The sequence below is a fragment of the Panicum hallii genome, chromosome 3 (genome assembly GCF_002211085.1).
Source record: "Panicum hallii strain FIL2 chromosome 3, PHallii_v3.1, whole genome shotgun sequence".
Taxonomy (NCBI): Eukaryota; Viridiplantae; Streptophyta; class Magnoliopsida; order Poales; family Poaceae; genus Panicum; species Panicum hallii.
In genome coordinates, this window is record NC_038044.1 from 19,437,877 (window position 1) to 19,575,345 (window position 137,469).

At 46.0% G+C, this 137,469-nt stretch overlaps 14 protein-coding genes, 1 long non-coding RNA gene and 1 other non-coding gene across 26 annotated transcripts; 8 read left to right on the top strand and 8 right to left on the bottom strand.

The window, feature by feature from the left end:
- Positions 1-17,773: 17,773 nt before the first annotated feature.
- Positions 17,774-19,352, bottom strand: LOC112886433 (basic 7S globulin-like). Its single transcript, XM_025952335.1, has one exon. It carries the CDS (start codon positions 19,265-19,267, stop codon positions 17,951-17,953), a length of 1,317 nt encoding a protein of 438 aa, XP_025808120.1. The 5' UTR covers positions 19,268-19,352; the 3' UTR covers positions 17,774-17,950.
- A 4,493-nt stretch (positions 19,353-23,845) lies between these two features.
- On the top strand, positions 23,846-33,969 carry LOC112884696 (probable manganese-transporting ATPase PDR2). Of its 2 annotated transcripts, none has more exons than XM_025950178.1 (22): positions 23,846-24,028; positions 24,110-24,392; positions 24,499-24,591; positions 24,673-24,875; positions 25,863-25,935; positions 26,012-26,184; positions 26,265-26,430; positions 27,132-27,236; positions 27,313-27,423; positions 27,505-27,591; positions 27,777-27,959; positions 28,032-28,082; positions 28,180-28,305; positions 28,418-28,497; positions 28,690-28,798; positions 29,623-29,751; positions 30,540-30,605; positions 30,712-30,783; positions 31,002-31,150; positions 31,571-31,682; positions 31,771-31,887; positions 32,562-33,969. In XM_025950178.1, exons 2-22 carry the CDS (start codon positions 24,144-24,146, stop codon positions 33,621-33,623), a joined length of 3,516 nt encoding a protein of 1,171 aa, XP_025805963.1. In that variant the 5' UTR covers positions 23,846-24,028; positions 24,110-24,143; the 3' UTR covers positions 33,624-33,969. The 2 variants fall into 2 exon arrangements, with proteins under 2 accessions (XP_025805963.1, XP_025805965.1); XM_025950180.1 differs by having other exon boundaries at positions 23,846-24,024.
- A 2,139-nt stretch (positions 33,970-36,108) lies between these two features.
- On the top strand, positions 36,109-40,520 carry LOC112887106. Of its 4 annotated transcripts, none has more exons than XM_025953198.1 (6): positions 36,109-36,325; positions 37,322-37,423; positions 37,507-37,914; positions 38,019-38,104; positions 39,629-40,037; positions 40,170-40,520. In XM_025953198.1, exons 2-6 carry the CDS (start codon positions 37,363-37,365, stop codon positions 40,289-40,291), a joined length of 1,086 nt encoding a protein of 361 aa, XP_025808983.1. In that variant the 5' UTR covers positions 36,109-36,325; positions 37,322-37,362; the 3' UTR covers positions 40,292-40,520. The 4 variants fall into 4 exon arrangements, with proteins under 4 accessions (XP_025808983.1, XP_025808984.1, XP_025808982.1 ...); XM_025953199.1 differs by having other exon boundaries at positions 37,335-37,423; XM_025953197.1 differs by having other exon boundaries at positions 36,109-36,283.
- A 1,478-nt stretch (positions 40,521-41,998) lies between these two features.
- LOC112886792 (BI1-like protein) lies at positions 41,999-45,505 on the top strand. Its single transcript, XM_025952788.1, has 4 exons — positions 41,999-42,412; positions 44,562-44,675; positions 44,761-44,918; positions 45,043-45,505. The coding sequence occupies exons 1-4, from the start codon at positions 42,103-42,105 to the stop codon at positions 45,253-45,255; spliced, it is 795 nt and encodes a 264-aa protein (XP_025808573.1). The 5' UTR covers positions 41,999-42,102; the 3' UTR covers positions 45,256-45,505.
- Positions 45,506-66,407: 20,902 nt separating this feature from the next.
- On the top strand, positions 66,408-73,903 carry LOC112884809. Its single transcript, XM_025950388.1, has 7 exons — positions 66,408-67,231; positions 70,109-70,254; positions 70,411-70,528; positions 71,544-71,645; positions 71,797-71,912; positions 72,575-72,729; positions 72,850-73,903. Exons 1-7 carry the CDS (start codon positions 66,616-66,618, stop codon positions 73,367-73,369), a joined length of 1,773 nt encoding a protein of 590 aa, XP_025806173.1. The 5' UTR covers positions 66,408-66,615; the 3' UTR covers positions 73,370-73,903.
- Positions 73,904-83,931: 10,028 nt separating this feature from the next.
- LOC112887858 lies at positions 83,932-89,667 on the bottom strand. Its single transcript, XM_025954143.1, has 7 exons — positions 89,201-89,667; positions 88,985-89,064; positions 88,803-88,863; positions 88,339-88,396; positions 87,711-87,768; positions 87,525-87,597; positions 83,932-84,191 (listed from the first exon to the last, which is right to left on the bottom strand). Exons 1-7 carry the CDS (start codon positions 89,534-89,536, stop codon positions 84,099-84,101), a joined length of 759 nt encoding a protein of 252 aa, XP_025809928.1. The 5' UTR covers positions 89,537-89,667; the 3' UTR covers positions 83,932-84,098.
- Positions 89,668-92,993: 3,326 nt separating this feature from the next.
- LOC112886183 (UPF0603 protein Os05g0401100, chloroplastic) lies at positions 92,994-94,341 on the top strand. Its single transcript, XM_025951994.1, has 3 exons — positions 92,994-93,531; positions 93,631-93,823; positions 93,945-94,341. The coding sequence occupies exons 1-3, from the start codon at positions 93,094-93,096 to the stop codon at positions 94,190-94,192; spliced, it is 879 nt and encodes a 292-aa protein (XP_025807779.1). The 5' UTR covers positions 92,994-93,093; the 3' UTR covers positions 94,193-94,341.
- A 127-nt stretch (positions 94,342-94,468) lies between these two features.
- On the bottom strand, positions 94,469-98,270 carry LOC112886182 (GDSL esterase/lipase At1g54790). Of its 2 annotated transcripts, XR_003227353.1 has the most exons (6): positions 97,760-98,270; positions 96,454-96,654; positions 95,780-95,946; positions 95,294-95,564; positions 95,108-95,219; positions 94,477-94,884 (listed from the first exon to the last, which is right to left on the bottom strand). XR_003227353.1 is itself a non-coding variant. In XM_025951993.1 (5 exons), the coding sequence occupies exons 1-5, from the start codon at positions 97,995-97,997 to the stop codon at positions 94,616-94,618; spliced, it is 1,146 nt and encodes a 381-aa protein (XP_025807778.1). In that variant the 5' UTR covers positions 97,998-98,258; the 3' UTR covers positions 94,469-94,615. The 2 variants fall into 2 exon arrangements, 1 of the variants encoding a protein (XP_025807778.1); XM_025951993.1 differs by lacking the exon at positions 95,108-95,219 and having other exon boundaries at positions 94,469-94,884; positions 97,760-98,258.
- Positions 98,271-101,203: 2,933 nt separating this feature from the next.
- LOC112884807 lies at positions 101,204-102,144 on the bottom strand. The gene is made up of 2 exons (XR_003227181.1): positions 101,491-102,144; positions 101,204-101,414 (listed from the first exon to the last, which is right to left on the bottom strand). It is a non-coding gene; the product is annotated as an uncharacterized LOC112884807 (long non-coding RNA).
- A 326-nt stretch (positions 102,145-102,470) lies between these two features.
- On the bottom strand, positions 102,471-109,182 carry LOC112884804 (1-(5-phosphoribosyl)-5-[(5-phosphoribosylamino)methylideneamino] imidazole-4-carboxamide isomerase, chloroplastic). Of its 3 annotated transcripts, none has more exons than XM_025950384.1 (10): positions 108,908-109,182; positions 108,678-108,783; positions 108,545-108,603; positions 108,042-108,249; positions 106,983-107,068; positions 106,262-106,363; positions 105,582-105,715; positions 104,896-104,944; positions 104,223-104,413; positions 102,471-102,482 (listed from the first exon to the last, which is right to left on the bottom strand). In XM_025950384.1, exons 1-9 carry the CDS (start codon positions 109,157-109,159, stop codon positions 104,234-104,236), a joined length of 1,176 nt encoding a protein of 391 aa, XP_025806169.1. In that variant the 5' UTR covers positions 109,160-109,182; the 3' UTR covers positions 102,471-102,482; positions 104,223-104,233. The 3 variants fall into 3 exon arrangements, with proteins under 3 accessions (XP_025806169.1, XP_025806168.1, XP_025806167.1); XM_025950383.1 differs by lacking the exon at positions 102,471-102,482 and adding an exon at positions 103,934-104,136; XM_025950382.1 differs by lacking the exon at positions 102,471-102,482 and having other exon boundaries at positions 103,934-104,413.
- A 35-nt stretch (positions 109,183-109,217) lies between these two features.
- On the top strand, positions 109,218-111,590 carry LOC112884806 (DNA-directed RNA polymerase II subunit RPB7). The gene is made up of 6 exons (XM_025950385.1): positions 109,218-109,367; positions 109,477-109,642; positions 109,814-109,864; positions 110,148-110,213; positions 110,623-110,691; positions 111,301-111,590. Exons 1-6 carry the CDS (start codon positions 109,252-109,254, stop codon positions 111,364-111,366), a joined length of 534 nt encoding a protein of 177 aa, XP_025806170.1. The 5' UTR covers positions 109,218-109,251; the 3' UTR covers positions 111,367-111,590.
- LOC112884803 (protein ABCI12, chloroplastic) lies at positions 111,580-119,202 on the bottom strand. Of its 4 annotated transcripts, none has more exons than XM_025950380.1 (9): positions 118,740-119,202; positions 114,460-114,576; positions 113,819-114,055; positions 113,507-113,671; positions 113,317-113,392; positions 112,627-112,691; positions 112,253-112,404; positions 111,976-112,155; positions 111,580-111,883 (listed from the first exon to the last, which is right to left on the bottom strand). In XM_025950380.1, exons 1-7 carry the CDS (start codon positions 119,109-119,111, stop codon positions 112,255-112,257), a joined length of 1,182 nt encoding a protein of 393 aa, XP_025806165.1. In that variant the 5' UTR covers positions 119,112-119,202; the 3' UTR covers positions 111,580-111,883; positions 111,976-112,155; positions 112,253-112,254. The 4 variants fall into 4 exon arrangements, with proteins under 4 accessions (XP_025806165.1, XP_025806166.1, XP_025806163.1 ...); XM_025950381.1 differs by having other exon boundaries at positions 111,580-111,889; XM_025950378.1 differs by having other exon boundaries at positions 111,580-111,893.
- Positions 119,203-120,128: 926 nt separating this feature from the next.
- LOC112887247 (membrane protein PM19L) lies at positions 120,129-121,271 on the bottom strand. Its single transcript, XM_025953371.1, has 3 exons — positions 121,065-121,271; positions 120,684-120,949; positions 120,129-120,593 (listed from the first exon to the last, which is right to left on the bottom strand). Exons 1-3 carry the CDS (start codon positions 121,189-121,191, stop codon positions 120,477-120,479), a joined length of 510 nt encoding a protein of 169 aa, XP_025809156.1. The 5' UTR covers positions 121,192-121,271; the 3' UTR covers positions 120,129-120,476.
- A 347-nt stretch (positions 121,272-121,618) lies between these two features.
- Positions 121,619-121,691, top strand: TRNAE-CUC. Its single transcript has one exon. It is a non-coding gene; the product is annotated as a tRNA-Glu (tRNA).
- A 2,384-nt stretch (positions 121,692-124,075) lies between these two features.
- LOC112885320 (probable CCR4-associated factor 1 homolog 11) lies at positions 124,076-124,699 on the top strand. Its single transcript, XM_025950963.1, has 2 exons — positions 124,076-124,455; positions 124,486-124,699. The coding sequence occupies exons 1-2, from the start codon at positions 124,076-124,078 to the stop codon at positions 124,697-124,699; spliced, it is 594 nt and encodes a 197-aa protein (XP_025806748.1).
- Positions 124,700-126,125: 1,426 nt separating this feature from the next.
- On the bottom strand, positions 126,126-132,879 carry LOC112884679 (stromal 70 kDa heat shock-related protein, chloroplastic-like). The gene is made up of 8 exons (XM_025950157.1): positions 132,230-132,879; positions 131,030-131,282; positions 129,806-129,885; positions 128,746-128,888; positions 128,568-128,666; positions 128,121-128,310; positions 127,532-127,930; positions 126,126-126,824 (listed from the first exon to the last, which is right to left on the bottom strand). Exons 1-8 carry the CDS (start codon positions 132,710-132,712, stop codon positions 126,420-126,422), a joined length of 2,052 nt encoding a protein of 683 aa, XP_025805942.1. The 5' UTR covers positions 132,713-132,879; the 3' UTR covers positions 126,126-126,419.
- Between the last annotated feature and the right edge of the window lie 4,590 nt (positions 132,880-137,469).

The following is a 137,469-nucleotide window of genomic DNA, read 5'->3' on the forward strand; positions in this document are numbered from 1 at the left end:
GACAGCTTGGACCTGAGAAAGATGCATATGAGAACTGAAGTTCAGTCAAAGCATATACTTCGTGTTAGCTTTGCCCAAAGAGGCAAAGAGCAAAGCAACCCCATATTATTAGTTGTGATGTCCATGTCCTCTTCATTTCAGCAGTTTTTTGAATTGCTAGCTAGTAAGAGCCTGTTTGGTTGGGTGGTTAACCCCCAACCAGGCTCCAGTAGGCCAACCAGCCCATGTTTGGATTGCTGTATAGCCCACCTAGCCTGGCTCGGCTTATGCAAAACGGACCCCTTGGCCTGGCTCCGCAGGCATGCCCGAAATCGGCGTACTAGCTGGGCCAGGCTCCGTCTAGCAGGCTGTACAGGTGGGGGCACGGGCCAAACTGGCTCCGCGGGTGCATCCCCGGCTCCGCCTGGCCATCGTATATAACCCGGGCACTCAGCTAGGGTTACCGCCCCGGGCTACTGTTCATTCACGAGGCCGCCGCCTTCTTCTCCGCTCTCGAGCTCTCTCCCTCTCTGCTCTCCTCCGCCTCCGCTCTCGAGCTCTCTCCCGCCCTGTGCTAGGGTTCACCGAGGAAGGGGTTATCTGGTATGGATCCACCATGGATTCCCCATGATTTGCATCGCTGCCCGCCCCTCTCTTCCTCCCTTCCCTCCTCTCCCTTCCATGTTTTTCATTTTGCTTGTGTAGATCTATGCGTTCTTTGGAATGTTTAGTCACTGTTGTTTCTTGTTGAGTAGATCTGCTTGTTTCTTTCAAGTTTTGGCCTATTGTTGCTACTATTGGGGTAGATCTGCCGGTTATATTTGCTGCTTTGGTAGATCTTTATCATGAACTAGAACTGGACCATAGATTACTCGTTTTTAACATGAATTATGACTAGATCTGAGAAATTTATTATGAAAGGTCTATTTTTCTAAGCTCTCAGTAGTGCTCGATGATGTACTTTGGCTCTAAGGGGCGCATCTGCCGCAGCCGAGCCTTTTATTTTACAGCAGATGCAATATTTCATCAGTAACAGCACTACTTCCTTTTGAAATTGATCTTCCTATTTGCCCTATTGTAGCCATGGATCCAGCTGAGTTGCGTCTGATGATGGTTCATAGGGGAGCAGCAGTAGTTGTTGTGCTGTGTACTTGGTTGCTTGTTAGACTTAGGAGTCAATCCCGTCCATCCATCACCTATGGCCTAATGTCTGCTAGAGATGAGCAGCGCCAGAACAACCTAGGCTACATCTACATCTTCACTGATACCCAGTGTGTCCAACTGTTGAGGGTGAGAAGGGCCCCCTTTTGCAAGCTTTGTGATCTCTTTTGTGCCAAAGAATTACTGAAAGATACAATACACTGCACCATAGAGGAGCAAGTTGCCATGTTCCTACATGTTGTAGGTCATAACCAAATGTTCACTTGCATAAACCTTTCCTTTAGAAGATCCACAGAAACCATTAGTAGGCACTTCAAAGAGGTTCTCTATGCAGTACGTGAGCTCAGAAATAAGATGATAGTTCCTGCTTTCTTCAGCAATTCCTGCTAGGATCCAAAACAACCGCAGGTGGTATCCCTACTTTAAGGTTACAAATTGAACCCGGCTTGCCCTGCTTAACTAAATTAATTCTTAACTTTGAGGTAAAATGCTCACTTATGTACAATGATGTAGGACTGTGTAGGTGCTATTGATGGGACTCATGTTTTGGCAAGGGTTCCAGCCAAACATAGAGCTGCATTTCTGAGAAGGAAGCACACAACCACATAGAATGTTCTAGCAGCAGTAGATTTTGATCTAAGATTCACATATGTCTTGGCTGGGTGGGAGGGCTCTGCACATGACGCTCTTATTCTTGCTAATGCCCTCTAATGCCCTCCAAAGGACTGATGGTCTTAAGGTTCCTCAAGGTAATAACACAAATGGGCAAGCACATTAATTAAACAAATGCAAATACTATGATGTCATCTAATCCTACTTTCCTTACATTTGTTAGGAAAATTCTACTTGGTAGTTGCTAGGTATGTTTCGAAGGATTTCTCCAGCCGGGTGGTGGAGTGCACCCGCCTAATCCTAGTTTAGGATAAGTTTGGGGAAGTCAAGGAATGCTAGATCAAGAGGCGTATGAACACGGAAAGCACACAAGAGTTTACAGTGGTTCAGGCCGCCGGAGCGTAAAACCCTACGTCCACTGTGTGTTGTATTGCTTGTGAGTCTGTGAAACTTGTGTGTTGGTGGAACTTCCGAAAGCTTTCGTTCTAACGTGCATGCTCTCCCTTTTATAGGCTCAAGGGGAGCACGTACACTGAGCGGGGTCCCGACAGGTGGACCCGTCGACATATTAAATAACGTACACATTGGAGCCTTAAATGCCACAGATTCGGAAATCTTCCTTTTCGGCTCCTGTGCGTATCCTCAACCAGGGTATGTTCATGTGCCGTCTCGCTGGCATAGGGTCTGCTGTCAGTGACATGCGTAGTGAGAGACGTGCTGTCACTGTAGGGTCAGTTCCCGCTGACAGGCGAAGGGGCTATGTTGACCTGCCGTGCTGTAGCCTCCGCGCACTGTAGCAGCGCATGCCACGGCCCTCCTGCAGCAGGTCATAATAACCCTTCGCTCATGCGCGCGGTACTATAATGTGACTACACGCAGCTCACCCGCGCGCGCGGTATGGTGATGCGACGCGCCGCCTCGGTAACTGGCGGGCTTACCGTGGTGTCAGCATACCTGCCCAACGTGTTAGTGGGCAGCCCATGCCCTGTCTCGGGCACGCACACCCCAACCACCTGCATTTAATGCGGTAGTTGGGCTGGCTTCCCGCAGAAGGCTGGCTGCCACCGGACACGTGGCCGTGCTGGTTTAGCAGCCGCTTCCCCAGGGGCACGTGGCGGCACCGGACCTCCTCCCCGGTGGGAAGGGAGGTCCGGGCCACTCTGGCTGGCACAGGATCACAGGCCCCCTCAGGGTCCGGCTTCCACACGTAGGGGCCCAAGACCACCCCGCGGTGGTCCGGGCCCGCAGTAGTCGTTCCTGAGGATCTTGTTCTCGTGGGCACGTGGAGGCGCCGGACCTACTAGAGCGCGGGGTGAGGTCTGGAGACCATGACCCCAGCTGTCAGGCCCGGGCCGTACGCCCCGTCATCCAAAGGTTTAGTGCAAGGTTACGGATAACCTTGCGCCTCTCGGGTTGGACACACTAGCAGGAGGTACCCCTGTCTGTATGTACCGACAGTATGCATGCAGGTCTGGATTTCTACCACCATACAGAGCCACTAGTTATTTCTGACTGTTTCCCCAAATGTTCTGACCGACATGACTTGGTACGTTGCCTTCTGTGGAAGGAAACCTAGTGTTTACGAAGACTGGGGACTATGCCAAGCTCAAGTACCAGGATACATCAACTCAAACTACAAGAAGTACAAGACAATGGAACAAGCTGTTCATGCCTATGAGTCATTTTTCCTATGTATTCGTGGAACTCTTGACCAAGCACAGCTAGAAAAATGCAAGATCAACAACCCAGATTCATGCATTTGGAGCTTGGCCTGGAAGGATGTAGTGATAGCACTTCTGCTGGTGCTTGTAATTGTAGTCCTGATGATGTACTTTACGAAGTGATGGTGCTGCTACCTCATTTGCCACGATGTGTAACAGATATTATGGCACTTATGTTTATGTCAACTTAAAACAATTTGTGTCCATCCTCAACATGTTGTGCTGCACAATTCTATTGCAAAGTATCTGCTATGCAACAATTCAAACTTTCCAGACCAGAAAATATCACAAGACATACAGATGTAAATATAGAACCAACAAGTAGTCATTCATGCATATAGCACACATCAAGTTCCATCAGTTCACAACAGGGAGCACTTCAACACAAGAACACATCAAGTTCCATGTGATCTAGAACTATTTACAAACAAAATAGGACCACACACAGCCCAATGGTGGTCAATAGGAGGTGCCCCTGCACCAATTCAACAACCAACAAGTGCAAGACCTAGGACCAAAAGACATCTATTGGGGTTTCAGGATTTCATTGCCAAAAGAAAATATATTAGCCACCTCCACCTCAAACTGATTTCAGCTTCAAGACAACTCCAAACAGTATGGCCACCAGAGCTCCAATCATGCAGATGACAACTATCCAAACCATCTTCTTGTCATCTAGTTCATTCTTGACAATAGCTTGAAGGGCTGAGCAACATGATTGTGAGAACCTCCACCTAACCTTTAGTTGTTCTTTCTCCCTTACCAACTCTTGCTTCTCTCTTTCCCATCCTTCCTTCTTTGCTTCCAGGGCCTCATTCAAGTCTTTGGCCTCATTCTTCAATGGTTGCTCTGGCATCTTGTCCACCATGTGCCGGTTTTCCATCTCCATGTACTAAGCAACCAAGTCCCACAGAGTGAGGATCACCTCTTGAGCCCTTGTTGGCCATGGCTCATCAATCCATTGCACGTAGTCACACCTCTTAGATTTGTCCTAAAAAATGCACAATAGAATGGGCAATCAACTTTATCATTAACTAGGTACAAAATTGGAAGACTTGTTCTAGATGTTTACCTCCAGGTTGCATCCCAAGTAGCACCTTCCAGTGTGTTTGCCATCCTAGGCGTACAGGCGACAGGGATGGAGACCATGACAGGAAAGCCCCAAGGATTCATCGACAATTCCACCCCAAGATGAATCCAAAATTCCATCAGGAAGTTGACTGGCTGATGACGCCTACGAACATTACACAATGTACACAACAACTAGTGAATCAATCATCGGCAAAGATACTAGGACATAATACCAATCACGCCCTAACTAATTCGATCTAAAAAATGTGCCTAACCAACTACATTTCCAGCATGAATGGATGCAAACCTAGTGAAGGCATAGGTTCGGGGGAACTCATCGGAGAGGTTGGTGAAGACTTGCCGGAATCTCCACGACGCAAGGGAGATCCGCTACGAGCAAATCCACCACGACCAGATCCCCCACGAGCAATTGTTGTCAGACCCGGAACTACGGGGCTGTGTACATAACATAGTTCATACAGGATTAGGGGATAGGACATGTCATGTACCTTATCTGTATTGTACTCTACTCGCATGCGAAATAGGACTAGTCGGTATAGAAGGAAACTACTCTAGTTGTACTCGAGTACGATTTCTTGGCTAGTATTGGACTAGGATTCATGGAACCCTGTCCTCCCGAATATATAAGGGCGGGCAGGGACCCCCTCAAAACATAACATCAACACCCAAGGCAATACAAACCACCATACAGGACGTAGGGTATTACGCACATCGCGGCCCGAATCTGTCTAAACCTTGTGTTCCTTGCACCTTCGAGTTCCTGATCTCGGCGTCTCCCAACCTAAACTTACCACCTCGGGTATACCCCTCGGTGGGCAGCCGGTAAAACACCGACAGCTGGCGCGCCAGGTAGGGGAGCGCATCAAAGATCTACCGGCGAACTCGATGGCATCATTCAAGTTCACCAGTGATGTGCCCTCCTAGGGCACGACGTTTGTTTTCGGCTCGTGGGTCTGTGTCGCAGATGGTGCGGGCAGTTTCTATCGATTTCTCATTGACATGAAGCCGAAAACTCCCGCGGTGAGTTTTCATAGCGACCTCGATGAGTTCGTCGATAATTTCGATGACTTGTCAATCTATGGTTCCGCTACGAGGATCGAGGAGGAGTCTGCTTTCGGCGCGACTCCATCCAACGCTGCAACAACCTTGCTCGGGTTGGACTCATTCCAATCCGAGGATCTGCGTAACCGATCGTGATTCGGTCTACGCAATTTGGCCACTAATCTTCTGGAGGCCAACAACTCCGAGTCCCTCTCCACATTGGAGAAGGACTTAGACTCTTTACTCCAACTCGGAAAGCCCGAACCCACCGCACGTTGGGGGCTGCGGGTTGTTTTGGTAACAACGGTCTGATGATCACCTCCACTCCAGAGGGGCGTTTCGTGTATTGAAAGGGCATGAAACTCTCTGATCTACTCAAGGCCGAAGATCGACTTGTGGCACACCTTGAGTCCTTGCCTTTTCAGGAAGGCAGGCCATTAGCCACCATGGCAGAGGAGTCGACTGAGCTAGTCGAAGAGAGCTCTGATGAGCTCGTCTCATGCCAGGTGCTGATGGAGGAAGAGGGCGAGGATGATGGCGACTTGCCCATCGTCGAATTTGATGCGATATCTGAAGATGAGGCTACAGCCAACGACGGTGACGAAAACAACGCCGATCGTGAGGCACGGAGGGCCAGGAACAGAGCTCGCACAGTCCGCGAAGGAGGGTCAACGAGTGCATGCGATCTATGCATCGTGAGCTAGATGCCGAATTCGCTACCATAAGCGAGCGGGGCTTCAGGACTCCGGTGGCCAACATCGCCAGGGTAACTACTATACTCGAGCGCAGTAACGATCCAAATCTGCGCCAAGCACTACGCTACGCGCAGAGGGCTTGGTTCAGCTCGATCAACAAAACCCGGTGTCCACCATCAGGGAAGAGCGCATGGGCGAAAGCCGCAGCCAGGTTCACAGTCGACCAGCAGGCGGCCGTCCTCGACCTCAGCGCAGCAACAACAACGACAACGCTCGCGGGAGTCAGGCCACTGGCGAGAGGCAGCAGCCACCTCCAGGAGGCAACCCGCGACAGGCCAATCATTGTAACCCTCTAGAAGACCTGTGCCAACGAATCAATGAAGGAAGCGATGTGCGGTCCATAATCGATTCCAGGTGCAAAGAGCGAGAAGTAGCTGAGACAGAGGGTATTGACTGTAGAGATCGTTTCCTAGCTTTCTCTGCACGGTTCAGCAATTACAAGTACCCTGAGGGCTTTAAGTCGATCGGGATCATCAAGTATGATGGCAAGCAAGCTCCTCAGCAATGGCTATGTTGCTACTCCACCGCTATTGAAGTCGCAGGGGGCTCCAACATCACCAAGGTCGTCTACTTCCCGATGGCTTTGGACCCTGCGCTGCTCATGTGGTTGGAGAGCCTCAGCAACAACTCGATCGACTCCTGGGAGCGGCTCAAGAAAGTCTTCATTGACAACTTCCAGGGGGCGATCACTCGCGTAGGTACTCATCACGATCTTGCTTAATGTTAACAGGAACGTAACGAGATCCTACAGTCCTATACACGCCGTTTCTTCGACGTCCACGCTACCATTGCGAAAATCTCGAAGGAAGACATCATCGACTGCTTCTACAACGGCATCACCGACCCAGGCATCTACAGAAACTTTGGGCGGAACAGACCAAAAACTATTGCAGGGCTTCATGACATGATGCACGACTGGTCCGAGCAGGAGGAAAAGATGCGGGAGCGGTTCCCGAGGCATAATGATAGCATCCTGAGGCGTCCAAACGACAATCGTACCGACAAGAGCCAGCAGGACTACTCGGGTCCATCCCGAAAGCGCAGGCTAGATGATCTCGTCGCGGTTGTGGATCGTCCCTCGTGAGGCAAGAAGACAACAACGCAGGAGGAGTTCGAAAAGCTCCTGCAGAAGACATGCCCATGGCATCCAGGTGCCAATCATGCGGCAATTGATTGCAACCACCTCCGCAGGACATTTAGCAATCCAGGTGGTGGCAAGAAGAACAAGCCAGCGGACAAAGAACCTGAAGAGGATGACCAAGGGGAAAAATCACACAACATAAAGTTCCAGGATGCCTCAAAGACCGTCAGCATCATCTTCGGGGGAGATGGAGACTTTGGTTCCAGGCGGGAACAAAAACTGCTTCTCCGAGAGATCATGTCTGTCGAGCCGGCGGTACCACGACCACTCAGTTGGTCGGAGGTCCCCATCTCGTTCTCATGCGATGACCAGTGGACAAGTTTCTCGGAGCCCGTTAAATTCCCCCTAGTCCTGGATCCGTTGGTTGCAGAAGTCAGGCTCACCAAAGTGCTCATCGACGGCGAGAGTGGTCTCAACCTCATCTTCGCCAGCACTTTGAGAAACATGGGTCTGGACTTAACGGACATGCTTTTTCCAAGAAAGTATCCTTCCTACGGCATTATCCCAGGTAATGCAGCGCATCCACTTGGCACGGTGGTTCTTCCAGTCACTTTCAACACGAGGGAGAACTACCACACCGAGTTCGTTAAATTCGAAGTTGCCAACTTCGAATCTTCTTATCATACCATGCTGGGCCGACTGGCACTCGCCAAATTCATGGCAGTGCCGCATTATGTTTATTTGCTTCTCAAGATGCCAGGACAAAGTGGAGTACTCACTCTCCGAGGTGACTTAAAGAAGTCATATGATTGCAACCAGGAGGCGATCCAGTATGCTTCGACTACGCGTGTGCCAGATGCTTCAGGGGAAGTACTCACGGCCGCGCAGCAGCTCTCCCAAGCCGGGCTGGAAATCCCTACGAGAAAGGCCAACAAGTCGAGCATCCAGTTGACCAGCGACGTGGTCCTCAAGTCGATCTAGCTCCATAAGGGTGACTCATCCAAGACCGCCGTCATCGGCGTAGACTTAGATGAGAAATGGAAACTCGCGCTCGTCAGTTTCCTTCGGGCTAATCGAGACATATTCGCGTGGAAACCAGCGAATATGCCAGGGGTGCCCACAGAACTGATCAAGCATAATCTGAATGTACACCCACAGGCTGTGCCCAAAAAGCAACTCCTTGGAAGGTTTGCTCACGACACGTGTGAGGCAATTAAATAGGAAATAGCTAATTCCTCGCGGCAGGCTTCATTAAAGAAGTAATCCATCCAGAGTGGATAGCTAATCCCATCCTTGTAAGAAAAAAGAATAATGAATGGAGAATGTGCGTTGATTACACCGATCTCAACAAGCATTGCCCGAAGGATCACTTCGGACTACCACGCATTGATCGAGTCGTCGATTCGACGGCGGGTTGTGTACTCCTCTGCTTCCTTGATTGCTATTCGGGATATCACCAGATTGCGCTCAAGGAGGAAGATCAATTCGAAACCGTGTTCATCACCCTGTTCGGGACATACGCTTACAAAACTATGTGTTTCGGGTTTAAAAACGCAGGAGCAACCTATCAGCGCGCCATTCGGATGTGTTTTGTTGATCAGCTGCATCAGAATGTTGAAGCCTACGTGGTTGATGTGGTCATCAAAACTAGGAATCTCGACGACCTGATTGCAGACTTAGAAGAGACGTTCAACAGCCTACGCAGGTATCGGTGGAAGCTCAACACAACTAAATGCGTTTTCGGAGTACCATCAGGAAAATTGCTCGGGTTCATCATCAGCAACCAGGGAATTTAAGCCAATCCTGCGAAGATTACGGCCATCACTGATATGGGGGCTCCAACCACAATCAAAGATGTGTAGAAGCAAACAGGATGTATGGCAGCCCAGAACAGGTTCATCTCCCGACTCGGGGAGAGAGGACTACCCTTCTTCAAGCTTCTGAAACGCCAAGACAAGTTCCAGTGGACGGAGGTCGACGAGCGGGCCCTGCAAGATCTGAAACATCACTTTCAGTCTCCTCCGGTCCTTACAGCATCACTGCCGGGAGAAGATCTACTACTCTACATTGCGGTGACAACTCATGTTGTTAGCAGTGCCATTGTAGTCAAGCGTTGCAAGGAAGGCCATGCGTTTGGAGTGCAGAGGCCCGTGTACTTCGTCAGCAAGGTACTCTCCGAATCCAAGGTACGATACCCGGCAGTTCAAAAATTTTTGTATGCTATACTGATTACATCGAGAAAGTTGCGCCATTACTTTGACAAGTACAAAATCACTGTGATTATGGATTTTCTGTTGGCGGATATTCTTCACAATCAAGCTGCCACGGGGCATATATCAAAGTGGTTAGTGGAACTGGGGGCTTTTTCAATCGACTTCAGGCCACGCACTGCAATCAAGTCTCAAGCTATAGTCGACTGTATGGCCGAGTGGTGAGAGAACCAAGTTCCAACTCCAGTCGACAAGCCAGAACACTGGACCATGTACTTCGATGGGTCTCTTAAGCTCGACGGAGGCGGCGCTGGAGTCGTATTTATTTCTCCATGAGGCGAACAACTGAAGTATGTCCTTCAAATCCTTTGGGAGGTATCCAATAATTAAGCCGAGTATGAAGCCTTGCTTCAAGGGCTACGTTTGGCGATATCACTAGGCATCAAATAACTACTTGTATATGTCAATTCACTTCTTGTCATTCAGCAAGTCAACAAAGAGTGGGACTGCAACAAGGAGACCATGGACGCTTATGTGTCGGGTTTTATCCGGCTGCCCACCGAGGGGTATACCCAAGGTGGTAGGTTTTGGGTTAGGATGCGCCGAGATCAGGAACTCGAAGGTGCAGACAACACAAGATTTAGACAGGTTCAGGCCGCAATATGCGTAATGCCCTACGTCCTGTATGATGGTTTGTATTGCCTTGATGTTGATCTGGTGATCTTCTGTTTTGAGGGGGTCCCTGCCCGCCCTTATATATCCGGGGGGACAGGGTTACATGAATCCTAACCCGATACTAACCTAGGAATTGTACTCAAGTATAACTCGAGTAGTTTCCTTCTGTATCGACTAGTTCTACTCCGCATGCGGGTAGAATACAACATAAATAAGGTACAGGACACGTCCTATCCCCTAGCCCAATACGGACTCCTTGATGTACACAGCCCCGTGACCCCGGGTCTGACATTATGTACAAGAAGTGCACAAGCTGAAAATTAAATTTTCCAGCCTGTAGGTTCATCATGTGGTACGGGAGCATAATGTTGGCGCAGATATACTATCCAAACTAGGATCCACCCGCGCATAGGTTCTAGTGAGAGTTTTCGTCCAGGAGCTGAAACAGCCATCCATCAAGTCCTCACCTCAGGTAACCACTGATGCTGGCCTTCAACAGCCTGATTGGGAGGCTATGATGCTTGGAGAGGACTGGAGAGAGGCTTATATCGACTTCATCCGGGATCAAAGACTACCAGTGGGGATGGACGCAAGAAGCGCAGAGGCAGCTCGTGTCATGCGCAGAAGTAAGGGTTTTGTCCTAGTTGACAATAAACTCTACCAGCATGGCGCATGGTCAGGGGTACTCATGAAGTGCGTCACAGGAGAAGACGGCTATAACATACTGCGGTAGATTCACGAGGGCGTTTGCGGTAACCACGCAGCTTCAAGAACGCTGGTGGGGAAAGCATATAGAGCTAGTTTCTGGTGGCCCACCGCAGTGTCCGATGCTGAGCACCTTGTGCGGAGATGCCAAAACTATCAATTCTTTGGCAAGCAATCTCACGTCCCAGCTCACAATCTTATTACCATACCGCCATCCTGGGCGTTTGCTTGCTGGAGCCTTGATATGATTGGGCCCTTCACAACGGTGCCAGGTGGTTTCACTCATGTATTGGTGGCTATCGACAAGTTTACAAAGTGGATCGAGTACAAGCTGATAGCCAAGCTCACACCAGATAGAGTTGTTGATTTCATCTCCGACATCTTGCATCGCTTCGGCTTCCCGAACACCATCATCATGGACTTGGGATCAAATTTCATGGCTAACCAGTTCTGAGAGTTCTGTGAAAATGCATGCATTGAGGTCAAGTACGTCTCTATTGCACACCCAAGGGCCAATGGTCAAGTCGAGAGGGTGAACGGCATGATAATCGAGGGCCTTAAGAAAAGACTCTACGATGAAAATAGCAAGAAAAGAGGAAAGTGGATAAACAAGTTGCCACATGTCATCTGGTGGCTCAAGACTCAGCCGTCCAAAGCCACGGGATAAATACCGTTCTTCCTTGTCTACGGCTCTGAAGCTATCTTACCGGCCGACATCATGTGAAAATCCCCAAGGGTTGAAATGTACAATGAAGGCGAGGCGGACGAAGCAAGGCAGCTAGAGCTTGACTCTGTCGAAGAGGCTCACTGCACCACTCTTATCCAGTCAGCACGATACCTGCAGGGGATCCGACGATATCATGATCGCCACGTGAGAGAGCGGTCGTTCAGTATAGGCGATTTGGTCCTACGCTACATCCAAGATGAGTCCGGCTTACACAAGCTCAACTCGAGATGGGAAGGACCGTTCGTCGTCAAGCAGATTACAAGACCGGGCTCTTATCGACTACAATACCCTGAGTGCCAAGATGTCCCAAATTCTTGGAATGTTGAGAACCTGCGCAAATTTTACCCATAAAGATGACGTGCAGGGACAGCTGTTCTCCGAGCGCCTAGATGTTTTTCTTCCGAATTCAATTTGGAGGCTATGTGCCACAGAATTCGGAATGTAAATTTTCTGTTAAACATACGGAGGCTATAGCCACGTTCATATTTTATAGGAATCGACTTCTTGCCATGAGCTTTGATGGTCGTTAAATACGGAGGCTACGGCCGCGTTCATGTTTTATATGAATCGACTTCTTGCCATGAGCTTTGATGGTCGTTTGCGATGACGATCGTGTTTTTCCCAACAGGTTAGATCTGTTCGATCGGATTATATCTAACTTGTTGGACGGGCTCACATGAGGAGCTATTTCGACTACGCCCAGAGTCGTTGCACTCAGGGTAGTTTCGACTTCTTGCCATAAGCACGGTAGTCACGCGATGATGCTCGCGTTCTTTCCTAACTGGTTAGACCGGCTCGATCGGGTTATATCTAACTTGTTGGATGGGTTCCTATGCGGAGCTACTTTGACTACTTCCAGGGTCGTTGCACCCGGGGTAGTGTCTACTACTTAGACTTTGAACATGGATGATAATCCAGAAGTCATAAGGCACATACAAGTGGAGACATCAATGACAGATATATACAAGGAGAAGAATACTTATTTTATAATATGTCAATCTTGTATTACACTTTCTACTATCTTTTTCGCTACAGGTCGGGCTTCTTGGAGGTACTTGTTGAATTGTTCTTCAGTGCACTCTGCAGCCACACTGCGCGAACGCTTCTAGTCGAGCCTCCGGCCAAAAGGATTTTATAAAGCTAAGTGCATGGCTGACACACGCGATGGGGGTTTCGGTGAGGAAACTGAGGACTTTCTGCGGCGCTCCGAGGAGTCGCTCCAGCAAGGACCGTCCGTCTGCTTCGCCGCCTTCTTGTGGGTCCACCATGTCAATAAGCTTTTGGGCGGCTCCCTTGAGGTCCTCCAGCTCCTTCTGCTGCTGCTCCTTTTCTTCGCCCAGCGTCTTGATCTGTTGCAGGCAGCCGACGAACTGTTGTTCAGTATCGGCGATCACCTTCTGCAACCTCTCGACGTCATCTGTACGGTGATACAGCATATTCTTCACGTCAATAAGCAGCTCTTCTTTATATGTTAAGATTTTCCTAAGCTCTGCAGTGAAGATAGTTTTCAGAATTTAAGATAAATTGCAAAGCGAAAGTACTCGAGGGAAGAAAGGGCTTGCCTTGGTGTGCCTTTTTCTGCTCTTTGAGTTATTCCTGGAGCTCAGAGTTAGCTTTCTCGAGGTTGCAGAGATCATTGTTGAGGAGCCACGTTTCCCGCGTCCGCTCCAGCTTCAGCTTGTCGAGCTCTCGCTGAAAATACATGTTCTTCGTAAACTCTTCTGATATGCGTTGATCTTTTGCTCGGAGTTCCTGGAGGCCACTCATGACTGCTTTCAGTTTGTCGGACTTTTGTTGTGAGCGTTTGGCCACATCCTGCATAAGGAGCAGGATCAAGACAAGCAACTCGACAAAGTATAAACAACAGAGGAGTAATCATGCCTTACCACGATATATTGGTACATCTCATTGGAGATCTTCTGGAAGTATCGCATGTTGTTGACCGTTAGGAGTGGATCGTCCACTAGATCTGTGGCCTCGACTTGTTCTTCATCACCGGCGTCGGTTTCGGGTTGCTGGGGCTCGGGGGGTGGTGAGTCGGGCAGTGTCGTGTCCTCCTCGGTGGCTGGTGGCTCGGGGGCTGGGGTAGCCGAGACAGGCTTTGGCTTAAACCCCAGGGCAGATATAGACCTTATGAAGCAGAATCAGTTTTATCATTAAACAAGTCGAACAGAACAGGACATGCATTATGCAAAAAGGATCTGTACTTACAGCGAAGATTTCTTCATGACAGCTTTCTTTATTCTTAGGGCCCATGGTATTTCAACCATGGTACTCGTTGCCGGTGGCGGGGTCACAACAGCTGGTTGCACGGTGCCTGCCACAGCAATGGTTACCATCTCTGCTGAGGTAGTCGATGGGTCCGTCCCAGCAGTTTCTGCAGCATCATCTGCTGGAACATCATTCCCAGCAAGTTTGGTCCCGACCACCTTTTGGCGCTTGGGGTTGGGAGGAGAAGCAGAAGAATTGCAAAAAAGATAATGTCAGCATGCAACAATTCCGATATTTGACAGTTCAACAGGGTAGCAACTTCATACCTGGGGGCTTCGACTACATGCGCACTCCGTTTGCGCACTACCCGATGACCCCGAGGGACCAATGGCAAAGCTTCAGTCAACTCCACGGATGGTCCGGGGGAGTTGTTCCTTTTCGCCTTCCCTTCGGTTTCCCTTTCCGCCAGGGGGCTCTCGCTCGCGGTCGTTTCGTCGCTTGGCCGAGCTTCGGATGCTTGAGCCTTTTTCTCTTCTGCTGCGGTGCTGGGAAGAAGGTGGTCTGGTTGGGGGATGTCAGGTTGTGGTGGATAGCTCCGGTACAACTCTATGTGTCCCTACAGAGGATTTTCAGTTAGCGGTTGCAGAACAACAGAACTTATTCCAAAAGTAGTCGAACACTTACCGGTTTTGGAGGGTTTTGTGCACAAAATAACTCTGGGACGTAGGGAATTGCGTTCACATCCAGCAGCACTCGCTTGACCGGATGAGCGTGGCATCGTCAGTCAGCTCCTCTGCGGACATTCGAGATGGATCTTCAGCGCCCATGTACTCGAAGCCTAGCGTATGGCGCTGTTGGATTGGCTGGGTCCGGCGTTTGAAGAAGGAAAACATCACGGATGCTCCAGTCACTCCTATTTCTTTATGAGCTGCTATGGTGGCTAGCAACTCGTTGACTTGGTCCATGTCTCCTCTAGAGAGTTCGGTGTTCCACTCTGGCCTCACGACAGGGGGTTTTCCGGATTTTTCAGGCAGCTGGGGGGCATGGTTTTCGATGTAGAACCAATGGCTCTTCCATCCAGAAATGTTGGAGGGGAATTTATAGGAAATGTATCTATCGCCAGCTTGTTGGCTAAGCTGGATGCCGGCGCCCCCTACAATGGATGGATTTTTAGAAGTGGGTTGCGGTTTTACCCGGAAAAGAAAGCGGAAAAGATCCCAATGGGGTTCGATTCCAAGAAAAGCTTCACAAAAGTGAATGAAGATAGCAATGTGGCAAATTAAATTCGGGTTGAGGTGACGGAGCTCAAGCCCGTAGAAGGAAAGAAGGCCCCGGAAGAAAGAGCAAGAGGGGAGGGCCAAACCCCGTTCAGCAAAATAGTAAAATAAGACGATTTCGTCCATATTTTCCATAGGAAGAGGTTCGTGAAAAGAGGGGCACCAGTTGACAAGACTTTTCTCCTGAAGCAAACCCTCCGAAACAAGATTCATGAGTTCATTATTGGAGCACTTACTGTATATCCACTCTCCAGATGGCGGCTGCAACTCTTTCCCTTCCCATCTTTCTCATGGGATCTCTTGGGCGCCATTTCCAGATCTGCTGGCCACGACTTGCTCGGGGGCTGCGAAGAAAGGGGTGGAGAGATTTGGCTAGTTTGGGGGTTCTCCAAGGGGGTGAAGGTGGAGCGTGGCTCTGATTGGGGATTTAAAAATTTCTTGGCGGATTGAAGATTGGAAGCACGGATTTTACCTAGCGTTACTGCAGGGTTAAATAACCAGCGGCCGGTTACAGGTTTACTGTTTCGAAGTTGAAGAGCCGTCTCAGGGAATATTCCGAAGATGAGGGGTCATTTGGTGGATTTTTGGATAAATTATTTAATTAATCATTTTTTCTAGGTTAATTGTCCCGAAAAATAAGGTTTTTCGAATTCTAAATTTAACTTCCATCATCTGTACCATCACACCAATTGTTTAACATGGGAACATTTTTTTGTCCACTGCATGCCACGACCTTTAGATCCTTATTTCCAAATCTGGAAGTTTTGGATTCAAGGCTCGGGGGCTGCGGGATACGTGGCATCGATTACTTATTTTTCGAATTTATTCGAAAAGTAAGAAAGGAAGATTCAAGACTAATATGACCCTCAGCCTGATTCTCCGATTCAACCTAAGGCTCGGGGGCTACTCCATATGGAGTGCGATTTTTCAATCGCACACCATACCAAAAAAAGTAATTTCGGGGCATGAGCACCTCATAGCTTCGATGCAGCCAAGAAAGTACTCGAAAAAGAACTTCAAGACGGAGCTTCAGAAGAAACCGAAGACTACTTCGAAAGTACTCGAGGAGCCTGCAGTACTCAGCTACGAAGAGCTCGGGGGCTTGTCAGACCCGGGACTACGGGACTGTGTACATAACGGAGTTCATACAGGATTAGGGGATAGGACATATCCTGTACCTTATCTGTATTGTACTCTACTCGCATGCGAAATAGGACTAGTCGGTACAGAAGGAAACTACTCAAGTTGTACTCGAGTACGATTTCTTGGCTAGTATTGGACTAGGATTCATGTAACCCTGTCCTCCCGAATATATAAGGGCGGGCAGGGACCCCCTCAAAACATAACATCAACACCCAAGGAAATACAAACCACCATACAGGACGTAGGGTATTACGCACATCGCGGCCCGAACCTGTCTAAACCTTGTGTTCCTTGCACCTTCGAATTGCTGATCTTGGCGTCTCCCAACCTAAACTTACCACCTCGGGTATATCCCTCGGTGGGCAGCCGGTAAAACACCGACACTTGCACCAGGAGCAGATCCACCATGCGGGGCATTGGACCCCCTCGAATGAGACCCTGACACCGCCAGCGCTATGGCAGACCCGCCCGAATCCATGCCCAAAGTCCTCGCCGCGCCTGTGCTCCACCACTAGCGCCGCTTGTAGAAGACACAGCGGGAGCACAGGTTCGCCGAGCAGCACTCGAAGGGGTCGGTCTGATCCTCCGTCGGCGCTGGCAAGTTAGCCTCTTCCGAGCTTGAGGGGGAACGACTACTACCACCGGAGGAAGAGGGAGGGCGGTTCTAGCCCCGGCCATCCCCGCGGCAGCGGAACAGCCTCGCCCGGCGAGGGAGCGTGCGAGCGAGGGAGCGAGGCGAGCAAGCCGGTGAGGGAGCTTGCGAGCGAGGGAGCGAGGCGAGCAAGCCGGCGAGGAGTGGCGAGTGGAGGGAGTGGTGAGTGGAATGTGAGTCACCGCTAGGGTTAGACCGGCCGTAATGAGCACAGGCGAGCAGCAAAACCACCAAGCCTAGCCGACCGGTGACCTGATCAGCGTGGCCCAACCCAACTAAACACCAGCTAGCCATCTCCACCAATGCAAGCCAGACAGTAGCCCAGGCAACAAACAAACTCTTAGTTGGGCCTGCATTGGCTAAGAAGCCAACCAAACAACCCACCTTGACCCAACTTACACAGGCTTAGGCTGCCCAGGCTGGAAAAGATAGCCTAGCTGGAATAAACCCAGCAACCAAACGTACCCTAAATTACCGTAGAATTTTAGGAGACGTAATAAGAGGTCAAAATTGCATAATGACTTCTCGTTGTTGAACATAAAATTCTGTACGAATGATCCTGTAGCCTGCCTTACTTCTTCACTTCGTTCCACTCCGTCTTTGTGATACCTTAACTTCACGACATTTGAGAAACACAAGAAACTACCCATTGCCGCAAACCTAAGCTCATTCTGTTGAGCTTGAGCACTCTTGTTCGTAGTATATAGTCTATCAATTCACAACGCTGCTCTGCATCAACATTGCTATTTGGTACCACTATAGATGAACAATTTATTCAGACAGCGACTGCCCAAACCCGAGACCATCTTCTCTGGTCTCAGACGGGGACACAGAGGCAATCATACAACCCAATCAACGTTGAGGCCGGGCATTGGCATTTGGCAAGTGGCGGCTGCTGGCATTGTCGGCTAGCCGAGGCGGAAGTTGTTGCAGTTCGTCTGCCGGAACAGCAGCGAGGAGCTGAACCCGAGCCGCGACGCCTCCAGGTCGAACTCCAGCAGGTTGTCCTCCATCATGTGCCCGCCGATCACCACCGACGTCCTCGGCGCCTTGCCGCCGTCCACCACGCCGAGGCACAGCGCGCCGCCCTTGGTGGCCACCATCGAGTTCGCCCCGAACACCACCCACGACGCGGCCTCGCTCCCCAGCACCAGCTCGATGGTCGGCACCGCCGGGCCCACGCGCGTGCTCCCGACCTTGCTCCCGTCGTAGCACAGCTTGAAGGGCGCCACGGGCGCGGCGCGCGGGATCATGGCCGTCTCGGCCGCGAACGCGTCGGTGACGGCCTTGTGGATGGAGGTCTCCAGCACGGTGTAGGGCGCCACCGTGCTGAGCTTGGTCCCGCCCACACCCTGCTTGTCGATGGCCAGCAGCGTCGCGTTCAGCGGCACGGCGCGGCCGTTGACCTTGATGCCCGTCACGCCGACGAAGTACTCGTCCGACTTGTCGCCCTTGGTGGACACGCCCGCCGTGCTCACCGGGTTGACGAGGAGCGGGGTGTAGATGAGCGACGCGTTGGACAGCACGAAGCCGGGCTGGAACGCGTAGGGCGCGTCGCCGAAGACGACGACGCCCGCCGCGCCCGCGGCCGGCAGGCAGAGCGCGAACCTACGGGAGAAGCGGAACGTGGCGGCGAGCTGCGTGGGCAGCGCGAAGCGGGCGCGGCTGAGCGACGCTATCCCTGAGGTGCTCGCCGCGAGACCCTCCGTCAGGAACGTGGAGCCGCAGGTGAAGAGGAACGCCGGCGCCGTGGCGAGCGGCCCCGGCGCCGGGCGGAACGTGGTGGGCAGCGCCAGCACGTCGGTGATGATGTTGCCGCTCGTGCTGACGTGCGTGACCGTGTTCCCCGGGAACCCGCCGCAGGTGTCGTTGAGGCAGGACGGGCTCGGCGGCCCCGAGCAGCTGGTGGCGCAGGCAACGGAGCGCGAGAGGCGGCAGGACTTGGACCCGCACGGCACGCGGCGGTAGGTGGAGGACGCGTAACCGGCGTCGCAGTCCACCCAGAGCGTGGCGCCCGCGAGGTCCAGCACCGCCTGCACGGGCACCAGCGGCGTGCGCTGCCGGAACCCCGTCACGTACTGCTGCGTGGCGGCCGCGTCCTTGCTCACCGGCAGCACCACGGCGCTCGTGGGGTTGCTGCCGCCGGAACCGGCCGCGCGGCAGGCCGACAGCACGCAGAGGAAGAGGAGAGATGCAAGAGGAGTACCAGCAGGGAGGCGCGCCATGCTGGGCAGCAGGACGCGACGGCCGATGGCGATGTGAAATTGCTGCTAGCAGCGGCAAACTAGGATCTTTATAGCGGGGTGGCCGGGTGGGGATCGGAGATGGGGGAAGTGCCGCCGTGGCGGGGCGAGCGCGCGACGCCGAAATGGACCGGTCGTAATGGCTGGTTGGTGGCTTGGTGCGCACCAGTATCTTTTCGGCTGGCGTGGCTGCGAGTCCACGGCGGGCCGGCGGCCAGACTGCGCGCGTCTGCATGGCGTGAGCGGTTTCCCATTTTTGTATGGGTGAGATCTAAGAGGCGAGGGGGATCTCGCCCAGGCCACGAGCGCTTATCCTGACGCACCGACGTGGCGCCGGTTGTCGTCGCCTCTGACTTGGACTTAGGGTGTGTTCGTTTTCTGGGGTCTAAAGTTTAGAGAGATCACATCAAAGAGAATCTTATCATTTAGAAGTATTAAATAAAGTCTAATTATAAAACTAATTGTAGAACCCTAGGGCTAATTCGCGAGACGAATCTAATGAGATATATTAGTCCATGATTAACGGATGATTACTGTAGCATCACTATAGCAAATTATGAATTAATTAGGCTCATTAAATTTGTCTCGCGAATTAGCACCCATCTGTGCAAAAAGTTTTATAATTAGACTTTATTTAATACTTCTAAATGATAAAATTCTTTTTAATGTGATGGGTCTAAAATTTAGTGGGTAGGAAACGAACAGGGCGTTAAGTGCTAGTGCCCGCTGAGCTGACGAGTCGTTGTCTTGTCTTTACGGAGAACTGCGCAGATCCGGGCAAGCCACCGGCGACGGCGAGCCGGGCCAACGTGAAACCATGGGGGAAAGTGTAGTTTTTGGAAGAAAAAGGTCGGCAGCTCGGCGTTCCCGGCACGCGGGACACGCACCAGCTTTTGCGCACGCCGGCAGGGGATGGGGATGGGAAATAATGGGGCGGGGCATGCAGGGATGTGCAGGAAACGAACTGGACCACGACCACGATGCTGCCGGCGATGGGCATCTGATTCTGGTGGATGATGGAGCCATGGAGGCTTGGAGCTGCTAGTCATGTCAGCAGGACAGCCGCCGAGCCGCGTGCTATGGAGGAGATCAGAACATGCATTCAGTAAAATACGGACTTTAAATTTAGCTTCGAGTCTCGTCTAGATCATTACATTTTAAAAATGCATATTCAAATTCTAAAACTTTCTACTCGTATCATGTGACGTGAGATCCAAATCACAGTTGCTTAAACTAAATCAAAGATTATATAATTTGTTAAGTACAAAATAAATGCACGCAAAAAATTAAAATAAATTTACTTGTATAAATATGTTCAGATACAAAAGTTTTATATAAAAATTTTGTAGGAAAATGAAGCTCATATGACAATATTTGTAAATAAAATTAGAAAAAAAAGAATAAATTTTGGAGGAAACGTTGGAAAATATTCGGATATAAAGTTTTGAAACAAAATTTTGGAGAAAATTTTGAAAATATAAGAGTTGAGCATAAAAGTTTAAAATAAAATTTGGACTCACATGTAAGTTCCACATCAGCATAAATACTTCCGATTTATAACTTAAAAATAGTAATTTGGATTTCACATGACATAATTAGTAGATTTATGAATTTGAATGTATATTTTGAAAGTTTGAAGATCTAGATGACACTCCAGGCAAGTTCTGGGCGTAGCCGCATAGCAGGCCAGTGCACACCAAACTGGCCGGAGCTAGTTTCTACGTCGGATTGAATTGGCAAGGCCCAAATTAACGGCACTGAGTTTAGCCCAGATGGATGGCCAGATCTTTAGGGATATCTTTGCCATCTTAGGTGCTGTTTGAGCAAGTATATTGGTCTAGTTTAATAGGCGGTCTCATGTATCGCCATATCATTTTCAGACGATGTAACAGACAATACATACAATGTATTATCTTATAAGTTATCTCATAGTAAATACATAATTCCATAATTTGTGCATAGAAAAAGAAAATATTGTGAGTTGCATGGCCATAACAACCCGTACAATGGTGAGAAAGTGATCTTATAATCCTAAATTTTAGCCTAAGAGGAACAACCGCATTGTTCTCTACCCTCCCTCTCTCTCCACCACCTAATAAAAATTCTACATAGACTTGCATGAGACGACCTATAAGACTGCTGATGTGTAGCAATGTATTTGCTCTTAGGCTGAACTCTTTGTTTGATCTTGCTCTTCTTTTTCTAAGAAAAACAAAAAGAAAAGGATAACTTTGCTTTGTTCAAAGCAAATTAGCTCGCTACCGGTACAAACAGATGCCACTGACAGAGGGAAGCCATAATCATGCTCTCAACTCCAATAATACCGACTGAATTTGGAAAAGTCTTTAAAAAAGTACTTCATTAGTTGCTACATAGCAATGTCTTAGGAAAAGGTTTAGTATAATTTCTATATATACTAGTACATAGTACATATAAGCTTTGACTAATTGTCAGTCAAAATTTTACAAAGACTAAATGAATATTTAAAGCTAATAGGCTCTATAAAAATAAATGGAGGGAGTATCAATTCACTGATAGGGTGTTCATTTGACAAGTGGATTGGTTATGGATCCTTCGATTCTAACTTTAAATCTAACCAACTTGTTTGGTTTGAGAATTGCATTCATGGAGATCCATCTTCACCTCATCTCTCACAATCACATTGTTGCTTAATAATGATAACAAATGATCCCATCTTACCAAATTCATATTTAATGATCATACAATGGGCATTCCATTCTAAATAAGTTGGCACCTCAGTCCAAACACCTTATTCACAATAATGGCATCCATTCCTAAGATCTATTCATTTCTTATCCATTCTTATCTTCTACTATAATGGTAATGCTCAAGCTCAACCCACCAGCTAGTAAGGCATGTTTGGATGATTGCATCAACTTAGTAGACCTTTTTAGGTAAGGTATGGCAATCCAATTTGTAGGCGCCAATTTAACCAACTTTAGGCAATAGGACAAATGAGGTAGGATGGTACAAAAGATCTGCCACTAGTACTGCAATGAAGAAAGCACGTGCCTAACTTGGTCTAACCATGCCGCAAAATAAGATTCGGAGACCACAAGTAACTGTTTGAGCCTCTATGTCCAAAAGAATACCTAAAATATGCTTGCATACCGAGAAGTTTTATTAGTGGCATTGGACGTGGCACGAAAAAAAATGCTCTAGTAACATATTGTCCTTTGGTTAGATGGAATATGATGATGAGTTCAATTGCCATACATTTATGAGGCATAATCCACTAATTTGATAAGAAAACGAGGTCCAAAATAGAATTTGATGAGAACATCGTCATGCTGCATACATCCGAGATTTAGTCTTCTACGAGTTACCAGTCATCACCGATTTGGTCTTCACCACCCTGAACGGAAATGCTGATATCTCCTTCATACGATGTTCATACGACGTCGAAACGAGGCGTTCTTTGATACGTTGGAAAGAAGACAATAAAAACTTTCTTTTGGTTCTGGTTCGTGCTCCAGAACATTTATGGATCATTCTATGTGACCATGATAAAGTGTTGCGTCACCTATTTTAGGCCAAGTCAGCCTTGTATCATGTCGGGCCTTAACCCCAGGTTGAGAACGCCCCCACCTGGTCGCCCTCAACCCTAGGATGTCCCCCCTTCGGTATAAACTCAGTAGCAGGCGCCACATTAGGGTTTGAGTTTGGTTTAGTTCTAATTTTCCATTGAGAAACAGACATCTTCATTGTTGCTGTAACATCGAGTCCTTTTGCTGTGAATCAGAGTCCCGTTCTTGTTCTTCACCACTGTAGCGATTAGTCCTTTAAGCTTGAACCGAATACTTGTAGCGATTAGTCCTTTGAGCTTGAACCGAATACTTGTCTTTGCTTCATATACATGCGCAATTTTAGATTACGTGCTTATACTTTCTTGCTTGTGTTCTTCGATTCGCTTGCAGGATTAGCCTTCTTAGCGAGGTCAATCAAATTGTGTTTGGTTGATAACCAACGGAGGAGCGGTGTAACGGTTGCAGAGGTTCGAATTATAACTGATTAGAAGCTCGGATCGCCAACGTCATGACTCCACCAATCGAATTTATCGTACCTATCGGAAGAACGGGCCACTGCAGCAAAATATTTATATTGACCACGATACTCAATGAGAGAGTTGAAATTGGCTGTTGTCTATTAGAAGAGTTTTGTGGCCCTTTTTAGTTCAAATGATTATCAAATAGACATAATATAAATTGAATATATGGTCATATTCTTATGATGGAATGAGTCTACTCGGATTTGAATCATGAGCTCCCCATTCATGACTCAGCCTTTTCACGGGTGCTCATATACGCAAGGTCTAAATGCGTGTCTTCAACCGTTTTATAGACGTGAGTGTTCGTGCATGAAGCATGTATGTTAGCTTTTGTACTATGCTTGAGAATATTACCTATTGTTTATGTTTTGCATCTCAAAACATACAGTTCAGCTTGTCCACAGTCCATCTCTTTGGCTGGCACAAACTTTGCTTAAATTACGAAAGGAAAAAGGAAAAAGGAAAAAGAAAAGTCACTCGAGAATTCAGATCGACGTGGGATTCCACACCGTAAAACCACTGACGACGCCTTGCAAGAGGTTGAGGACGAGCCGCAGAGCAGAGACGCGCAGCGAAGCAGCGGCGGCGAGAAAGCCCTCCGTCGGTCGCGGTCGTCGCCCGCCGCCGCCCGCCGCTGCCGATCGGACCTCGTCGAGCCTAGCCGAGCCGAGTCGGTAAACCTCCCCAAATCTCCACCCGTTTCATCTCTCTGATCCACATCGGGACCCGATCTGAGAGTCCCGGCGTCTCCGCAGCGCTCTCCCCGATCCGGGCGGCCGCGGCGCCGGCATGGCGCGGTTCGAGGTGAACGGCAAGTCGGTGCAGGGCGTGGACCTGCTGCGGCGGCGGTACTGGGCGTCGCGCCTCGACTTCTGGCCCTTCCTCGCGCTCTACGCGCTCTGGCTGCTGCTCGCCGTCCCTGCGCTCCACTTCACTGACGCGCTCATCGTCCTCGCGGCGCTCTCCGCTGCCCACATCCTCGCCTTCCTCTTCACCGCCTGGTCCGTCGACTTCCGGGCCTTCGTCGGATACTCCAAGGCGAGTTGCCTCACAGGGTCCCAAGCCAATCTAGTGAGCATTATCCGCATCTGTCTGGGCGCTTTTAATTTTAGGTCTGAACGACTTGAGCTTGGCGACGGTGCAGGTCAAGGATATCCATGCGGCTAATGCGTGCAAGGTGACTCCCGCAAAGTTCTCTGGGTCCAAGGAGATTGTGCCCCTGCACATACAGAGAAATGTGAGTACAACATCGTCTTCTAAGAGCTGGTGGTGGCTTAGAATTTTTGCTATAAAGCTTGATGATTGGGTATCTGTTCAGGTGGCCTCATCTTCGGCTGCAGGAGAGAATGAGGAGATTTACTTTGACTTTCGGAAGCAGAGGTTCATCTACTCGGCGGAGAAAGATAACTTTTTAAAACTCCGGTACCCAACGAAGGAGCCGATCGGCAATTATGCCAAGGGCACCGGTTTTGGAACTGAGGCCAAGATTAACACTGCTGTGGATAAATGGGGTAGAAACATGTAAGATGCATCTTTGCTCCCTATTTAGTATTGGGCTTTCTGGAATTTAGCTAGAGAGCTTTTAACTGGTAGCTGCATAATCGATCATCACATAGATCAAACATGAGAAACACAAGTATAGTTTAAGATGGTAAGGCTGAACTTAATTGTAGGTTAATGTCTTAAAAAACAGTGTGCAATTTGAGATTAAAATTTACTCCATCCAGTACCACATTTGAAGGAAATTCTCAACTCAAACTTATGGTGAATCCATCATGTGCATAGAGGAATATTGCTGATCTGCAATGCACATTCGCGCCACATATTATCCGAAATAAATAGACTTGTACACTAGGTGAACCAATTACAGACTAGATTTAAACGAGTAGCTAAAGGGATTTGTGCTGTATACATGGATATGCCAACATAACTTGTTACTATATTGAATTCTTATTGTACTTCATCCTATCACAAGTACTTGTCTTTTTGCACAAACTTGCTGTCAAAACTTTTGAATATATTGACTACCAATATTCTAAGTGTTTGATTGGAATCTTGAAATCATCTGTGTAGGGGAAAGGACATTGACAATGTTATAATGTTACTGGATTTTGTGAATGTAGTACAATATATTCTAATTTAGTGGCCAAAGCATTTTGGAGACTGTGCCTGTGCTATCATCCAAAACGGCATGTATTTGTGACTGGACAGCAGAGGAATAGTATATGGTAATATCGGCAACATGTAACTGTTTTAAGTCCAAAATTCTGAGTACATACTGGAATGCAAAGGAATACATGCTGCAGGGATGATCTCTTAGTAGCACCAAAGTGAACATACTAGGTGTCTAGGGAATTTTAGTTATGCACAGTGGACGTGGATGCTTCTGATTCTATTAGTGACTTTTGCATCAAATTGAACATATTAGGTTTGAAAATATGGAAGTTTTACACTATAAGTTCATCTGTTTAACAAAAGTGGCTGACAATATTTATTGTTCCTCTATAGATTTGAGTATCCACAGCCCACATTTCAGAAATTAATGAAGGAGCAAATCATGGAACCATTTTTTGTTTTCCAGGTTACTTTCTTTTATCTCTATACTTATTATTTTACCCACTTATATATCTTTAATGACATTGAGCTTCTTTATAAAGGTTTTCTGCGTTGCTCTTTGGTGCTTGGACGAGTATTGGTACTATAGTTTGTTTACACTCTTCATGCTTTTCCTGTTTGAGTCTACTATGGCAAAGAATAGACTGAAGACATTGACTGAGCTAAGACGTGTGAAAGTTGATAATCAGATTGTGTTGACCTATAGATGTGGAAAGTATGGCTCCTTCATTTGATTGAGTGCTTATCTGTTTGAGCATAAATATATACCATCCTAATTGCGAGTTCTTTCTTCAGATGGGTTAAAATCCCTGGAACCGAACTACTACCTGGAGATATTGTGTCCATAGGTCGCTCAACTAGTGGTGAAGATAGATCTGTACCAGCAGATATGCTATTGTTAGCCGGGTCTGCAATAGTAAATGAAGCTATTCTTACAGGAGAATCTACTCCACAGTGGAAGGTTTTCTTTCATTTTCCCTTGGATGTATTTAATTAGAAAAATCTCATTTCATCTGGAAAAGTTGCACTTTCCACCCTATTTTTGAAATTCCATTCTGGATGTGGTTCTAATTTCTGAAGAGTCATATACTGGACTATTATAATATGCCATTCTTGTGTTGCACATTTTGTTCAAAATACATTACAACAGTCAACAAGTTTTCTTGCATATTAAACTAAAAATCAATGCTTTATGTTTAGCTCTTAAAATTTGCAACCAAGTCACTGGAGAGCATCTGTTCCACAGATATAAGTACACTGGATTTGGCAATAAAATTTAAAACAAGTGTTACTTGACAAAGAAGATATAGATGATAGTTTCTAAGCAATATTTTTAGGATGCATTTACTGATCACCTCAGGAGGAGACTGTATATGGATTGTCACAAAGCTACCTGAATGGTTGGGATTTTACTAGAATGGCTGGAATGACCTGGTGTTTTTTTGTGTTAGAACAAAACCATGCTTAAATTCAATTTGTTTTGCTACAGTTAAATAGTGCAATCATTCTGGCTAGAAACAGATGAAATTAACAGTGTGCTTCAGTCTATGTGTTCTGTGTTACTTCCAAAACTCTATTCTCTAAATTCCTTGCTCCTATTCTTGTGCCTTAGCTATATAGTATTTGTTCTCTCGATGGCTCTGACTATTCATCTACTGATAGGTTTCAATTGCTGGCCGTGGTCCTGAGGAAATGCTATCTATAAAGCGGGATAAGAACCATATCCTATTTGGTGGCACTAAGATATTGCAACACACTGCAGATAAGGTAGATATGCATCTCTTATGCCAGCTATCTGTGCCCAATAGATTTCTACCTTTGCTGACATGTTTGTTTTGTACAGTCCGTAAATCTTCGAGCACCTGATGGTGGTTGTGTAGCCTTTGTATTGCGAACTGGATTTGAGACTAGCCAAGGGAAGTTGATGAGGACCATCTTATTTTCAACTGAGAGGGTAACATCTTTTTCTTTGGTAATGAAAGTAACTTGTATGAAGGCATGAAAGTCTGATATTCGCATTTTGATGACGTAACAGGTTACTGCAAACAACAAGGAAAGTGGCTTCTTTATACTCTTTTTGCTCTTCTTCGCCATTATCGCGTCCGGTTACGTGCTTATGAAGGTTACACCAGAAACTACTATCTATACAGTGAATCATTGTTTTTATCCTACCATGTTTTTTTAGATAAAGGACAAACCAGCCTCTATATTCACAAGCTGGATATATATAGCCAAAATTTTATCCTACCATGTAGTTCGTTGCCTCTTCTTGTCCTCCATTAAACTGTTGTTTTATCTTGTGTATAGGGACTGGAGGACCCGACAAGGAGCAGATACAAGCTTTTATTGAGTTGTTCGTTGATTATTACTTCTGTGATACCCCCTGAACTACCAATGGAGCTCTCCATAGCAGTCAACACATCTTTAATTGCATTAGCTCGGCGTGGTATTTTCTGCACAGAGCCATTCAGAATACCATTTGCTGGGAAGGTTAGTAAGGAAACCTTACCAAGTCACTGTGTCTTCTTTCTTTACAAGCTTTTAAGAGTTCTCTTTGATCAGGTTGACATATGCTGCTTCGACAAGACGGGGACTCTGACATCAGATGATATGGTAAGTTATGTGCTTAGTTTATTTCCTTATTTAAGTCAGTATGTGGGTGGGGGGGGGGGGGGGGGGTGTTCGAAAACTGACAGACCCTAACTTTCAGGAATTCCAAGGTATTGTTACTTTGGAAGGTGATGATGAGCTAATATCTGATGCAAATGAGCTGCCCCTCCGAACTCAAGAAGTGCTTTCCAGTTGCCATGCGTTGGTATTTGTCGACAACAAACTGGTACGGTGCAATTAGCTAATAACTAACTGCTTACATGAAGATGTGAAGTATAATCAAGTAACCATGAAAGTATATCCCTTTTTGATTGATGGTATCTTTCATCTTAATAAAGGTTGGTGATCCCCTTGAAAAGGCTGCTATAAAGGGCATAGACTGGATCTACACATCTGATGAGAAGGCCATGTCTAAAAAGTAAGCTGTTATGTGCATTAATCTACATGAATATGTGAGCAACCGAGCTTATGATTGAGTGAACTTGATGCTCATGGATTCAATGTCATTGTTTTATCACTAGGAAAGAATATCTTGGGCGGTTATTACTGCTTTCCCTGCTTCACTGCTAGCATTAGATATTACATTTATGCCATTTTTTCTTTGTTGCAGGCCTGGTGGTCAACCTGTACAGATTGTGCACAGGTTCCATTTTGCTTCTCACTTGAAGAGAATGTCTGTTGTCGTCCGTATTCAGGAGAAATTTTATGCTTTCATTAAGGTAAGAATTCTGAGAGAGGAGTATTTTCTCTTGTTCCAAGACATCTGTATCTTGGAGGAAAGAGAACCAAAATGATCTTCATAGGGTTTTGATACATTGAATATTCACCATTGGAGGTTAAGACCTCTGCAGTCCATATCGTTTCAGTGGAAAAAGGTTGGAAATCTTTGGCAGATGTGATTAGAGTTCAATGCAGAGTTCACTTTTGTCGCCCGCAGTTCGAAGCAGTCTTTGAAAAGGCTTATGTCAAATTGACTGTATTCCCTATTAGAGTAACTAATTTTTGTATATACTTCTCTTTATTCACTTGTATAGAAACTCCATTTTGTTCAATGAAATCACCATGGGACCCCCTCCCCCTCCTCCTCCTCTTTCAACTAAAATCATTCTCTAGAGTTTACCTAAAACAAAAATGTTAAATCTTGTGTTAAATAAAAAAATGTTGAGTCTCCCAACAAAAAAAATTTAACATAGGGACCTAAGTGAACTAGTTTACAACCAATGCTCCATTTAAAACTATGGTTGAATCTCTCTATGTTAGAATAGCTGCCATTCAACAGGTCTTAGCAGTATCTTTATTTCTATCACAGTTGACAGGGAAAAAACTATAGCTGGTAAAAAGGTAAAATCACAATATTTGTTGAGTTCTATAATTCAGAAAAACAATCATGACATGAATTAATTTTTGCCCATAAGAACAAGTCAATCATTTGTTCTGTGGCTGTGGGTGCTGTGAGATTACTTTCAGTATTTTTCCCGTATCTTGATTGATTCGGTCTTCTTTTTTCTTGATGTCCATGTGTCTTATACTTTGTGATCTTCAGGGTGCACCAGAGACCATCCAAGAGAGATTAGTTGATTTACCTGCTGCATATGTGGAGACATACAAAAAATACACACGGCAGGGTTCTCGGGTCCTGGCTCTTGCATATAAATTGCTTCCTGAGATGCCTGTGAGTTTCTGTTTGGTATTAATCATGTCATTTGCCTGTAGCCATTCCCTGGCTATTCTATTATTATTGTCAGTGTATAAATTTCCTGAGAACAAAGCAAAAACCTTATTAATTAATTGATGCAAAGGGACCATCCAAATTTCAACTTTCCCAGCATTGTGGTTTTGTGAACTCCAATGATACTCCACATGCATGCAGCTTGTGGCTAGATCAGATGAAATCATTATTTACTGGAAATTGGAATCCTATGTTTTTTATTAGCTTTGATAGTGCTGATGGAGTGATCAGCTAATTGAAAAGGTCTGTTAAAAGAATTGTCGCTTTACAAAACAGGATATATGTTAATAGGAACATCATTATCCAATTTCAGAGTTATCCTCCTTGCATTTGATGTTTTCACTTGATCACTTCTTGTACATGATATCCGTCAGATAATAGTATATTTGAAATTCCTGTGGTTTTTATTTACTGGCTTGGGCTCCAGAAGATAGATTTCACAAAGCATATTACATTACTGCCTTAAGTAACTTTTAAACGGAGTTTATCACCCTGCATGTACCTTGGGACTTTATGGCTATTTGCATCTGTTCATAGTTTTTGTCTGTCTATGAGATGTTAACTGCTTAGATATTACCTGAAATAACTTTGAAACAGAGTTTATTATCTGCCTTTGTTTAACTTATAACCTTTGAACTTTACGGCTATTTGCATTTGTTCACATCTTCTGTGCTTGTTTTTCTATGAAAAATGTATCCGGTTATAGTGACCTCTTGGTGTTTAAATAACAGGTTAGTGAAGCTAGAAGTCTGGAAAGGGATCAAGTAGAGAGCGATCTAACATTTGCTGGTTTTGCGGTATGATTTTTTCCTCTTATGCATCATTTTTTTCTTTGGAAATTTTCTAAGTTACTACAGTCGGTTGACATGTTTTTCTTATGTGGTTGTGTTGGGTTGGAATCAGGTCTTCAACTGCCCTATAAGGAGCGACTCTGGTGCTGTCTTACAAGAACTAGGACAATCTTCCCATGACTTGGTATGTCCTTCTATTTATCCTGTAATCATTTATGGTAATAAATTTCACTGTACTGCAACCTTGATTTCATGCCAGTAATGTGGTACATATATACAAGTACATCCCCCAAGGGTTGCAGACATACTGGTGCACTCATAGCAGCAAACTATGAAGAACTGTAAATCATAATTTTCTGTTTTATATGATTAATGTACTTACTGGATCTCTGATGTTATTAGGTCATGATTACTGGAGACCAAGCGTTGACTGCCTGCCATGTTGCTAGCCAAGTTCATATTTCTTCCAAACCTGTTTTAATTTTGACACGGATGAAGACTGGTGGTTTTGAGTGGGTTTCGCCAGATGAAACTGATAGAGCTCCTTACAGGTAACTGTTTATATACAGTCTTAGTATAATGGTAGATGCTTATATCTTTACTGATTCTTTTCTATTGAGTTTTTACCTCATTTCTCGCATGCAAATCTTAATCCTGTTCCAGTGCAAGGGGTTAGTCTCCTCTCTTCGGAAATATTATGTTGCTTGTTTTATTACCTGGTTTGTGCCACAAGCATTTTGGTTTGGAGTAGTGATTTTTAGAAAGATGATAAATGTGTCTATTTTTTCAATAAAATGATTATTGTTCCAATTTTTTCCCTCTAGTTACAAGTAAATAGTTTTTTGTGTTAATATCTAAGACATATTGTTGTCATATGAAGTCCGTTGTTTATGATCTCAACTGGTGCTGCAACTACCTACAGCTTATGGTTTTTTTATGTCCTGTTTGATGTCTTGTATGTTGTTTTGTAGTGCTGCGGAGGTCGCAGGGTTATCAGAATCACATGACCTTTGTATTAATGGGGACTGCTTTGAAATGCTACAAAATACTGAGGCTGTTCTCCAGGTTATTCCTTATGTGAAGGTATGTGTGAACAGATTACATCCTCTGTACAGAATATGAAGGCCTTGATTTGCATGCTAAACGGTTCTTATAATTGTCGTTCTTTTAGGTTTTTGCACGTGTTGCTCCAGAGCAGAAAGAACTTGTACTGACTACATTCAAAAGTGTTGGGAGGGTGACACTGATGTGTGGAGATGGAACCAATGATGTTGGTGCACTGAAGCAGGTGATGACCTGTCTTATATCCCACTTAGTTTTGTTCAATTTACATATTTTGGTTGTTACCTATGCCAATTATTGCATTGATCTCAAAATTGCTTCATAACATTGATTGTGTAGAGACTTTTCACTACATTTTTTTACGTCCATTTACTTTTCTTGGTTTGGTTGAGAGGGCCTCAAGGTAATACTTGTTACCTGATTATGTAATGTTACCTTTGGTCGGGAAAACAAGTCATGTCCGACAGGATGGTTGAACTGGCGATAGGCGAAATCCCTAGGTCAGACGATGTATTTTTGGCTGGAGAGAGTGGAACGTAACTGAATGTTCTTTACACTTTCTTAAAGGTGGCTTATATATATTATAGCTTATGCCAGAAGGATGGCACTTATGGAAGGAAATAGAGCCAGTAACATTTATGTGAGTGGCAGAGGTCCATGTTACTGAATAACTAATATGCAGATTGACCGATGTTAACCTGGCGTTTTGTTCTTTTCTTGTTGTTCGATACCATGATAACTAAAAAGAAGCGGTAATAGCAAACTGCTTGAAGGTTAATATATAAATTTCTGAACCTAGGTGCAACTGTATCTTCTACATGATTTTGTTAGGCCTTTTATTTTTCTACTGGCGCTTTAAATTTGTTAATTTTGGTCGTTCATTTCATGATCTTCTTTCAGGCACATGTTGGCATAGCTCTTTTGAATGCTGAACCAGTTCAGAAAGCCGACTCAAAATCCAAAGCTGAAAATAAATCTGGGAAATTGAAAAAACAGAAGCCTGCTAATGAAGCATCATCACAAGTGACTCCAGCAACTAACAGTTCTGCTAAAGCATCGAGCAGCCGCCCCTTGACTGCTGCTGAGAGGCAGCGAGAAAAGCTGCAGAAGATGTTGGACGAAATGAATGATGAAAGTGATGGTCGTTCGGCACCGATTGTGAAGCTTGGGGATGCTTCTATGGCCTCACCTTTCACAGCAAAGCATGCCTCCGTTGCCCCCACTCTTGACATCATCCGCCAGGGGAGAAGCACCCTAGTCACCACACTTCAAATGTTCAAGATTCTTGGACTCAACTGCCTTGCAACAGCATACGTTCTCAGTGTCATGTATCTGGATGGTGTCAAACTCGGCGATGTTCAGGCTACAATCAGCGGTGTCTTCACTGCAGCCTTTTTCCTCTTCATCTCCCATGCTCGGCCACTGCAAACGCTGTCCGCAGAGCGGCCTCACCCAAACATATTCTGTGCATATGTTTTGCTCTCCATTCTCGGTCAGTTTGCCATGCACATATTCTTCTTGATCACAGCCGTCAACGAAGCATCCAAGCATATGCCAGAGGAATGCATTGAACCTGACTCAGACTTCCATCCGAACCTTGTGAACACGGTTTCATATATGGTGAACATGATGATCCAGGTGGCAACCTTTGCTGTAAACTACATGGGCCATCCATTCAACCAGAGCATCTCCGAGAACAAGCCCTTCAAGTACGCTTTGTACGGAGCGGTTGCTTTCTTCACAGTGATCACGTCGGATATGTTCAGGGATCTGAATGACTACATGAAACTGGAACCCTTGCCAGAAGGAATGAGGGGCAAACTGATGCTTTGGGCAATGCTTATGTTCTGTGGATGCTACGGGTGGGAGCGGCTTCTGCGATGGGCTTTCCCAGGGAAGATGCCAGCATGGGAGAAGCGTCAGAAACAGGCAGTTGCAGACCTGGAGAAAAAGCGCGACTAAAATATTCTCCATTTTTGGTTCTCTGCACAATCATTCTTTACCCTTTACCCTTAAATGGCCATTTCTTACGAGGCATCAATCTTGTCACTAGTCACTGATCATATTTTGGCATAGCTGCAATCTAATCTGTAGCTTAGGGGAATTTTGAGAGTGTGTAGGCCCTAAAGATAGGAGGATACAGGGTGGACCCTTCACATACTTGTCAGGATAAATGATTTCAGGTACCATATATGCAAACTAATATTAGATGTACAATGCATACAGATAACCTATGTTAGGCTTTTACTGTTAAAGCACTGATATTACTAGCCCATTTGAGGTACATCGCGGTATTGATTGTCCCAAATTTGTGTGGAAGATCTCTTTCATGGGCACAAGAAAGTTTCCTTAGCGAGATCTGAGACCTGTTTGAGGGCTAGAGTCAGCACTATAGGCCTGGCACCTCATTCCAGATCCATGCCTGCGCTCCGCCAACAAACAACGGCACGATGTAATTAATCTGCTATTAGACCATATGTCAACTGCTCTTTCTTCTACCCATTTTGAATTTTCTCCCCGAAGCATCGGATGATAAGAGTTTTGTTTATATTTATTTTTATACGTTGCAGTAGTTAATTTTTAATGTTTCGACGGAGCGTTCTCATCGGATGTCGGGATGCGAGTAGCTCCTTAAAAAAAAAAGCGCCGTCACAGATACTATTGGAGCTCATCCAATCGCAGCGTCCCCACCCCACCCTTCGGCCACCGTTCCGGTTCGCCACCACCTCCAAGCTAATCCGGCGATACCGAGCTCCCCCGTCCCAAATTAGGCCCACCGATTATCCCTTGGCCGGAGGTGGCGTCCCCGCCGCTGATGGCCACTAGATCCGGCAACCGCCACCCTGAAATCCGGCCACCACTACCTCGATGAGGAAGATGAACATGAGCACAACGTGGCCTTCTGCGACGCCGCGCATTACATCCGTGCGTGCTATGAATAGATTCCGCCGATGCTGCTGCCCGTCAGAGCGCATGGACTAGAAATCAACCATCGGATTAGGGGGTGTTTGACCATGTCACATCAAAGAAAATTATCATTGAAAAATATTAAATAAAATCTAATTATAAAACTAATTGCAGAACTCTTGGTCTAATTCGCTAGATTAATTTAATAAGGTATATTAATCTATAATTAGCGGATGGTTACTATAGCATCACTATTGTAAATTATGAATTAATTAGACTCATTAAATTCATCTTGTGAATTAGCACCCATCCGTGAAAAAAAATTTAAGCAAATTTTATTTAATAATTCTAAATAATAAAATTCTTTTTAAGGTGACAAATCAAACGGCGCCTTAGTCCTACTCTACCATCTTTCAGGCGACAAGCATAGCATTGTAGCCCTCGTGACATATATAGTCGCGCTCGTGCGGCTTGCCTCCTTGCTGTCCTTGCCCAAACAAGCGCCCACCAGCCTCTGCAAAGTTTCCATCTGCTCCCTCTTATAAAAGCATTTCGAGCGGATCTCCATTCCCCAATCCAACTAGCAATATTATTTCGAGCGGATCCCCATCCCCTATCCAACTAGCATATTGCAAGAATTTATGTAAAAATTATGCTCCAGTATATCCCTTTATCTTTTTTATTTTTCAATAATTATTGGAACAAACTAATAATCCACCCCAACTCTCCGCTAAATACAGGGAGAGTTAAAACTTCTCAATACGGTAATTTATATGGGATGAGATTATTGAAGAACTGCAGAAGCAACTCTTCCAATAACCATAAAAGGCGAAATGACATATAGCCTAGTGGTTACAAGAGTCTCAATAGCACCTTAAGTTCTGGGTTCAACTCCCCATGGGAGCGAATTTTCTATAATTTAACGCCGTTGTGCTTTTAGTGGTAGGCGACGTTCCTACTTCTATAATCATCTTCGAAAACTGAGCCGGCAAATCTTCGAGATTGATAAAGTCACCACATGCGCCTCGGTGTGAGTTTCTGAGTTATACGTGTAATTAAAAAAATAACCATGAAAGAATTAAGATAGTTATTGTATAAAGGAAAAAGTCCTTTCTACTATGGACCGAGTTCACGATTGCACCCTGAACTCGAAAACCGGTTATGTGGGCTCCTCGGATTGCGAAAACCAGACACGTGACCTCCCCGAGGCCATTCCACCCGGGTTTTATCCTACGTAGCTGGTTTTCACAGTCCGAAGGGCCTAAATAACCGGTTTTCGAGTCCAAAGTGCAAACGTGAACTCCCCCCGTATTCCAGGGAGGTAAGTAGAAAGGATTTTTTCCTTGTAAATAAGCAACTGGAGCCACTACAAGGCCTAGGAACTGAGCCCATCGACGGGAGAAACGGACAAGACGGATTCCAAATGGGCTGGGCCGCGACGGAGGTTTTAGGCCTTGAGCGATCCATTAGAACGGTAAGCACCCACCGACCTCAAATCCGACCGTTGCCTCCCCTGTTCGTCCTCCCTCTCCCTCTCCCTCTGCCCCCAAATCCTCCGACTCCAAACTCCAAAGGTCGTACCGCCAGCAACACAACTCCCACGCACGCCGGCCCTTGGCAAGACAATCGAGCACCAATCGCCGCCGCGGGCTCGTCCCTTCTCTCCCCGTCCGCGTCGTCCCTACCGCTGCGCCCCGGAGCGGAGCGGAGTTGAGGTGAGATAGCCCGGGGTCCGGGAATCGGTTTCTCCGGCGCTGGTAAACCCTGCCGCTTCTTGCTTGCATCGACTTAACTCTGCATAGATTTCATTTTTTCCTCCTTGCTACGATGTGAACATCCGAGTCGAAACTCGAAACCCTAAGGTTGCCCCGACGTCCCGTCCTATTCATGTATAATCGCGCGCTTTAGGGATGGGGTGCCCCGTTTGGGGATCTATTCGCTCTTATTTCGCTATTTCTAGAGTGCTCTGTCCATATGTCTCGCTTCTTGGGGGCGCGGCGCCAAGATTTCAGCGCAGCGTGTTATGCTAAAAGGATTCTAGTCGCGTACTGTATTTTCTAATCCTATGACAGTTAGGAATTATTAGGCTGCTTATATAAAGTCTCTCTGTGATCATGCTTGACTTCATAGACGACGTGTGTTTTGATGTTCTTGGGCTAGAGCTTGCATTAATCGTAGGGACTGATCCAGGCCCGGTGCTAACCTGTTAGGATTTTCCAATGTGAAGTCTATTACACAATCATTTTAAATTGCTCCCATCAGTTATATAGTTTGCTATATCAAATTCCAAAATCTATCGCTGTAAAAAGAAATGTAAATTTGCTGCCTGTTCCATCTTCTCCTGTTACCGCCGATTTTGTACTTTTGCAGTGATTTTTTCATTAATAACTTTATTATTATCTTAAATTAGCACCTGCATAGCGCAACTCTGCCATAGGTGCCTTCACCCCTGACGTCATCGATAAGTACTTCTGCTGTGATTTAGTTCCTTCACAGTTTCCTGTCTATCTTAAATTAGCAGCTGCATAGCGCAACTCTGCCGCTGATGCCTTCCCCCGTGTCCCTGTCCCTGTCAATTACTTTTGCTGTGATTTAATTTATTTACAGTTTTCAGTCTATCTTAAATTTAGCACTAGCATAGAGCATTTCTGGATCTTTTTTCAGCTTCAGTAGAACACAATAGCTTAGTGGAGTTGTTTTGTATTATTTCTGTATTCTGATTATTTCTCCTTCATCAAACAATTGAACTTCAGTTTGGCTTTCAAGGTAGAAAAAGAAACCTTTCTGTTCAGTCATGGCTTTCCAAACTCCAACAGCTGTTCTGCTTAATGAGAATATGCAGATGATACAGAAAGGTGAGATTGTTTTTTCCCGAAAGCTGGTTTGTGACTGATATTTCCTGAAAGACATAACCAACTTGTTTGATCCACATGTTCAGGCAAGAGGGCTGATGCACCAAGTACCAAACCACTGAAGCCATCAACAAAACCTGGGCTTCAGGAGCGGAAGGCTCTTCAGGATGTGTCTAACATTCCTAAAGGCACTGCTTTAAGTAACAGGTCCTCCGTCAAAGAGAGGTCCATCCTGAAAGATAAGTCCACCATGAAAGAAAGGTCCATCCTGAAAGAGAGACCTGGTCTTCACAATGTGTCCAACACCCTTAGAGAGAGGTCCATCCTGAAAGAGAAGTCTGATCTGCGTAGCCATCAAGCAATTAATAACCCAGTGAATATTTTTGCTGATGAAGAGACCAAGAAGTGTCATGAATGGGCTAAACACGGGGTGGAGGGCATTCACTTCACCGGAAATGATTCTCAGAAGTTGGATAAGGATGTGCAAGACAAACGTAAGAATTTTTAAGTCTGATGATTGCTCTTTTTGTTTCTTCAATACGCATGTGGTATTTTCTTTTTCTGTAGTTGCATATGGCTGACTGTGTATGTTATATAGGTGTCAAGAAGAAAGTGGCGAAAGTTATGTCAGCATTACATGGCTGGTCAGATGTGGTAGTCGATCCTGTGATGTTTCCAGCTACGGTATGTGGCCCAACAGTACAATATTTCACAATTCATGCAGGTTGTCTTAAGGTCCAAGTACTTTACCACTGATTTAGAATCAGTGGGTATTCACTTTTGAAATAGTCATGTCTGTTTCTATAAGCCTATGACGCTACACATTCGCAATTAGGGATACAAAACTTATTATTCTTAAATAGGGATTTAAAAAGTGCATCTTCTTGCTATTTTGTTGCTTAGTTCTTGGACAGCTGGAGTTATGGGTTAAGCCAGTAAAATAATTTGTCACCTAGTTTTCCCGTGTCAACATAGTGCTTTATGTAATAGTTTGGACTATTATGTTTCATTAGCCACAAGCAAGGAAGAGAAACTTGCGGTGATGAATTTGAACTGTTCTGCATTTATGCTACCTAAACTTGGTTGATAAATCAATTAAAAGAGCTTGGTTTCGATGGTCCATCCATGTCTTTTATAAAGGAATATCATGTCTTCTGTCATGTAAGATTATATTAATATTATCGGCTGACAAGATTATTTGCTGGTAGTAACTATTTTGGCAAGATATTCTTATGAGATGGTACTTTAGACGATTCAGAATCGGGCTCTTTTACTTAAAAACATTTGCTTATCAAGAAGCATATTCTGAAATGTAAAGTGTCTTTGAATAATCATCCTGTTTCTAGATGTTGGATTTTTTTTTGCCAGTAGTACTGAACGAAAGTGGTTATCTATGAATATGTATTGTGTCACAAGATATGGACATCTTGTCCCATTGTAGGCTCTTCATTTTGTGTCACTTACTAATATCTCATGTCATGAGAAGAAGTTCTACGCATTTTACTTGTCATTTGGTATGACATTGCCCGCTGGTATTAATTAAAATTGTACATGTTTTTTGGGGGCCCTGGCCTATTTTTGTCTAAATGTTGCCGTCTAAGGGGGGAAAACCCTGTCCTCCATGTAGCTTAAGGGCTGATGATATGTACCATCAGTAGAAGTTCTATGACAGTTCATTCATGTGAATTCTTCATCATCTTGAGTGTTTCAGTTACCATCTGTATGCAGTTTGAGTTATGTCCTGCTCTTGGTCATTGATTCACACTCTAGAGAACCAGAATACTTCAATAGAACAATTGTGTCTTCCACCATGTCAGCAACACTTCTGGCTTCTTTTCTATCTTTAAGAGCATTACAATACTTGTCCCACTATTTCTGTTGTGCTTCTTTTCCTTGTTTTCTCATATAGTTTACAACAAATGGTAAACAAAAAAGTATATACCTGACTTCGGTGTATTTCAGTGGTTTTTGACACGTACAAAATGCTCAGCAACTGTTTAAACATGTACATAAATCATATGATTTGTTCTTGTGTATAGCTCCATTTATACACAATGTGATTCATTTGAAGTCTAAACTTTAAAGCAAGCGGGCAACATAGCACCAGAAGCATAATGTTCCATGAAATAGCATTCTTGCATTCTTCTCCATTTTCTCCGCACATTATTATACTATAAATGTGATATCATCTGTCTCTAAATGATTTAGGAAGTTGCCAATTTTCCAGAAGAAGTAAAAGAGCTGGAGCTGGAACCAGAGATTCTCCCAGACAACATTAGGTATCTGGTTACCTCAGGCAACAGGGCCGATGCACCAAGGGCCAAACCACTGAAGCCATCTGTGAAGCCTAGTCGTCAAGAGCGGAAGGCTCTTCAGGATTTGTCTAACACCCTCTCAGAGCGGAAGGGTCTTCAGGATATGTCTAACGCCGTCAAAGAGGAGTCCATCCTGAAAGAGAGTTCTGCTTTGTGCAGCCACGAAGTGACTAAGAATCCACTTAAAATATTCACTGTTGAAGAGACCAGAAAATGTCATGAATGGGCTAAGGATGTGATTGAGGGCTCTCACTTCACAGGAAATGATCCTCAGAAGTTGGACAAGGACGTGCAAGAAGAACGTAAGAATTTATGTTGTGATTGCTCTTTTGTTTCTTCAATATGCTGATAGTATCTTCTTCTGTTTGAAATAGTGTTTTTTTTTTTTGAAATATTTCAGTTTACTTGCATGTAACATATACTTTCCCATGCAGGTGACAAAGCACAGCTTGCTGAAGGCTCTTCTACTGATGATGAGCTTGACGAGTACCCATTTCTGGACAACAATCCTATTAAGTTTGAGCTGCGAGATGAGCCAGGGATCCCGGACCTGTGAGCGAATTGACGAATCCATGCCCACCGTAACTGAAAGCTCTGCTTCTGCTGTGCTTTATGCTGCTTGCTCTGTAGCACTCTATGTAGTATGATGTATAGTATGCTAGTGGATTTGAGATGCTTCCTTCCCCAACTCTATTCCGATGGATGTGAATGATGAAGTGATGTTGCCAGGCTGATGTTCTAAATCATTTGCTGGATAAACATATGATGGGATGAATACGGTTGAAGGTTGATGCCTGCTTTTACCGTTATTACTAGCCTTTTGGAGGCTTTTCGTGATATCGATTTCTTCGGGGGAATAACATCGATTATCTGGACATGTCATGCAGGCTTCTTTCATGGGCACATGAAAGAAGTTTGGCCTTGTAATTGCAGATGCACTGGGATGCTCAGATTTGAAGATGAGGTGCTACCTTATCATAGTATTTCTTTATTTCTTTGCTATAGGCTCTGTATCATATACATGTACTACGCTTGGTATCGGTTGGCGGTTGCTGGGTTGTGATAGAGAAGATCCCGTCAGCCCAGATGTTTTGGTGAATTTTTTTGATTCGGTGGGGCACATCTCCCGTGCGCGCGGCCAAACCAAACCGAAACCCCGAACCGACGGCAACGCGTATGCGCGTTTTCTTCCGAATGGAGCTTCGTGATTCGCCTCCGAAAGTCTACTACTGTCATCGCCCTTCGACCAGTTCCACTCCCACCACATGCCTTCCAGCAAACCCTTCCTAGCGTTTAGGAAGGGTTTGCTTGGTCAACGAGTATCTTCATATATTTTACGATTTGTGAGTCCAACCCTGTTCATGCAAAAGAAACCCACTGAATCGGTTGGATTCGATATATATTTGGTATTATTCGGTTCGGCTCTCATTTTTCTGCTGTAATTTTCTTTTTTTCGCGAAAGTGGTATGGAATAAGTGTGTGGCATAGCACCTTTATTCATTTATAACTCTGAGTGCATATCATCTTTATCGGAGCTGTAGGTAAATTGTTTGGCATGCCAACTTTATGATAGCTACAAAGATGGTATGCAACACAACCAATGCTAGTCTTAAGGTCTCCCGTGGTACATTAATGTAAATTCTCCATCCAATGATAGTTTTACCTCTGTACATGCGGTCCGTCTGATTATAAACGGAAAACATGAAACGTGACATTTGGACCCACACACCTATCAAGACACTTCTCTCTTCAAGTGAAGTAGTGGAGCTACAACAATACATTATAGTAATGAGAAAAAAAATCACAATCAATCACATACGTAATATGAGAACACCTACAATTGTAGTTTTTTCTAGGCTTAAATACAGTTTTAGTTTTTTCTAGGCTTAAATACAATTTACTAGCACCCCAATCATAGATGGACACCTCGGCAATCAACTTGGGCGAAATGCCAAAATACCATCTAATAATGTCTTAACCACACTAATAAGTAACATAGTGCTAAAACTTAGCAAAAACTGATGACCCAGTGGACTATAGAGCTAGTTACGAAGTCAACTTGGTATGTGGAGCATTTGCGAGGCAATATTTTCTTAAAAAAATAATTTATCGATCAGGGAAAAGCTGTGGCCTAGGCCCAGTTTCTGAGTGCTCCGCCCACCCATCCGTTAGATCTGGCCCCACTTTCAGTGACCGACGATAAGTTTGGCAGGATTCACGCGTCCCCGTAGCAGGCTACAAATCCCCACCCGTCCGCCGCCCCCACAAGACCTTCCATCCGCAGCGACGCGCAACCCCCGCGTCTCGAGCGAAAATTCCCCATTTTCCCCGCGCCCTCATCCCGTCGTCGTCGAGAGAGGGAGGGAGATGGCGTCGGTGTCGGAGATGCAGCCGCTCGCGCCGGCGGGGTACCGCCGCGCGCCGGAGATGAAGGAGAAGGTGGAGGTGTCGGAGGTGGACCTGGAGGCCGGGACCGGGGAGACGCTGTACCCGGGGATCTCGCGCGGGGAGAGCGCCCTCCGCTGGGGCTTCGTCCGCAAGGTCTACGGCATCCTCGCCGCGCAGCTGCTCCTCACCACCGCCGTCGCCGCCCTCACCGTCCTCCACCCCACCCTCAACGCCACGCTCTCCGACTCCGCGGGCCTCGCCCTCGTGCTCGCCGTCCTGCCCTTCATCCGTAAGCCCCCGTGTTCACGTCCGGGTTTGTTGTGCTTGTTTTGCGAATATTCTGTTTTCTGATATCGGTTGGTTAGGGTGATGCGTTGCCCATATACGACACTAATTAGCGTCTAGTTTGATGCGTTGGTTGTATCTAGATTCAGACATGCGGATGCAGTGTTCCTATTTGTTAGTTACGACGAATAGCTGTTTGGATCTGGCTCGTATAGCTGTTTTGGATCTGGATCCAGGATGCAACTAACCCAAGCTTGAATTTTATCGCATGTTTTACAAAAGTTAATAGGTGTTTGGTATCCCAATTCCATAACTAGATATATATTGCTCAAATTTCTTTTTGCTTTGCAATCATGTTACATGCTTTACAAAAGTTAACTGCAGTCAGTGTGGATGACCTGTATAGATATTATTGATGTGCACTTACCTTAACCTAAGGTTTCGTAGGGTCAATTTGCTTCTAAGGTCTAATACGTACTTTAGTCCCATATCAATTATGAATTATAAAGGATATTATTTTACATATGCCAGTTGCATAATTTAATTGGGAAAGTGGACTACTTCCCTTGTCATTTGTCAATTTTTCCAGTTTAATATTTCCATGATTGAGTGCTTGATCCCTGGCAACTTGATCACATATTCTGAGCAGATGATCTCATTCAGGCTTCATAGTAAACTTGCCTGGTCTGACATGTGTAATGTGTTGTATGAAGTTACCAACAAGCCTATGCGAGAATTATTGTGTTGATGAGTTGAACTTGTTGTCATATTTCCAATTATCAAATAGATATTAAATTGAGACAATAGAAACATGTTGTAGCCCTAAAATTTCTCTCAACTATATTGTGCACTTGACACAGCATGTGCAATGATTCCATGATATTAGGAGCTAGAGAGGTTCACTATGTAAATGAATAAGTAGTGGGAGCCATTTGCGTCTAATGAGTTTTAGTGTAGTTAAACTCTTCGCATGTTAAACCCATGTTACAACATTAAGAGATGCCAAATGCATAACAAAGTTGAGAGAGCTTGGCATTGCTACCGATTTGTCTTGTTCCAATTTGATGTTTGTCTTGATCATCTTCAACTCAACCATAACGTTGCAACATGTTACAACACGATAATGGCCTTACTTAGGGCTCCTGGTTAGTTGCCCGGGAAGTCTATGGGGGGAGTGTTTTCGTGCTGATAATGTGTTGTGATATCATGGCTGTGTTGCTGATGATGCAATACAAATATAAATTGGAACAAGAGAGATGCGTTGTCATCCTAGCTTTCTCTGACTTTATTATGCCATCGATGTGGTGTAAAGGATAGTGTAGGAATGGCCCCAGCCCTCTCAGGATAGTGTAGGAATAGGGTTAATAGTGGAATTTGAGTTGAGGAATGAAACTGAGTTGTCCTTTGCCAGTTTTAAGGAATTATCCAGAACTCCCCTGCACCTTACTCTATATAGTTCATAAACAAGAGAGTGGAGTAGAATTGAGTGGAGAGAGAGAAGTAGGGGAATAGCTCTTGAGTGCTGCGTGCGTACATATTCTCTCCATTTCCGTTTGCTTGTTATTGAATTTAACTTTGATCAAGGTTTTGACCAATAATAAATTGTAGAATGTCAATTTTTATAGCATAGAAGTGGCAAAAGTTGACCTGTAATCAAAAGTTCTATCATTGTGCATTTGAAGCTATTGGCTTTTATGGTGAAGTAACAACAAAGCTCAATCAAAGTCAATGGTGTCAAGTAAATGAAAATGGAGGTAGTATAATGTAGGGCTTGACAATGCTTTCTGCAGCAAATGGCTTGACCCAATTGAGGGTTCTGGTTATCTAGCTCGACTGTAGAGTTTGTGGGTTGCTGTTTGCCAGATAAACAGGCATACAAGGATGCTTTGATAATTAAATTAATAGATTTTATCTGTGGATTATGGAGGGATCAATACCAGTCTCAATTATTGGACCAGAGATGCAATAAGTTTTTCAGGTTTATTTTTACTTGTGTTAATGTCTATCTTAGGTTTTTGCTAGCGTCGCTGTTTCCTCTTAGGACACCCAAATATACTATTGCCTTTTGAGAAAAATCTGAGCAGCCATGATTGTTATTTTCTTTTAGCAGATTGGTTTTTATTCACTAACTGTTTTTCTGATATTTTCTGCAGTGATGATCCCGTTGTATTATTATCAGCACAAGCACCCCCACAATTTCGTTTTCCTGGGTCTGTTCACTTTGTGCTTGAGCTTCAGCATTGGTGTGGCTTGTGCTAACACTCAAGGTTTGTTATATTTCTTCAAATAGTTTGATTCTTTTTCTGTGGATATCTATTGTGGTCTTGTTTACCAATCATGTACTTACTGCAGGAAAAATCGTTCTAGAGGCTTTGGTATTGACAGCTGGTGTGGTTGCTTCTTTGACTGCTTATGCCTTCTGGGCTTCAAAGAAGGGCAAGGAATTCGGATACCTGGGGCCTATTCTGTCTTCTGCTCTTACTATCCTTGTCCTAACAAGCTTTCTTCAGGTAATGCCTACGAACTATGATAAGCTCTAAAGGAATGCACTCTGTTCACAAATACTTCATGTTACCACCTGAGCAATCCGCTGCTTGCAATAACCGTTTGTTCTGTTGGGGTGCTGTTTTGCAGATTTTCTTCCCATTGGGACCTTTATCGGTTGCTTTATTCGGCGGGCTTGGAGCTTTGGTCTTCTCAGGCTTCATTCTGTATGACACCGAGAACTTGATCAGGCGCCACACCTATGATGAGTACATCTGGGCGTCTGTTGGGCTCTACCTTGACATCCTGAACCTGTTCCTTTCCATCCTGAACATGCTCAGGAGCATGCAATCCGACAACTAGTGGGCTCCCATCTGCACGAGCTGGACCTTGTGCGAACCTGTTCAGGGCATCGTCCTTTGTATGGTGCCGTGGTCTTTTGAACTGTAATACGTATACAGATACAGTCCTGCGAGTCTGTGACTATCGTCAGAGGGTGAGATCAAAGTACAACACGTGTATAATTCTTAGTTCGAGTCTGTCTAATTTAACACTGCCACGGTCACGTGCGTGTTACAGTGATATTGTGATATCATGCTGCCGATAATTGTCACCTTGCGTGTTTTGTGCCTGCGCATGCTGCTTGCTCTCTCCTTATTGGCTTTGGGGGGAAATTTCTCCACATTCATTGTTCTCTGAACCGGCGAAGCAACCTGCACACGGAGGGCGTGTTTTACAATCGCGATGTGCGTTTTACAGTTCGCAGAATTGGAGTTCTCTTCAGTGGACAAGGCGCAGTAGTGCTTTTGTTCTGAATCCGTCCTTAGTCCTTGGTTTGCATGGCGCGTGCTGAGTTTCTTGCTCTAGCTGCACTGCTGCACATCCAATTATTTCAGTTACGAGAATTAGATGATGTTCACTCTGAATCATACCCACATACAGAAGTTGAGCACCATGCAGTTCACGTTCAGGGCACACCAACACAGTCATGGAAACCCAGCATTTTGGTTTTCCTGCAGTACTCATCGGAAATTCAGTATTGACTCAGCAAAATGCTCCAGTTTCTTGCAGACAGTAGAGACCGAGCACGCTTGCAGCCTGGTAAGAATTTTTTTAAAATAATCTGTTTTAATAGAAAATTGCAGAAATAAATAGTGGAAAAAGATATCGCATATCTAGTATCCTATCGGCTACCCAATTACCCACAGGGCACTTATCGGCTGTTGACGGGCTGACATCCCATGTGTCATCTCCTCGAGGGCCAACTTGACCCACCGCCCACCTACGCCCCACCTGGCGGCGTTGATTGTCCTGCGAGCTACTGAGAGTCTGATAGGACCTATCGGCTCCTTGAGGGCCGACAGGCCAGTCGGTTCTTCCTTAGCCGACAGGACCATTGCGAGCACAATAATGCATATCCTAGTGTACTACTTTTCAGCTTCATAGGGACGAGCACAATCCAATGCAACCAAACACGTGATCCAAGTATATCACGTCACGACATGAGTCTCACATGAGTCATACATGAACACCCTAGTGTCACACACTACCAAATGAGTCACGCACTGATACATGAGCCACACAATAACATATCTGTGAAGCCAACACATACGCAGTGCGTATACCTAAATGCAACCCCTAACTTTAGCGCTTCTCCCGCTTCCTAGCCAGGTGATTAGAAAAAAAAAATGTGAGACGGTCTAGTGCGTGCCGAGCACGGTGCCTAGGGTCAAGTGGGGTCGACTCCTCCGGCTCATCTTGTGTGGGCGGCGGATTGAGGCAGGAGGGGCAAGGACGGTGAGCAGCGGCTAGCGGCGAAGGTAAAAGGAGAGAGTAAAAGGATGAGGAGGAAGAGATGCGGCCGGGGTAAAAAAAAGACCTAATTGGCCCTCCATAAGCCGATATGATAGGTGGTCCTATCGGGTTGATAGGCCTGTCGGCCAGCCAAGGGCCGACTAGACCTAGTCAGCCCGACAACCCATATGGCCTAGGTGCCTGCTAGCGTGGTCCATCTCATTGGCCACTGGAGGTCCGATAACACCCTGACCCTATCGGCAATTGGGTAGCCGACAGGATACTAGATCTGCGATTTTTTCCGCTATTTATTTCTACAATTTTCCATTAAAATAATATTATTTAAAAAATCAACCCGGTAATAATAGAGAGCGGTGCGATAGCCTGGAAGGCTGGAAGCAAGAAACGAAATGCCAAATTGCCAGCCCAGCCCACAGTTCTACTCGTACTACCCATGTGCTGCTAAACGGATACGTCTTGCAGACAGACAAGGCCCAACACGGCATTTTGGTTTTTGAAAGTAGTAAGCAACTCATGCCCGAACTTCAAAGGCACCTTGGGGGGCTACGGGCTACGGCCTGCTCCGCTCCACGGGTGCCGGCCCGAGTTCGCACAGCCATCCCCGCCCCCTGTCGGCACCCACCGGCGGCGGACCACCACCACCCAAGGAGGCTACGGGGGGCTATGGCGGCCTGCTGCACTCCACGGGTAGTTCCGTTCCCTCGAGAAGCCAAATCCCACCACTCGGTTGGCGTCGGCCGTCGCAACAGGATCACGACCGCCCGTCGCATCCCCCGCGGGAAATTGTGCGCGGCGCGGCGCGCCCAACCGCCGCCGAATGTGCCGCCTCCGGGCGCCCGACGCCCGGAGCGGCCGGCACCTTTCCGGCTTTTCCCCGTGGCCGCGAGACACCCCGCCCGCTCCAGGCGCCTGGGGGGCCCGCGCCTCGTGCAGCCGCGCTAGGCCAACGGGAAAGGAAAAAAAAAAGGCAGGGTGGCTGTCCGGCCGGCCGGCCGCCCGTCGCCTCCGCTCGTGCCGGCGGCCATCCCCAGCCACCCGTGCAAAGCTAACTAGCTAAGCCAAAGGGATCAGGGGTGGATGGATGGCTGGACGGGACAAGCGCGCGCGTCGACCCACCCCTCCCGTGCGCCGGGCTGCCGGCCACTTGCGCTTTCCACCACTGTTACTTGGCGATCGCGCCTTTGCTTTGCCGCCCGGCCCCGGGCCAAACAAAATCCCCGCGCCATGCCCGTGCGCTGCGGGTGAGCATGGCGGGTAGGCTGGCAGGCAGGTTCCCGAGAGGGGAAAAAAAAAGTCACGGATTTTACCCAAAAGATGCGGCACGGCGCACTGGCAGTAATCTCTGCTTCGTGGGCACGGAGGTTGCGCTGCATTACTACTGGTATTACTACTCCTTTTTACCCAGGCAGCTCGAGCTTCTTTAGTTGCTGTAGCTTTCTATTACCACTCCCATGCCCACCGCCATGTCGTGCTTCCAAATTACACGCCTTTCGAGGCCCATGATCTGCTGATGGTTCCAACTAACCGGCCCGAATCGCAAAGGAGAACGAAGATTCGGGGCACCCGCGGTATGGGATGGAGAGGGGAGAGAAATGAAAGGAAGGCGAAGAAGGACGTGAAAAAAAGATGGCAAATTTCCCTTCAAGATTGGTTCCATAATTTGGTATATAGTAGTACACTAGTATTAAACTATAATGCCACATTAATCTTGAGCTGTGGATAACAAGCATGCATCGTCCCAAAACGTCAAGTTTGCTTTATAAATTAGCTTTAGCTGTTCTTTCTTCTAAGCAAACAGAGAGCATCAATGTTATCTTTTGCAGCCTAGTACTTGGCTCCTACTAATCCATCATCACTGTCCTATTGTGGCACTACTTTCGTACATAAACACTGCACAGAATCTCTTTGGTACCCGGAAAAAGTATTTGGATTAAGAAAAATAAGGTTCCAGGGAAAATGTAGCAACTTTTCATTTAAAAAAACCCTAAAAGCCCATGGCAGCGGTGGTTACAAATGCGCATGTTCCCAATCATGCCGCGCCCCTGCTCAAACAGATGGACATTCTCCTTTACAATCAGCCTCGAAAGCAAACGTCAGATCATGTGGACTACATGAAGCTTGTAGGAGAGGCTTGTCCCTTCCCTTAAGACCGGTTTAGAAAAGCAATTGCTGGAATGCTGCTAACGGTGCGAAGCAAGCAGAGAGATGGCAGAACGGCAATAATCTAAAGGTGCCTTTTAGCACAAAATGGGCAGAAATGAGCTGATGATCGATACTTTGTTTTTTTAAAAAAGAAATAGTACAAGAAGCTCTAGTTTCACCTTGTCCCCTTTCCACAGGCTCTTTCAGGCTCCAGCTCTAGTACTGTAGCCCTCAGGAGCCGGAGCTGGTGAAGCTAGAATTTTGAGCTTCACTGGCTCCTAGTGGTTTGCTAGCTGATTTTGCCAAGAGAGAAAAAAAGAGCTTCAATGCAAAGTACCGCAACAGGACATTTGCAGAGGAGCCGACGCACTTATGATCCTTTGCAAATGGGCCTTAAGTTTAACCCCATACAAGTCAGGAGCTGGGACAACCCCTCTACCAACCGAGCAAGCGCTCGTAGCTAACAAACTAGACAAAGCAACAGCCCTCTGAAAAGTGCATGGCTTGAAGGCTCCACAATTAAAGATGTTAAATGTTATAGTGAAGTTGCGCAATTCGAAAACAGTTAAGGATGAACTTGTTCAGAACAAGGTAAGGGACATTAAGGACGCTCTCACGGTTCAGGTTCTGGTCAAATATTTGCGCTTTTGGGACCACATACAAGTGCACCTTAGTTCATTGGAGTCGGATCATTTTGTTTGTAGGTGGTTGTCCATTGTCCTATGTGGTATACTCGGCATGCTTCATCTACCGAGATTTATTTCATGATCAGGTACTTGCAAAACAAATACGAATAAGGAAGGGTTTTGACTAACATGTAAGATTTGGATTGAATGGAACAGTAGGGCCTTCAAAGAAAAGCAGTTCTTAGTATCATCGGATCTGATCGAGGGTATCATTGTGCCATCGTGATAGCTTGGTGTTGGATGGTGGCGAGCATAGTTGAGACTGTCGTACGTTCTAAGTTTGGTCTTGTTTCTTGGTTTGTGATTTCGCAGCAGTCTATTTATATCGCTCTTGTTATTTTTTATCGAAATGCTTCCCGTATGATAAAATATCTCGGGAAAGAAGAAGAAGAAAAACAACCTTTGATGAAAAAGGTGGGAAAAGAATGGGAGGAAAGGGTAGACAGGCGGAACTATCCGATAGCGCTGCTACCTATGGGCCACCCGTACAAAGTTGTGACATGGTAGGCTTTTGGATGGGCGAGTACCGACTAAAGACGGGCGCGCGGGAATATGGGCACGGTGTGTGTATCCGATGCAAATACCCTAGCGAGAATATGATAAAGTACGCATACATTACACGCTCCCCCACTGATTGGCACGCCTTTCTTTCGCGAAACTTACCACCGTACCGTATCCAGTTCCAACTTGCAGTCCGGACATGCGCTACGATCATGGATGGATCGATAGAGCAGAATCTCCCGTTGCAAGAACGCAAAGATTTAGGAGAAGCTGCAGTAGCCAAGTCCTGAGCAGACTGTTCCCTGTCATTTTCCTCGGGACGTTTATTTCTACCGCCATGCTCAGGCAGCTCTCGCCTGCACTCCGCTGCACATTGCCTTCAGCTAGACGCCCCTTTTTTTAGCTCCGGGGAGGGACACGTACGCCGGCGTCGCGATCGGCGTCGAGTGCCTGGAGGCTGGAGCCCCCCCGGTCCGGGCCGTATCCTATCCGCACCTGCACGTCGCCGGCGCGGTGATCACGCGGCCGGACTGGATGCCGATGTGAATGCGATGGGATCGGGCAGCAGCAGGACCGGTGGGTTCGGGGAACGGGGATAGGTGATAGGTGATAGATCCCACTAGCTCACCGGTCACCAGCAGCACCCCGCCGGCTGCTACGACAGTCCCGTGTGCGTGCACTCATCACCAAGCCGGGGCTCTTTGCACGGGCGGACGAGATGGAAAGGGCATCGGATTCCGATGCCCCCCGGGGGGCACTGTGTGTGCAGCGCGTAGGGCAGCCTGGTGGTGGTGGTCGTCGAGTGCCCGTTGTCCACGGTCCATGGATCGGTGGCCCGTAGAGTATACGATGCCCAGTCATGCTGGGGCTGCAGGGCTATTAGGGTGCTGCTGAAACTGGGGAGAGGAGCTTTTTTCTACATGGTGCTCTATGCACTGTAGTCACAAGCGAATTTCTGTCTGAACGTTGCGTCTGAAAATGCATCAGGATTGAACACTTCAAATCTGTCTAGAGTGCATCAACAAACTCTTCTGAAAGAGAGAAAAAAAGAACAGCACAGTGCGCGTCAGTAATTCAGCATCAGACCGTGCTGTCATATGTGACGGGCAGATGGTATGGCTGATTCGCCCTAGCTACAACAAAGCAGGAGTGAATTTATGCAGGCATAAAGCTCTGGCCCCTTTGTCGAGGCTGAATTGGGCACTGTTAAATCCGATGGTTACATCGACGCACTCTTGTCATCACTAGAGTAAATTATCTTTTCATTTGGTGAAATCAGAGTAAATTATCTTGTGGGTAGAGTAAGCCGTAGCTAAACCGAATCAGATACACCTATCCTATATATACGGGATTAAAGACGACGAGGGCACCACCTAGATTAGATTCTTCACGATACATGGAAATGGAACTGACACTGGAAAAGGGCTACTGAATTTGTAACTGGAATTGGTGGCCTCAGATTGTGGCCATCACGACAAATCATTTTGCAAAACATGTTATCTTATCATCACTGAACCACGAGATGATCATATGTTCGATTCTTATCAGACCTATATACAAATGTAAATGGCCCAATTACTAGGCTCACTGCCACGTTTAAATAATGCAGAAGAATTTTACTGTTAAAACGACAGAAACGTGCAACACCAGGTTAATTCCTCAGGAAAAAAATCTTGCGATTAAATACTGAATCATACAGACAAAAGTAACTTAGCGACGAATCGGATACAACTTTCAGGAAACTACCACCACATCTGAAGATGGTGCTGAAGCCAAAGCCTCCCCACCACTTGAGCAGTTTGTTTTCGCTTTCAATGCGGATCGCCGGTGCGACGTGAAGAGCCCCTCAGAGCGCGCAATCTTTTGATGGGTGAGAGCTTGATCGAGCTGCAGGTAATGGAACAGTCATGCGTGCTCGTGATAAAAAGAAGAGAAGCATCTAGCCATCCACTGTTGCGTGTGCAGTTAACCACAAGCTCTTTTTTTCTAGGGTGGCAATCAGTGCAAGTCAGTTTCCGAGCTGCAAGAACCTTCCTCCCAGTACATTTATCCGGAGGAAAACAAGGCAACTTTCTCATCCATCGCCGTGCATTGCGTACTGATCTTGTGCTTTTGGAGTACTGAAACTGTTTCTAGTAAAATTAGGCAGTGTTTTAAAACAGTGATGGTGCGGTACTAACAAATCAAGACGGACAATATCTAGAGAAATGGTTAGTATGTTTTATAGTTTAGCTTAGCTCTTGCCAATCGCCAACATGTGCAGGGCGCCATCAGCATCATGCTATTTTTTTTTTGGAGAATAATCAACATCGCGATCATGGCATGGCAGAATGGATGGTAGGAGCTGGGAAGAAAGTGAGGTCGAAAAGCTGGACTCGCATCTCCCGTTGCTGCCTCTGCAGGCGATGACAATCTTCAGGTGACCCCACGGCTCGGATTTCCTTGGCACGTTCTGTGGAAGAGAAATCAGGACGGAAACACAATCGAAATTTGGACACCCGATGTCACGAACCAATAATGGCCAGGTGTTTGGATGAGCAGGGATTGATGCAATGCAACTATGCAAGTATCTTTCAGCTAGGGTTTGGATTCAAACTCGGAGCCCCTAAAGTTCAGTGCGAGTGAATATTCAGAAGAAAGTCGCCGAGAATGATCAGACCAAAGAAGGATGCTTCTGTACGCCAGACGTAGGCGAAACTCCGCGAAAAATCAGCAATGTGGGTGGGACTAGAAGATTAGGAGGATCTGCTTGAAGAAGCTGGCGGCACATATTCCTGGCAATCCATCCATCCTGTTCCGACGCCTGCTCTCCCAAGCCGAGACACGAAGCTCTCGTCCTGACCGATCGAGCGGCATCTGAAACCGATCCTTCGTGGCCTTGAGGCGACCGCTCCGCTCCCCCTTTTTCCCTTGCCGCGCCCGTGCGTGCCCGTGGCACGAAAGCGCCTGCCCGCCGGGCGCGTCGCTCCGGCCGGGCACCGGGATGGCGACGGGCTTCTCTCGCGAAGGCGGCGTGTCAGCTTCCCGCCGGCGCTCTTCCGGTTCGTACTCGAGCTCCGTGACGCCGATGGCAACTAAAGCGAGGGGGCACGGGACCCCCGCGGTGGCCTCGTCGGCCCAAACACTTGGACGTAAGCCGCGCGACGGCGGCATCGCCCCCGATGTGACGCGTGGAGCTCCGCGGTTAAAGTGGGGGAGGTTCTGCCGAGACCGGCAGGTTATGTAAGCGCTGGGGTAAGATTGGACAGTGACTCGGTATGTACTATAAGTTTATAAGCGCGGATGTTTTCTATGTTGAATTGCATGCACCGACCAATAATTTACACGGAAGTGCCAGATAATTCTAAGGTGCGTACTATTTTCCAACCTTTTCAACTCTTATGCCTCCGTAAGGCTACAACAATCCTAGGAGGTTTCCGCTACAGCTGAAGATTAATCAACCTAGGTGGAAGCTAGACCAGCTGCTATTACCATTGAAATAGCTAAACCTTATCTACATTAGTGTGCAGGGATCTTTCGTTCTCCCATTTGAAGCAGGAATCTACCGTTCACACACTGCTCACCACCGGACAGGTGCGCATGCATGCACAATCCGCCGATACTGCTGCTTAATTGACCGTGACGACCCAACTGAGCTGCTCCTAAACAACGCTTGCCAAGTCCGATTTGTGGTGCGCATCCGAACAAGTTGGCTGCTAATCAAAGCAGCTGCTAGCCAAGATTATCCGCCTTCCCGCAAGAGGAAACCAATACAGATTCCTTTCTGAACCCTAGAATATGTGCCGGGATCCAGCAGCAAGCTAAGCACACTGTACACTGAACAGGCCCTGCATGCCTTGCCTGCTCGAATGAGGTGTCGTCATCCGGAGCTCCTCGCACACGAAGCACTCGCCGCCGTAAAGCCCGCCCCCCTACGCCTCCGCCGGAAAGGAAAAGCCCTCGATTTGGTGGTGCCGGCGTTGAGTTGCGCAGAAAACCCGTCTTAAATTCTGTCGCGCATCGAGCGTACATGGCACTCTGATGGCCACGAGGACAATGCAAGTTGAGCGAGCGGTGAACAAAGAGCCAGGCCTCTTTCACGGTTAGGTCGCGCTGCTCCAGCAGAGGCCTCCAGGCAAGGCTCCAGTGCCCGGTAGCTAGTGGGAGGCCGCTTCCCGATTCGAGCCGGAGGGCTCTTCATGCGGTGAAAGGGAGCTTCGATTCAGCGGGCGCAGCAGCAGTGGAGAGCGGAGGCGATCGAGCTCGGCTGATGGTTGGGTTGAGAGTCACAAGGCAGCTGAGCTGATCGCTGCGGTTGGCGCGGCCTGCTGGTACTCTGCGGCTGCTCGATTGGAAATGAAGTTTACAAGGCGCCTTTCTGCGCTGACAACGAGTGCCCGCCACCACGCGCGCGGGCACCGCACCGCTCGAAAGCGAGGGCTCCGCGGCGCGCACTGGCAAAGCGAGATCCGCCGCTGCGCTGCACTGTTCACGATCCGGACTACAGGACCATCCGTTCCCCAGGAAAGCACTGGTCATTAGCCATGCTCAAGCATGCTTGCTGAGCTCGACAAGATTGATTTCGCTGCTAAAAAGAAAGGTAACTTCTGGAAGCGTGTGTAGAATCGAACACAAAAAATTGCTCAAATGGTTGTGTGTTTTCTCCTGACGTTGTCGCCTTCTTTTGACGCATGGGGTGGTACACGGTTAGTTGACGTAGGCGCTGATCTTTTGTCGTCAACTTTTGGTACTTACTACTACCTTGCAAAGTCGACACCGAAAAGCAGAGGCAGATGAGTCCAGGGGTCCAGGTCCATTTTACTTACCGGCCAAAAGCTGGAAGCCCAGGATTACGTTCTTATTTGGGAGCATCTCGATGCGGTCTTTAGCTCGGACAGTGACGCCTCCCATCCACTCTCCGAAAGCAGGAGCAAGGGTTGACACAGACACAGGCCAATGATTGGCCTGGCGCCACGGTAGTTTCCTTTTAAAATCTTGAGAGGCCGGGCCGTGCCGTGCCGTGCTTTCACGATGCTGCCTGCTGCGACTGTTCCGGAGATCCTGCCATCGATGCACACGAAGAAGATGAAAAAAAGGTGAAAGATATAGTCAGTTTACTAGCAGCGACCTTTTCCGCCTGCCTGATATGGAACGGCTATACGAGCACGAAGCCACGAACAGCATCTAGGAGGAATCAGGCCCGGGCACTGCAGCCTGGTGCCTGCGAACAGCAAGGACACAGTGCGTGCCGGCAGGCACTGCGCGACAGTTGCCGCCCTACCACTGCCAGGCTAGTAGAGCCAGAGCCTGGAACGCATGCAAGAATCCGGCGCGGGAGGGGACCAGCCGCGGCGGCGGCGCTGTCGCGGCGCCATCTATCTATCTATCTTTCGGCGGCCGGCCGGGTGCGCGTGGGGTTGACACGCGACGCGAGCGAGAGGGGGGCTCGCGCGGTCGCGCCGCACGCCATGCGTGCAGATCTTTGGTGAGTTGAGACCACTGCTGCTGCGAGCATTCGGCCGACGGGTGCGAGGTAGAGGCAGGCACGGCGGGTACAGCGATCTGCCTTATCTCGGCTCCCGTATGATGCTATCCCGTCGCAGGCACTGTGGATCGGAGTAGACCTGGGGCAGGGCAGGTCCAAGTGCCGTGCCGGCGGCCCCTCACCGGCAGGTCCAAGTAGCTTGTTCGGTAGGGTGTGGTCGTAGCACGGGCCCGGGAGGGATGGGCTGAACCGCACGCACAGCATGAGGAGGCGTCGCTGATCACGACGAGATGACAAGTTGAGAGGCTGGGACCAGGCTTCACGACGTAGTGCCAGAGACCATGCTGCTAGGCCGTTACATCCATCTTTGCGTATGGTCGTATGTTTTCCCCAGGCAAAAGATGGTGCGGACACAAGTAGAGGTTGGCGCGTTGGCGAAAGAGGCTTTCGGATTGGTTCGTGTCGAATAGAAATGGGTATAATACCTTTTCCTTTTTCAAGTGGTATTCCGGCATGGTGTAGTCATACTTTCCTACGCGAACTTTGGAAACGCGATGAGGCTAGTCGATGATCTTCCGGGACCTGAACATGGAACAAGCTGTGGCAATGGTACCGTGTCAAATGGCTCTCCAAGCAAATCAGACGACGAGTTCTAGCATCCCCGTCGCGTCGTAGACCACCGTTTTCCATCTGGTGGAGTCGTGGAGAACACACACACAGCCGCACGGCTCCGGCGCCGGCAAAGGAATCCCCGGACATCAGCGCGCGGCCGGACGCCGTCGCCCCGCGTCTGCCGCGCACGGCGTGCCCGCCGCCAGGCGCGACCTGCCGTTCCACCGAACGGGCGGTCCGCGCGCTGACGACGGGTTCGCGTTCACGGACGACGCCTCGCCAGCCGTCACCGCCATCCCGGATGACGCGGGGGCGCGCGTGCCCTCGTCGCGTCCGTCCAACTTGCTCCCAGGCTAAGGCGAGCAACAAAAAGCAAGCGCGCAAGCGCGACCGGCGGCTGGGTTCGGCCCCACCGCCCGGCCCCACCAGTCCACCACCCAACGGCGCGCGCGGTGACGTCGACGCGCGACGGGGATATTCCTGCGCCGGAATCCCACCTCCACTCCCTCTCACGGCAACCGCACCTCGCGCTTTTCCGTTCCCGCCGTGGATGAGCCCAACCGCGCGGTGACAAGCTAAAACTGCCCCCGCCGGCGCGCGCCCCCACCAGCGGTCGCGGTCGCCATTCGGTCCGGCATTTCTGGCGGCGCGTACGGACGGGTACACGCAGCCGCGCGGACGTCGACGGGGCGGGGCCCGGCTCAGGCGGTCGCCGGGAGCCGGTCGCGGTGGTACCCCGACTGGCCGGCGCGCAGGCGGACCGGGAGCACACGGCGCGGTCTTGGGGTGACGAACGAGGGCGCCGCCCTCTCCAGGACCAAAGAGCCGCACTTGGCCGTCGATGCGCGAGTACGTCGATGTGTCTGTTGCATTTAATTGGGCAGCGATGCCGTGCTTGACGACACGGCAAGCAATAGTGGATTAACCTACGACCGCGATCCGCAGACAAAAAGATGCCGGCAATATAGTGTTTGGTCACAACCAAATCTTAAGCGTAGAGTAATCCAGCCGGAACACAAGATTGTCCAAAAAGGATGGGCATCCGACGTCAGGATCTACCACTAGCTTTTCGCCAGGAGGGGGAGTACACGTAGACCGCACCGGGCCACGTCAAGGGACATCCCATCATTGGCACGTCACATTAAATCCGCCATCATTTTGACACCGGTGCCACGTAATGATGCCACGCTAGCTAGATCTCGCCCCCACCGCCCAGCTCGCGCGGCCACCCGTGCCCCCCTTGCTCACCGCCCGCTGGGCCAGCCTTCTCCCAGATTACGATCAGCCGCCCTCATCATCCCTCCGGCCACAAGTTCCACAACCTTCGACCGCGACGGCGGCCGGCACGTACGCATCTTCCTAGCACCCTTTCGCCTTCTCCCGTGGCTGCACGCAATCATCGTGTGGTGCTAGCAGCAATGCGATCAACCACGCCGGTGTTCCGAATGGACGTACGCACGCAGGAGACCACGAGTTCCATCAATCAATTCTCAGCTGACCGGCGGCGAGGCCGAGCACGGAGCCCGCCGCAAGGGAACGGAGGCAGATCGAGACGAGACGACGACAGAGCGCGCACGGCGATGCAGCCCGGGCAGCAGCGGCACGTGTGAACGGGGCGCCCCCAGCGGCATCTGGTCGGCCTCGGAATCTCCATCGGCTCGAGCGCTACGCCGGCGCGTGCCAGAGATGCCGAGATCGATGCCAATGGGCGGCGACCAGATCGGACAGTCACTTGGCGCTGGCGAAATCCTCCTCTCTCGAGTCGCGTTCACGCGCTGGACTGGACTGATGCTGCGGCGTGGCGCGCCACGGCGCCAGGCGCCGAGCCAAGGCGTGCCGGTCTCCTGCGCCAGGTCGACAGGGACCCCGCCGAGCCGCTATTCAATTCTACTCTATCCACGGGTGCCTCACGGTTGGTGTCATCGACGTCGTCTCCTTGCAAACTTGGTTGGGTTTGGAGCCCGTACGGCTCGACTGTACGGCGTTCGGGGCCACGCGAGAGGGGGACGCGGCGACACAAGCTCGTGTAGCCGGTTTGTGCAAGCTGCTGCTAGTTCACTCCCTCCCTTCCAAATTTGGGACCTCGCGCGAGGTGGACGTGGCGACTAATAATTTGAAATGGAGTAAATATTTATTAAAAATATTAATGTATGTGCAATGAATATGTAGGCGCTTATGTCCTCCCATCCCATGTCCAAACATCAAATCAAGTGCAAATGATGGTTTTAATGCTTATTACTGCTAGATTAATGGCGAGTGATCTGTTAGGGTATACTAAACAAGGTGATGATGCCACTGTATAACGAAAAAAAAAAGGTGATGCTCACGAGGCCTGGCCTAAGCTTTTGTTGGCTCCAGAGAGGGATCGACAAAAAAAAACTATAAGAAAAGGGCGCCGCACAGCTAGCGTGATTTTTGTCGTGGACAATAACAAAGTTTTTTTTTTCGCATGGTGAACCACAAAGTTGATGTCGCCAACGCGCCGTGCAGTATGTCACGGTCGTCAACTTTAGCAAACCTTTTCTCCTTCCATTTCATTTATGTGTCCGTAGCACACCATACACAAAAAACAAAAAATGGTAATAGTTTAAAAAATCAACGTGAAATGGCCATACGTCTCCCTAATAAATAACACGATACAAACCACTTCCATTCTTTGCGTAAATTGCAAAAAACAACCTGTCCCTCTAGTTTTAAGATTTCACCCTATAAGACATTATATTGCAAAGATCCACCAACTACATATTTTTGTTGCAAAACCCACCCTACATACATGCTCTAAGCTAATAATGTCCCTTTTTACCAGTGTGGAGCTAGCTGCTGATATAGTCTTTATCAAACTTAGATACAAGTACAAAATACATTTTTTAGAGCTTCCACCAAATGAATCAGCAATGAAAATTTTAAGCATCATGTTAGTGTCACACTAGTTTTTACTATTTAAAATGTTCTTTTACAACAGATGAATAATCATAATCAAAGCATTGGGGCAATCTTGACTTGGTATTATGGACTATAACGGCTCAAAATTGGCAAAAATGGGCAGGATTGGCTAACACATATGTAATGGTTGTTTTTTAACGAAGTGGGCTAAGGTGGGTATGGTATCTGCAATAAAATATCTTATGATGTGTATCTCAAAATCCAAGTGACATATGGGGTAGGGAGTGGAAATGCCGAAATAACTACATTCTTGATATTCTCAATGTATAGACATTATGAGGTACTCCCTCCATTCCAAAATATAGATTGTTTTTAGCTTTTATAAATTTATAACATTTTCTATGCACCTGATATAACATATATCTAGGTGCATAGAAAAAATTATGAAGCTAGAAAAGTTAAAATAATCTATATTTTGGAACGGAGGGAGTATACCCTTCCGAGGCTATGGGCAAATATAGTGACACAGAGTGGATGAAGAAGGTAGTAAGCAGCCATCTGAACCAGCTTGTTTACCTCCTAAAATCAATTACTTTGATTTGCCAATTATGCTTTCGCATTATGCATATTAAACAAGTAAGGGCATATTTGGTAGAAGTGTGGCTAAGAATTTATTAGCCACAGGTATGAAAAAGGCAGAAAAAAATTAAGCATGTGACATTTGTGGCAACAAATGCTAGCAAAAGTGTGGCTTGATATAAGTCGTGGTAACTAACAAAACATCTGCTTAACAAATTGTGATAGGACGACTAAGGTTAAGCGTGGCAATTGGCAACCAAACGCCCCAACAAATGTACATCCATCCAGTGCTACATTATCTTATCAGTGGCTCAGTTGCATGCACTAGTACAGAAAGCATCATTCATCCAGCTCATTTATCCCGGCTAGTTTTAGGTCCGGGATCAATATAAACACTAGTCCCGGGTCCAATAGCTAGGATAAGAGTACGAACTTTAATCCCGATTGGTAACTCCATGAGGTCTCATTTTAGTCCCGAGAAGAGCATTAATCCTGGGTGCAGCCAGCCGCCGGGATTAAAAACTAGGACGATTTTGTTTTCACGCATCTTCTTATCTTCTCTTCCCACTCCCTTATCCTCTCATCTCTTTCACCCCTTCCTTATCCTCTACTCTCCCGTAGGCCCCCCCCTCCCGTATAGCTCTCTGATAGCCTGGTGGACGCACGGGGGCTGGCTTGGCAGCCGCCAGCCTCCACGTGAGCGCGGGGCTGGCTTGGTCGCCGCCCGTTGCCACGGCCGCGCCAGCACAAGGGCTGGCCTGTCTGCCGCCTGCCGCCACCGCCGCGCCGGGCGCTAGGGTTGGGCTGGCCGCCGCCGGCCCCCACGACAGCGTGCACACTTGGCCTGGCCGCCTCTAACCTCCATGGGCGCGTGGGGCTAGCCTGGCCGCCGCCGGCCGCCGCGGCCGCGCGGAGCGCAAGGGCTGGCCTTGCCCCCGCCGTCCCCATGGCCGCGTATGCACCTGACCTGGCCGGCGCGAGGGTAGGCCCGGCCGCAGCGGATCCAGCCGGTGAGAAGCTACATATAAATTTGTGTTGTGAATGATTCGTTTGTGAGTGTCTTGTGAATTAGATATTGTACTGTGAATCAAATGGAACTCATGTGAATCCTTCGATTGTTTACTACTCAAGATTTGATTGCATCTCTATGGCGGTTGAGGTGGAGTTGGAGCTCAAGAAGTTGGTGCTCTAGAGTCAAGACGAAGATGTATGCCTCGACAAGCGGCGCGGCCAGACCCGGCTCGGCCTAGCCCCGGCGGGTGGCGGTGCGGAGGCTGATATTTTTTGTTGAATAGCCGTCGGGACAAAAAGATGAGGTGCATTAGTCCTGAATAGGCAGTTCCGGTAGGGAATTGGAACTAAAGCCATTTTCCAACCGGCACTAATAAAGAATTGTGTACTAGTGATGTCTCGTGTCGTCAACCCTTCCAGCCCGTGCGCCCATCGCATCATGTGGCTTCTCATCTAGGCTAGCTGCTTCAGCCAGATTTCAGATTTGATTCGGATGCATATTTTTTTTCCATCTAGATTTGCATCGAATACATATATACTATTTCTCAGGAGTCAGGACATTGACAGATCAAAAAAAATCTTGAGCCAATACACCTGATGTGCATGGCAGGAGCGAGGCTAATGATCGGTGTCTCTATCCGCGGCCGTGTGGGATATATTCACAAAATGTTCGTTCATATGGAGCCATGGATTAAGCATGTATACAAAAACTCACATGTTAGCCCCGAGAGATGTTAGAATCTGATACTTTGTTTTTTCTGGGTGCAACAGTTAAACACATCCAAAGGCCGACTGTAATTAACCGAAAAGTTAGTTTACGCCTCGCACTTGTTTTAATTTGCTGAAGCTTAAGTTAAAGCAACTGTTTTACCGTGTTCCAGGTGCTGAAGTTTAAGGCGTGTTTGGCCGGCTTCCAAATCATTGTTCCTTGCCGTTCTGAAGTTTCTGGTAAATACTGTTTTCTTCACACCTCCTATATATTTCAGGTGACCTGATTTTTCAATTACTTCAGTCAACGTGTGTTCAATGCCGCAGATGTTAATTATCTGATGATGCATTTGTTGTTCTCCAATGTTGTCCATATATGTTGTTCTCAGATATTTTGGATAAATAAACATGAACATATACTGACGTCGTGTTAGTTTCTCTAGGGAAAATCCAGTTCACATCCTCGAACGATCATAAATTTTTTTCTGAAGATATTATTTTTCGATATAGCAACTTGTTTGCTTAGCATCTGAAGATAAAATTTCAACCACGCCTAAAATTCTTTGACAGAAGTATTGTTAAAAAGAAGTCATGCTTGATATTACAGCACTCGATTTAACTCCTCCAATCAATTGCATATGCGGCAGTTTACGTTTGCTGTATGTAGGTTGTTTCATGCCACCACAAACAAATATTTTCCTCCGATTTTTGGCTTTAATGTCCATCCAAACACTTACTTTTGGAGGGAGAAGTGGGCCTACTAAATTATTGGAGTTGCATGATTTCACCATTTCATCTGTTGATCCGATCCACTCATTATTAGTAGACGAATCTGCCAGCTTCTAAATTTCTTGTGTGTTATTCATGCGACGTGCATGCTAGAGTAGAGGGCGCAGGTTGTTATTATTGGCCGCGAGCCAGTTTAGCCTTTCGAGGCCGCGAAAGATAGGCCATAATGAGACCCCCCTGCTGCATCTACGACCTCTCGTAACTGTAGCTAGCCAAAAGTATCTCCCTGTACAGCTACCCAATATGGTCAACTCCTAAAAGGAATCATTCTTCTTCTCCCGTTAAATATCTAAAAGTACTACTTGCCATTAGTTTAAATCCTAATGGCAATAGTGCCCATCACTTATGTCATAATTAAGAAATTTTTAAAAAAAACATGAGCATGATCGGAATCGTGCACATTCTAATAGATGTTCTCACCAACTCGATACATAACCCCTCTCGCAATGTTACCTAGTTTAGAGCCCATTTATCAACCATTTTTCGACACATAGATGACGCGGCATCACGTCGGAGCAATTGCGTTATCCATGTAAAAAAAACTATAACCGATTCCTTTTAGGTAAAAGAAAGGGTTCTACAGTTTATAAATTACCACATCACTTTCGACAATGCTATAAAAACTGCTGCATATCATCATACACATTAGTCATGCAAGCCGCAAAAGGAAAAAAAAAAATCGGAGGAAGGCTGTCAGCTCAACGCGTGGACCATTCGAAACCTCCTTAAAAGCTCAATCAGCAGTGCCTGACAACGAGCACTACAGTTGTTTTTTTACTTTTGGCAAAAATAATGAGCATTATGGCTCCTCAGGGCGCTAAAGTAAGATATCTCCACTGCCTGTCACCGAGTTGAAATTCAGAAAGAAAAGACAAACTTGTTCATACAGACCCCAATAAACTAGTCAATTATGCAGCCCCGGTCGTTAGCCGACGACCAAATTTAAAAAAACAAAACGAAAATTCAGATGGGCAGCGGCGCTGGGAGTGCAGAGCGGTCGCTGACGGGATCGCGTCACGGAGAGGAGGGCGGCTTGGTGCCACGGCCGGCCGGGGCCATCAGGGCAGAGGGCACGGCCAATCAGTGCCCCTGCCCCCCTTGGCGGCGCCGCTGGCGCTTGCGTTTTCAGGCAGGTTTCTTCCAATCTTCCATATGCATCGTGCGGTTTCCAAACCGGATCGAGTTCACAACTAACACTACGTGGTTCCTGTCTGGCCGCAACGGGCTTGTTATTGCTGGCGAGTATGCAGACGTTGCCATCAGGCCGTCACAGTCTCGCAGATCATTTTTCGTATTTTATTTTTTTCTTTTTAATTAATGATGATGCAAATTGGATTGGTGGCCGTAGGGTAGCCTTCGAGTAAATGAACTGGCCCTGCTGCACGTGAGTGGTAGTACATGGCATTTCCATGCTGCTGCTGACACGTTCCATTTGGGGAGGGCCAGCCAACCAGGCATACCATGGAGCATGGATGGGTCAACGGCTCCAGCACAGGGGAGAGAAAAAAGTGCGCGCGCGAGCGCCCGTGCTTGATGACCTAATGCTGTTGCAACGAGCGTAAGCACGGGGTTGGACTTCCGTTCCGATAAAAGTAAAGCTGATCGCACTCGAGCCATGCTTAAGGAAGCTGAAATTGTATTGCGGGATGAGTTACCTCCCATCAGCGATTCCGCGCGCGAAAGCGATGGCCCCATCTAAAATGAGCTCTGATCGTGTCCTCTGGCTATTTTTTCGAAAACCTGTCAAATACTGAATCACTAGCTAGTATAAAAACAGGTCATGTTTGAAAACAAAAAAAACAGAATCCGCAACAAATTTGAGGTCTCTGGTCTCTGTTCTCGACAACATTGCCGTGCCTGGCAATTGATTTCATACCAAACGGCTCCCGAACGTGCACCACCAAATCGGCACGCCGTATGATTGGCTGGCTGCCACGTAATGCACGATAGGTAGGCCCATCAACAGGTCAGATGGTGCAAATCGTTGATCACATGCCACATAATTTGGTGGGTGAGTGTGTGCCGGTGCGCGTGTTCTCTCCGGCAAAAGCTTCCCGAAAGGGAACTCCAGAACAGGCGCAGCGCGCCCACCTACCGCCCCAGATGGACAGGCCCTTAATTAAACACAGCCGAATCAGCGCCAATAGAATAAACAATCACGTTAAACCGGCATCACAACACTGTTTGATTCCATGTTGTATCGCCCTGCCCTAAAAATACTAGGTTCACAGTCTGTGCAGCAAGGGTTGTAACTTAAGTCGCCAAAAGGGATCCTAGATAACTGTTGGTGTTTTTCTTTTAACAAATCCTGCAGTAATAGTTTTCATGCTCATTAGTCGCGGGTTCCGAGGCGCGAGTCAGTTAAGAAAGGGAATGAGCATGGAGATCAAACAAGATGCATGTGTTTAGCGGTAGAATACAACTTTTGATCTTAGCTTGGCGGTCATGTGTTGTGCAGTGCCACCTTAGAATTGAGAACCCAAGGATCTAGAGAATGGTTTGAATTCAATGGCATTGCCATGACTACGAGGAGAAAACCCTGCCAATCTAGAGGGTCGGGTTAATGACGGGTGAAGTCATGTTGTTGAAATGTTCCGGCAAGTTCCTATCAGATGGGCCCTCTAGAAAGATGTACTGTACTTGCTTTGGACCATTGGTGCATGAGGTTCCATGTAGGCAAGGTAACTTGAACCGGCCTGTAACATTCTGGTCCATCTGTTGTTGGCTTGTTGCTGATGACTTCTTGAAACTTTGTCCAATTCTTGGACGAAAGTAAGCTGCTGCGGTCACCGTCGAGCTAAATTAGTGTTCTACAATTTTCATTCCTAGTATTGGCTCTTTGAGTTGATCATGATTTGATAATACACATAAACTTTTCCAAAACTAACTATGCTCTAAGTGAACCAAAATCGGTGTTTTAAAATAGCAGGCTATAAGATTTGATAGCAGTTTTTCCGGCTTGCTATATCCGTTGCAATGGTTGTAGTGGTAGCTCTATCAAGCTACGACGGCCCGTTATTGAAAATGCTGACCACGGTTGATCTATATATTGAACTGTTGTAACATCCTAACATGACTATTACAATGCGTACTATTTTTCGAACTGCACCCATAAGAATATTTATTCAGTTGTAGCTCCATTAGGTTTTCTTTAGTTAGCCAAACAACATCCTTGAGATTAAACTTTTAAGCCTTGGTGTTGCCTCTCTTTTTCAACTGTTCCAAGTAATTTGGAACTTGTATCATGATAAACCTATGTTATACCAATAACATCTTTTTGAAAAGAAAATCGCTTTACATCAGCATACTACAAATGACTTGATTTGCATATTAAACCATTCTAATATTATAACACAAACCAGGTCAATATATAGTATTTTAGGGGCACACCTGCAAGATTATCTAACAAATTGCAGTTCCCTTAGACTTTTTCTTCTTCTTCTTCTTTTTTGAACACCCCTCGAGATTGAATGTTGCCTCTCAACATGAACACAACCTCTCCTGTCGTCTTCTCATTTTCAACTCCCTTCACGTCATTTGGAACTGCACATGGTGTACCTACACCACCACCTTGTCGACAAAAATTGCTTTACACGAGGAAACTTTAAGTGCCTTGATATGCATACTAAAACCATCATGACATTGTAACACAGCCGGTCGAATACATGATATTTTAGAGTCGTGTACCTGCAAAATTATCTAATAAACTGCAGTCTCATATACCTCCACCTTTATCCGCGAAACGCTATCCTCGAGATTGAATCGCCGCCTCTCAACGCAGCTATAATATCCCGTGTCGTTTTCTCTTTTTCAACGCCCTCCACATCGTTCGGAATCCGTAAGGTACACTTACACTACATCGCCAGCATCCTTTTCGGGGGGAAGGGGCATGCCCCTCCGCGGGCAAGAAACAAAGGAAACCGGACATTCCGTGGGGGCCTCTGAAACGGACGGCCGGGATCGTTCCTGGTCCAACGGACCGCGCGCCCACGAACGGGCATACGGCCACCCTGGTGCCGCCGTGGACCCCGAGCCCCGGCCGCGCCGCACGGCATGGCTCCCAACAAGGCCGGTGCGAGCTGCGATCGGTCGAGGAGGCAGAGCCGCCCCGGCCCGGCCGGTGTGGGTGGCGCGCGCGGTCTACACGCGCCCCCGTAGGCCGAGTCGAGGCGGCCCCCCCCGATCCGACCCGACCCGAGCCCCGCAGGGCGCAGCCGTAAAGCGGACCCGGCCGTAACTAACCGCAACGCAACCTCGTCGCCGGATCCGCGGCTGCGAGGCGCCCCGGGGCTCGGCCACGGGCACCCGCCGAGGTATTTATACGAGCGGGGCGGGCGAGGCAGACCCCCACACCGTCTTCCCCTGCTTCCCAAGGCCAGCGGGTCGAGTCGAACCAACGCCATTACAAAAGCTGCGAGAGAGGCGGAGAGGCGGAGGAAGGTAGGGAAGGAAAGGCGTAGGGAATTGTGAGGCTGTAGAAGTGAGTGAGAGGGCGAGGGTGGGGAGGCGCGTAGGCTGGCGATCGCGGGAGCGATGACGACGGCGGCGGGCATGCCGGGGTCGCCGGTGGGCTCGGCCGCGGCCGCGGCGGCGGGCGGCCCCGCGGCGCCGGAGGTGGCGGCGAGGGACGCGGTGATCGGGTGGTTCCGCGGCGAGTTCGCGGCGGCCAACGCCATGATCGACGCGCTGTGCGGCCACCTCGCGCAGATCGGCGGCGGCGGGGCCGAGTACGAGGCCGCCTTCGCCGCGCTCCACCGCCGCCGCGTCAACTGGTTCCCCGTCCTCCACATGCAGAAGTTCTACCCCGTCGCCGACGTCACCGCCGAGCTGCGCCGCGTCGCGGACGCCCGCGCCGCCGCGGCCGCGGCCGCGGGGTCATGCTGCTACTCCGAGGAGGAGGAGGCCGCGTCCACGGTGATCCACGAGCCCATGGAGGACCTCCCTGCCGAGCCGGAGCCCGACCCCGAGCCAGAACCGGAGCCGGAGGCCGAGCAGGATCCCGTACAACAGGATCCGGCCGACGGCGCCGTCGTCAACCCCGCCGCAGACGCGGAGTACCACCACGAGGCGGACGCGGAGGTAGATTCCTCGGGAGATTCGTCGGAGCGGAAGGCCGCCTCCACGGAAGACGACACCGCCGCTGACGGACGTAAGTACAGTCACCACCACCCCGCGAATTAATTCCTCCCGTGCTCACGTCAATCAATTACCCCGCCCGCCTGCTGCCTCCTGCATCCCATCCCCTTTCTCTGTTCCGGCGGCCGCATTCGAATTCGCCGGAACCCGTCGTCGTTTCCGTTGGAGCCGCAAAATTTCTCAAAATCCATTTCGCCCGCTTCCCGATTCTTGGATCTGGTCGCCAGGTGTGGCTTCCTCCGCAAGTTGTTCCGCGCTGCTCTCCGACTTTTTTGGGCCTGACCAAAACGGGATTAGGACTAGCATGGGTTTTCCGCCGATTTTATCTATTTTCCGATGAGCGAGATTATTTACTGCTAAAACGGCTTCCAAATTGCGCTTTTATCATGCCGCTATTTTCTTAAAAGCTACTGCACAGTACGGCGGCGTCGGCTCCGAATTGAAACGGAGCTGGCGTACGGGTCCAATTGCGCCCCGGTGGTTAGTGGAAAACCGGGGCGCGAGGCCCAATAATTCCCCCTCGTGCCCGACGAGTCGCCATCCTCCCCGGCCGGGTCAATCCTGGCCGTCGGTCGTGGCGGCGGCGGGAGGAGCTATGGCGCCCGTGAAGCGGGATCACGTCACGGGGGGCAACCGAAAACCCTACCGGCCTTTTCTTTCCTCGCCCTCACGCCGTTCGCTGACGACGACCCCTCCTCGCCGTTCTTTCCCGGGCAGCTGGCTCGCTCGCTCCGCGGCCACCTCGGCCACCCCTTTCCGGCCAGGGGAGGGGGTGGCCCTGGTCCCGAGGGTAAAGTACCGGTGGCAGTACGGGCGGCCTCTTTGAAATTACGCGACGCGACGCGTTTAGCGGAGCTGCGTGGGCGATTTATTAATGTTAGTTTACTGCTCCCGCACGCCGCCGCCGGCCGGGGGGGACTCGGGCGTCTCCGCCGCGCTGGCTGTGCCTTCCTGGCCGAGGAGGGCGGCCGGCCGCGCGGCTTGCAGCCTCGGCTCCCAGCGGCCTCGTAACCATCGCGTGGTGCGTTCTGGTTGTAGCGCAGGTGTGCTGCGGGCGCTGGGATTGGCCGTTGCCTTGTCCGCAGACGGCGCGCGGGCTTCTAGAGTATCGCTGCTGGGGCGGTGGGCATGTGTCGGTCTGAGATCGGCCCTCGACGAAACTTGTGACTTCCTCGGTCCTCACTTGATGGAGAATTGGGGAGGGGGCGGGCGGTGACGGTGAGTGAGTGGCGCGGGCCTTGAACTCGAGCGCCCCGGTGCCGTGTCGCGTGCGTGTGCGTGCGGCGTGCCTCCGGCGCTGGAGGGAGTGAGCCGAGTAAATGGACCCACATGACCCGCGCCGCGGGGTGACCGACCACCTGGCCCCAAATCAGCGGGGCTGCGGAAGCCATTTCCGGTGGAGCCTGGATCTGGTGGCACGCCGATCGGATCGGTCACCCCGGGCCGGCCGGGCCGCACACGTGGTCGCCCGCGGGACACTGCCTCGTGGGACCCCTCGGCCAATCACAGCCAGCCGCTGGTAGTACTGTCGCGGGGGCCCAGCGGCTGGGGCTGGGCTTCGCGAAAGAACACCTTGTCTCCGTATGGCGCCATCTCGTCGTCGAGGACAGACACGGCCGGCGGTTTAGTCGTGGGCGGCTCCCCGTCGAGGCTTCTCCAGCCGCCTGCGGCCGTTGCCCATCGGGGCCTCAGGGGGGTAGGTGTGCGCTGCGGTGTGGAGAGCTTTTTGGACCTTCCTGAATCTCTCTGCACATGCACGATTGAGCTGTGCTGCGGAATTGATTAATCGGGTAACAACAGCGTGGTTGGTGTATGCGCTGTCCATTGATGATGCGATCATGTGTCTAAGCTTTGTCCGGTTGCTGCTGTAAGTCAGCTGGCCTTTTGCAACCGGTCTGGATTTTAGAAGATTTCAGGCAATCTCTTCCACATTGACAGCCGATGGACATGGCCTTTTTCTTTTCTTTTTTTTTTTTAAAAGTAGATACATCATACATGCAAGAAAAGAAAACAAGTCTGGGGCTTCTTGTGCGTGCGGCGGAAAATTGCGAAAGGATGAGGAAAAAAAAGGGTGTGCTTTCAATAGAGTGGTCTAGTGTATCTTTATGCCCGTCTTCACCCAATAATTGAACATGTACCATACTCTGCTGGTCCCTGCTCCCGTTTGGTGCGTGCCCCTGCACTTATGCCATGTACCAGTAATGCCCGTGTTCGCTTCTTTCAACTTGGCCGAATCTCTTGTCTAGGCGCACTCTTCTCTTTATCACGTTATTATCACGGAAGCCACCTTTTCTTCTCCATTCATGCTGTAGTCCGTAGAAAGTGACACCAAAAAGGATGCAGCAGGTTGGGATTCCACAAAAAAACGAGATCATTTCTTCCTGCGGTATGATGGATATTTTTGAAGATCGAACGGGTGGCAAAGCAGGAGATGTCAGAACGAAAGTTAAAATTCTAACGGGCGATAGATTGGACCTGTTGGTGCTGAGTGACTGTGCCCACTAGCAAACTGCCAAGTGAATATCAAATTATGCCCTGCGTGAAAAGCACAGATCAAATATAGTTTTTATTTTTTATTTTACTGAAAATGATTTTTTGTTCTCTAGCCCATGTTCAAGCATAAAAGTGCAAGCGATGTTTTTATGTTTTGCTATCTCCAAATATCTGAAGTCAGTAGTCATTCGGTGTACCTGTGAGTGCATTAGTTCAGTTTTATTGCTTTCTCTGGAATTAAAAGTCTTGGTACTCGGGAAAATAGAAGTTATATGCAAAACAAGCTATCTGAGTTAAACAATTTGGTGTCTATTTGTTTTTCTTTTGTTGCAACACGTAGTACATATCCAGTTCCAATAATGGTTGGGAAGCCTCTGAGATATATATTACTTAGCAGATCATACTGATCAAGGATCTCAAGGAGAACACAGCCTACCAGAGAGCTATCCCATCTGCTCTGACCATGAGGAGTGCATTGCCCGTCCCGAGAGGATCAAGATCCAGAAAGGTTTTGTGGCCAAGGAGTCCGTGAAGGGGCACATGGCGAGTTCCATCTTTACACCACTCGGCAATCTTTCTGTACAGAAGGACTAGGAGATGCTGTAGGAAGTAGTAGCACTTCTGTTCATCTTATTAAAGTTCATTTCTTCTGAAGGCACTCTTTTTTGACTGACGTTCATGACCTTGTGTGATCACCAGGTTAACGTCGTGAAAGGCTTGAAGATATATGAAGATGTGTTCACAACATCGGAGATCATGAAAGTCGCGGATTTCATCAATGAAATTCGTCAGGCTGGCAGAAATGGAGAACTTTCAGGTAAGTTATGTTCTATTTCAGGAGTTTTCTCATTGAACGTGCTTACGAGTATCCAAAATTTAGTGTTTATTTTAATTGGTGTTGTTTACTTTTTCTTGATCTGTTCTTCTGGTTACTTCTATTGGTGTCCACAACTAATATATGTTTCCAAAAGAAACAAAATATCGGTGGTATCATCCGCTTGATGCTTTAAGACACCAAAAATGCTCTTACGCATCGCAGCTAACTGTGGTCCTAGTTCAGGCTATCATTCGTACCTTTTCTATCAGTGGCGATGGTTTTGTCTGATATACATTCGTGCTAACTGGCTCAGAGATCTACAGGTCCTAGGTCCTAGCAATTGTCACCTGTGCTTTATATTATAGAAACAGGAAAATCTAAGACGTTGAAATTCATGTAACTAGATTACTAGTACTGATCTATCTTCCTATATAGCTGCTGGTCATTCTAATCTAGGTAAAGTACAGCTTGAACCTGACAAAAAAAAGTAATGTCATCAACCTAGTGACTACGACACTGACCGATTTGACGTCTTTCCTTAACTAAAGCTAACTTGAAGTTAACCTCTCTGAATCAAAGAAACACCTTTGAACTGAATATATAATTTAATACTAGTAACATATTAGATCGCTTTTGTTTTATTGGAATAGGTCGTGCCAAGACATGCTAACATCCGTCCAAAGTCGTGCACTCATGCACGACAAAATGTTGATCCATGTAAGATCTCAACTTCATAGACTTCTTAAGTTCCTGAGTATGATTCCTCCTTATGAACTAACATAGAACCCACAACCTTTGTTTGCTTATTGGGTTTGGCCGAACTCATCACATCCAAGTAAGCTGCCTGAATATGGAAATGACTAATTTTCTGGTTAACTCTGGCCAGTGTGCCATCTATTTTATCTCTTGAAATGCGACCTTATGTGAAAACGTTTGGTGAATGACTATGTGGTACTATGCCTTGGTCAATATGTGAATCAGTTTGGTGCTTATCATTTTTTTTTCTCAAATTTAGGTGAGACCTTCATATTCTTCAACAAGCAGATCAAAGGAAACAAGAGGGAGATCATTCAGCTTGGTGTCCCATTATTTCAACCTACCACAGAGGAAGCCAATTGTATGTTCCGAGGACTCATACTTGGTTTTCTTCTACTTGCTTAATCTTGCGAGAATATGCTTCTGTGGCGTATCATATTTTCGCATCTCCAGACAATGAAATGCCCTCGTGAATGATGTCACAACTGTCCTGTTTTTCTCCTTGTCCACAGGTCACATAGAACCAATCCCCCTCGTTCTGCAGGCTGTCATTGACCACCTTGTTCTTTGGCGTTTAATACCAGAAAGCAGGAAACCAAACAGTGTCATCATCAACTTCTTCGATGAGGTAGGTGTTGCTGTTTCCTTATAAAATAAGCATGACAGCACACTCGACGAAACCAAATGCCCTTTGCTTCTTGTAAAATCATAAAGATTCTGATCAGATCTTTGCACCACTCACCAGAATTCAAAGCTTTGTACCTTCCGTCCCCTTTCAAAAACCAGCTAATCGTACAAAGTTAGAAAATTAAATTGGTGGCCTCTAGTAGATCATTAACCATAGCCACTGATCGTACAAAGTTAGAAAATTACATTGGTGACCTCTAGTAGATCATTAACCATAGCCACTGATTGTAAAAATACTTGTCTACCACTCATCACTAACCCTACAAAAGGAGGAAAGAGAAATGAAAATCGAAATTGCTGTTTAATCAAATGTTACAAAAATAAAAAAAGACATACTTCCCATCCCTCTACTATCTGATAATTTTTGTGACCATTCTGAAAGGAGTTGTAAAAATGTAGGGCTTCAATTTTGCAGTTGGCCGAATACCCCAACCTGTTTTTGTACACAGTCGCCTTCATTGCAGCTCTTGATGTTAGGAACTTAGTAGTTTTATGCATTTGAAATTTAACGTTCTGCAGAACATGAATCAGTAGGTCAATTTGATAAACTACAAAATCTTTGCCCTCTTAACACATTACTGATTTTTTCCCTTTTTTTGGCAGGATGAACACTCGCAACCCTACTTCAAGCCTCCTCATCTGGACAACCCAATTTCCACTCTTCTGCTGTCTGAGACTACAATGGCATTTGGCAGGTCACTCGTCACTGACAGCAACGGCAACTACAAGGGACCCCTCACACTCTCACTAAAGCAAGGGTAAGCTTAACAGTTCAATTATCTACTTATCATATCAAAGAATGAAACATAAAAAACTATTTTAGTATTTCCAAACTCATGGTCATGGGTCATGGAATTTACGCTTCAAAAAATCTGCAGGTCCCTCCTAGTCATGCGTGGGAACAGCGCCGACATGGCGCGCCACGTGGTGTGCCCGTCGTCCAACCGGCGCGTGAGCATCACGTTCGCTCGCGTGAGGCCGTCCACGCCGGTGGACCTGAGCCCGCTCCCGTCGCCCACCAAGGCCATGACGCCCTGGCAGCCGCAGCCGGCCGCGGCCGCCCATGTGGCGGCGCCCGCGTGCTTGGCGCAGAAGGCCCCAGTCAGCGGCGCCATCATCGGGTACGCCCCGGCGCCGCAGGCCGTGCTGGCGCCGGCCGCGTGGGGCATGGCCGTGCGCGCCCCTATGATGATGGTGGCTGCGGCGCCCGCGCGGCCCATGGTGATGGCCTCCTCCGGCGCCGCCGGCGGCAACGTCGGCAAGCGGATGGGCAGAAGCGGCACCGGCGTGTTCCTGCCGTGGACGGTCGGGCCGAAGCGGTACAACAAGCACCTCCCGCCGCGCATCCAGAAGCGCCGGTTCTCGGCCATGATGTCGCCCATCGAGGCGCAGGGCTGAGACAGAGCCCGCCCGGCGTCACCTCGCCGCTGAACCGATCGAACCGCCGAGTAGGAATCAGAATCACATCAGACAATGAGCCATCGTTCAATTCGTAGGCGTTCTTGGAGTGTTTTTTTTTTCTCTCGTCTTCGAAGCAAAAAAAAAAGGAAAACAAAAAAGAAGGGTCGAAACGCGAGGGTAGTTGAGTTTGATCGGGTCGTGTTGAACGTCCCCGCCTGTGTATTTTCGGTGACCAGCGTCGCGTCGTCGACTCGTCGTCTTTGGAAAGTGGTGCTTTCTTGTGGGTTTTTGCCTGTAATTTAGCCGGGTTTGTGGGCTTCTGAGTGAAGTAGCGGAGTTCAGAAGCCGTAGAAGAGTATTGGGGGGTAGGGATAGGTGAGGTCAGAATCAGGACAGGAGTTTCTTTTTGTTTTTTCATTTTTTTTTCTCCCTTTTCGTGTTCCGAGAAGAACCTGATGGATGTTGCCGTGTATGCATGTCCTGCTGAGTTTGCAGTCCTATATAGGTAAAAGATGCATCTTGTGTTGCTCACTTGCTGAATGTTGCCGCTGATGTTAATCTCTTCGCTAGTGGTAGTTTGTGGATTAAGGGTAAGGGCAACCAACGATGTTCTATCGGAGACTAGTTAACTGGCGGTTGCCAGTGGTTCTGGATTTGGCTCTGATCAGGATCAGTTGACGAAGGTCCGATCAGCCTTCTCGGCACTGGATGGTTGGAGGAGAATGCTGTGCAATGTCAAAGGACACACAACAAGCGATGGGAGGAAATACAGGAGAGAGATGATTGGACCTAAAACTAGTGGTTCAAAGTGACTTAAGCCTGGCTTGTTTGGCACTTCAAATTGCGGAATCTAGCTTTTAGACAGCGGAAAGCTGCATTTGTAAGGGCCTGTTTGGATGGTAGGTTTTAGAGCTAAAACACTGGTAAAATACACTCCCTAATTATTTTCCGCCGAAGAACTTAAAATTCTGTTTGGATGAATGGTTAGCACAGTAAAATTACAGCCGGTTTGGCCTAATACCGGTGTAAAAGAATAATGGTCCTAGGAGGTCTGGAAAAGAAAACGACAACTATCGGGGACGTCATCTCGTCCCGTCTTTCTCTCTGGAAAGACGGGTCCTGTGGCACAGCCTGCACACCCATCTGGCCCGGGCCTGCCCACCGGTGGCCGCGTAGCCGCCGCATGCTTCGCCTGCGCGTGAGCTCCCCCATGCCGCAGCCGTCGAGCTCGCCTGCGTCTATGCCTTGCCGGCTGCTGCTTTCTGCCGACCTGCTGCTGCTCTACCCACCCGCGGCTGCTCGCCTGCCGGTGCCCATTCGAGCCTTCCATGGCGCCATTGGCGTTGACAGCAGAAGAGCACCCAATGCAAGAGTGTCGAGCTGGTGCATGGCATCCGGGGCCGGGGATCCTCGTGTGCTCACTCAATTCAATCTAGAAATTTTGAGGTTACGGATGGATTGGGGATAAAATCGGGCACAAAAGGAAGAGAGCACGACAGAATCTACTCGGCATCAATTCGCGCCGCTAGGATCTCAATCCGTGTCAGGTAGCAGAGGAAGTCGGCACTTCAGCTTTCACTTGACCGGCTTCTACTTCAACCACTAAATATCAATCCGACGGCCACCTTTCATCTTTAACAGTATTAGCGCCATAAACTCGTTTCCAGACGCTAAACAATATTTACTTTCGCTTATGCTTTTGACCACGCCGCCCTATTTAGGCCTTTGGTCCTGGTTGTAATAATTAAGATTGGAAGAACTCACTTGAGAACCCTAGGTTAGGATAGTAGCTGTAGTTTATCGCCATCTTCCTGGTGGCTCTTTATCGGACCTCGTCAGGTTATCTTTCGATTCAGTAACTCAGCTGCTATTCCTGCCCATCTCGATATCGAGTTCTTGTCTGCTGTGAAGATTTCCTTCTTCTTTTCTCCTCTCTTGAGTTTCCATCTGCTGGTTCCTGACAATCCGCGACTGCACTGGAGCTCAAGAATTCTGGGCGGCGTCGTTTTCGCTCAGTCTCCATGGCGGGAATCTTTGATTCCGGTGGCGAGGTTGTGATATAAGCGGAAGGGAATTTGGTATTCCGAGGCCACTATTGCTGTTTAATTTGTAGGACGAACTCATAAGAACATGAAGTATTGAGGAAGGGCCTGAGATAGAGAACAATTCGATTTTGTGCTGATGTCGACGACGATGGGGCCTCGCTGGGACAGTTCTATTTATCGCGCGCGTTACTGGGGTGGGAGCTCGCAGGAGACAGCTGATCAGACGGGCCCCTGATCAGCCACGGCCTAATCTGCATGGGCACGGCCCACTGGGATTAGCTATTTTTTTCATTGGTCGGATTTTTTTAATTTTCTTTCATTCACGCCTACTCCACATCAGTCGCATCGTTCCGTGCAAATAAAAAAGTGATTTAGTTCAAAAGGTGATTATCCAAATGAATTCAAAACTAGACTACATCTAATTATATTTAAATGATATTTTCTGAAAAACTTTTATTTGTTCCAGAACATCTGTTCAAACAATGTCTTATTGAAATATTTTATCTTATTCTCAAGAACATCTTGATTTGTTCACCGATCATTTTCTATTTTTGGTCGAAATTTTATTTGTTATTCTGGTGGTGGAATATTTTTATTTGTTTCAGAATAATTCTAATGCTAAATGAAATATCTTAAATTGTTCTAGAGCATCTGTTCCAGAATATTTTTTCTTAAAATATTTTTTCTTGTTTTGGGTCATTTTATTTTGATGTGATATTTTTGTTATTTGTTCTCAATTTTTTTCATAAAACATTTTTATTTGTTTCACTATTTCTCCCATGAGTTGTTACGTTTTTCTTCTCCACGATGTGCGGGTCATTTAGCAAACTAGTAGTGAACGGAAGCCTTTTTCTTGTAGTCTGTAGGCCAGACTTCCGGTATAGTGTAGTACAGGCCGGACGCTTGTGGCCTTCTGCGATAGCACGGCAGCCAATAGCATACGTGATGAATAGACGTCTGCCCTCTCTGGTGGAGGAGACACTCGACGGCGGATGGTTCAAAATAGAGTGGAGATGGAAGACGCCGGTTGCATAGACAGCCGGAAGTGAATTACATGTCTAAAAAATCACAAATCATCCAAATAAGGCCTAAAAGGTTGAAGTTTCAAAAAAATTAGAAGCTACGTACTTGCAGGAATGGAGCTAGGATTAAACAATAGGGGTCAGTTGTATCGTGCAAGTTTATTAGATGCAAGGGGCGAAATGATATCAAGGGAGGGCGGGGTGAGGGGAGGGGGGCACGTGATCCTCGTAGCCCCTCCGTACCGGGAGAGACTATACATCGTCTAAGATAATACAATTCCATTTCATCATCTGAAGCGTGCAATCTAATTAGCTAGATGAGCTTGCTAGGTATGATCCGCTATTTATTATTGCAGCACGGAGAGAGGAAAAATAACTGCATGCATGCAGAAAAGATAAAATAATAATATCACCCACGTACAAAGAAGTTTAAAAAAAAATCCATAGATCCCATAGCAGACATACAGATAAAATTCCGAATGCACCATCATATTTCTTACGATAAGATCTTTAAAACCAGACCACACTTAACTATATTTGATATTTGGAAAAAAAATTGAACATTTTTTTACAAAGCTTGAACATATTGACTACTGCGAGCAAATATTTATCTTTTCACGAATAAGATATTAAATCTGATGAATAGATAATTGTCATACCTGGTTTTAAGGACAAAACCGAATGCATAACTATATGTATGTCAGCATCAAGTTTCATACATATAGAGACTTCATCACTGAATAATTAGTAACAATATCACACTAAGAGAACTAAAAAACTATAAAGATAGAGTTATACAGCTTATTCTGAAAACAAAGGCTTCAAACTTCACAGGCAATCGACCGTGGGTTGCGTACACCTAGAACTCAGCATCATCTTCAAAAGACTTCACATCAACTTTCTCTTATGAGCAACAATTATAACAAGCGTGAGTACACTTATGGTTGGTACTCAGCAAGTGTTGAGAATTATATGACATGCGCTTTACTGACTTACTGCGATAAGCAATTTTAGTTGGTCGTGTTTTATTAGCACCTGATTACTAAGTTATAAGTTTATACCAACCCACATTAAAAGAAACAGAAAAGATATAACAGAAGTATAACCACAACCACAAACATGGTCCACGATTTAATTCATCTTCTTATCATGTGAGGGTCCAAGCCACCTGTAACCATGAGTACGGCTGATATATCAGTTTTCACTCTGCAGAGGTTATACACTTTACCCACAATTCGTGTCTCCCATATTACCCGAGGTCGTGAGCCTCTTAAACACTCCAAGGTGAGTGGCTAGAGATTCACTACGAGACCTTTACAAAAATTTCCTAACAATCCACTAAGGTTTCAAGTCAAAGCGGTCGTAACTCTCCCTAACGAGGAAGACGCCTTAACCAGGACCATATCATAACCTCAAGAGGACTGAGCTATACCCCGATGATACAACCCCTCTTGCCTTTGCGGTAAGATTGTCATAAGCTAGTATTTCTAATTAATCAGTCAAGACCAGAGCCATATATATTGTGGTTGCACTGTTTCCCCAGGTGGTTCTCCATATTTTGATTAAACATATGATCTTGTGATTAACAACACAAATTATCCATGAACATGAAGTAAAGCAGGTATATCATTGTTTAGGTAATTAACCCTATCCCAAGAGTTTAAGCAACTAGCATAGCTACCCAACAAGATAAAAATCCAGATTGATAAAGAATGATCATAAAAACTATGGTATATCCTTAATTAGGATCCATCAAATTAGGACACATGCATGCATAAAGAAAAGATTATATTTATTATGATTATTAGGATAAAAGAATGATCAAGGAACACTTGCCTTTTTTTCAAAGAATAGCTGCTCAGAGTCTTTAACGCTTAATTTTGAAACTCTTAATCTTCAAAATTCCTTGATCGCGCTCCTTCTAACGTCAAACGAGCATCGGACCGAAGCACAACAACAAACAAACAAGCAAGAAGAACTAAGAGCAGCACACCAAACAAAAGGAAAGCTTAAAAAGAGCATATTAAAAGAGAGGTCTCATTGCTACAGTTACGAGAGCACAAAAAAATACCGAAGACGATGCTACGGTTGAAAAGAAATGGCTATCGAAAGATTTGTCTTATAAAAGAAAACAAACAACTATAAACTTCATTTATTTTATTTATACAATAAATGTAAAGGATATTTGAAAGAAACATCCAAAATTATAATTAACTCATATTATATTTTATATTTGTAAAAGCAGAGTAAAACTTAGTTAAATTTTATTTATAATTGTCTATGTATAAATTATACTAATTAAATAATTAATTTGAAAAGAACATGTGAGAACATGTAAGCGCATAAATTTATGATTCGAGTTGAACTGAACAAATTATAAATGAAATATATTCATGTTGGTATTAATCATATTAACATTAGTTATGAAAACCGAAGTATAGATTAATTGGATTTTAATTGGAAAAACAAGATGAGAGGATATTAATCAAATTAAATCTATATTTAATTTTAAAATAGGAACTACGATACAACAACACTACTAAATGATAGTTTATGTTAAAACAACAGTAACGCAATAAGAACGGATCAAAACCGATCTAAAACGCGGAAACTATGGCAAAAATAATGGTGCAGGGATCTAGTCGCGATTAACTATAGACTGTGAGGGTTAGCTGCGGATTTTCGCAAGGCACCGAAAACTGAGCTCGCAGATTCAGCAAAGATTAGGGTTAGATCTCAAAGAAGTCACAGGTGGGGTTGGACTGAAAGAATCCAATTGACCAGGGGATTTTCTGCAGATTTTGCAAGACACAAGAAAGAAGCTTTTCGCAAAAGTTCGGAGTGTTCTAGACATGGCTGGCAGCAGCACTATTGGCCGGATTCCCGACGATTCTGAGCACGGGAGAGCGCGGAGAGCGGGGGAAAAGAAAGAGGAGAGGGAGGGGGTTCCATCTGATGGCTTACCCACAGCGGAGGAGGACCTTGGCGGCCGAATTTGGCCGGAGAAGGGGGCGGTGGCACTCTGGTTCCTGGCGGCGGCGCAGGATGTCGCATGCATGGGAGCGCCAGGTCAGGTCAAGCAGGAGGGCAATGCATTGGGGTGAGGTGTGAGGTGCAGGGGCAGCGGCTGCTCGGGGCTGAGCAAGGGCGAGGCGCGCTAGGAGAGTAGGGCACAAGGCGAGGCAAGAGTGCGACGTGCGGCAAGGGGCGGGGTGTGGCGCTCTCCTGCGACCAGGCGAGCGGTGGTGGCACACGGGGTGCAGGGAGGCCGTGAGGCAGGAGGGGTTGTGGGGGTGCAGGGGGTGCAGCGGTGAAGAAGGAGTTGAGGGCCGGCAGCAGGGCATACGCGGGACCGAGGGCTCGGGCGCTCGCCCTTTATAGGGACACACGGAACCTAGCGTGGCGTGCATGCCTTAGCACAGCCAGCGGCGGCCGACGCAAGTGTGCGTGTACAGGAGAGCGAGCAGCCTTTGGTGGCTGCCCCAAATAGGTCAGGGTGGCTTGGTTCGGCCCAAAAAAAGAAGGACGTGACCGAGGTGGACTCGGGTCGGGCTAGGCCAAAGAAGCTTCGAATATGGGCCAAAAAGGAAAACGGTATGAGAGAAAGGGGAAGCTAGGCCGACCGGTCTCGATGAAGTCCGAAATGGCATGGGGCAAACAGGAAGCTGTCCAAAACATAGGAAAGCCGAGCTTAGCATGGTAGGGTTGTTGTAGTGAAAATGAAAGGAAGATGAGGGGGATGATAAGTGGGACCGCGATATCATAGGAAGAAATGATAAGGGAGAGAAGTGATAGGTTGGCCACTGTCGAGGAAGAGAGAGGGAAACGAAGGGCACTCGGTTGGGTTTAGATTGATTCAGGTCGAAGCATAGAAGGTCACGGAGAGAAGGGTAAATGAGAGAGGGAAAATGGCTGGGCGGCGGAAGGGCATCGACTGGGGTCTAGGGTTTAAGAGCGACAATACTAGTCATAGGTGCCGACAGTGATGGAGCATGAACGGAAAAACACTAAAAACGAGCCACGAAACATTGTTTCGAGCATGACTTGTTTGGGGAGAAAGGATAAAGAACGGAAAATTCGAATGGGTATTTTAGGGTGTTGGATACGATATAAGTAAAAAGGGAGGATGGTGATGAAATGGCTCAGTCCGACAACGGTAAGAAATCGGTTACTAAAGAACCAGAGGAAGAAAGAGATGAAGAAAGAAAAGGGAAATGGAAAAGCTTTTGGATGGCTCCAATTTGATGAAGGGAGGTGATTTGCAGTCAGCAAGCTTCGACAAGCAATTAAACTTCAGGATGGAAGATAAAAGGGGAAAACAAGGGGATTTGCTTCAGTACGTAAATGTGAAGCTTCTAGTTCACGTTTTGTCAAAGGAAGGTGACAAATGACGAGACTGTGATGGTGGCCAAGCTCAAGCTAGCACGTGTTATGGTTCTAGGGTTTAGGATGGATTGGGGCAAAGACGAGTTGAATCCATCCTGAGAGAAAACGACAAAGAACCCATTGTTTCTGAATATATTTTCAGGTTTAAATAAATCTAGAAAAGTCTAGATTAAATATTTTAAACCACTAAAAATATAACTTGAAGTTTGCAAAATTCTGAGAAAAATTTCAGGGGATAATTTGGGACACGACAAGTCCAAATAAAATACTTGGGGCTCGTGATAAAGATTTTAGAGCCTTCCAATAAATGGATCTAGCTCTAGGAAAACGAGAATAGTTGCCAAATTTTTTTGAAAAATTGTCGGAAAATTCTAATGGTGGATGAACACATTGTAAAAGATATTCACATCCTAAAAATAAATATTTTAGGATCTGACAATAATAGTATACTACGAACAAATTTTAGAACATCATGAACATTTAATTATATAGGATAAGTAATAAAACTAAGCACCACGAACAAAATATTACATGCACGAACAAATAATTGTATATAACAAATAAATAGTTTAACATCACAAATAAATGATTCTATATTGAAAATAAAAGAGTCTACGTCATGAATAAATTATTCTTACATGCTAACGATTTAATCTACAAACTGAATAAAAAGAAAATAAATTTTCACTGATAAAAATCAATAATATATTCTTATTATATGAAATAAAATTCAATGATATGAGTATTATATAAGGATGAAGTAAAAGTAAGCAAAAAATCTGAAAAAAATACAACAAAAGGAGAAGAAATGGAAGAATGGAAAGTGAAGAAAAGGAAAGAAAAAAATTCTAACTCTTTTAACTTGTGCACTATAATATGTCCATAGCAGTATATAAGTGTGCAACTTGCACACATAAAAAAGAATAAAATGATAGGTGGATGAATGATGACAGAGGAAATAGGGTGAAAATGATGCTTTTGTTGGTCGGGCCATAAAAGGATAAACAAACAACCTATAAGCACTGCGAATATGTTAAAACGAGCACGTTATATAATCATACGATAGGTGACAAAAATAAATAGATATATTTATCTATAATGAGTAAGGGAAGAAAGAATGAAATGATAGGACCGGTAGGAAAGGAATAGAATAAGAAATAAAAGAATAAAATAAAAATTATCAAATTAAGAAAAGAAATACTAAATAGTATTATATTTATAGGAATTCTAGAACTTATTACGTAGAAAGAATATAAAATAATGGAAGAGAACATGAATAAAGAAGATAGAAAATAAAAGAACAAGAAGGAAAATAAAATAAAGTAGAGAGAGAACAAGAAGGAAACCCATACAAAAGAAAATAAAAGAAAAGAAAAGGTACAAAATAAAAGAAAAGAAAAGAAGATGCGGCAACTTTAAATGTACATGCAAGTGCCTAGTCAAACCGTTTTGCATGTGGTTGGGAGCAGCTAGTCTTCTTGCCTCTCGTGCCCGCATGGTGATAGGATTTACTACACAATGAATCACATAGCAACTCCTAGGAAGCCCAGTAGCGCGCAACAAATTAAGATCGGGTGTCGAATATTTGTTGAGCCGATTGACCATTAGCCCGTACGATGATTCTTCAGATGATACATGTATAATTTTAAAAATAAGAAATATAACAAACTAGCTACCCGCGTTATTTGCGTGGGCCACCTTGCTAGTTTTTGTTATATAACAAAGTTGGTGCACAACTTTGTTGAACAGATTAGTATAGCATGTATAGCGTTGTGTCTTCAATTTTCTGGTTGTGGGCGTGACAACGTTCTCATTTGAATTTATGAATTGTGATAAAAATTTATCTCACAAGAAATCATAAGTATAAATTATGTATAAAGTTGTTTGCAAAATTTCTTTAGAAACATTTTCGCTTAAAAGATGGCATGAAAAAGTTTGTAAGTTAAATTTATATATATATAAGTTTATAACTTTATGAAAATAGAAAGTAGTGGAAAATAAAACTCTCCGAAAAAGAAAAATCTGGGATTGTTTGAGATCGATCGCTGGGAGCCCTGCTGGCACGCGCTCGCTAACTAGGAAATCCCCCTCTATACCTCCCTCCATCCCAGACTATTTAACAACCTGGATTATATGCGTGCTAGATTGTTTGTTCTGGATATCAAAAGTCTACAGTATCCTTAACGAGGGAGGGAGCTGTAACTACAAACCCTCGATTAACCTAGAATTCTAACTGCGTCATCATGCCGAAGTCACATTCCATCCTCCATGGGTTCACCATCGGCGATGGAGTTTGGAAGGAGCAGATCTACTCCTTGCAATCGTGTGGAGGAAGAGAGCAAGTGGGCTGTTTTTGCCGTGATGTTTGGATTGGGCGAGAGTCTAGCATGTACCCGATAGGATCTATGACTTATGTAGTTATATGGGTAGTTTGTTAAAAATAGCAGATAATTCGATTTCACGATTCAACAAGCTGGATTGTTACAATTGAAGAAGTAGGATTGTACAATCTAGAGCCAAAAGCTACATGTTTGTTTGCTCTTTGGCTTCCAATAAACTGGATTCTATGATAGGCCCTGACACATCTCTAAGTCACTCTTCAGATGGAGGCGATATGAAAAGATAAGGGCAACCGCTACGCAAAAAGCCACATAATCTTCCCGGCGTGTTATCGCGGGGAAAACAATGCAATTCTGGATCGTTCCTGCGAGGCTGCGACGCTACATTATACCAGAAGAACCAGTAGTCAATACTGCGGTGAAGGCTCGTCCGGCTGGTTTGGGTATGTGTATTTCGTGCTTCGGGTAGACTCATGTCCTGCTGGATATGTCAAGTCTGAACTGAAAGCAAAGCGATATCTCCAGGAGGAAATCATGTAGCACGACGCCGGTCAACTGAAAGGGACCAAGTGAAGTTATCTACTAGTGCCACTCCTGTATCAGCACACACACACACAAACAAAAAAACTATTCTAGGCAAACAAGATCTAAATAAATAAAATTCAATTATAATGTCATTCTTCATGATAACATATCCAATTTCAAAAATTGTTTACAGACTTGACTGAAACGTTGCGCAGAGTCTCGCCTAGTTCCTTGTTGCTGTTGCTGACTAATAGAGCTATTTACCTTCTTTCGATGTCTACGATAGTACAGTATGGTAACGATTGATCCCTCTATGCGTGCTGCTGAATCCGGAGTTGTAGCATCATTTTTCCTGAAAGACCGAAGTTGCAGCTTAACCCTTCCTTTTTGGTGTCCTGCATTTGCAGAGTCATGAAACGGACAGAGATACGGCAGCCGAACGCAACTTCACGCCGTCGTCGCCCCATTTGGTCTCTGGAGCGGTAGCACCGGCGATGTATGTCTGTCACCACATGACAATGCAAATTCAAGAAAGCTGAAGCCAAAACGACCAGCAACAATCCAGCAAGAAAATGCAATTGTCTAAGGTGATGACTGATGAGTTGTACAGGAACTGGATACAGGTTTGGTGTAAGTTTTCAGTATGGGATTTTAATACTTTATACAAAAGTTTGGTTTAATTTTTTTTAGAGGATCAACATTTTTCATTTTCCTTCCATCGCGGCAAAAAAAGTTTTATTTGCGCAGTAATTAATATAAGGAAAAAGTGTATTTTTCATCCATCAATCAAGTATTGCATAAGTGTGACATTCATCCTTCATGTTTCGTTTGGTGCAAATCAGACCCTTAACTAACTAGTTAACTCAACCGGTGCATTTATCATCCCCACCTTAGTTTAACAATGGTTTAGTATCATATAATATTGTATTAGGTCATATAATTATCTTACTAATCATTGCTTAGCCACATCTAATATTGAATGAATTGCTATAATAGTTCAATATGAATCAGTTCCGTTAATTTCTCCGATAAAATTTTTATGGGTACCCAATTTAGAGGATTTGCTGAATTTTATTTTGTGGGTTGTATATCTTCAACTCAGCATATTATATTGCTAAGCAGGGATCAGTCACATGATTGAGTTGCACATATTATATTGCTAAGCAGGGATCAGTCACATGATTGAGTTGCATAAGTCACATGATTGCCTCCGGCTGGGACCTGTTCTGGCGTCCTGGTTTGAATACCAGTCTCTTTCCACCGCAGCAGACCGCCGTCCCAGAGGTGCTCCAGGTGCAAGCCGCTGCTCTGGATTTCCGCCCAGAGAAGGTGCCACCGCCCAGGTCCCTCCTGCTCGCTTCGGACTGCGGCTACTGCCAATGGCTGCCTCTTACAGCCGTCTGCAGTCGCCCAATCTTCCACCGCCTGAAGCTATCTGCTGATTCGTTGGTGCGGCACTGCGGCTGCTGATTATAAAGCTGATAACAGAGCTGTTTCGGTAGATTATCTTTTTGGCCCTGCTCAAGGTGCTTGGTGCCGCTGCATCGTTCATTCGGTGCTGCTGAACGGATTTGCTCATGAGTTGTGATTGACTGCCGCGCCTGTTCCTGCAATTACCACGGCTGTGACTCATCCTTGTTGCTCTCCTAACCTATGGCCTCCGGTGATGCTCTTCTGGCATTGTTAGATGTCAAGCTGAATGACCAGAATTACCACATGTGGGCATCTACAGTCCACATGCTACTCAAGGGCATTGGTCTGGCATCCCATCTCACTGACAAGCCAGATGAGAAGGAGGTTTGCGCGGAAACTGCTGCAGCGTGGCGGATCAGTGACGACAGTGTGATGGCCATCTTGTGCCTGAGCGCGGAGGAACCAGTCAGGCTGAGCTTCATTGGTCTCTCATCGGCTCGAGAGATGTGGGAGTATCTTAAGCAGCGCTATGAGCACAACTGGGCACTTGAAGTGACTCTTCTGGAGAGGCATCATGTGCTGCGGCAGCAGGACATGTCCATCCAGGAATTTTACAATGCATTCACACGCGTCACATGGCAGTTGGACTGCATGATGCCGAAGCCCTGTCATGCATGTGATTGTTCCGAAGCCAGGGAGAAATTTAATCAGAAGTTCCACTTGATGGACTTCCTCGTGCGCCTCCGCCCAGAGTTTGAGTCTACTGTGGCTGAGCTTGTTGCACGGCCCATGCTTCCCACCATGGATGAAGCTCTTAGTGCCCTGATTATCGCAGAAATTTCTCTGTCTGCTGCCCGTACCCAAACTGTCTGCCCTCATTGCAAGAGATGTGGCCATCCTGCCGAGCACCGCTAGAAGCTGTATCATGAGCTAAGTAGACCACATGTGCATTGTCGTGGTGCTAATTCTGCCTTTGCCAGTGATTGGAACTTAGGAGTCAACGAATCTGTTGAGTTAGCTTCAAATACTTCTGAGTGACCTTCAGTTTGTTGATAATCCTCTAGTTTAGCTATAGCATCTCTTACTTTATCAGGTCCAACACTACTATTTTCCCTTGGGTTTCCAGATGGCTTAGTTGGCGCCCAGATGTCCAGTTTTAGAGCTCTGATGGCACTTTCTTTATAGTTATTTATTCGAACAGTCCTTCCATTATTCTGTTTCTTGCCCCATATGTCTCTTCATGCTTCAATGTTCGTTCCTTTATCATATCACAGCTGATCTAGCGATGGCAAGTAACTTTCTTTGCCTTGTTGTATTTAAACGTTTAAATATTTGCTTGCTCACTCTGGACATATACATGGGCGTCTGCTACTTTTGTGGGGCTGTTTCTTCATCTTCGATGTGTAGATGCTACTCCACTTGATCCTTCGCACTGTTCAAAGTCTTATCTACTTTGCTGTTACAGGATCTGGCATTTCTCATGCTATCCATGTGCTTCACCATTCCGTTAATGCTCCTATCATAGGCCATTACATGATTTTCTTTGTTTGTTGCAACAGTATGGCACCACTTCTTGATGTCTCTTTATGTCATTCAAATTCAAGTTAGCTCTTGCTTCCCTCTTGTTCTGATTCCACCAGGACAATTGATCCAGTTGATCAATGACACGAGACATTCCATACTTGCTGGCTCTTCTCTCAAGAGCATGTGATTCCAAGAAACAGACCACAGCATCCTGCTCTAAGCTAAGGATAAAAATTCTGATTCTTAATTTGGAAGTGCCTGGTTTCGGTAGTATGGCTGATCTTGCTCTGCAGGGTGCGCTTCAGTCCTCTAGTCTGTGACAAAATTTATTATTACACAGATTGCTAAAGATGTGCTGAAGCATGAGTTGACCAAGCACATAGGTGTTGGATAGCTCCTTCAGTCACCACCAATGTAACAACCAGCTATTGCCCTTCACTATGTACCATCTAACTTTCAAGCTTCTGACTTCAATAGTAGGGCTCAGAATTCAAAGCTTGTTTTCGTCTCCCCAAGCTCCACGAGTTCAGATTGTCTTGACAATTTGGAGATGAAGTGGGTGTTAAAGTATAGCATAAGTAACATTTGCATATATGTGTTGGGCTTATATGGCCCCATTGTATATATATATCTATTCTCAAAGGAGATTTTACGGTCAGAATCCAAAGCCCATAGTATTAAAGAAGCAGAGAAAATAATGATAAAAAATGCATGTAGGAAAGAAACAAATAATAGAAAGCAGCATAACAGACATGGCGTAGATGTAATCCAACTGAAAATGCAAATGCAATCATATGGGAGGAATATATCTCAGAATTAATCAGCTGGCATAAAGCAAGACATTCGCAGGACTCAATACTTGTTTGTAAGAATGTAAATAAAAAGGACAGCTCAATACCTTCCCACTATTCACGGTAGCCATTAGAGCAACATGTTGCTTGTCCAGACCAAATTCATAGAAGTAATATGTTCTGTAGAAAATTTTCTCATCAAAAAAAATTACAAGGAATTTCCAAATTTGGATAACATTTATAACTAGGAATAAATATTTTAATTGGCTATTCGTATAAAGATCAGATATTACCTAATATCTTCCTCGTCCTTAACTTTAATTGTTCGAGCTGAGAACACTTTTGCACCAGCTACAAAATGAAAAAAATATAAGGCAAATCTCCCCAGATTAGTAAATTGTGTCTATGCTTTGGAATTTAATAACTGCTATGTAATATTTTCGCTTCATACTTTCTTATCAATTTTTCTGTGTGTTGGAATGAGACTTAATTTTTCACTCCATATCTCTGTAATGGAAAGAAAACAATTTGACTAAATGAAGTTTAAGGAAATAGCAACATTACATCATCCAGAAGTTATATGATGTTAAACCGAGGTCGTGAAAGCACAATTGAAGCATGCTAAAAACAGGCCTATTTGTGCAATTCATCATGAAAGCAGTAAGTAGTGCATTTTTTGCTAGCTTTTCAAAACCTTGATGCAAAGTAAGCTAAAGCTGTGGACATATGTCAAGCTGGCCATAAAATGAATCATCACATTTAGAATGAAAAAACTACAATAATTTAGACCCTACATTTTCATCATTGATATGTGAACATTTGAACGCTTCATGTTCATTGTCATCTCTTTTAACAGTGTCCATTTTCATTTGCTTGTAAAGAAAACAGCGCAGCATCTAACTCTAAGGTAACAGAAATCACCAGGTACAAATATCTTCGATGCCTCCTTTAGGGTGCCCAAGTCAGTTATGTCTTTTGCCTGCAGAACAATATTTGTGGAACATCATTCAGAAATTTGTCATGCACCGATCATATAAAGTTCCTAAGTCCAACTCAATAAACTTTGGAAGTTCAGACTAATAGCTCTAAACTGTCTATTGTGGGAGTCCTTGTATCTAAGTTTTAAGAAAAGCTAGTGAGTCTACAAAACTGCATTTGTTCTGACTCTTTTTAGCAAGCTTGTCTATGTTCTATGTTCAATCATACGGACTCCTTTTAGAATGCTCTCAGCAGATGTGAGAATGAGAAACACATATCAGTAGGCCTGCTCTGAAATGCCATGCCACTTTTGACTAGATGATGTGCAGAGACAGGTAAATTCAGGGGCGATTCCAAATGCAGGTACAAGAAGACAAAAATTAAAATGGCAAAGCTCTTATAAGAACCTCTAGAAATGTGATCTTGAGCTGATTTGACGGCTTAATCACCACGCTTATGAGTTCGTCCCTGCATCAAACAAACATTCGTTCCTGACAAAATCAATTCAAATGGTACCGCAAATCAATGTACAAAACTGGAAATACCAGAGCTGCAGTTCATGGAGCAGAGCGAGGCCTTACCTACCTACCTATCTGGAGACGCGAAGCGGGCCGCGTACGCCCGGGGCTTGGCCTTGTCACCGTAGTATGTCATCCCGGCGTTGTAGTCCTGAGACGCGAAGGTGTCAGCGTTCACAAATTCGAAACCAAACATTGAGCTCTCCCCCGCACACAGCAACGGCGAAACCCTTATCGTGGGAGGAAGAGGGAACCGAGGCGGGGAGGCAATGGGTCAGGTTAATCACCTCGGGCTCGAGGATGTCGTCGAAGGACGGCGGCACGCGGATGGAGAAGCCGCTGCCGTAGTACTGCGACCACGACCTCGTGTTCGCGATGCCGCCCAGCACCGGGGACCCCTGTTTGGAGGGAGGCGCCTGCGTTGGCGGCGAGGGAGGCGGAGATGGGGAGGGCGGCGCCTCGGCCTCCGCGGCCGCTGCCGAGGCCGCCGCGGAGGCGGTGGCAATGGCGACGGCGGTGTGGACGGTGAAGCCGCGGCGCGAGGCGCCGCAGCGAAAGAGGTGGCGCCGCTGGTTCGGGTGAAGCGGCGACGGGGCGAGCGGGAGGAGAGCGGCGGGGGGCATGGCGCCGCGCCGAGCGGCGGAGACGATGGCGTCTGGACAGCTGATGGAGCCGTGGCGAGAGGGAGCACGGGGTGATTTTGGATAAGCGGTAGAGAGGCAGAGGCTAGTCCATGACTGGACGCCGAGGCGGGGCGCATTGCAAGTGTGGTTTTACGGCTAGTTTGGGATTCCCGAGTCTTGCAACGGTGAAGTTAGTGCTCAACCGTATTTACAAACTATTTCCTTTATTTTAAATTATAGTTTATTTTAACTTTTCTAAATTCATACATTATATCTAGATGTATATTACAATTTATGAATCTAGAAAAACTAAAATGTACTATATTTTAGAACAGAAGGAGTAGTTTTTATCTCATTGTTTATTGCTTAAAATTTTCATCCAACCATTTAGGGAAGGGTATGAAATTTAGCAATAGAGGTTAACGAAGGAAATTAAGATATGGATTTGATTTTGAAAAAAAAAATACTATGTGAATATGGAGGTAGATGAGCACGCATTCATCTGCCGGTACATAGAAAAGCAACTTATTTGAAATTTAAGTCTCATTATTCTGAAGATATGGCTATGCAACTACTATAGCTCTAATCGGCTAACCTAGCTTATAGTCATTGTGCAGCTGTAGAGAGTGCATCGCAGCAACTTTTAGCATGGTAGTGGGTAGTAGTGGACAATCCACAGTTACGAACTCACGTGCCTGCGGATATTAGATTTAGAACATAGCCTTAGCTTATTCTCAATCGACATATTTCACCTAGCTTGTAGTGATCCAGGATGCTGGAGACCGATGGACGGTTCATATCAAGTATTTTGTTTTGTGATCTTGTGCCAGAGTATGAGATTTCATATGGTAGCAAGCAGTGCAAATGCGGGATAAATAAAGTTGCTGAGTCATGGATCACTGCAGCAAGTGCTGGGGCGCTTGATGAACTGCTTCCCCTGAAGCTTTGGAACACAGCAGGTTGCTTGCATCGAGAGGCTGACTGGAAAGGCCAGAGAGGAAACTAGCTAGGACTAGTTGTGGCAGAACTTGGTGCCGGTGCCACCCTACGCCATCGGCCTGGAAGACCAGCAGTAGGCCATCAGCCTAGATGGACCGCCGCGCTGATTATTCATATATGCCGCTTGCACCACGAATTAGACTCAGTTGCGGAATGCAAAACGGTGAACAACACTAGTCTGAGCCACAGCTAATTAGATATTATTTATGCAATTAGCCTAGCAATCAGTCCATTTTTAATCCTTCCTTTTGACATCTAGGATCCAAACAACGTCTAAGTCGTGATAAACGCCAGGCTGTATTCGTCACCCACTCAAAGAAAATTTACCACTCAATTTCCAACTCTTTACTTGAGAATTGATTGGTGGGCGGGTAGATATTTTGTTTTGAAACAGTGGGAGAGCAGGAGTTGCTCCTCTAAACTCTCATTTTCTGTGTCACCAAAATTACCACTGCTACTAAACAAACAAGAGATTTATAAACTCCTGCTCTAAACTCATGCTCCTTCCTAGGCTCCCAGTCATAATGATCTCCAACAATACACACTTAAGACCCAATACCCCAACATAACCAACGCGCACGAGCAAATCAAAGAACTATCCCGCTCCCCGCTCGCATCGCCCCAAGGAGCGACCCGAGTGGACCACCACCACCGCCCCCAATCCTCCCTCCTCCTCCCTCCACCTCGCCGCCGCCAAAGGGCCTCCGCGCGGAAGCCGGCCGAGGCTCAATGACAGCGGCGACGGGGCTTCTTCCTCACGAGCTTCTCCCTTCCTTCCACTGTCCCTCTCCCTTCCCTCTCGACGGCGCGCATGGTTGGTGGCTCTGGCTCAGTGGTGGCCCGATCCACCTCATGCCGGGCCGGATCTGCTCCTTTCCCACTCACGCCGGCAAGGTCCGAGGCAGCGCGATCGGCTCGCTGCTGCCGGCGGCCAGTATGCCGTCCCGGCTCTGCAGGTCGGCCAGGTGGGCAGATCTGGCACCATAGCGGCTGGATCTGGCACCTTTGGGCACGGGGGGGTGCTCGACCGCGGCATGCGCATGCCGACCGGCACGTGCGTGGCAGGGGCGGTGCTCGGCTGCTGCGCGAAGAAGCATAGCTGCGCCCCGGCAGCGTCGGATGCCCGAGCGGCGCGAGTCCTAGCGGCGCGAGGCCTCCCTCAGGGGCGCGTTGGGGCACGCCGTCCAGTCGTGGCTCCACGGGCGCACGCCCAAACAGTGAGGCGGGGCCTGGCAGCTTCGCGCGCGTGGGCTCGGCGAAGGCGGCATCAGCGGCGGCGGCTCGCGCGGGTGCTCCGCGCCTCACGGAAGGGTGGAGCCTGGTCTGAGGAGGTGGTGGCCAACACAGTTGTGCGGCTGCTGTGTGCAGCCCGCGCATCGATGCCTCTCTTCGCGGGCCTACGTGGGGGCTAAATTGGCCATGAATCTGCGCTCCCCCTCCGGCCCCGCTGCTCCTCGTGGCTCTGGTTTTCCTCGTTCAAGCTCGGTGGCAGCCATGGCCACAGCTGTACACGGCAGCGGTTCTGGGCGAAAGCTCTCTCATGCTTAGGCCGGTGACGGTGGCGTCCTCATACATCACACCTCTCGCTGAAGGCGTCGTTGAAGAACCTCCAAACAACCTTGGCCATGGATTCTCTTTCTCTAGGTGAAAACCAAGATCTGGCTTGCCGGATCGAGCAATGTTGGCGTCTTGACATCAAATCCTCATTGGAGGCATTGTCTCGGAGACAGGAATCTCGAACTAGTGCATGGTGCGGTGTTGCGGTTTCTGCTATAATTTGGAGCTTGTGCTTGGCGTGGTTGTGTTATTCACGGTTAAGCCGCATTTTCATCCTTGTGCTAGGACATGGTGTTTGTATGTGGTTATGCCACAATCTGCCCTTAGGCTAGAGTGTGTTGTATGAGACCTAGTTTAGCTAGGTAGGTTATCAGAATTTAGCCCGATTTTCCTAAATTAACCGAGCATTGTTGGATGTTGTCTTATTTTTCTAAAAAATGAGATTTTGATCTGTGGTTTGCCACATCATTTGAATACAATTTAGATTTGGATGCTCTGCCCCCGGTAACCATTAAAAAAATACACACCGAATGGCATGCATTTTATTTTCCTTTTATTTTCATGGTGATAGTTTAAACATTTTTATGCCATAACATGTGGTTTGTCATAATTGTTATGCTGGACAAAATGTCCACCATATCTATGATGAAAATTTTGGAAAGGAAACAAGCCGATGAACTCCGGTGTGACAGATGAGTCTGCTAGATACAGAGAAAGTTTTGCCACGAGACGAGCTCCGGTTGGGTCCTTCGCTTACACAGTGACGCTGTGGCACTGTGACAGTGGCGCATTTCAGCCTGACACGTGGACACAGTAGTCATGTCTTCTGACATCCAGACAAGCATTACTGTCCAAGCTGGCACCGCACCTTATCCGGCTCCAGAATCCCAGCCACCCAATCACAATCCAGACCAAGGGCGCAGCAGAAACTCCAGCGATCTCAGCCCGCACAAGCGAGCACGATTCCTCTCCTCCTCCTTCCCCGAGCTCCCGCGGCAGCCATGGAGACCCTCCTCTCCCCCTCCACATTGTTCACCCCACTCCGCGGCTCCAGGAGATCGGCCCTCGCTGCTACCGCCACCGTCTCGCCCAGGCCCGCCGTCGTCTCCTGCGCGCTCAAGAAGCCGCAGGCGGGTGTCGCCGCCGCTCCCTCCTCCCACGGAGACCCCGGCGCCGTCGGCAGGAGCTGGGTGTCGTTCCTGCACCACGGCCTGGCGGCGGCCGCGCTGTCGCTGGCCATCAGCCTGGCGCCCGCGCCCGCGCCGGCGGCGGCGTCGGAGTTCGACGTGCTGAACGACGGGCCCCCCGTGGACTCGTACGTGGTGGACGACGCTGGCGTGCTGAGCCGCGTGACCAAGTCCGACGTCAAGCGGCTGGCGCGCGACCTCGAGGCCCGCAAGAACATCCGCCTCAACTTCATCACCGTCCGCAAGCTCACGGTACGCGCCCGCGCTCGCCTGCCGCGCGCGCATTGCGTTGCTCGATCTTGTGTCGTCGAGCTCTTGATCCGCTGATCTTGATCGAGAGCGTCGCTGCAGAGCAAAGCCGACGCGTTCGAGTACGCGGACCAGGTGCTGGAGAAGTGGTACCCGACGATTGAGGAGGGCAGCAACAAGGGCATCATCGTGCTCGTCACCAGCCAGAAGGAGGGCGCCGTCACCGGCGGGCCGGCCTTCATCCAGGCCGTCGGCGAGCAGATCCTCGACGCCACCGTGTCCGAGAACCTCCCAGGTACGTGCAGGCGGCCGCCGAGCTAGCACGTGTTTCGATCACCTCGGCAGGCACACGCGCACGACGGCCTCCGATCCGCACGTGCGTGACGCACAAACTAAACAACCTGCTGCCGCCGCAGTGCTCGCGACGGACGAGAAGTACAACGAGGCGATCTTCAGCACGGCGAGGCGGCTGGCGGCGGCGATCGACGGGCTGCCGGACACGGGCGGCCCGTCGTTCAAGGAGAACAAGCGGGAGTCCAACTTCAAGACCAAGGAGGAGACGGAGGAGAAGCGCGGGCAGTTCACGCTCGTCGTCGGCGGACTGCTCGTCATCGCCTTCGTCGTGCCCATGGCGCAGTACTACGCCTACGTGTCCAAGAAGTGAGTCGAGTCATGGCGCGCTGTACAGTAATTTTACACCGATCGAGGAGGAAGAGCTCGCCTCTCCCAGGGTGAGCTTCTTCTGTTGGAGGAATTCTTAGAGGTGAAAAGAGAATGATTAATACAAGTGCACACCTGTGCCGGTTAATTTTTCTTGCGGTAGCATATATGCAAATAACCGCAATATCGGAGTAGTTCATTACCCCAGTTGGCAATGTGAAAATCTTAAAACTCTTACTAGACAACTTGGACAATGCGATGAAATCACTGAAATCAGATATAGGCAACTGAAACCAAACTATATATGTGATTTTTTTCCTTTTGAGATCGAGCTACATATGATTGTTAACAAGTAATAAATACATCGTATCCACAACCAATGCTGTTAAAGTGGTTGATCAAAGAGAAAACAAGTGTATGGAACTACTTAGAATCTAGGTTTTATGACGAATGGCATCTTGTCGACGAATGGAGGATCAGAGTATTTCCCGGTCAGTATCTGAGATGCAATGTGGAAATTTGCAGCTTCCGTGTAATGTATCCCATCCCAATTGACGAATTCAGTAGTGTCGCTGCACCCTTTTGCGGTAACCGATTTACCATTCAAAGACACTGTCTGTCCACATGGCACCTTACCATCATAGTTCAAGGGTGGACCTCCATATCCACAGCATGCTTGGGTGGCATGCTCGAACCCTGTCGAGAAGGAAGAGCGGATATTAGAGTTGTGTCTTCAGTAATATTATTGTTCGCAGAAACAGCTATTTTAATTTCTTGATGAGATAGCAACAGGCTGACAGCACTAACATTTGAGTGAAATGTCACAATCCACAAAACAAAAGTCAACAAAGGACATAGTGCATAAGTGTGAGCAGAGTGATGCAAAAATGCCCCAAAACTAAAGCATCTTTATTTCCACCTGTTGTAGTGGGGTTTATTATTGCGAGCACTTGTTCAGGATTGATAGTGCCACTTCATCACAAGACTTCTCTTTCAACCATGCATAACACTTGAGAGATCTTTTCATAGTGCTGCAGAATGCCGACAAATCTTAAATGATTTGGTTGCATGATAATCACACAAAATGGAAGTCTATGCTGCATACCATATCGAGAGTAGTTGGCGATCAGGCTGTATTTGATGGTGTGGATGTCCACATAAGTGATGCTGGCTCCAGAGAATTCACCTCTCAACTTTGTGCAAAGTGCATGCAGCTGTAAGTTGAAAAGTTTTGCAGCACGGTTGTGCCTTGCTACACAGTGAAGCTCATCTAACAGGGTCGGGTCTTTGCCAAACAAGGCTATGTTTTGAGGTAAGCAGCCAAGAGGGCCTGTGTTGTGAATCCAGAACTTCCTAGCACCTTGGGCATATAGTTCCTGAAATTAACAAGGAACAAATAAAAAGAGTTAGGTGTGAAGCACCTTCTTATCCAAAACAGCATATAGAAAGAAGACAATGTAAAGAATGAAAATGCAGAACTTTAGACCCAGGTGAATTATATCAGGATCCGATCTTGTACAGAATTATTAACAGAGCTGGAAAAAAAAGGATGGAAAGCTGCAAGGATGAAAGTGCTATATTTTTTATAAACCTTGAGTCCAGTTTCAAATTCCAACAAAATTGTTGGAATGGATGCAATGACTTGGTCCTCTGTTTTTGAATAGAATTGACCAGCAAGATCATTTTGCCCAATATCAAACATGTAGAGTCCCTCTGAAAAGTAATCTTCCTGAGGAATGTACCGCCTGTACATATCTCCTGCAAAAGTAAAATAAGAAGTTACTTCACCAGCATATCATCAAAATCAAAAGGCTTTGTTTGGCTATCAATTGCAGTGTCAATGAGCTTTGAATTCTTAAATCTCCAGTTGACATATATTAATTCAAAAGCAATTAACATGATGGAAGCCTGTCACAAGCCATTCAGATAGCCTAATTCTAGACCTATTACAACAGCATGGAGTAAGATAATTAGTATTGTGTTAAGTATAATTATTCCAAATGTGTAACTCTTTCCACGTTTTATTGGATCGCCTCATTTACTCGGATGAAATAACATAAGCTTCTTTGGTCTTTTGACATATCTGAAGACTTGTTATTTCTTTGTAAATACTCTATATTATGTTTTCTTAATTACACCGATGATGCCAATTGCTTTGCTGAGAAGGTTATAATGTTGTATGCTTATGAGATAGCAGAAGATATTCCTATCTTGCTTTGCAATTCACAGTTCAGAAAGTGAGGCCTAACAGGCAAACTTTCATACCTTTAGACAGGAGCTTAGTAACTTTGTTCTTGAAGGCAAAGAATTGCTTAATCTGAAGACCAAATGAAAACGGGCTGACAGATGTTGGATTTGCTGGTGTGACTGAACACCCAGCTTGAGCAAAATTAACACCAGTCCGAAAGTTTGGTGTACCAAGAGAATCCAAATATGTATTGAGGAAGGGTATATCCATTGCCTCCACTGCCGAAGTTTATGAAACAAGAATGAGATTGCAGACAACAAAATTCTATGTAATGAAAAAGGGAGGGCTGAAAACTTGTCATTGATATTAAAAATATTGATGCTAATAATGGAATGCTCTCAGCAAACTCAAATTTCTGCAAAGGGCAATGCATTAGCCCATCAAGCCCTTCATAATATGAGAAGGCCAACTTATTCGGTTTATAAACTATACAGCTCTGCAAAGATTTGTTTTGGGCTAACAAAACTGATACTGCACTAATTGAGCGGCCAACAGCTCAACCTTTTGATGCTGCGTGTATGCCATTTCTGTACAATAAATATGCAGATCAAATTCTTTGCTTCTTGGTTACCCCTCCGAATCCCACAATTTATCAGTGATTTCAGCATCAACGTAAAGCAGCTTTCAGCCATGGTCCGTTTCAAGTTACTTAAATGCAAGCACATGGTAGGGCTCATTCAGTAGACCCAGGAAAGAAGGAAGCCTACGAAAGACTAAATCTCACCAGAAATTAAGTAAAAACAAACAGAAGTTCTCGATAATTGCGACGAATCTCATCAAGAAGCAGCACTCGCTTTCCTGCAGATCCACCAAATCGCACGAAAATGTCGCGACGAACAGCAATTCCCCCTAATGGCAGGAACTGGACCACATACAACAAGCACAGTTCCTCAAGGGGCGTTAGAACAGAGCATACAACCACCAGGGAGGCAAGGACCATTTGCAAGCTGCAATGATGCCTCAATCTCCACTTCTAACCACCGCACGGCGCACTTTGTCGTGTCCGGCCACAGACCATCCTAACTAAATCACCCTTTTCCCAACAACCGCCCGGACGAAATGGCCGCGATGTCATCAAGAATCAACGACAGGCCATATCGTCCGTACACCGACCGATTGCCTTTTGCCAAGAACTGAACATGAACAAGGCAGCTTCAAGAATCAATGCCGCATAACGACCGTATTCCCGCGATTCAAGGAGAATCCAATCACCCGTGCACCGATTCTTTCAGGCGCAGTTCAGATGGTTACATTTAATAGAACTAACGAGCTAATTCAGGAGCATGGAGTTGGAGAGAGAATGGAAGCGAGAGGCGAGCGTACTGAGGAAGTCGAGGATGAGGCGGCCGTCGCAGAAGCGGCCGGCGGGGCCGCCGAAGAAGGTGGAGCCGTAGGGCGGGAGGATGGACTCGAACCCCGCCGCCACGCGGCCGCCGGTGTCGGAGTTGGAGTCCCCGAAGTTGAACACCGCCGGGAAGTTGAAGTCCGTGGACGCCGCCACGAGGCCGCCGCCGCCGAGGCAGAGCAGGGCCACGACGAGGAGCACCACCGAGAGACGCATGGCCGCGGCGGGGATGGTTGCTGGGGCTCCCTTGCCCAGCTCCCTACTCCACTCCACTCCGCTCTGCCGTGTTGTGTTGCAGCTTGCTACTACTCCAAGTAGTGAGGAGGGCTGGAGGAGGTGAAGATGGAGGGGGTGGAGGAGGTTGCTGATGCTTGAAGCTGAAGCTTTTGGAGCTGGGGCAGGGCAAGGCAGATTTGATTTGAGCCTGGGGTGTCAATGGGGAGACCATTAATGATTAAAATGGGTGCCTACCTCTTTGAGTTGTTGTATTGTTTCTGCACCTTGGACCTTGCAGTATTGCGATATTATGATTGTGGGTGTGCGGAGGACTGGGCAGTAATTTGGATATTTATCGGGTAGCATGTAGGGAAAGCTTTCTTTATGCAATTGGAGAGACAAAAGAAGTTTAACATAAGAGATCACGAAACTGAATCATTTTAAATCTACACGTTTCGTAGTGTGGAGTAGACGAAATAGAGCTGCGGCCGTTTGCCACAAGCCGAAGGTATCGTGTTCGGTGAGCCAGCCACTAGCTAGCTGTCCTCATCTTCCTTCTGAGGCTTGGGCAGCCTAAGATGTTTGCACTAGCGGTCTAGCCTTCTAAGAACCATCAGCCCTCTTTGCAAAAAAGAGAGAAACAAATTTCACAGAAATTCCAGGCGGCAAAACGAAAAGAAATCACGCTCATGGGCAAATCAGTCACCACATTCTGTTTTATGTGTATGGATTTCTCACGCAGAGCCTGACAGAAAGATGATGTTTCGGTTGAAACATCACCTCGAGGCCAAAAAAGAAGAAGGAAAAAAAAAACTTGTAACGAACAAGGACGAGTGGCCGGGCCGCAGATTTCAGGGCGTGGTTGGGCCGGGGCTGCGCTGTGCTGACGCCGGGCGACAAGCGCGTCAGGAAACAAGGGTAGTTTAAGCGGCGCCCGGCGAGTGGTGTGCGAGCCGCGACCCGCGAGCGATTCGCGATCCGCTCGCCGGTGCAAGCGTGGCAACGGATTATAACTCTAGCACTACTTTTATAATTTAATTTAATTTATATATATATTTAACTTAAAATTGAATAAGATTAGAGCTCACTTCTTTAAGAATGCGGCCTTTAAATTATCTAAATTAAATTTTAGAGCTCTTTAACACCCTACGCCGATGTTGATTATCCCTAACGGCGTTGACTTCCGCGCCCAACCCACATGGGCCGGGGTGTTGCGGTGCACAAAGCATAATGACCGGGACCAGCCGTTAATACAGGTGAAAACGCTTATAGCGGACATATATAAATATATACAAATATTTATTTTTTCATGGTTTCTGTCTGTGAGAGAATGCAGATTTTGTTAGGCCCGAGTTCGAGAGGGACAGGAACCGTGTGTTGAAAATCGTTAGGAATATGTTAAGGAACGGTAAAGAGACTTGCAAGCATAATGGCATGCAACAACTATTAGTTTATTCGCCAAAAATAATTGTATCTTTTTTTAAAAAATAATGCATTTACTAGCACTTATTAATTCAGTCATTCCTGTATGGATACATCCAAAACAAAATTTCTGTTCATGTATAAGTATATACACTTCCAATATCCAGCGACACCCCGCCTATATGATCGAGAACTCCTTGACCCACAATCTGAAGCGACGATGACAAGTAGCACATGGCCGGGACGAGTTCTGGCAAAGACGATTGCTCAGCCTCTCAACACAGAGACGAGACGTGTGCCTTCCATGCCCCCTTTTTTCCCGTTCCTCACAAGCGGTCGATGCAGTATTGTTAGGCATAGGATCTCAAATCATAAAATACTTGCACGGCGATGACATAATAATTTTGTTCAATAATAGTTGTGTACGTAAGCTCATGTAGATCATGGGTAAAATTGAAAAATAACCATTGATATATATATATATATATATATATATATATATATATATCAGTCATTGCAACATCATAGAACACATGCTTTGCCCCTTTGTGCCAAAGGCAGATTTGATTTAATCTCGTGCGTCAAAGAGTCAAGGGGTGAAAGTGAAAATGTGAGATCCTTACCCTTTTAAGTCAAAGTGTAAGTCCATTGGGGCAATGTGAGAACAAGAAGCTTGGGTCAGGCTAACCATACAAGGTGTCCAGGAAGTAGAATGCAAAGTTCAAAGCACTACGTGAGGAAGACAGCCCAACTTTCCCTAAATCAACCCTCTTTACAAGGTGTCCAGGAAGTAACAAAACGACGGTTTTGTTACTCGATTTTGTTACTTTGTATCGAATCTTGTGGGAAATGACAGCCTAACAAAAAGGAATTTCAGAAACCCCATGGGAAATGACAAATTTACTCGATTTTGTTACTTTGTATCGAATCTTGTGGGAGGCTACCGTGGTTGAAATATCACCTCGAGGTTGAAAACCAAACAAAACGACGGCAAAACCCCGTTTGTTTATTCCTGTGCGCTGCAGGCTGTCATTCACTTCGTCCTGCCCACGCCAGTTTATTCCTGTGCGCTGCAAGCTGTCTTTCCCTGCCAAACCACATGGTCCACATGGCAGGTGGGCAATGGGCAGTGGCGGCATCACTGTTAAATGGACGCTGCGCGCAGATCGAGACCACAGACCAGCGTTGGTTTTTGCTTGGGTGAAAGTGCAAAACAGAAGAGGCTCCAAACTAATTTATCAATCATATTTCATAGAGTGAAATGTCTAGTGTTGTCCGGAACAAGTACCAACAGGAATACCTGTTGGTTTCGTAGTAACCAGATGCAATAATATCCATGGACTCTCTCCATATAGGTAAGTAAACTTACCTGATGTGATGTACGGTTATCTTTTTTTAAGAGCAACTAGTTGGTCAACACAGATTTTTATAAGGTATGTTTGGTTTGCTACATAAGACACCACGTCCAAGGTTAGCATGCTGCCATAAGTGTGGCGCGCCTAAGCTGCCTAAATTAAAGTATGTGTTTGGTTCATTACTCCGCCTAACATTAGGCATCTTGTAAAAAAGTGTGGTAGTTGTTTGTTTTGCTACCGCACCTAAAGTTAGGCACACATGAGAATGTGTGGTGGCTGTTTGTTTTGCTACCACACATAAAACTAGCCACATAAATATAACATAGAGAAATTAATATAAATTGATGAACATAGAACTGCAATAGTTATAACCATAACAAATGGACATAACATATCTATATGTCCGTATCAAATTGATAATATCTCCACATCATATCAATAACAACCTTAATTGGTTCATATTAGTTACATTATAGCAAAGTATGCATTAACAAAAGTGTGAAGCATCATCTAAGTGCTAAACAAATTAATGTGAGCAACACCATCTATCTTCATAGCCATCATATATCAGCCTAGAAGAAGTGCAAAAGAACGAGCCTTCATTGACACCATCCATCTTCAGTTAAGTTCTTGGATGAGTCTACAATGCAAAACAATCCACTTTAGCAAAGTGCAAACAATGCAAGTAATAATTAACCAATTGCAACATATATCACCTGGGCACATAAACAAAAGCGGCCAACCACCCAGGGAAATTCACAGCCCCGCATCACTAAGAAATTTGAATACCCATGATTGAAATATCACCTCAGCTAAACCAGATAGAAAACCACGCATACCCTTTTGATCTTTATGTGCTAGAAAGTTTCCTACCATCACCTTTTAATCGGTAGTTAGTATCATATTTTCAAGTCTTTGCCACAATATACCATCAGAATTAGGCATAGGAGGTGGAGCTGGCGCTGGCTTCTTGATTTGTTTTGAAGGGTCACTAAAGTAGTTGCAATTGTATCTCCTATTTTTTACATACAGCTCTTTGGTCTCACATCTCTCTTAGCATGTTTACCTTCAGCTTTTAGACGCTTCATCCCAGAGCTAGATGAGCTATTCTCAGCAACTTGAGATGCAAAGTTAGGTTGACCACTTATTGGAGAAGGTAAAGTGTCAGAATCATCACTTAGGTCATCTACAGGCTGAGCATAGTTTGACAGGTCATTGAATATATCATCATCATAATCATTATCTTCATCACCCTGTGTGTCGTTAGTTTGAGGGTCATTCATGCAATTAGTAGCATCCATAGCAAGAGAACCATCAGCACTGCTGTTGAGGAATAGTTCTTGCATTTCATTGAAGAATTTGATAGGCTTAACAAGAAGCCTTCTTGCCCTATCCTGTAGAAAGTAGCATGTCGCTTAGTAGTATGTATTACACTGAAACAGAAAAATGTTAACAAAAATAGAGTGAAAAAAATATGGAGAATACCTTTAGCTTAGCACAGATGGCAATGCAAACAAGCAACCTTCTTCTTCGCAAGTAATGTTCGTAATAATTGCAATACTCAAGATATAGCTTCTTTGCACCCATCTATATAGATTGTAAACTAATTAGAATACACACAAAACACACCTTGAATCGGTAGATTGTAAAGTATTTTGGATGCCGGAATATTGATATACCTTGGAGCAGCCCCTAGCGATGTTTGTTTCTGCGGGCAAGAAAGAAAAAAGAATTTTAGGAACAGAAATAGACAAATGCATCTTGACCAAGATCCACTGCGTGAGCAAGCTCCTGGCCGCACAAAACATAGGCGCCTGTGCACACACATGCAGCTAGCCGCATGGGGAAAAACCAAGGCAGATCCCACGGGACAAGGTATGAACGGACACACATCGAGCAAGCCATGCGGACGGCGCTGACCAGGGACACGACGGCCACCAAATCCATAACAGCTAGGCCCCATCGCGTACGGATCTTGAGCTTTTGCAACAAGTGCTGCCATGACCGCCCATAGATTTGCAACGCTGACGGCTGGTGCTCCCATGGCAGCACCTGCTCCCACGGTGCAGCAGCGCTTGCGTGCTCTATGAGCGAGGAGAAGGGGAGATGCGTACCTTCAATCGGCAGCCGAAAACAGGGTCGGGGACGTCGTTCAGAGCGGAGGCGGGAGGTGGAAGCTCTGGTAATGGAGGTCACAGGCGATGGGTAGTGGCGGCTAGAGGTGTGGCGTGCCTTCGGGGTGCGGCGCTCAAATCAACTGCCGCAGGTGCGGCGTGAAAATTATGTGGCATATCGATGGAACCGTACCTAAGAAAGTGTGGCTGCCTAAGTTTAGCTATTCGCATGCCTCCGGTGCTGTGGCGCGCCTAAGGTTAGGCTGCGGCGCGTTAGGCAGCGAACCAAACACACCAATAGTGTCATCAACTATGCATGTGGCTAGTGGTTGCATTGTTAATCTCAAATCTATTACTTCGTATTCAATTCTGCAGACGCCAGACAGACTTAGTGACTTAGGCCTCCTCCAAAGGGTTTGGAGGCGAGGTCGCTAGCTGACTCAGATTTTAGCTGAGCTGGAGGAAAGAGAAACAACCAAAACATCCGCGCTAGCGAGTATTCTCTCGCTAGCTCATGGCGCGGCACCCGAGCCACCAGTGGGACCACGCAGGAATCGAGGTGAAGCTCCTCTTTGCCGCACCACGCGTCCGGACCATGGATGGAGTAAAAAATGCCTAACAGTAGGTCCTCGAGAAGCGTGAAAAAAAAAATTAGACCTACAGGATTACGGTGACGTCGAGCTGCCATATAATTCTAAGAGCCAGCAACTGGCGATAACTGTTGGACATGGCCTTACAGACTGGCCTCATAACCTGCCAACATGCTATATTGCTAATGCTATGGGAACAAGTCTCAACCCAAACACATATTTGGTTCAAATTCAAAAGTGTAAACTTCAATAGGTGAATATTAATTGTAATTGAGAACTATCAAGAGTGAGTCTAGCCATGTTTCCAATTAATATTAAATAAATTGAACAGTCAAGGAAAAAATCCCTAGAACTGGTACTACCTGGCTCCTTTACTTTTCCTTCTAAAACCTGGAATTTGAGTGAAAACCGGATAACAAACATTGTGGGTGTCGATTGTGAATTGTGACTGCACAGAACGTAAATATTTGTCACCATCAGCTGTGCTTACTCATAGTTACAACAAACCAATACTGGTAAGAAACGGTTTAACAACAGTCAGTTAATCATGAATCAACCCCTTTTGTTGATAACTCGAGAAGACTATCAACAAATGAAATCTTAATGCCGAGACAAGAACAAATCATATCCCTCAGCTTCCAAATGCATCACCGACCCACTGAATTATTTCCAATAGAATGTTCAGAAAGTTTGCTTCTGTCAAAGGTTGAGCTATATGAGCTGATACTACTGATCAAGCCATACCTCATGTTTCTTCACAGTTGGCCAACCATACTTTGCTTCTTGTGCCAAAGGACAACGTCTTTGTAGGGCAAATCTCCTCCAAATATATCTAGAGCACTCCCAACAGTAACATCTACCCGACTTCTGCCTGCTTTCTTTATCCTCTCTAGGTCATCCATTGTTGACACACCTCCAGCATAAGTTACTGGGATCTACGGAATCAAAGATACAAATGTGATCTCAGTATTTCCCAAATAAACAGTAAAAGAAACTCTAAAAACATGACGATACCTGCATGGTAAGTATATTAAAATTTCATATGTTCATAGTCTTCACGAGTTATTACTTATGATAGCTTGAGGTCAAGAAGCATGGAAAGATTGCTAATCAACTAGTTCTTGATTCGACTTGACTGACACCTAAAATAACTCAAGAGAGTTTTAAATTATGACCATGTGCAAGTTAGTGCATTGCTCTTGAAATAACAATCACCATCAAAAAAATATTTGTTATCAAAACACAAAAGGGGTATTCTTTGCTTCATTCTATTTTGGTATTTAATTCGCTGGCAGCATATTACAAACAGTAAAATTAGATGAAAGTTATAATATGCAGTACAAAGAGGAAAACATATAAAGAATGAAAAGAAGATCAAGAAAGAAACTGGAAGTCCAAATTTAATGTCTGTACATACTGGTGAATGACGTCCTAATAGTTCCACAAGGTCCTCATCAATTCCCAACCTGTAATTCACACCCTAGCTTAAATAAGAAAAGGGTGATTGTGTGATAGCAAATTTTACACTGCTAGAGCAGGATTATCAACAAGATTTCAGAAGATAAGAACTATATAATGCAAAGTGATAATATACCCAAGCAGAAATTAGCTCAAACTTTTTGCCTACATTAGACCTAAAACAAAGAACTAGGTTTTAGATCCCTAGTAATATTACTTTAAGGCCTTTATATAGTTGATACACATTTTTCCTTTTTGTTGGTGGTTCACAGGGTTTCATCTAGCCTATGCCAACTTGCCTGGTACTAAAAGGTTTTGTTGTTGCAAAAAAAAAGACAATTTAGTAGGATTTTCTCTTGGGAGCAGCAGATTAATTTCGGATTTTCAATGGTAGAACAAATTTAGATCTTTATTAAAAAGCCTACAGAAGAAAGGATTTCTAAAGATTAAATTAGCATATGAAGACTAGTCCATCATATAAATGATAGACTAATAGTATGCAACAACTTACAAAACAATTATATCCCGTATGCTCTGTTTCAAAATGCAGTCCTATGAGACGCATAGGCGCCGGGTGGAGAAGCACCACCAGCGCAATACTAGTTTATACAAAAGTGGATTAGATAACAAGGAAGATAGTTGCACCTTTTGCCCTCCACATCAACACCATGAACCAAAAACTCATCTGCATAAGAAGCAAGATATTCTAATGTCGGTTCATCCACAAAGACATCACTGAACTTCTGCCACCTGTCAGTTACAATGGTATATCTGCCATCCTAGCGAAGAACGTTATGGTTAGAAGATTACAAAAGATTGAAATAGTAAACAAGATGATAAAGTGTCCATACAAGGAATATGCTTGTTTTCTTTATCAGGATTACAATTCATGCAATGAAGAGTAGCATTTCGTTCAAAACTACATAAACATTTTTCAGCACTCCAAGACAGGGCTTGTATGCAGCCCTCTTGCTTATGTATGTGACCACCAAAAAGTGCACCATAAGAATGCATCCAGCCTCAGTTCAAAGGAAATAGTTTGTTAGTTCCTTGGTTAGTTGCGTTTGGTGACTCTAATGTTCATGCGGTGTGTACGTAGCAAGTAAAAGATGTAAGGGTGTGTGCTGTACTTCAAATTTCTCTTCTTAATGCATGATACATGACTCTCCTGTGTATTCGAGGGAAAAAAAAATAGCATGATTCAGCAAATCACAACCCCACATTGTTCACTGGTTTAATGATAATTCCAGTATCACAGATAAAAAGAACCAAAAGATGAACCTAACATCACAAAATGAAATATAGTTGCCTTATGTACTTTGTACCTTTTTTCGACAACTAAGGTCCAACACAAGCCTCTGTTTCCCAACCAGCTCAACAAGTTTCCTTAACCTTTCAATGTTCATCTTGCCATCACTAAACACATACTACATAAAAAGATTTGAATTCATGAGTTAAAAATATTCAAATAATAGAGAAGGCAAACTGCAGTAAAAACAAATTTCAGGTATTTTCTTGTGCAAAGTTTATGTAAAAAAAAAGATGACAAGGCGCAAAAAGGAAAAAAAATGAGTGCTCCCCTCAGCAGAAGCTAAAGGCGTTATTCGCAAAGAATCATCAATACTACCAGCTGAAAAGGGAGAGGGATATCTGCTCCTTCCACCATGTTCCAAGTGGCATCCAGGGATAAGGTTTACAAAAAGGATGACCACCTAAGAGTATTGACCAAGCCATGACAAGACTATTGACAAGCCCAATCAGGAAGAGACATAACAAGAAGCATATGACAACCTTGACGGCAGCAATGTGACTACCAAACTAGCATATTCATCGAGATGAAATCAACTTATGGAGACAGCCAACACGCAAAACACATTGGCATTGAAGGAATCTCCAAAATGTGAAGATAGAAACTTGGTCAAGAGAAGTAATAAGGAGGATGATCAGTGAAAGTACACACTAACAAACACATCTATACAAGATGTCACAAATTGAAACAAAATGAGAATAATATAATTAACACAAATTTAGAGCATGAGCACGTACAGAGGTTACTATCACGTGACTTGCCCCTTCATTAAGGTACGATATTGCATTCTCCAAATTTATTCCACCTCCAACTTGCAAACCACCTAGTATTATGATAGCCCATCTTTATAATAGTTTGTCATGATGATATCTCATGGCTTACAACAGAAGCAAACCATACAAACAGAACAACCACCAGAAGATGTACAAAATTCTCCATAGACAAAGGTTGGTGACCTCCTAAAGAATTTAACAAGCACAAGAGGCTGTAGCACTGAGATCATTCTTTACCCTGGGATCTCACAGATATTAGGGGTTCAACAAATATATGTGTAGATGAAGTACAAGGAGTATCAGCTACAGACAGCCTCCAAACAGCCTTGAATAAAGCCTTCTATGGGGGGTAAGGCTCATATATTTATGTGTTAATCCTCACCAGGCTAACTTTATATCTATTTTTTTTATATAGTGGAGACCTATCAGAATGGCACTTTAAGACAATGAAATTAATTGTTGTGCAAGAAGTACCACCTTTCTGTTTAGTAAATTTCATGATACATTACAAAGGTGGTATTGTGATGTGCACATATTTGAGAAAACAAGTTACCTAGTACTATACAGCTCCGTCTTAAATAGGATACCATACATTGGTATGCATAGGCAGAATCATCTAGTTGTTGTCTAACAAATTAGAAACTAGAGTCACAATAAAAATTTATGATATCCATGATCCACATTTTAACAGACTTCACACTAAATTTATTTTCATTGATCATAAATTTGGATGATAAAAATGTGATAAATACAAATTTTCCAGCTAGCATCAGCAGTATTTGATTATGTATTATCCTTATCCATGCTACAAACAATTATGAACAAATAAAAAGGACAGTTAAATCCAGCTCGTGGTGCTTTACCGAAAACAAATTTACTTCCAAATTTCAACAACATATACTTCCAAAAACAGATTGTTGGTATATGCTGTTAAACAAACAAAAAGTACGGACAGTTGTATGCACAAAACTAATCCAATGAACAACCACAGTTCTTGCAGCAACTAGATCAACACATTCTCACCAGGATATGCATGTAGCGCCTCCAGTGATGAAGCCTGGCTTGCAGGATCTGCGCCAAGCATTATAACATGTCCGCCAATAAGTTCATCTTCTTTATAGAGTTTTGCAAATTCTGCAGCAGATTTGTCTGATTCAAAGTTTGTCACAAGTGCTGTGCCATCATTTGATGAATCCCGAAGAGTAGAACCAACAATCTGTTTAACTTTCCCCTGAAAATTGAATAAGCATATCTCATAAGATAAACTATTATTGAGTGCTAACTGAGCTGAGGGAATAAATGGATAATAACGACAGTTCAGTAATTTTAGCACCATTAGTCCACAGCCTTATCACAGAGCAAGAAAACAAGAAGCATACAAGTCGTTCAAACTGGTCGTTGCACGACACAGCCAGGGCACTGATTGCAATCACATATAACTTCAGATGACACACTGACCACAGTGCCCTTTGATTTCGCACACATAGGCATCAAGAGAACAAACTAAAGGCACCGTTCTTACACACCTTGTGTATGTCAATGCATGGCCTGAAGCTAACAGCGGCGCAAATGACGGAACGTCCTCCTGCCACAACGCACAGCCAATCAATCTCAAGCCATGAACAAAAGGCAATCGAAAGGGAACACATAATCACATACCCGATGCGCCGCATTTCGAGGGGCGGGTCGAAACCCACGAGCCCGGCCATCCGTGGCACCGCGGAGAAGGTACCCTCGCCGGGCATCTCGACGCCATCCTCCGGCACTGCGGTAGGCAGCGAACAGGCAACAGCAGGAAAGCAAATGAGGAGCGCGAGCAAGCAAGTATGATCCTTTAGGCAACCGATATGCAGGCAGGGAGGGGTAGACGGATGAGAGCCGGCGCCTACCAGTACCGGTGTCGGGGCGGCAGGCGGCAAACGGGCCCGGCGGGATGGGGCAAGAGCGGCGGACGGGCGGCGGCGGCGGCGTTTTCCGGTATTTGCTTCGAGTGGTGTGACGGCCAGACCAACTGACCAAGGGCGACTCCTAATTGCGGGATGAGGCGTTAATTGAACGGTCCAGATGCACTGGAATGTGGATCCGACGTCGGAGACGGCGCCTCGCGGGTTTATTACTCTTGTGTCGCGGGGAGAGGACATAGAGATGAAGCATTACCGCTAGGCGATCAGAAAAGACTCGCTCGCCTCAACTCGCCTCGCCGCCGGCCGCCGCCGAGGGGAGCGGAGCAAAGATGTTCTTCCACATCGTGCTGGAGCGGAACATGCAGCTCCACCCGCGGCACTTCGGGCCGCACCTCCGGGACAAGCTCGTCTCCAAGCTCATCAAGGACGTCGAGGGAACCTGCAGGTAGGGTTTCCCCTCCCCCCATCCCTAACCTAGCTATCTAGGGCTACGAGGAGGACGGATTGGGCGGCGCTGAGACGGCACGCGGGTTGCTCTCGCTCTTGTCTTGCAGCGGGCGGCACGGATTCGTGGTGGCGATCACGGGGGTGGAGGACATCGGCAAGGGGCTCATCCGGGAGGGTACCGGCTACGTCACCTTCCCCGTCAAGTACCAGTGCGTTGTCTTCAGGCCCTTCAAGGGTGAAATCCTCGAGGCCGTCGTCACCATGGTCAATAAGGTGGGTTTGCCTATCTGCATCCTACCCTCCACTGCGCGGGGCTGTGCTTGCTTCGCTCGAATTTGTTGTGAAGTTTTGTGCTGAGGCGCTGGTGGTGATGATATTGGTGTTGGAGGAGGTGATTGCAGGGCTGATTTAGTGGCTAAGCTGTTTGTGTTGTTGGTTCTGCAGATGGGCTTCTTCGCAGAGGCTGGGCCGGTGCAGATTTTTGTGTCCAATCATGTGAGTGATCTGCTTTTCTTGGTGATGCTTTGTAGTTAAAATTACCCAAGTAAGCTTCAGAACTTCTCTTCCTGATAGGTTACCTCACCAGTAATGAATTTCGTAGGAAGTTACTGATACTTCCTTAAAACAACGACTATGACTACTATATCTGTTTGATAAAAATGGCTGCTTTTTACAGCCAGAGGATATTAGCATAAGCATCTTGTTAAATTTTGCTGTCAGTCAATATTGTGCTGCTGAGTAATGCTCTGTTCCTGTGTGCTATTCAATCGCAATGCAGTTGATTCCTGACGATATGGAGTTCCAATCTGGTGATGTGCCAAACTACACAACTTCTGATGGATCGGTATGCTTCCATCCTATAAGTAGTAGTTACAAGTCTTCTCAATCATATGTAACTACTGCTAGCTAGTTATAATTTTTAAGTTCATCAAGTTCGCAGTAAACGTAGACTATTTTTCTGATGGATATTCGTTGGATTATTGTTCTCGTGTATGCTAAGTGTTTACTCTCAAGTATCAATTGTTCTTAGTCATACTTTTGAAATAAAATTTCTTGTAATTTTTCTTTATATCCAGCTGCATGTTACATCAATGCATATTTGCAGCGATAAATTGTGAAAATATTTTTATTTTTAATAAAATAAAGACCAGACTTGTGCATTGGATATCATGTTGTAAGAGGACTTTTCTGTTCAAAGCTAGTTTTTAGACATTTTCCTGTGCTCGTTTTGAGTTGCTTGTTTGTCTTTTCAGGTAAAAATTCAGAAGGAGAGTGAGGTGCGGCTGAAGATTATTGGTACTCGTGTTGATGCAACAGAAATTGTAAGTTTATTACCATCAAAATTGTTTTACCGTGAAAGTTTGAACTTCGGTGTGCTTTTTCATTATTTAGAATTTTTAGTATAGATCTGTAGATGACAACCACAAGTTATGCAATGCCACTGGATGTTTGAATATTATTTGTTTTGTTTTAATGCCTAGTAAACAATAGCCATGCTGTCTTTTGTCACATAAAAACAATGTTATGCGCTGTAGCTATAGTTTGTACTCCATTCATCCAAAATTATAGGTCATTTGGACTTTTCTAGGTACGTACCTTTTGTATGCACCTAGATATAAGCTATGCATCTAAAAAAGCCAAAACAACCAATAATTTGGAACGGAGAGAGTAACTAACTAGGCCTTTGATACTCTAGGGCTCTAGGTCAGTTTTGCACTGTCCTAGAAGATCTGCTGTGCACTAATATCTTTCTGTGACAAGATGCTTTGCTTGTATATCCCATGCTAAAAGCATAGTAGACACCTAAAGGAAAAAATCTATTTTCGTTAAGCAACTTCATTGTGTATTTGAATTCCTGCCTCTATAATGCCATTTAATCATTCAATGTTATTCGTGTGCTATGATCTGACACTTCAATCCTTCAATTGCAGTTTTGCATTGGCACAATAAAAGATGACTTTCTGGGTGTTATCAGCGATCCTGGTGCAGCAGTGTAAATGGTTTAAGAAACGAGATAGCACTCCAGTGTTCCGAGTGCGATGGATGCAGACTCAAATGCAGTGTAGTGTTAAAACTGCAAGGGTTGTAAGGATATTTCAACCTGTATTGAGATTGAGATGTTAGGGTTTCTCTTAACTGTTGTAAACTATCCTCACCACTGAAACTTTTTTAGGCTGGCTTTGATGAACTGGACTCAAATTCACGAGTTGTTTGTCACAAACCACGTAACTTCTCCACCATTTGTATCTTCAAGTATCTTACCATAACTATGGTTAAGTACAGATAAGAAAAAATTGGAGCAAAACTATAACTTTGCATTACAGGTTTCAGGATGGATGTTTTGACATGTTTCTACAACATAATGGGGAAGCAATTCTGACGAATTCCCTTCGAACAATAATCACTCGCATTTCCCTTTTGATGTTAGTGTCAAATCTGACAATTGTCATCAAACGCTTCCATGTATTTACACTTCCGATGCTGCCTTTCAAAGGACGCATGTAAACGTTGTGCCTACAACTGACTGACGTCAGATGACAATAAAAAATCATTCAGAAAAATAGACATGTACATCTCATATTATATAGAGAGCACATTTGACTCACCTGCTTGGAATATCGTGTTAGTGTAGTCCTAAACCCTAGTTTTTGTTCTCAACAAATCTTGTTATTACTTTGTTTCCACAGCATTGAATGTGCTGCTTCAAGAAGTCCAACCATTGAAGTCGTTTAACCATGCCTCGCTATAACAAGAAATAAAGTTGTCATGATAATCCCGATGTGTCCCTGAAACAATGGAGAAGTTGCTAATAGGTTTATATATGTACCTGAAAATATCAAAACGATGGATACTTCATGAATAATTGAAATTCCTTTTTGGTACCGTCAAACCAACTGATCAGAATAGGAAGCCAGGCCCATCAGAGCAAACAGGCAAAGCAATGAAAATAGATCCGCAAAGCCAAATGAAGATTCTGTAAGGAAGTAGATCTTGTGATTGCTTGGATCACCACGGAACCCTCGAGCTATCATTGCCTGAACAAATAAGATAGGAAGTCAAGAGTCAAAGCAATCAAATGCATCAGGATTATCATCCTATTATCTCAAAACCTTACTTCTAAAGCATGTGACCCAGGCATGGAAAATTCTAAATAGATACTTAGACAGTAGCTCAATATAATATAATTAACTCAAAGATCATGCTACATTCATAGTAACTCAAGTCAAAGAAACCAAAAAATATAGAAAAAGGCTAACCTTGGATATTTGCTCTGCATGATCAAATATATTTTTGAATATCCGTCGGATATAGTTGAAGAAAACTGCATGTTGCATGTAAAGGATATTTCAGTAAATATTTCCAGTTCAGATACCAAATAAAGCCATAATGGTAGCCGCATATATCCTACAGAAACAGAAGAATTTGCCATACTGCTGAAATTAGTTAGGGTACTCAACTAGAGTATATGCTTTGCAATTGCGCGTTTACAAGAATCGTCATCTTACAATCTCCGAACAGCTATTTTTAAAGTTGCAAAAGTATGATGCACTACACCTTTGGTCTTCAAACTAAGTAGGCATTTTGAGATGGCCCAAGTTGCCTGTAATTCTTGCAATGCAAGATGTCTGATCTCATTCTTCCTTCAATCTTGTCACCAGAACAAATGGGTGGCCAGACATTAATTTATGAATGACTGAAGGCAATTGGGTGACTCGGACTAAATGCCAATTTTGGATAATTTAGGACAATGTCAGGTATATCCATATAATTAGCAAAATATTTAATCAATCAGAAAGTAGTTTTTTTTGGTTCCTCCTGGCAAGCAGACGGCATGCACTAGTTGGTTATGTATTGGATTCTGGCTGTGATTGTTAACAAGTTCTCTTGAAGTCAACCATTACAAATGTAGAAAACACTTTTCTCCAGTAGATGTATAAAGTACTTACTATCTATAGTTTCCATAGCTGTCAGCTTCTTCCAATTTATCCGGCGTGCTACAATCGCCAGTGCTGAGTTGCGGACCTAATTAAATGTTTCAACATATTATAATCAAAAGTTAGATCTCAAGTAGTAGAGTATCTTTCTAGATAGAAACAAAAGGTATAACCATTAATTTGACATTTACAATATACTTGCCTCATCAAATACTAAATTAATGAACCTCAATGAAAGCAGTAGTGTAAGTATTATCTCAGGTACTGGTACACCGATGTGCTTCAGTGGAATCATAAACCACCACAAAGCAGAAGCAAGCTGCTCAGGAGTGGTGGTTGTCAAGCAGAGACTTGCACTTTGGAATATCTGCACACAGACAACATGTTTGAGAGTAAAGATTAAAACGAATGATAAACAGTGCGGTCTCCACTCAGGTGGTGGTTGGAAGCCATATACAATAAGCATAAGAAAGTCTTTGCTAAAATATAGTTGCATGTCAAATGAAGGATGTACCGCAAAGGAGAGGCTTGCCGAAGTACTTGCAACTGATAGGCCTTTCCTTGTAAATTGTAGTGGCCCCAGTTTCATGATTGTGTAAGAATACCCACTTGTGGAGCAAGGAATGTTCGGTATGCCTAGAACAGAAGGGGGAGGAGTTCTCGTCTGAACCAATGAAGGTGCACCATCAGCACCAAATCCCAGCATTATGAATATGAATCCTGAAAGGAGAGCAACCCTTCCAAGTTGATCCTACAGAGTAAATACGATTTGGTTTACAGGTACAAGCAAGCGAATCTCCACAAGGATAGTTTCAATATACAAAGCATCACATGCTATGAAGCAGAATGGTAAATAACAATACCTTAATCCTATAAGGAAAAGTAGCAACTACATAAGGAAAATATCTAAAATTGCGATCTTTCAATGCCATGGAACCAATTTGTATATTGAAACTATCCTTGTGCAATTTCATGAAACTTCATACGGATGTATCACAAATCATAAGCTGCAACTATTTACAAAAAACCATTGACGCACCATGTATCATCATAATTCATAATGAAACTCCAAAACAATCGAAACCACAGTACACTAGTAAGCCCAAATAAAACTCTACAAATGCATTTCAAACATGGCAGGGCATCAAATCATACCTTCCATACATGATTTGGCAAAACCCACACTGAAAGAAGAGCCAGGAATACTACCAAACCGAACCGCATATAAATGTTTGACCTGGCTGGTAGGACAACAAGGGCCAAGAGCCACACCTGCGAAAACAATTATTTGAATTGTTGAATTGTAGGAGGCAACAACCACAACACCGTTTAGTGTATCTCCAAACTTGGTTAAACTTATGTTAATATGGAAAGGTGGCTAAAACACTGAAAACTGGTTCGGTAACATGATGTGATGATACCAGACATCACCAGGCAAGAAAAATGATGTTTTAACTGCAGGAATACCCTTATAAATTTGCAGAAAACTTGCAGAATGTTTCAAATAGCGCTAGGCGGTAAGCAGGCAGTCAGGCTACGCCTAGCACCTAGCGATTAACATTTTGCCAGCAGCTAGAGTGGTGCCATGTTGTTAAGTAGAATAAATTCATATCAAAACAAAGAATTCAATCTTACCATGCATCCATGAACTCCATGGTCACAGATCATCTCTCTCCCTCTCAAATTTGTTCCACTTTCATACAAATACCAAGTCCTAAACCACTCGAGGAGAAGAAACACCATGCTAGGCGAGGTGCCAACTGCCAAGGCGGTGCTATTCGGCCCAGGCTCCACATTTTTAAACAGAGTCTGAGGTATAATTTATAGGTGCCATATGGCGTATACTAGTGGTCCAAGACAGAAGACACTGATTTTACTTATGATATAAAACATAGAGGGCAACAACACCTTGGAGCATTCACACGAAAATTCTCACTATTAAGTAATGAACTTAAAATTCGGTGATTTACAATCAGGAAAAAAATCTGCTATGTTTGAGATCACTTTATTCAACAGGTGAGACATGAAACACAGTTTGATCAAGTATATATGAGCACTTCTAACTTTAGAAGCATAGGCTCTATTGATTAGAAAAGAGTCAAGACAAACTCTGGTATGCAGCAAAGAAAGCAAGAAAAAGGAAAACGAAAAGTTAATAAAGAAGGTACTTGCAATAGCCCTCCATATAGCTTCTCAACTAGATAATTTTAGATAGGAAAATTCCCTGGAAGGCCCTCAAACAAATCACGCTTCCTTCTATGGCCCTGCAAAACTGAAACGCCCTTCTGTGGCCTCCTTTTTATTTTCGTTCTCTTCCATGGCCCTCCCGTTAGATCTGTTAGCCCAATCTGTTAGGGTTTGAGGTTTGAGGTGAGAAGCAAAAATTCTTGGACTGAACTACCCCTGCCACTCCCACGCACACCCCCGACCCCATCTCCCCCGTCCTATCCCGTGAGCCCCTCGTCCTCTCCCGTGGCCTCCAGGCGCGTGCGGAGGAGCAGCTCCCCAGGGGCGCGGCGCGCAGAGGGGCCGGCTGCCCAGGGGCGCGGCGCGCGGAGGGGCCGGCTGCCAGAGGATTTACGACTTACTTATGCAAATCTTGTAGTTGCAATGGCTGATGATGATCTTTTGAGGGCCGAAGAAGGTTTCAGGTATGCTCAATTGCAAGCCATGCTATATTCTACTGTGTACATCTATTTAAACAGTTGAATCATTGCGAAGTAGTAAAATGGAATATTTATGTACTGTAACAAAGCAATCTGAGCTAGAACTAATGAAGATATGAAATATGGATTCCTGTTTAAAATGAAAGAATCTCGTTAAGGACAAGATGGGTGCTGAGTGTTGGTGAATAGTTCTCGAATGTTGATATATTACCTGTTTTGCTCATGGACTACAAAAATATTTCAGGGAGCTCGGTATCAAAACAAGGACCATAGCTGATAACAAGCTAGAAGAATTGTTTCAATTATCACTTCGAATGTTTGATACAAGATTACCACCTGGTGTAACTGTTATGTCACCTTTTGCTGATGATTCTTCACTTACTAAAATTGGAGTGGAGGTATGGTCACACCTTAAAGGTCCAAACCTGTAAACAAATATCCTGTATTTTTGTAACCAATCCTATATTCTTATTCACCCATTTGTTTGCATTATTCACACACATACGTGATTTATCTATGTATTTGTGTGCATTTTTGCTTCCTGAAATGACTTGTTTCTATTTCTTTCCTATTTGAAGAGCTTCCCGGAAGAGCTATTTTCAGTGCTTCGAACAATACACCTTTTGCGAGGGCTGACTGTAGGGATGGGGCTTACTTTCTCGTGCGCTCAGCAATGGCGACCAATTGCTGAGGAAGCATTGTTAAAAGCTGGGAGGCTAAGAGGTAATGGTGTTGTGATCCACATGATTTCTTTATATATTCGGCCTTTATCATGTTCCACGCCACTCTGCGTTGCTATGCAGTAAAGACATTCGGCTCCTGTGCGTCCTGATTGAAAGAGAGACTAATTTGAACTTTACCATGTTGGTGCAGCTTCAAAACCAAAGCAAAAGAGAAGTTTTCTCAGGCGACTATTTTGGTGAAGTAGAGATAGCGACCATCAATGAACATCATATACAAAACATTCTGTAATGAACTGGCAGTATCCAAGAGCTCAAGCCCTCGATTTCACTTCACAGTACATTTGTACACATTCATTTACTTTGGGTGCGTGTTATTTGACTCAATGATTCTGCTCATTCCTTTACCAAAATGTTTGTTTTTGGCATTTAGACGAGAAACCTTCTTGGTTCCGGTTCTTCATTTTTTATTTGGATTATATAGCTACGGGTATATTGGAAGCTGACATGCACACAATCATCGCTATATGCTCAAAATACTCTTTTACTTTGATTTGTCACATTGGACGTCGATCCGAGCTTGGTCAGACTTGCCCAACTTCTCCGCGCACAAAAGACGAGCTCCCTGACTTAGTCACCGTAAACTTACTGCTAACTTTACAGGGAGTCGATCAGATCGAGGAGAGTTTTGCCTGTTTGATCCACAAAATAACATTTCAAACCTACTGTTTCCACTGTACTCTGTAAAGCAGTGCATTCAATCACCTCCCAGGTCTCTGCTTATCGATGTTCAGTCCCACTCCCACGGATTAAGAACCTCAGTTTCTTTTCCTCCATAGTAAGATTACATTAATTCCCCATGACAAAAGGACTTAGGGGGGAAGTTAGTAAGTTACAACAAGAAATCGAAGTTGCTAGATTGGTTAATAGTCCTACACAAAATTTGCCAAATAACTCAACAAAACACTATGTGAAGGCCTTATTATACAAGTGTGTTCAAGCACATATTATAGCTCGAACGGCCATAATATCTGTGAGCTCATCAGGGTCAAATAAGGAAGTTGCAATTTTGCAGGGCCATAGAAGGAAGCGTGATTTGTTTGAGGGCCTTGCAGGGGATTTCCCCCGGGGGTACTATTGTCTTTTCACAGTCACTTAACTGGGAGTTAACTGCAGATGTAACGGCAGGGCCATGGAAGGGAAGGAAAATGAAATCAGGGTCAAATAAGGAAGTTGCAATTTTGCAGGGCCATAGAAGGAAGCGTGATTTGTTTGAGGGCCTTGTACGGAATTTTCCCATTTTAGATATAGGTTGCTGTAAAATGAACTGACATAACAAAACTCTCTTGAAACATAGTGACAGAAACTCAAGCAAAGCCATTGTGATTTTCAGTAAAGAACTACTGCTGACTGAGATGTACTATAGATGAATCTCCAAATACTAAAGCACTATCACTACACAGCCTTTTCAGAGGCTATCGTGCCTCTCCTTTTTTTTTGACAGAATCTCTTAATGAGCACAATAGGAGGACTTTCGATCACCGAGTGAAGTCTGTTAATGAGCTACTAGCGTGCGTCGCTGACGAGGCCATCTGTTGGGAGCTTGCAGGCCACAAGCAGCTTGATGCTTTCACTACTTCCCTTGGACGAGCGCAGGGTCGCCAATTGTTTGCAATATAGCATTTTTTTCCCTTTTTTCGTGGTGGGTGTTGAGCTTTTACCCCTGTTCCTTGGCTCAGTTCTACAGGTTACGACCCCTCTTTCCTCTTTAATGAAAAACGTGCTCGGACACAGTCGCGAAAAAAAATAGCTTCTCAACTGGATAATTTTAGATCTAGTGTTGCTGTAAAATGCACTGACATAACGAAGTAACTCTCTCGAAACACAGTGACAGAAACTCAAGCAAAGCCATTGTAACTTTTAGGAAAGAACTACTGATGACTGAGATGTACTATAGATGAACCTCCAAATACTAAAGCACTATCAGTACACAGCCTTTTCAGAGGCTACCGTGCCTCTCCGAGTTTTTTTTTTTGATAGAATCTCTTTTGTTAGTCTACGAGTTGCTAAAATCACAACAGCTACTTACCAGCTTGACGCGCGGGTCGACGGAGTGGAGGAAGGTGCGCGGTTTGTCGACGAACTGGCAAACGGGCGTGGCCGCAGCGCCGGAGATAAGCCTGAGCACCTGCTCCGGGCCCGCCCCCGCACGGCCCGCCGCCGCGCGCGGTATCCACTCCGCCCACCTGGCCGCTGCGGACGCCGCGGCGTTGTCCCCGCCCGAGGACGAGGGAGCCGCGGGCGCGGGGGGTGACGCGGAGCATACGAGCAGGGCGAGGCGGTTGCCCCTCCTCCGTGCTCTGGGTTTCGCCGGGAGGGGGAGCCAGCTGGGCGCAGCCTTCGCCGCGGGGGGACGGAGGGCGAGCGAGTGGAGAGGGCGGAGGTGGACGGCGGCAGCCATCGGATGGAGCGTGCGCGGCGCGGGGCGGTCGGACCTCGGCAACGAGCCCACGACTGAGGCAATTTACCCTTTTGGGCATTGGGCTACCCATAATGGTTTTCTGGGAAAGCACAGCGGTTTATTTCTCGCGGTAATCCAAATTAGTTAGCTGCACAAGATTCAGTGTTGCATGTTTTCTCGGTCCACCGGTGGAATTACCGGAATTCGTACATCCAGTATTTTCGGTTCAAAATTCCGGTCAAAATGATTTGAATAAAGTTATTTGTATATTAGAACGTATAAATTTCTTTTGGGTTCGATATGCTTTGAGGAGATCAATTCCTATCTTTTGGGATTTAATTTTGGTTTGAATTTTGTGAAGTTGTTTTCCACCATGTAAAATTGAATTCAATGAACACCAAATTTTTAACTGCAAAATACATTTCCATTCGTCACTGAAAAACTTGCAAAATTCCAATGGAAAAAGAAACCCAATCAAGTGCTATTGGTCATTGGTTGAGTTGTGACCTTATAAGGAAAAGGAGTACTATCGTTGGCATCGATATCTATGTACGGTGTTCATCAAAACTTGGAACAATATTGGCATTGGTAAAAGAAATCCGGAATCAATACAAAAGCAATTTTGCTCACTATCAACTGTTTCGCCGGTTCTCTATTTTGAGGTAGAAATTACTGCCACCAATTTGTCGAGAAACCGCATCAACAGGAGGTGCTCAATCCGGAAGGATGAATGAAAATAGAGTTTCTTTCATAAAATCTCTATTTTGTGGTAGTGACACGCTCATCATTACCGTCTCTCTATGTGCTCGTAAGTACAAGGGACCAGGGATGCAAGTTATATATATTTTGGGTCATCAGGTAGATCTAAAAAGTTGATAAAATAAATTAAAATAGCATTTAACGTAAATAATTTGGGAGGGAAAATGATAGAGTACATATCATCGTAATTAATTAGCTGATTAAAAAATATTGTTGGATACCTACCTGCATCTGGGACGCTTGAACCTTCACCCGATGAGAGAATTATTAACCCATGCCTAAAATCCATCGCTGATGAATACATATTTCTTTGGACCAATCCACCGTATTTCGAATTTTGGTGGGCGCAAAGTGCAATTTCACTCGCAGGCTCACTACATGGAAGAGAAACGCCGATATACAGTTCAATCATTCACCACGAGACCAACACCTTACAAACGAATAACACACGCGGATTGCAAGTTACCCACAGGCACACACACATCGATCACTCGTGCACAGCCACACATCGATCACGCGCGCAGACCGCCAATCCCTGCCCAAGATGGCACGTTCTCGTATACATGTCCGTCGTCGCCGCCGCCGCCGCCGCGGTCGACCACGTCATCAGACCCTGCCGCCGATGGGGGTCGTGAGGATGGCCGCGTGCGCGCCGGCGTGGAGCGACCCGGCGCAGAGCAGCTGCGTCCCGGTCAGGATGATGGTGAACGCCTCCAAGGTGCGCTGCTCGATCAGGCCACACAGAGATGTTCAGATGAGGCGCGCAAGAACACACATGTAAAAGAAGACAATGCGGGGGTTCGTGCGGCGTACCAGGCTCGCGGGCCTCCAGCTGACGCTGATCTCCTTGCAGGCCAGCCCCATGGCGAGGAGGGTGAGGGTCCAGGTGACGAGCGCGGCGGCGGCGGCGGACATCATGTTGGCCGGGAGCCCCTGGTTGACGTCGTGCAGGCCGGTGAGGGAGGTGGAGATGCCGACGACGCCGGCGATGAGCGAGAAGATGACGAAGAACCCCGTCGCCAGGTTGCCGATCGGGAAGTAGATCGGGAACAGGCGAACCGGCGGGGTCACGACCTGCACTGCACAAACCCACGGGGAGGAACAGCAAACTCAGCATGATGGATGCGGCCGCGGGTACACTTTTCTGTCACGGACACTTTTGGTTTGGGAGCTGGAGGATTCAGGCTGGCTTACGCGAGTTCCTGCTCTCGTCGATGCTGTAGTTGATGGCCCAGCCGGCGATGGCCGCGACGACGACGTACATGATGAGGTTCAGGAACAGGAGGGCGGACGCCATGGACCGCTGGCCGCCGGACGCCATTGCTGCTTTCTCCCTCGCGGACCGTCGGCTGGCTGGAGAGGGATCGATCGGAGATGGCTTTAAATTTGGGGCTTTGGGCTGAGGTCCTTGTGATACGTCAAGGCATCAGTGCGACCGGTATATATGCGCGCCGGAAAGGAGGATGCCGAGCTGCGTTCGGGCAGTTTCTTTGGCTGAAAGGTAAGATCGGTGCCAAAGCAAGGCAGAGAACCAGAGTCCGAGATACTCTTTGCGTTTTGCTTTGCAAGGAAGCCAGGCGCCATTCCTTGCTGCCGACTGGAGAGTTGGAGGCTGCTGGAGCCTGTTGCTTTTGCTGCGAGCAAGGAAGGGATCCCTCTGCAGGGGAGCGACGCAGATTCGTCGGAGGCAGCCGCAACCCAATCCGCCGAAAAATATTTTAAATTTGTAGTTTTCTGCTATAGCACATTCCGTTGTAGTCTAGCTGGTTAGGATACTCGGCTCTCACCCGAGAGACCCGGGTTCGAGTCCCGGCAACGGAAATTTTTTTTCTGTCTCACCCTCCTGGTTTTTGTTCGATTTCAGCTTCTCCATTCATCTTCTCTAGACGTGGAGGAAGTCTTTGCATAAGAAACGCTGAATATAGGCTATCGTGTCTCATTGAAGAAAATCTACCGTTTCTAGAACCTCCAGCATCAGACTCGACGACTCAGTTCCGTCCATGAGGAATTGGAAATCTAGGCCAATGTACAAAGGATATGAAGTCAGGAAGTTGATGTCATTACTGGCGATGGAACAAGACTTGAATTTTTTTTCCAGAATATGTGATGGATATGTTTCATTAAGAAGTTAAAAAGACCTTTAGAACAAGTCTTGCTAACATGTTCGGTCACCAACAAGGACCATGGAGTACTAACCAGATGAAGAAGGGACATCTCATTTGGTGCATGTGTCTTCATCAACTTTTTGGATCCTATAAATAATACCCTATGGCTAAGGAAGAAAGCCTTTTTAGAGAAGGTGATCATTTCCCTATAAACCTATCGGGGCATTGACGGTTGAAAGCGACCGAGGATAGTATGTCCCAGAGGCGGGGGTACACCACGGGATGCCAGAGAATCATGATCGTTAGGGCGTCTTTCAAATATCATGTCCAGTGGTATCTTTCTTCTCCCATCCATTTAAAACCTAAAACTCAATTGTACTCTTCAAATACCTACGTTTAAAATCAAATTGAATTTCCAACACACAAGCATGCCACATTTTTCATCGCTAGCGTACACATTAGCGAATGTGCCTCTAGCTGACTTGGTTACATGACTCTAGTAGCACTACTCAGGTTGTAGGTTTGACTTCCCATGGGAGCGAATTTCAGGCGGAGATTAAAAAAATCCCTCTTGTTGACACATCTTCGAGGGGTTTTCTTGACCAGAAAGCCAGTTTCTTCCTCTTAATCAAAAACGGGTCATACCTCACCCGATCGAGTTTTTTTTAAGATATGTACACAATATGTGTTTTCGTGCTCGTTAGAAGAATCTCATGATGAACTGCACGAAACAAATTCCCATTCTAATCTGCATGTATGAACAGATCGAATAAGGCAAACAGATGTATTTCCGTTCTAGTAATGGAAACGGGAGCGAGGCTCGATTCGGAAAAAAAAAGACAAACAGATCGGCACGAGCCTTGACCTTGACGTTCGCAAATCATGAAAATTACATGGATTTTTTTTTTGGAAAGAGAAACACGTTGTCGCCGGAGGTGTACCCCGGCGGCAGTGGCACGGACATCTAATACTGCGCCGAGGACCTGATGACGCCGTCGAAAGGCGCTTGGTGGGCGGCCCCGACCCCGAGGGCGCACTGGCTCTGGCAGCCGGTGCCGCAGTGGTCGTGGCTGCGGCCGCAGTAGCCGTACTTGCTGCAGCAGAGGTTGTTGGGGCACAGCGCGCCGCACCGCTGGGCGTGCGCGGGCGCCGCGGCGTAGGCGAGGGCCAGCACGGCCAGCGCCAGGGCGGCCGTCGTGGCCTTGAGGCAGGCAGAACTTGGTGAGACGAAAACCATGGCGATTTCTGAATCTTCGGATCAGTTGTGTGCTTGTGTGGTGATGAAGTCCAGGATCACGGCCAATTTATAGAAAGAGCGCTTCATCTCGAGTAGTAGTATAGTACAACCGAGTGGAGCAGCTCGAGGGTGGAGCGGGAGGATGATTCCCACAACTGCTTCATCTCTTGCATACAAAACGACCAGATTTAGTTTAGTGCTCAGTTTGCGCACACTAAATTTATAATTCCAACAGGCTAATGACTGGAAATGCTGAAGGACTGATGATGAAGCTAATAAGCCCGTTACACTCCTACTCATTAGCTCCAAGCTAGCTCCTGCTTCCTAGACAACAAACACGTACGATACTGCCCGTTGAGCTGACACGGCTACACGACCAAGGTCACCGGTCTTCTTGTCGAACACTCTCTTCAGCATCAGCCGCACCCATCACTTTCGATATATCCAAACAAGCATCATAAACATGATAATTTACCCCCGGTGAGTATGAATCTCCTCACAGTTCTTGACACTAGAAATATATAACTTGACAGACTCTAGCAAAACTCTTAATTATTGTTGCATCTAATTGAGAGCGACGGATCGGAGTTGTAATTGATCATGCATGGGGAGGTCGGAAAGGCGGTCGTCGGAGACGGACGCCAGGCGATCTCGTACGTAGTCTAGGACTTAGACGACACGGAGCTAACGGACTCCGAGTCTAGGCTCCTCTGATCTTCCTCTCCGCCCTATAAAGTCAGTAATGCCGGGCAGGTGGCGGCGTGGCGCCTCCATCGATTCATCCGGCCATCCTTCGCGGCGTCGCAGGCAGCAAGCCTCCCGTCGATCTTGATCCAACAGCAAGCTGCTAGCGCTCTTGATCGATGCTCTCCAGGAACGCCAGCGCCGCTCCAGCCACGTTCCCGCTCGCACCTCCGCTGCCACCGCCGCGTGTAGTTCAGCCGCTGCCACCGCCGCCGGCCGCCCCGTACAACAAGTACAACCACGCCGTGGCGGCACCCGTGCTCGGTGTCCAGATCAGATCGGTCACGGCGGCGAACTACGAAGCGGAGCTGGACGCCATCGGCTCCTTGCTCGCGAGGTACCCCTTCGTCGCCATCGACACGGAGTACCCGGGCACCGTCCACCGCCCGCCCCCCGGGAGAAGCGAGGCCCAGCTCGCCCCGCCCGAGCGGTACGCGCTCCTCAAGGCGAACGTCGACGAGCTGCCCGCCGTGCAGCTCGGGCTCAAGCTCTGCGACGAGTAGGGGAACATCCCCGTAGCCCTCGGCAGCAGCGACGGCGGCCGCCCGCTCGAGGTCGCGTGGGAGGTGACCTTCTCGGACTTCGACGCCCGCCGCGACCGCCACGCCCCGGAGTCCGTCGCGTTCCTGCGGTCGCGCGGCGTCGACTTCGACCAGTCCCGCGCGCGCGGCGTGGCCTCCGCGGCGTTCGCGGCCAAGCTCGCCGCCGTCCAGTCGTCGACGCTGCGGGGCGAGCTGACGTGACCTGGCACGAGTTCGCGGCGCAGGCGAGGGCCCTCCTCGCCGGGCGACTGTTCGACGCCAAGTACATAGCGGAGCACACGAGCGCGCGGACCTGTGCGGGGGCCTCAGGAGCGTGGCCGCCAGCCTCTCCGTGCAGCGGAGGAACTCCCCGGAGCCGCCGCCGGCGTGCCTTGCTGGCCGGAAGAGCCACAGCGCCTGCCGCATCTACACGGCGATGAGGAGGCGCATCCTGTACCGTGACGGCGGCGCCAGCCATCAAGGCCTCATCGATGGCCTGCACCACTGATGACAGACATCACATTAGAGATTTTTTTAACCCTTAAACTATCGTAAAAATTCGATTTTCAATCTTAAACTATAAAATAAGAGAGCCCATCCAACTGTCGAAATCGGATAAATTTGACCCTTAGGTGGTTTCGACGGTGGTTTTGTATCTTTTCTAAAAAATAAAAAATTCTAATTAGAACTAAAAAATCAAAAGAAAAAATAGTACCAAAATTTTTCTAAAAATGTACCTATCTACTATTACTCTATTTGAATCTTTTTTATTAAAAAATAATAGGCATAGCTAACATCAACCAAATACTATGAATATATAAAAAAATTGAATCCGAATATCTGACAAGTAAAAAAATTAAATCCGAATAACTGACAAGTACAGTGCCAATAGATAGGTTATATTTCTAAAAATATACCAATAGAGTAATAGTAGATAGGTTTCTAAAATGTAACCTATCCATTGGCACTATACTTGTCAGTTATTCGGATCCAATTTTTTTTATATTCATAGTATTTGGTTGCTTTTAGCTATGCCTATTATGTTTAAATAAATAAGATTCAAACAGAGTAATAGTAGATAGGTTTACATTTTTAGAAAAATTTTGGTACTAGTTTCATATTTTTCTGATTTAAAATGAATCAGTTTTGAATTTTTATCTAACTAAAATTTTTTATTTTTTTAAAACAATACAAAATCACCTTCGAAACCACCTTTAAGAGCCAAATTTGCCCAGTTTGGATGGCCCTTTTTATCCGATTTTGTAGTTTAAAGTTAAAATCAGATTTTTACTATAGTTTAAAGGTGTAAATCCAAACTTTCTTTTTTAAAAAAAATCTGGACGCACAGAGCTTAGTATTTTTGTTGGGTATTTCGAGATTGATGTAATAACGCAGATGACTCTTTGTAGATGCATTGGGAAATTGGAACAACATTACGTGCTCTCTCAACACTTCCCAATTGTGGAAAGTTTTCCTTTCAATTTCAAAATGCACAAGCTTCAGTGAAAAACCCCTGAAACCACGTGCTTGGTTCCGATTAATACTGATCCGATGGAATAAACAAAGTTGCTACCATTGTGAAATAAGTTCCCAAAGTCCAAAAGTCACCAACACAAATGAGTTTTCGGTTGAAAGAAACTCAAAATCATTGGGCTTCCTAATAAGCTCGTGACTTTATGTACTTCAACAGCATCCACTGTATCCCTAGGCAATAAAAGGTAGCCATTTACATTAGCCATCATCAGAAGCAAAGAAAGCAGGAAAACAGAAGGCGGCCTATGTATTCATTTGACAGTCAAATCTGAACTTGCCCGACCTCACCTCAGTGCTCAGGTGTCAATCTACCAAAAAGTACACCCCACACATCCTACACCATCTTGTGGAACAAATGCCTCCGGCACTACAAGTCCCCCGCAAACCCAATCTAAACCTAACACGCCCCTCATTTGCTGTCGGTAAAATCAGCGTCAATGACATCGCCTTCATCGCCTGGCTTCTCAGATGAACCAGCTGAACCAGCAGTGGCGTCAGCCCCTGGGGCAGGACCAGCTCCTTGGGCACCCTGCTGGCTGTAGAGCGACTGCCCAAGCTGCATGACTTCCTGGTTCAATGCACTCAAAGCATCCTTCATCGTCTGTGTGGAGCCACCAGCAACAGCATCCTTGAGCTCCTGCAGCTTCGACTCCACCTTCCCTTTAACTTCCCCTGGGACCTTGTCGCCGAGCTCCTTCAGTTGCTTCTCAGTCTGATAGATTACTGACTCAGCTTGGTTCTTGGTGTCGATGGCATCTCTCTTCTCCTTGTCCTCCTTCGCGAATTTCTCAGCTTCATCAACCATCCTCTCCACCTGAAGATACAGGTTGAATCAATCAGCAATGTTTTAAGAGGAAAAATCCGGTTTATACTCTTGAACTATCGTAAAAGTCCGATTTTCAACCTTAAACTACGAAACCGGATAAGAAAGGCCATCCAACAATCAAAACCGGGCAAATTTGGCCCTTAGTGTGGTTTCGAGGGTGGTTTTCCATTTCGTGAAAATTAAAAATATTAAAATTTAAATTAAAAAAATCATAGGTAACTCATTTTAAATAAAAAAATACGAAATGAGTATCAAAATTTTTCTAAAAAATATAACCTATCTATTGACAGTTATTCGGATCCAATTTTTTAATTTATGTTCATAGTATTTGATTGCATATAGTATGCCTATTATTTTTGAATAAATAAGATTCAACTAAAACAATAAATAGATAGGTTACATTTTTAGAAAAATTTTGGTACTAGTTTCATATTTTTTTTCTAATTTAAAATAAATTAATTTTGATTTTTTTAGATCTAATTAGAATTTTTTATTTTTTAAAAAAATACAAACCAACTTCGAAACTTATCCGGTTTTGACAATTGGATGGCATATCCTATCCGGTTTTTCCGGTTTTGCAGTGAAGGTTGCAAATCGGACTTTTGCAAAAGTTCCAGAGTGTAAATCCAACTTTAAAACACATAGCATTTGCTGAGAAATTGATAGTATAATTCTTGCTGAAAGCGTTTACATACCTCATCCTTTGGCAGTGTGCTGGCCCCAGTGATTGTGATGTCCTGCTTCTTCCCTGTGCCCTTGTCCACCGCAGTGACAGAGAGGATACCGTTGGCGTCAATGTCAAACTTGACTTCAATTTGTGGAACACCACGGGGGGCAGGAGGAATCCCATCAAGTCGGAAACTACCAAGAGACTTGTTGTCCCGGACAAACTCTCTTTCTCCTTGGAGAACATTGATCTCCACACTTGTCTGCCCATCAGCAGCAGTTGAGAAGACTTCCGACTTTGAGGTAGGCAGTGTTGTGTTCCTTGGGATAATCTTGGTCATAACACCACCCAGCGTCTCCAAACCAAGTGACAGAGGGGTGACATCAAGAAGGACAATGTCGCTGACATCGCCCGACAAAACTCCAGCCTGCAGTCAAAAACTTGCACTCAGAAACAGTTCCAACATGCATTGTCGCTCTAAGATCTCCAAGAGCTGCAAGCACCATAGTCATTTGCCACAAAGTAACAAGGACAACATACATGTTCTCATTTCTATGGTTACGATAGAAGCACACTGCAATCTTAATTTAGCTAACAAGGATTCCTCATGCACTGACCTGCACGGCTGCTCCAAGTGCAACAACCTCATCCGGATTGACAGTCACATTGGGGTCCTTTCCTGTCATTTTCTTGACAATCTCTTGAACAGCTGGTATTCTAGTTGAACCGCCAACAAGAATGACCTCATCAATGTCTTTGAATTGCAACTTCGCATCTCGAAGGGCATTGTCCACAGGGGTCTTCAGCCTGCAAGACAATTGACAACAGATGTTAGCCAAACTTTGTTCTTTGGTACAATAGGGTCTAATCGAGCAGATACTAGTAGCATCGGAAGCATGCAATCTTGATTTTAACCAAAGAAATATGGGTAGAACTATGCACATCTGAGTTTTGATCCAAGCCATAGCAAGAGCTATGCACATCTGAGTTTTGAACCAAGCCTTAGCAAGAACTATGCACATCTGAGTTCTCATCCAAGCCACAGCAAGAGCCACAGTACACACCTATCAAGGAGATCTGAGCACAGCTCCTCAAATTTAGCCCTGGTAAGAGTTGTCTCAATATGCTTGGGACCATCTGCAGTGGCTGTAATAAAAGGCAAACTGAAAGAAGCACAAATAAAAAGTTAGAATCTAATAAGCAGGAGGAAAACAACGCTGAAAGATGGTTGAGGGAACTGACCTAATATTTGTTTGGGTCAGGGATGACAGCTCCATCTTTGCCTTTTCAGCTGCTTCTGTCAGTCGCTGCAGAGCTTGCTTATCTTTCAGCAAGTCAATACCCTCATCATTCTTGAAGTTTCCAGCCAGCCAGTCGACAATTTTCTGGAAGCGCAAATTGCATTATAAGGGCACACATCTTGCAAAAGTTTTGAATTATAGGCCTTTGACCAACGATTACTCTATTAATAAACATTTTTTGTGATACAAAGTTCATTTCATTTATTGGTATTAAATATACTTATTAGTGAGTACTTACTTATGATTATAATTCTAAAAAGCATGACTATTGTTTGGTTCATGTTCACAGTTATGGGACGCCGCGATTTCTCAGTTATAGTCCCAGCTATCATAACTCTGATTCCTTGCCAAAACTTGCCACAAGAGTGGTAGATGATTTCCCAAACCGTTGGCGCATGAAGGTTTCTGGCCTACGGCGCCACACCACGCCGCACATTCCGCGCCGCAGGTGTGGCGGCTGAATCGGCCGCCGCACCTTAGGTACGGTGCGGCGCCGTCGGTCAGAAACCAAACACGCCTGAACTCTGGTAAATTGTGGTAAGCAACCAAATATCTGCCAAGTCCCTCCCTCAACACAATAACTACGGTTTTGGGGTCTTTCTATACATTATCACGGTCACAGTTAGTGTTATTTTTTAACTGCGGATGGAATATTTGTCATGTAAAAAAGATATTTTGGAGAATTAGCCTAAACGGTATTTTTTTGCCACTGAGCCATGCCACATTATTTGCATAACATTAGCGTCAAAGTTCAATATGGTTCATGTCATACATCCTACTAATAGTACAAGATGATGTTCATAGTTAAAATCCATTGCAAAACTCTAATGCAGCTCAGTTACCGATGACACATCACTAAACACAAAGATTACCTCATGAAGGACAGAAGAAATTTTATTATGTGCCAACATATAGCCAAAAAGAAAAGAAAATGAAGAAGACAATTGAAGTCCCAGGAAAAAAGGAAAAAAAATGCACTTTCTGTCTAAAGAATGACTAACCTTGTCGAAGTCATCACCACCAAGGTGAGTGTCACCCGATGTCGACAGCACCTCAAAAACACCATCACCAACTTCAAGTACTGAAATCATCACCAGAAATTTAATTAGCTGAATATATGATCCAAGGGACTGGAAACAAACAATGTGATTAATAACATCTATCTAAAGCTAGAAGCACAAGAATAAAAATGTGGATCAAAATGATACTAGAGTTCAAATTTTCATGGTATTAAAGCTTCTTTTGACTAGCATTTTCAACGGAATTAAGAGGATTGTACCCCTGTAATTTTGTCCCCATAGAGATTATTCAAATGAAGGAAAGGACTTGCCAGAAAAAATGGGATTGTTTTTCATGCTCACAATTTAATGACAAACAAAAATGATCTCAAGCTCATTTAACACTTCACACTTCCTTGTGAAAGTTCATTCTCACTGTCCATTATCTTTCTTGAAGTAATTTTTCCCTTTGTTCTTACATAATTTCCCATGAACTATTCAATGACACCTACTCCCTCCGTTCCAAATTGTAGGTCGTTTTAGCAAATCTAGATACATAGCTTTTGATATGCACCTAGATAAATGACTTGTCTAGATACATAGCAAAAACTATGTATCTAGATTTGCCAAAACGACCTACAATTTGGAACGGAGGTAGTACTACATGGCACTCTAGTCCTACCAAATGGGCTTACATGGCTAACTTAACATATAGTACCCCATTCCTGCATTCACATAATACTGATGATTTCCTCTTTTTATGGGCTTTTCACAGCATACAAGAAAATGCTTGTTATTAGACAACTACAGAGTTTTGAAATATCAGTTCCCAGGAAATACAAAAAAGGCATATTTATAACTAATTATGTACTATATTAATACTACCTAAAAGCAGAATATTTGACCCTAACGTCTATTTCAAGATATTGTTCCAACCACGATTCCAAATACAGAAACACCCACAAGAACTACTAACAAAAGTAGCAGCCCAAATCTTCCAATTTTCAAGGTTTAGTATCTGTTAAATCTTCCATAGTGATTTCTGCTACAACTACACTACTTAAAATCTTCTGTAGTGATTTGTGCTATAACTACCTAAAACTATAAATACTTACAGGGATCTACAGAAAATTGTGGATAATTAACCATGCAGGAACTACAAGGCATCAAGTTTAGTAATCTGTATATACGAAGGGTGTCCACAGAAATGCCAAACAGGTCAGATACCTGAAACATCGAAGGTGCCACCTCCAAGGTCAAAAACCAGAATCGTTTCATTGTTCTTTTTCTCAAAACCATAAGCTAGCGATGCCGCCGTAGGCTCATTTATAATACGCAGAACCTCCAGGCCAGCAATTCGGCCAGCATCTTTTGTTGCAGTCCTTTGCGAGTCATTGAAGTAAGCAGGAACTGTGATCACTGCCTTTGTGACCTTGTCATTCAAAAACTTTGATGCGTCATCCACCAGCTTTCTCAGCACCTGAGAAACATAAAATGTATAATAGTCTGGATTAAAACAGGATGTGCAATCAAAAATATATCCCACAGTTAGTTTGGCTGATTACTCCTCTATTTCAATTCCCATCAACAGACTTCCCATAGAAGTTATTGGGAAGAATATAAAATGATGATGACAAGCAGATATATAGATACTATTATGTCAACGTAAACAACAATGCACAATAAGTATAGACAGTTTATTAGATTCAACCAACTTAAGTGGCAATACAATCAATCAGCCTTGCTTTTTATTTAAGGCACATTACTGGGCTCCTGAGTTACCACCCAAGTAAGGCATAAGCAAGGAAAATGTAATGCCATTATAGTTAACAGATAGTCAGGAACTAAAGCAAGCTCAGGCATGGTCGCGAAGAAAAAGGAACTAAAGCATCATATTTTCACATGTAACTGCTGCAAAACTATTACAATATCACAATAAGCTAGCTTAGTACAAGTCAAACTATCCACCAATATTAACAACTTAACACAAGTCTAGAGTTAGACAATGAATGTCCTAATTTCCTTGAGAACCGTATAATTCCAGAAATCAGGAAAAACAAACCATGCTAACAATTTAGCAGACAATCAACGCACCATCTTCCTTGGGAACCGTACAACTTCAGAAATCAGGAAAAAAACAATTAACCATGATAACAATTTAACTTTCAGGATAATTATGGCTAACAGATGGTCATGTGAACTAGAAGCAACCATTTTTTTTCCAAGGAAATGCTGCAAAAATAATTCTAATATTACGACAGCCTTCTAAATTGTAAGGCAAATTATTCATTAATAGAAATGCTAGACTAGCACAAGACAATGAGTGCGCCGAGTTTGTCGAGATAACTGTACGCTTTCTGAAAGCAGGAAAGATAACTGCAATTAACTATAGGGAGTGGTGAAAAACATCAGAAATTATCGATATACCTGCGCAGAGATCTCCTCGGCAGCGAACTGCTTGCCAATCGCCGGGCAGTCGAGCTTGACGTTGCCATTGTCGTCCCTGATGACGCGGTAGGAGACCTGCTTGGACTCCTCGTCGACCTCGTTCATCTTGCGGCCGATGAAGCGCTTGACGGAGAAGAATGTGTTCTCCGGGTTAACGACGGCCTGGCGCTTGGCGATCTGGCCCACGAGGCGGTCCCCGGACTTGGTGTACGCCACGACGGAGGGCGTGGTCCGCGCGCCCTCCGCGTTGGTGACGATCGTGGGCTTGCCGCCCTCCATGGCGGCCACCGCGGAGTTGGTGGTGCCCAGGTCGATCCCCACCACCTTCTCGCACGCCACCCGCAGCGGGCGCCACCGGCGGCTCCGGCTGTAGACCGCGGCGGATACTGAGGGGCGGCTCCGGCGGGGCCCGTGGTGGGCCGCGAAGAAGGGGGTTGAGGTGGGGAAGGTAGTGGTGGCCATGGCCGACAGCGGTGAAGAGAGCTAGAGCGAGGAGGTATGAGGAGGTTGCCTGACCAAAGATGAAGGTTCGCGAAACCCTAGGAAGGAAGAGGAATGGAATGGGGTCGATCGGAGTGAGTGGGCGATGGGGTTTTTGAGGGATTGGGAGAAATGGCGAGAGGTCGGGGAAGAGATAAGGGAGGGGAGGAGGGTTTTATAGAGTTCGCGTGCGGCGAGCCGACTCTGGGGCCAGCTTGTGGCCGATGGAGCTGCTTGGATTTTCCTCTGGCTGTGGACGCCACAGGATGGCCCGTGAAGCTGTGGTCGGAGCATGGCATCCCGAAGATGGGGAGAAGGTTCTCGAAGCGCCGGGACTCTCGCAGGAAGCCTCGCGCACCCGCCGAAAAATCAAATTACGCTCTCGGCACTTCCGGGCATCTGGAAGCAGGATGTTGTTTCGAATACACGTGTTATCTGGCACTTGGGCCCTCAAAAAAGAAGTATTTAGCGTACTTGGCTTTTTTTTTCTGCGACAGCTGTTTGTTTATGAGTAAATTCCAACCGGTATGGTTATATCACATTATTTCAATATAAGTAACAAAGTGTGTAGATGGATATATGAACTTGTTAAATGTGTGCACATTCGTATATACTCCATGTAGATGTATTTTTCCACCTATGATACATCAATTTCGTTCATTTATTTGAGTCTTCTTCTTCCTTTCTTTGTCAAGGGCTAAGGCCTAGCGGAGGCATCACTATGTCACGTACTATCTCACCCTAGATAGACTGGACATGGTAGCCCCGCTAATACTCCCTCCATTGCTGCCGAGTAGAAGATTTTCATGATGAAACAGGAGGCAATGAAGCTAGAACAAAAGATTGCAAAGCGCAAATAGAGATGGAAAAAACTATAGGTAAAATTGAAAGGACTAGATATGTTCTTTATGTCTTCTGATGTTTGTTATGTATTACTTGGTGTTTAATTCTATCACTTCACATTATAAGTGCAATACAATGGAGCTAATAGGTTCCAAAAATCAACCTACATAAACTGCTTTCTCTCTTGCTCAATTTGTAGGAAGAAACATTTCTACAGTGCTATTGGTGTTGCTTTTACAAAAAAAGGATTCTTGATGGGGTAACGAACTTCATCATAGATTATCCCCCCAAAATGATTTCTTGGTGCAACTAAGAATTACAACTAATTGGTTGGATGATATCATTTTCTCCAGATACAATCAAGTTATGTATGGTACTGTGTACCAATCGACACTAGTAGTGCTCTCAGTTTGCATTTTTAGATACGGTAAGAACACACAAAGGGTTGTGGAAGTGCTTGATAGGGAGTTACGTGCATAAAATTATCCACATCACCAGTCACCATGCAAAATACATCTATATATCATACATGCCCATATATACACACATTGGATAAGTCCATGCACTAGTTTGCAAGGTTTGCTACTTATTGAACTAAAGTGATACAACCATACAAATTTTTATATACTAGGTGCAATTTACTCTTCCTTTATTATGTACCCATATACTCTACCTTAATTTTCATTGCCCCTCCAGCACTCATTCAAAATTCAAATGTCCAATTATTTTCTAGTTTCCTATTTTATATCATAATTGGTGACACACCTTTTGAATTTTGAATGTTTTGTACAATAAAAATAGTTTATACTCTATGTCGGTACATACGGACAGGGGTACCTCCTGCTAGGGTGTCCAGATCCTTAGCGCGTCGCTGCCGCCTCACAGGTAAGGGTGCGATGGTGTCCAGCTCTCGGCCGCCTATCCTCCATCATCGTTAAGGAGTTGCTCAACGACCAGAAGGTCGTGGTAGCTCGCTGCGAGGAGATCTGCCTCTCCGCGGGCCCCGTCTGTCAGTAAGTCATCTGACAGGGTCTCCAAACCAGATGGGCGCAAGGTTATCCGTGACCTCACCCTTATCCTATGGGTGACGGGGCGTACGGCCCGGGCTTGACAGCTGGGATCATGGTCTCCGGACCTCCCTGTCGGTGTTTAACCGGCTGCCCACCGAGGGATGTACCTAAGGTGCTAAGTTTTGGGTGAGGAGACGCCGAGATCAGGAACTCGAAGGTTCAAGGAACACAAAGCTTAGACAGGTTCGGGCCGCAAGATGCGTAACACCCTACGTCCTGTATGATGGTTTGTATTGCCTTTGGTGTAGAATGACCTAGAGATCGTGTTTTGAGAGGGGTCCCTGTCCTCCCTTATATATCTGAGAGGGCAGGGTTACAAAGATACTAACCAACACCAGCTAAGGAATCGTACCAGAACATATCTCGAGTATATTCCCCCTGTATCGGTTAGCCTTATCTCCTATTTAAACGGAATAAATAAGAGATAAACAAGATGAATAAGAGATAAGACGGACTTAATCTCTTAAACTACGCTATGTACACAGTCCCGTAGCCCCGGGTCTGACAAGTCCCCGAGCTCTTCGTAGCTGAGTACTGCAGACTTATCGAGTACTTCCGAAGCAGTCTTCGACTTCTTCTGAAGCTTCATTTTGAAGTCCTTCTTCGAGTAATTGCTTGGCTGCATCGAAGCTATGAGGTGCTCATGCCCCGAATTTTTGTTATGGTGTGCGATTTAAAAATCGCACTCCATATGGAGTAACCCCCGAGCCTTAGGTTGAATCGGAGAATCAGGCTGAGGGTCCCATTAGTCTGTAATCCTCCTTATCCTTCAAAGAAATTTGAAAAATAAGTAGTCCATGCCACGTATCCCGCAGCCCCCGAGCCTTGAATCCAAATCCCACAAAATTGGAGATAAGGGTCAAAAAACCGTGGCATTGGTGTTACTCTGGAATTCCGAGAAAAACTCTTCGCCTCTGCATAGTGAAATTAAGCCTCCCGCTGGTTTATTTAACCGCGCGGTGGCTTAGAGTTTCTTCTGCACTCTCAGTCTTCATATGAGTCGTCTTCGAGTAGTTTTGCGGCGTCCAGCCCCCGAGCTTACAAGCCAGGAGAGCCAAAGGAGCCATGTCGAGTAGTGCGCATCACCCAGCCCCCGAGCCTGGGAACTAGCGGAACTGCGATGGCACGCCGCGCTGCCTGGAGGATTATTGCCGAAGTTTGACCTGAAAAAAGACAATGCACAAATTATGTAGCATAATGCAAAGATACCGAGTAGTACTCAGTAATAATGTGAAGACACCAAAATTTATTTGGTGTAAAAATTGCTGTGTCGAGCTCTTTTTTGGGCCATTTAAATCTCCCGAGCAGTCCACCTGTTACGTTTAAGCACCTGGTCCTGTTTTAGCCGTTGCTCATAGCGTGTATGAGATCTTTGTCTCGTGTACGCGTAGAGGCGTTAGGCGTGACAGAAGAGCCGAGGTTTCACGAATTAATGCATGTGCTACCCGAGTAGATCAGCGACCGTTAAGAGGAGGCACGCGCAGAAAGTAGTCGTCATGCGACAAAGAAGATGCGCAGTGCGCAAAGGTAGTCGGCGAAGTGTAGCTCTGGAGGGTTTCATGCCCATCGAGAGTCATACACGGATAAGTAGTCGGCGAAGTGTAGCTCTGGAGGGTTTCATGCCCATCGAGAGTCGTACACGGACAGGTAGTCGATCATGGAGTAGCCTCCGAGGGTTTAATGCCCGTCAAGAGGCGTACCAAAAAAGGTAGCCGATCCTGTGAAGAACAAGTCGGAAAAGGTATAAGTCACTTAGCTTGATTCGTGGATGAATGTCGACGAAGCCATGGAGCTCGTTGATGGAGCTGGGATGGTTCGTTGATGAAGCTCGACTAGTCGGAGTTGATTCCGACTAGTTTTCAAGTCAAGACGAGTAGTTGAAGTAGTCGTCGGCGGGCCGCCGATCGTCCTCGCGAAGTTGAAGTAGTCGAACTCGTCGCTGCTGCGCGCGGATATTGCGGCACAAGCCGAAGTTGAACCGGGTCGTCGAGGTCGACGGCTGCGGTGCATCGACGTTGCAGCGCGAGATGAAGTCGAGCCGAGTAGTCGAGATCGATGTAGCCGTTCGCCGAAGGATCCGATCTCGAACTTGATGAATCGATCCGTCGATGCTCATGCGTGACGGTAGCAATCTGCCACCTGGTGAACTAGAAATATGCCATCGAGTTCGCCGGTGGATCTTCGATGCGCTCCCCTACCTGGCGCGCCAGCTGTCGGTGTTTAACCGGCTGCCCACCGAGGGATGTACCCAAGGTGGTAAGTTTTGGGTGAGGAGATGCCGAGATCAGGAACTCGAAGGTTCAAGGAACACAAAGCTTAGACAGGTTCGGGCCGCAAGAAGCGTAACACCCTACGTCCTGTATGGTGGTTTGTATTGCCTTTGGTATAGAATAATCTAGAGATCGTGTTTTGAGAGGGGTCCCTGTCCTCCCTTATATATCCGAGAGGGTAGGGTTACAAAGATACTAACCAACACCAGCTAAGGAATCGTACCAGAACATATCTCGAGTATATTCCCCCTGTATCGGTTAGCCTTATCTCCTATTTAAACGGAATAAATAAGAGATAAACAAGATGAATAAGAGATAAGACGGACTTAATCTCTTAAACTACGCTATGTACACAGTCCCGTAGCCCCGGGTCTGACACTCCCCCCCCCCCGCGTGCTCATATAGGTCCGGCGCCTCCACGTGCCCAAGGACAGGGTGCTCGGGAATGGCCTCCACAGGCTCGGACCCCCCAGGGGGTCCGGTGCCGCCACGCGTGGGAACCAGACCTCTCTGGGCCTGTCCATCCGGACTGGCCTCGGGGGGCCCGGACCTCCCC

Bases quoted from the DNA above. Each gene is read 5' to 3' on its own strand.
- LOC112886792 (XM_025952788.1), top strand. From the start codon at position 42,103: ATGGCGTCGGTGTCGGAGATGCAGCCGCTCGCGCCGGCGGGGTACCGC. The intron at 42,413-44,561 runs GTAAGCCCCCGT...TATTTTCTGCAG, and splicing joins CGCCGTCCTGCCCTTCATCC to TGATGATCCCGTTGTATTAT. The intron at 44,919-45,042 runs GTAATGCCTACG...GCTGTTTTGCAG, and splicing joins TCCTAACAAGCTTTCTTCAG to ATTTTCTTCCCATTGGGACC.
- LOC112884679 (XM_025950157.1), bottom strand. From the start codon at position 132,712: ATGGCCACCACTACCTTCCCCACCTCAACCCCCTTCTTCGCGGCCCAC. The intron at 128,889-129,805 runs GTTAGTCATTCT...TTGCGCTTCCAG, and splicing joins GTGGTGATGACTTCGACAAG to AAAATTGTCGACTGGCTGGC. The intron at 128,667-128,745 runs GTCAGTTCCCTC...TGCTTCTTTCAG, and splicing joins CTGACCCAAACAAATATTAG to TTTGCCTTTTATTACAGCCA.
- LOC112887106 (XM_025953198.1), top strand. From the start codon at position 37,363: ATGGCTTTCCAAACTCCAACAGCTGTTCTGCTTAATGAGAATATGCAG. The intron at 37,424-37,506 runs GTGAGATTGTTT...CCACATGTTCAG, and splicing joins TATGCAGATGATACAGAAAG to GCAAGAGGGCTGATGCACCA. The intron at 38,105-39,628 runs GTATGTGGCCCA...TAAATGATTTAG, and splicing joins CTGTGATGTTTCCAGCTACG to GAAGTTGCCAATTTTCCAGA.
- LOC112886182 (XM_025951993.1), bottom strand. From the start codon at position 97,997: ATGCGTCTCTCGGTGGTGCTCCTCGTCGTGGCCCTGCTCTGCCTCGGC. The intron at 96,655-97,759 runs GTACGCTCGCCT...AAACTTCGGCAG, and splicing joins CCTCATCCTCGACTTCCTCA to TGGAGGCAATGGATATACCC. The intron at 95,947-96,453 runs GTATGAAAGTTT...TTACTTTTGCAG, and splicing joins TACTAAGCTCCTGTCTAAAG to GAGATATGTACAGGCGGTAC.
- LOC112884804 (XM_025950384.1), bottom strand. From the start codon at position 109,159: ATGTCCTCTCCCCGCGACACAAGAGTAATAAACCCGCGAGGCGCCGTC. The intron at 108,604-108,677 runs GTATGTGATTAT...GCGTTGTGGCAG, and splicing joins CTCGAAATGCGGCGCATCGG to GAGGACGTTCCGTCATTTGC. The intron at 104,945-105,581 runs GTGCAACTATCT...TGTGAATTACAG, and splicing joins GTTGATGTGGAGGGCAAAAG to GTTGGGAATTGATGAGGACC.
- LOC112887858 (XM_025954143.1), bottom strand. From the start codon at position 89,536: ATGCCCCCCGCCGCTCTCCTCCCGCTCGCCCCGTCGCCGCTTCACCCG. The intron at 87,769-88,338 runs GTGATTTCTGTT...TTCATTTTGTAG, and splicing joins ATCGAAGATATTTGTACCTG to CTGGTGCAAAAGTGTTCTCA. The intron at 84,192-87,524 runs GTATTGAGCTGT...ATGTGGTGACAG, and splicing joins CTACCGTGAATAGTGGGAAG to ACATACATCGCCGGTGCTAC.
- LOC112884809 (XM_025950388.1), top strand. From the start codon at position 66,616: ATGACGACGGCGGCGGGCATGCCGGGGTCGCCGGTGGGCTCGGCCGCG. The intron at 70,255-70,410 runs GCGAGTTCCATC...TGTGATCACCAG, and splicing joins AGTCCGTGAAGGGGCACATG to GTTAACGTCGTGAAAGGCTT. The intron at 71,646-71,796 runs GTATGTTCCGAG...CCTTGTCCACAG, and splicing joins TACCACAGAGGAAGCCAATT to GTCACATAGAACCAATCCCC.
- LOC112884696 (XM_025950178.1), top strand. From the start codon at position 24,144: ATGGCGCGGTTCGAGGTGAACGGCAAGTCGGTGCAGGGCGTGGACCTG. The intron at 24,876-25,862 runs GTAAGATGCATC...GTTCCTCTATAG, and splicing joins GATAAATGGGGTAGAAACAT to ATTTGAGTATCCACAGCCCA. The intron at 28,083-28,179 runs GTAAGTTATGTG...CCTAACTTTCAG, and splicing joins CTCTGACATCAGATGATATG to GAATTCCAAGGTATTGTTAC.
- LOC112885320 (XM_025950963.1), top strand. From the start codon at position 124,076: ATGCTCTCCAGGAACGCCAGCGCCGCTCCAGCCACGTTCCCGCTCGCA. The intron at 124,456-124,485 runs GTAGGGGAACAT...AGCCCTCGGCAG, and splicing joins GGGCTCAAGCTCTGCGACGA to CAGCGACGGCGGCCGCCCGC.
- LOC112887247 (XM_025953371.1), bottom strand. From the start codon at position 121,191: ATGGCGTCCGGCGGCCAGCGGTCCATGGCGTCCGCCCTCCTGTTCCTG. The intron at 120,950-121,064 runs GTAAGCCAGCCT...GGGTTTGTGCAG, and splicing joins CGACGAGAGCAGGAACTCGC to TGCAGGTCGTGACCCCGCCG. The intron at 120,594-120,683 runs GTACGCCGCACG...CTGATCGAGCAG, and splicing joins GCTGGAGGCCCGCGAGCCTG to CGCACCTTGGAGGCGTTCAC.
- LOC112884806 (XM_025950385.1), top strand. From the start codon at position 109,252: ATGTTCTTCCACATCGTGCTGGAGCGGAACATGCAGCTCCACCCGCGG. The intron at 109,368-109,476 runs GTAGGGTTTCCC...CTTGTCTTGCAG, and splicing joins GACGTCGAGGGAACCTGCAG to CGGGCGGCACGGATTCGTGG. The intron at 109,643-109,813 runs GTGGGTTTGCCT...TTGGTTCTGCAG, and splicing joins TCGTCACCATGGTCAATAAG to ATGGGCTTCTTCGCAGAGGC.
- LOC112884803 (XM_025950380.1), bottom strand. From the start codon at position 119,111: ATGGCTGCCGCCGTCCACCTCCGCCCTCTCCACTCGCTCGCCCTCCGT. The intron at 114,577-118,739 runs GTAAGTAGCTGT...TTGTTTTCGCAG, and splicing joins TCGACCCGCGCGTCAAGCTG to GTGTGGCTCTTGGCCCTTGT. The intron at 113,672-113,818 runs GTACATCCTTCA...GTCTGTGTGCAG, and splicing joins CGGCAAGCCTCTCCTTTGCG to ATATTCCAAAGTGCAAGTCT.
- LOC112886183 (XM_025951994.1), top strand. From the start codon at position 93,094: ATGGAGACCCTCCTCTCCCCCTCCACATTGTTCACCCCACTCCGCGGC. The intron at 93,532-93,630 runs GTACGCGCCCGC...GCGTCGCTGCAG, and splicing joins TCACCGTCCGCAAGCTCACG to AGCAAAGCCGACGCGTTCGA. The intron at 93,824-93,944 runs GTACGTGCAGGC...CTGCCGCCGCAG, and splicing joins CGTGTCCGAGAACCTCCCAG to TGCTCGCGACGGACGAGAAG.
- LOC112886433 (XM_025952335.1), bottom strand. From the start codon at position 19,267: ATGGCGCGCCTCCCTGCTGGTACTCCTCTTGCATCTCTCCTCTTCCTC.